We start from the raw sequence: 144,179 nt of genomic DNA, 5'->3' as shown, positions 1-144,179 counted from the left end.
TTCCCAATTTAAATTCATGTAAATGTAAATTTGATTTTCCTGTCGGTTAGGACGCAACTCTGGATGCAATCCGACCAGGTAATGGTGCAATAACGTAGACGGGGCTTTGCCGCAACCGGTTGGAACAATATCCGACAAACATATTGCCGTACGTGAGGAAAAATACATATATTGGCTTATATTTGATTCAATTGAATTCTTCCGTTTTATTAAGGAATGAGAAAAAGTGTGTTTTGTGATTTTTCATATACACAGAGTATTTATTTAAAGTAGTCAAGTAATACTGCCGTTGATGAAAAACGCCTCAACTGCAATTGCGATACAAATGGGTCATTAAAAATATTAAGGTATTTGCTTAATAATTGAGAAGCAAAAACATCGTATACCTTACCTTATTTTGGAAATTTAATGAAATATAGTTTCAGTTCAAGTACAAACCTGATAGTTATATTATAAAAGTATTCTTTATACAAATATTAACAACTTTTTCATTAACACGGCAGAATATATCTATAGATCATACCAAATAAGCGTTTAGCAAAAAATGAATTAATATTAAAAACCGGGTGCGTCTCAAAAGTGGCTCACCCCTATAACTTCTTTATTTTTTCAGATAAGACAACAAAATTTGGTATGTCTCAAAAATTTGTTAAAATTGGTTTCAGAAGTATGAAATTTTGATAAAAATGAATGAAAATGATGAAACTTGATATTTTCTTACCACCGTTAACAATTAGAACTTTAAAACTCCCAACTGAAAACCCTTGACATTTTCTAAACAAAAGCGTACTAACTTTTTTTGGAACCTATATATTATACAGGGTTGTTCGCCACATACGACACGTATTGATTATTATCAATCATTGAGATACATACATTTTTTTATTGTGTCTTAATCGTTATAGTGAAGTGGAATTCCCAAATCCCCGTTAAAAAAAATATTTTGAAAAGATTAAGCAAATATAGATATAGAAAAGATCAGCAAACTGTCTACGTTTTTATGAATTACATTTTGATTTGAAATTATTGAACATTTATATTATTTTAAATTAAGTATACAGGGTTGTTCACCACATACGACACGGAGTATTGTAGCTAAACGATGAGATTTTTACAAATTGTAAGTTTTGAGTTCGATGAAGGACTATTAGAGGTACAATTTAAAAATAATTTTACAAGATACAGAGTGTCCCAAATAAGTAAAAAATATCAAAGTTGTATTTTTTTAAATGGAACACCCTCTATATTATTACATTTTTAGTTTCTACGATTAAAATAAAGGTAAATTTGATTAAGGTTTATTATACTTAAACCTTATCGTTTTTGAAATATTTTCAATTTTGTGAAATTGCAGGAAAAATTTTAAAGCTTCATTTCTCCAAGGGTATCAATGTTTTTAATACTAAATATTTAATGAAGTTTATTTATTGATCAGTTATTGTGTTGCAATAATAAAAATAATACTACCTTATACAGAGTGTCTAAAAATTTATTTTAAATAATTATTAGCTTCAAACGGCAATAACTTCTTTAATTTAAATGGAATGTCCTGTATATTTTAGGAGAATCAGATGCACAATTAAATTGTCTATCAAATTGTATTATACCATTTTTTACCTATCCCTTCAAGTTTTCGTAGAAAATGCATTTTATTATAATTTAGACCTCATTTATCAATATATCCATGGAATATTGACATTTTAGATTGTTTTTAAAGCAAAAAATGTACAAAATGTACAGACTAGTAATATTAGACTAGTCCATTTGTATGCAAAAAGAAAACTATTTAAATCTTTATAAAAGAGTATATCATTAATTAAATATAACACCATTATTTCCGCCCATATACTAATTAATGACATACTTAATTGTGTTCGTTAATAAACTATTATAAATAAATGTGGATTTTTGAGTCAGAAATCAATATAATAATAAGTTATCAAATTAAAAGCTCTGTTGTTATAAATAAGAATTTATTAAAAAATGAAATATCATTTTTAAGGTGTTACTTTTTATCACACTGTCTAATGCCCATACAAAATTAAGTTTTTTAGTATTTGGAGCAATTATTATTAATCAACGCAAACAGTCAGTTAATGTAGTTTGAATACTGGAATCATATTAATTGATCCTCTTTAACAAATATTTAAACAGTTTTTTTTTTATTTTTTAATGAAATAAACGAATTATATCGACAATATTAGTATCTGTGCTCTTTAAAAATTTGGTACATCTTTAAAAATAATCTAAAATGTCAATAGTCCATGGGTATATTGATAAATAAGTTCTAAATTACAAGAAAATGCATTTTCTACGGAAACTTAAAGAGATAGGTAAAAAATGATATAATATAATTTGATAGACAATTAAATTGTGCATCTGATTCTCGTAAAATATACAGAGTGTTCCATTTAAATTAAACAAGTTATTGCCGTTTGAAGCTAATAATTATTTAAAATAAATTTTTAGACACTCTGTATAAGGTAGTATTATTTTTATTATTGCAACACAATAACTGATCAGTAAATAAACTTCAGTAAATATTTAGTATTAAAAACTTTGATACCCTTGGAGAAATGAAGCCTTAAAATTTTTACTGCAATTTCACAAAATTGAAAATATTTCAAAAACGGTAAGGTTTAAGTATAATAAACCTTAATCAAATTTACCTTTATTTTAATCGTAGAAACTAAAAATGTAATAATATACAGGGTGTTCCATTTAAAAAAATACAACTTTGATATTTTTTACTTATTTGGGACACTCTGTATCTTGTAAAATTATTTTTAAATTGTACCTCTAATAGTCCTTCATCGAACCCAAAACTTACAATTTGTAAAAAATCTCATCGTTTAGCTACAATACTCCGTATCGTATGTGGTGAACAACCCTGTATATAGGTTGTAAAATGGTATTGCCCGTTTGCCTTGGTCCCATTGAAGTTTGTTGTTTCAGTCTGTCCAGGCCGTGCCTAGAATAAAGCCACCAAAAGACCAACGGCGAACGGTTAGATAGATAGAGCAAAAGAAAGAGGCTCTAACTTGTAAAAACTAGCTTCCGTCACGGCGATCTGTTTCTATTTGTTGGCGAAAAGCCGTCGGCGAAATTCGATTGTTGGAAACTTTCATAGAAGATACGCATTTTGAGGATATTAAAATAAAATGTTACTAATCATTAAAAATTCTATAACTCTGTAGTATAACAACCCAGTGTCGTTCAACAAAGTTGACGAAGTAATATTTAGGCCAACTGAATAACAAACAATTTAAATCAAGTATAAAGAAACCTACGTTGTGTTAAAAATATTTTTATTGTGATTACCTCGGTAATGTATCCGTCAGAAGCAATATTTTAGGAAATTTGAGGAGAATAGGTTGTAAATGAAACGTTAAATTTGTAAATAGCACTACTTATTTTATTATATAAAATGAAAGGAGTGCCGTACTCTGCCTGGAATTCACAAGTAAATGAGCACGACAGAGAATAACTACTTGATCACTATTCCAAAGAATCGAACTATGCTGTTCTGAACTTTAATAAAGGAGTATCTTATCTTACGGGTAATCTTAATCAAGTTATTTTGTTCTTCTAAATAATGGGTAGAAAAAGTAATAAACAACAAAATTCTAAACCCGTATTAGGAAACAAAATAAATTATTATTAACTGTAAAATATTGACATACACTGATATAATATATTTTTACAAATAATACTTGTAAAATAAATACAATTCAACAACAACATTTCTAAGCTCTTGATTCTTCAATGTTTCATTTTCTTAGCTCTGTTCCAAACTCCAAGCTTCAACTGAAAACCTCCTTGTTACCTTATAAACGACAGCATACAAACTTCCCTGGCTATCCACACACACGTTATAAATTGGCGTATGCATTGTTCCCATTGAAGTTTCTTGTTACGGTCTGCCCTGGTCGTGCCTAGAATGGACTACGAGCAATCAAAAGGCCAACGAACAGAGACAGATGTAGTGAGAGGAAGAGGCTCTGACTTGTACAAACTCGCTTTCGTCACGACGCCGGCGATCTGTTTCTATTTGTTGGAATTGAATTGTTGGAAACTTTCTTACAAGATGCGCATTTTGAGGTGCCAGGGAATATAATGACAATATCGCTTTTAAGGAGAGTTCATGTGAGTTTGACAGGGCCAGTCAACTGAGATATACGACCTTGAACGATCTTTTTTTGGGGTAGTAATTTCCTGGGGCGTTAGATGGCGTATTTTTATTTTAATTTTTCTAGTTGCCTAACAATTGCGTACAAAATTGTTTTTATAGTTGCCTAAATAGGCCTATTAATTATGTTCTGTCATTGTTCTGTATGTCAAATCAGTTTTCCGTTTCCGGCTTCCTCCTTCCTCTTCAGTTGTGTTTTGCAATTGTACGGAGATGTGCGTTTCGCTGTTTTCTGGTTGTTTGGCTGTGTTTTTTGCAATCTTCATTTTACAATCGTGATTTTGTATTTTTGAATTTTTTTGAACTTTGTTTTGTGTTTGATTTTTAAGATCTTTATTAAAGGTAAGGTTTAAGTTAAAGGTCTTTGATTTATCTAACAATTTTATTTAATAATCCGAGAAAGTGAGGTGAGGTAACCTAACCAAGTCCAAATGTTCGTGAATTTTATTTTTTAACAATGTAATATTTATAAAGCCATATGTTTTTACAAAAAAAATTGATCAACTCCATATTTTTGTACATAAACTCCACAATGTGATATTACACAATTGTTCAAGTCCATATGTAAAAAATACACGTAAATAAAACATTGTTTCTAATGGACGTCACTTTCTCTTGTATTCCAACGATATTTGTTATGTGTTCTTAAATCTGGTACTATAATAAATATTATACTTTTTAATCTGTTGTTTTATTTGTTTGTAAAATGTTTCATGGTATAATTTTCTGTAAATTAAATTAAATTATTTATTGTAGGTTTTTATGCACATAAAATGATATAAGCAAACCATTTAACACTTTACAATAGTTTAACCTTTATATATAAATCCTTGTTTTTTACCATTTGACTTGTTTGCCAATTTGGGACCAATCAGATGACTACACATTATTTTGTAGAAATCTGATTGGCTCTAACTGGCGAACAAGTCAATACGTCTTGCTTAAAAATAAATTGCATCTATTTAAATTTGCCGCCACATTTGTTACTTTCCTGGGTGGCTAGATGGCGCCACTTCAACATACAGATTACAGATTTCTTTACAAATTTGAAACCGTTTTGAAACTAAAAAATGCATGGGAGTTAGCGTTCTTCTTTAGTGTGTTCTGTGGAGTTTGATAACGGAAGTTCATAATGGTAAGTCATATTATAGTGTTCTGTTTATTGTTTATGTCAATGTAGATTTAAATTTTGAATTATCCTTGTAAGAGTGATCCCTTGTAATTCCGTTGTTGTCAATAACGTGTTGTCCATGGCTAATGATCCCGGTGATCGATGCCTAGGAAAAAAATACCTATATACCGATTACTGGTTATCTTCGAGAAAATTTGGTTATCAACCAAACTTTAAATTTTATGTACAATGTTATTATGTCATTTATATAAGCGTCTAGCAAAAATATATCCTTTTTATGACTAATACTTGAAAAATGAGTAACACTAGTAGCAAAATTTATAATCTCATGACCTTCGATTTTCGATTTTTTTACCTCTGTTAACTACCTGTAAAACTTTCAACTAAATACCTTCTTGTTACAGTATAAACGACAGGAAATAAAAAATTACCCGCTACCCACACACTTGTTATTAATTGGTATTGCCCGTCTACGTTACTCCAATTGAAGTTTCTCGTTTCGGTTTGTCCATGTCGTGCCTAGAATACACTAGCGACAATCAAAAGACCTGGAAATAGAAATAAAGCGAAAGGAAGAGGCTCTAACTTTGGCGAAAACTCACGGCGATCTGTTTCTATTTGTTGGCGGAAAGACGTCGGCGGCATTGAATTGTTGCAAACTTTCAAAAGATGCGCAATTTGAGGTGCGAAACGGTATAGCAATATTGATTTTAAAGGAAGATCATGCGGATTTGATAACAGAAGTTATCAAATTTGCTTAAAATTGGACTTTTTCAAAATAAAGATAACTGATCTGTTTACAGGGTTGGATGAACTCATCAGGATACTGGGATGTAAAATGCTTGCTTAACTTTTGAGGTGGTATATTTTCCCCCTTTTTCCCAGACAAAAATCGAAATACCAAATATTATTATATCATTACAAATAAAAATAAATATAAAGTAAAGCCTCTGACGAGGGTTAGGGGACAAAAAACTCACAATCTTTTAAGTAATTAATAAATAAATAACAACATACCTCACACTGGGTTGGAGAGCGCTTAGTAAAAACAAATATCATTATTTCCATGGCTCACTAAGTGAAATCGTTTAAAAATGATAAGAATTGGCTATAACTCATTTTCGAAATTTTTCGAAAAAAAAAAACATATTATAGCGGATATCGCTAAAAAGCTTAAAAAATGGCGCCTTTTATGAAGTCATGGTCAACTATGGTTTCCATTGCAAAAAATTTCCTTTCTAAACACATATGTTTGTGTCATATGTCAAATATGACTTTGGCTTCAGAAAAAAACGCACAATCACAATCTCATTAAGGTTGTGATTATCAACAACTTTTATCTGAAAACTTTTTGTCTAAAATAGATTATAATAGAATTAGGGATAATTTTTAAAATTGCCGAAATTTGTTTTTTTTTCGAAATATCTAGTAAGCCATGAATTTTTGGAAAAATTTGAAAGGTGCATGTTTATGACCTCACAAAACTGCAATTCTTTCCCCATTTAACCGATTCTCTATCTCCAGTAGTTTCCGAGATACCCATAGAGAACATAGTAGAAAACTCACCCTTTATATTATTATGAATAGGTAATGTTGATAAATACCTTTGAAGTAAATAAACTTACGTGCATAGAAATCGGCCCGCTGTGAACTTTTGGTTTTAACTGTGTCTTTTAGAATCTATGTATCAGAGCAAGTAAAAAATATGAGCTGTTTCAAAGACAATTTAATATGCTTTAATATGAGCATAAATTTATCCAGGGTACTTATCGCTTATATGCGTACCAACGGGTAAACAAATTAAAGGTATTTGTGTTGTGGTGACAATAAGAATAACAAACATGTCAAATATTGCAATTACTACCTTTGTAACCGAAATGTTCACATTGTTTTTTTTTGATTCGTTGTGTTTCATTGTTTGATTAGTGTTTCAATTTAATACATGCATCACCGGAAAAAGCCGCCCAAGTAATCGCTTTAATCGAAAATGGACTTAAAGAGAGAGCTGTAGCTCGGCAACTACATATGACACGCGGAGCGGTTCGAAGAGTGTGTGAACGATATGAGGAGACTCGATCCTTTCGTAGTCGACCTGGAACTGGTAGAAAGAGATATACACACGGATCGTGATGGCCGCTTTATTGTGTCAACAATGTTAAGAAATCGGCGTCTTAATGCTATTCAGGTGCAACAACAGCTCCGTGAAACACGAGGAGTGACTATTAGTCAGTGGACAGTAGGACAAAGATTGAAGAAAAGTAACATGACCCCCAAAACACCCGCAATTGGTCCAAAACTTACCACAGCTCATCGTCAAACACGCTTGCGTTTTGTACTGGAACATCTCAATTGGACTCTAGAACAATGGGAATCTGTTTTATTCTCAGATGAGACCAGGATATGCCTTTATGGTAGCGACCGAAGAAGAAAAGTGTACCGGAGGCCAGGTGAGCGTTTTGCAGAATGCTGCATTGAGGAGCGGATTGCTTATGGAGGTGGTTCCTGCATGATCTGGGATGCAACTTCTATGACTGCGCAAACCGACCCAGTTTTCATCCGTTGGGGCGACCGTCGGCACGGGAGAGGAGATTTAACTGGTGCTGGGAATATTGAGGAGTTTTTAGCAGTTCATGTGGTACCTTACGTCGACTACATTGGAAACGAATTCACTTTTATGCATGACAATGGGAGGACACACATATCAAGAATCGTACACGATTACATTTCAGAAGTCGGATTTCGGGTTATGGAATGGCCAGCATGCAGTCCAGACTTAAACCCGATAGAACATTTATGGGATGAGCTAAATCGAAGAATTTGGTTATACCAAGAGCCACAACTTCTATACCAGAGCTCATTGTTGCAGTAGATGAAGAGTGGCTTAACATCCCGCAAGAAACAATGTCAAATTTGATCGACCACCTATAGATAACAGTATCTATTGGATAAATTAAACTTATCTCCCAGATATCCTATCTGGCGCCCGAACTGCCAAATAGTGCTTTATTTGTCGGATAAAAATTTGACGCATGAGCAAAGGCATGAGGAGATATTGATTTTATTTGATATTTGACAAAATTACTTAACATAACCAAGACATTGTTCTTATTGAAGATTTCGTTTATTCCAATAAATTCGATTTTAGATTATTTGGAAAAGACTTACCTATTCTGAATATGTAGACTATAATCATTTTAGAACGTATGGGGTATAAACACCAATAAACACATTGAAATGGCGCAAAAAACTATTGTTGCTAGTGCCGGACTTTATAAGGACTGTTAAAATAAAGAGAGTCTCTGTTCTGTTAGAGCATCAGAACGAAGAGAATGCATTAAGTTAGGATAATAGTGATAAAACAGTAATTTATAAATTATTTTATTTAAATCCTTTCAATTATAAACCATTACTACATATTATATAAAATGCTAATGTTTATCTGTGTCGTCTCTACTGAAATAACGACTTGCTCTAGAAAGTTGCTTTTTTTACTAAAAGATAGCTAAATGGCTCTTCTAAAAACTGTCGTCGCCGGATTTTTTGTTTTTCATTTAATTAAAAAAAAATAAAAAGTAATTCTTTTTCCTGATCTCGTGGCGGATGCGCCAGTCTTCAACTAGTTTTTAATAAAGCTCTAAAGTAGGTAAAAAATAAATAAAACTTTTTAAATCAAACTATTTATTTCATTTTTAATTCGCATATCTTAATTCATTAATATTATAACAGGAACCTTATGAAACCTGTTATTCAACTCACATTTGCTTTTATTTCTTTTGTGTTACAATTTTAGTTTAATTTCTTGCACTAGGTACCTTATACCGTATGATCGAAAAACAAAACGGCGTCCAGTTGGCTGGGAAATGATGATCGATGATATTTCCCATATAAATTTACATATGAAATGACAGCAATCTTTATTTCATAGCCATTGCTGACGCCGTTTTTTTCGATCATACGGTACGTCCCTTCTCCATGCTGTTTTTAAGTAACTCTCTAGCTAAACCTTAATAAAACATCTGTATTGTGGTCCTTTGAATTCCAGTTAGTTCAACTTTGTTTAGACAAGATTTTTCCTTTATTTTTTCTTTTTTTTTGAAGTTCCATCACTTGGAGTTCTTAAAAATATAAGTAATATGACAAAATTGTTTTTATTTAATTTTTTTATTAAATAATTTGTACATATAATGTGTAAATGTAACAATTATTATAGGTACTAATCATTTATTATTATTAAGACAAAAGTATTGTACATATAATGTGTAAATGTAACAATTATTATAGGTACTATTCATTTATTATTATTAAGACAAAAGTATAAGTGCATTTATCTATTTTATAAAATAAAAACTCACCTTAATTACTATCATTGATGCTATCCTACCTATTTCTTTACTATGAGAAGCCCTAGAACAACATATATTTGTTATTACTAACAGTCTTATGCTATTTTTAATTTTCAATATTAATAACTTACCAGATGGTGGTTTTAGGATTGGTTTATAAATCTCTGCTTGCACTTCACCAGCTTCTTCCATATTTTCTATTATCAATTGTACTAAAATGTTAATATAATAAATATAACAGTAATATCATGTAATTAAACTATAAATTACTTACAGATTATTTTTTCTTGTTTTAATTCCTTATAAATCGCATTCATCAATAGATCTATTGCACCACCACCACTGCTGAAATTGAATTATCTTTCCCTTTTTCCATAAAGGTAAATTTAAATAGCCTATACCATAATAGGACTAGTTGGAGTTGAACACAAAATATATTTTAGTTGAATTTTATTGTTTTTATTTTTATTTTGACGATCTTTTGACAACTGAACAATATAACCTCACTTTTTAATCTATATAACGATTTGAAATTTCGAGTTTCTGTCTCTGTCTGTTGTATCGACTTTTCATATATAACCATCTCAATTTCAGATATCTTATATTGGCAACACTTTCTCTGCGGAGTGTCTACCGGTCCGTAGGCGGCCGTCCTCCAAATTGTTATCTATTGGATTATTTTGTATGAAAATACCCAAATGTTATATCCTATAGATATCAGGCTCTAGATTGTTTATCTTTTAGATGGTTATTTGTTAGATAAAAGTTATTTATTTATAACTGAAGAGACCGCGCTAGTGATAAAAAACGATAATTTGTTTCATGCATTAATTTAATAATTTTAATCCAAAGAAACCAAAATACCAATTAATATCTCTAAACTCTTTTCAAAGAATATGAAATTGTCTTTCAAACAGCATGTATTTTTTCTTAATCTGACAAATAGATTCTAAAATATATATAGTTAACTTCAAAAGTTTGCCTTGGGCCGATTTCTATGCACGCAAGTGAATCAGTCAAAACATTTATAACGACATGATTCTTCAATTTGGAATGTTACCTCTGCTAAACATTAGAAAATAAAATTTACAACTGAAAACTGTCTTGTTACTGTATCAACTGCAGCACACAAACTTTCATCGCTACCTGCACACACACGTTATACGCGTTATAAATTGGTATTGCCCGTTTGCCCTATTTCCATTGAAGTTTCTTGTTTCGGTTTGTCCAGGTCGTGCCTAGAATAGAGGAACGATAATCAAGACCAAGAGATAGACATAAGTGAACATAGAGTGAGAGGTAGATCCTCTAACTTCTCCCAACTCGTTTCCGTCACGGCGGTTTCTATTCGTTCGGCGAAAAGCCGCCGACGGAATTGAGTTGTCGCGAACTTTCATACAAAATGCGTCTTTTGAGGTGCGAAACGGTACAGAATGACAATATTGCTTTTAAGGGAAGTTTAAACGGATTTGATAACAGAAGTTGTTACTGGTAAGTTAGATTCTAGTGTTATGGATGTCCTAATTTATAAACATGAATTAATTTGAAATCATATCGATCTACTTAATATCGCTCTTTTTCAACTTATTTGCTCTGTTGTTGTACTACAAAAAAATGTTCAAATTCAGGGACGCCGACTTTTATGAAACCTCGTGGGTGCTCATCAAATATGAGTATATGTAATAAATTTCCAGATTGTTACATTTGTCGTACTCATTACACTTTTCTACATATGTAACATACATAACAATTTTAGAAAAATACCATATCAATTTATCATTTTTACAATTTTATTGAGTATAATTTGAGTTATGCAGAAAAATTTTTTTAGTACAGATACCAATTTGTGAAAATATTAATTCTACCCATTACAATCGTGTAAGGGCAGGCATTAAAACAACAGACAGATATACTGTAACTGTATTTTATAAAGAGATATAAAATAAACGAAGCTGAGAAGAGCTACTAGTGGGGGGATATTCGAGATGGGGGGGGGGGAGTTGGCAGCTTAGGGTTTTTATATAAACAAATTTATCCATCAAGACTAGAATTTTTTTTTAGAATTTAGAATGAGTGGGAGGGGGGTTAATCACTTCGAACTTACAGATCCATTGTGTCCCCCTTTCTTGAATCATAACTCATAATACAGTCCCAGGGCTTTGACAAAAGCCAGTATCTGGGACGGTTTTATAGATGGTAGTTCTCCATCTCCAATATCAGTCGTACCAAAATTCATGGCACGAATGGTTGTCGTCTCGGCGCACTCAGTGATGAGGTGTACTGGTGTTTCCCCATCTTCCCCACAGAATCTGCATTCGCCGTTTCTTCTTAGTTTCAATCTACTGAGGTGTTCATTGAGGAGACAGTGTCCTGTTAAAAACCCCGTGACAATCCGAAGATTGTTCTTACTCAGACCCAGGAAGATCTGTGATTTTTCTTGATCATAAGCCCTCAGAAACTTCTTCGAGTGTCTTAGACCATTGCCAGATTTCCATTCCAGGTTGCGGATGGAATCTTCCAAGTTCTTGAGTTCCGCCTTGAGTTGGTTACCACTTGGAAAGCAGAACGGTTCTGGTCCAGTTAGTGGAGTGTTCGCCCTTTCCTAGCTAGATTATTTGCTTTTTCATTGCCTTCTATCCCTTGGTGAGCAGGCACCCAGTGTAGGAGGACTTTGTTTTCTTTGCCTAATTTATTCAGCTTCTATGCATTCTTTGACCAATTTCGAATTGATTGATACTGAGTTGATCGCCTTTAACGCTGCTTGACTATCAGACAAGATGGCTATTTCTTGTTTCCGATAGTTCCTATCTAAGATAAGTTGTACGCATCTCTCGATAGCGTAGATTTCTGCCTGTAGGATACTAGGTAAGTGCCCATTGGTTCGGAATAATTAGCTCTCGGCCCAAACACCCGATTCCTGTTCCCGTATTGGTTTTGGAAGCATCAGTATACCAAGTTATGGTATGGTCTTTTTAACTGCTGGGCAAGCATTTCGCTCTTCCAATCCTTCTTATTGCTCAATACTACATTGACATGTTTGTCAAAGTTGTACGTTCTTGGCATATCGTCCACTGGGAGTTGCAGGAGTGGTATTTCCTTTTTGAGGGTGTTCCAAGCCCCTGATCTGACAATTCTCCCAGTACTAATTCCGTTAGTGACCATTCTAGTCATTGTCGCATTGGCATATCTACCAATGACAATGTGCAGTGGTGTTAGATCTAGAATGACCTCCATTGCTGCTGTTGGACAGGTTCTCATGGCTCCTGTGATGCAAACACATGCTAGTCTCTGGACTTTGCATAGGTTTAGCCTTGCCGTCCGTTGCTCTAGTTTTGTGTACCAGGCAACTGCTCCATAAGTAATCATGGGTCTTACTATCATGGTATACATCGTAAGATGAGCTGAGAAGAGCTACTAGTGGAGGGATATTCGAGATTGGGGAGTTGGCAGCTTAGGGTTTTTATATAAACAAATTTATCCATCAAGACTAAAAATTCTCAAAGATAAATTATGCTTGTTTAACTGTTTTTTAAATAACAAATATTGTAATATTTGAGGGGCGTTTTCCCGTTTTCATCCTCTTGGAATTTGAGATTCGAGAAACCCCTCCTAATCGAACCTCTACACCCCACAGTCAATCAATTTGCCAAAAATCAGCTTTAAACGTCAAGCAGTTTAAGCAGAATCGTGATTACTCAAAGGTCATATTTTATGAAACACCCTGTATAAATTTATAAATAATTTTAAAATATGTAAAACAACAAAATAAAATATACGTGTTTAAGAGTTTTTTCCGAAAAACTTACCGGTTTTTAATTAAAAAATATTTAAATAATTGAGGGATAGTTTCACCCCCTTAGAATACGAGTTTCGAAAAATCCCTTCTTATCGAACCTCTACACCCTAAAGTCAATCTGTTTTCCAAAAATCAGCTTTTTACGTGAAGCGCTTTAAGCAGGATCGTGATTAGTCAATGACCAGATTTTTCGAAACACCCTGTATACATTTTTAAAAAATCTTAAAATATGTAAAAAAACAAAATAAAATATACGTGTTTAAACGTTTTTTCGGAAACTTGATCATTTTTTAAATAAAAAATATTGTAATATTTGAGGTGTGGTTTCACCCTCTTGGAACTGGAATTTCGAAAAATCCCTTCTTATCGAACCTCTACACCCTAGAATCAACCTGTATGCCAAAATTGAGCTTCTGACGTTGAGTGGTTTGAACAGGATCGTGATTAATCAGTATGTCAGTCACTTGAGGATTTTATATATTAGTATAGATTATTATTAATAATTCTTTCTTTTGTCATTTTGTAATAAGAATTGACGGGATATTTTGTGGAACTGACAGAAATGACTTCTGAATAAATATTTCAAGAAATGATAATTATAATATGGCCACCAAACGATGATCACTTAAATGATTATCACTTATTAATCACATTCTTCTATATAGGAATAAATAAATAAATAAATAAATAAATGCCTTTATTGTCAAAAAATTTTTCAATTTGTAGACAAAGGTAAACTAACAAACAAAGTAAAAAAACAAGGTACACAAACAAACAAACAAAAGATAATACAAAACATTATACAAATAATATTGTCAGTCTTATTGTTAAAATAAACATTTATAAATGTTTACAGTGTCAAAGAACAAAAAAATAAAAATAATATTCAAAAATATTTAACTAGTTTATAGTAAAATATCAATGACCTCTAAATAAATTCATTTCGATGTCATTAGTAAATATAGCAATAGCAAACATCAGACCAGTGTTTACAAGATCAAATTCGATTTTCAAAATATAATTCATTTACGGCGTAGAAAGCCTTGTCTAGTAAATAAGAGTTCAATGCTTTGCGAAATGAAAAAAATGATGTTATGGATTTGATTTCAAATGGCAGGTGATTGTGCATTTTTTTCGAGTTGTATAATATTGAACTTTTAACTAATTCTGAGCGTGGGGTAGGTAGATAAAGATCTTGCTCCGCGTTCCTGAGTGGATAAGTGTGAGATGGCCTTTCTTGAGAAGCTGGTACATGTTTACGTATTAGGCAAAAGGATTCAAATATAAATAAGGAAGGAAGAGTCAATATTTTTAATTCTTTTTAAGCCCCGGCAATGAGTTTTGCTGTTTAGTCCCAGTGAATATCGAACAGCTCTCTTCTGGAGCTTGAAAATGCGGTCAAATTGAGTCGCACAACACGTACCCCAGAATGGAAGGGCATACCTGAGGTGCGACTCAAAAAGTGCATAATAAACAGTTCTAGCCACTGACAAGTTAAGCTCCTTAGAAACAGACTAATGCAAAACAGGCAGAGCTCAATTTTTTCGACAAAGCTTCGATATGTATGTCCCATTTCAGAGAATTGTCCACAACAAGTCCTAAGAATTTTACAGATTTTACGACGTCAATGGTGGTGTTGTTAAGTACAAAAGGCTGCAACGAGTTTTTATACGACAAAGCTTTAGTTTTAGAAATGTTGAGACTCAGGAGGTTCGAATCGCACCAAGATTTAATGGTGATTAAGTCATTTGATATAATCCTATGAAGTGCCGCGATGTCCTTGTTGCTCCAAGTGAAGCTAGTGTCGTCCGCAAAAAGACATATTTTGTCACTGATGTTTATGTTAGCGATGTCGTTAATAAAAAGAAGAAACAAAATAGGGCCTAGTACTGAGCCTTGTGGTACTCCATTTCTATTGGCTATGATTAGAGAGATAAGAAAGTGGATCATGAGGAGGACATATGGTATTAGTTAAGTTTTTCGCTACATTTGCAAAGTAATCGTTAAGGTTCTCAGGTGAGGTAGAGATATTGCTAGACGAAGAACCTTTGTTTCTCAATTCATTCACAATAGACCATGTTTCTTTAACAACATTACCAGAATTGACTATTCTCCTATTATAATAAAGGTCCTAGAAAAATATACATAGAGGGTAATAAATAATGTAACAATTTTTCATTTTCTTACAGCTAAAGTGCAATTAATAAAAAAATATTTATTTAAGGTAATGGAAAATTCCCATCTTCACTCTAATTGGCTCACATTAACCTAAGTCCGCTGTTGGTATTTTTGGACGAAAAAATAACACGTCTAGCTTGTTTAGCAGCGGAACAGGAATTTATCAAGATTATTGCAGAAATCGATCGCTTTCCCGATAAACGCGAACGTCGAATCGGAAAATTTGCTTCGTGTGTAACACCGATAAGCTCGTGTGCACTTTTCCGTGTAATCTTTATTGATTGTACGGAAGATCTGATTGATAAGTTCGAACACAGGCGTTTAATTCGGATTCGGTGTTTTATACGTTTTAAAGTGAACCCTCAATAATATTTTAGGTTCAGCGAGTTTCGGCAAATGGTTGGTAAAATAAAGGCTGTATTCTGTTGTAAAGCAAGGTGAACCAAACCGACAAATTGGAGGTGTTCCTGAAAAATATCGGTTAAATACGGAACGGCTTTGAAAAATTCTGAAAATTTTCAATGTTGGTATTTGCTAAATTTCAATAACTTTGTTATTGTATTTATCTTTTCTTTATCTTTTCTTTATCTATCTTATCTATATCTATCTCTTTAACTTTGTTATTGTATTAACCTTGACCGGCACAGCGTTGCCCACTTTTACATATTTTCTTTTAATCAAAATATTTTAGGAAACAAAAATAAATTAATTATAAATATATAAACAGTTATTATTTACAGGGCCGTTCCTGGCGAGCGTGCAGTGCGTGCACGCACGTAGGCGCAACATTTTGGGGGCGCAAAATCAAAGGGTCAATCAGTACTTTGTAACAAAAAACCGATACGCTTTCTTGCCAATAAACAAATACTTAAACCATCATAGGATAAAGTTTGCTTAGCGTCTTTTTTGCGTTGGCTGCACCGAATAAACAAGTCTAGGGCAATCTGTCGGCAACACATTGATCTCATCTATTTATTTTTCATTTTATTCATTTTATGGAAAGCACTGTTCATTAAAATGTTGTATCCTATGTTGTAGGGCTTGTTTCTCTCTACAATTTCCTGTCTCACAATGTACTGTTTGTGTCCGGGAAGGGATCATAGATTCATAGTTGTCGATTTTCGAAAGAAATCAGTACATGTATATTATTTCGTATTTTTTTTCATTTTATTGATTTTATGGAAAGCACTGTTCATTAAAATGTTGTATCCTATGTTATAGAAATGTTTGTTTCTCTCTACAATTTCCTGTCTCACAATGTACTGTTTGTGTCGGGGAAGGGATCATAGTTTCATAGTTGTCGATTTTCGAAAGAAATCAGTACATGTATACTATTTCGTATTTTTTTTCATTTTATTGATTTTATGGAAAGCACTGTTCATTAAAATGTTGTATCCTATGTTATAGGGCTTGTTTCTCTCTACAATTTCCTGTCTCACAATGTACCGTTTGTGTCCGGGAAGGGTTCATAGTTTCATAGTTGTCGAAGAAGACAAGAGTTGTCAAGAATCACAGCCGCTAAAATGCTTAAAACAACACACCCGTTTATTTTTTGTTTAAACAAAAATTGTTACACACAGATTTATCCTAACCTCCTAAGTTCTCAATATATTTGACATTTAATAAAATAAAATGACAAAAAACCAGGGATATTTTTTAAAATAGTGAGTTTTTTGTAAATTTTCGAATGCATGTAATTTTATTAAATTTTTATAATGAATAATAATATAGTTAATAATAATTCCCCAATTGAGACGAAATTTTTGCAGATTATAAACGAGGACGATATCGGAAATGGAATTAAAATAAAATATGAAAAAAAAACATTTACACCCTTTTTTGTTTTGCACAAAACATATTTTGAACATGTAGGATCGAAAACAATATAACAATAAATAATTTGTTTCGTAATTAGTTCTATACCGGGTGCGTCTCAAAACTGGCTCACACCCTATATATTTTTTATTTTTTCGGATAAAAAAACAAGATTTGGTATGTTGGTATATGACGTATATTAGAATTGATTGGCGTATTCAATTGTTTTTGGTCATTTCCTGTTTCACCGGAAATCATGACAATTTTTGATTTATAAATTAAACCTTCGGTATATTTTTATTTTATTCGATGGAAAATGACACTCCGAAAAGAATGACATATCGTATGTCAACTTTTGACATTTTCGCTTAAAAAAATTCTATTTTAAATTTCAATATAGAGTGCCATGGCTGTGTTAAAAACACTAATTTTTAATCAATGAGCCTTGGAAAATAGATTTGATCGTCTAATGTTTTTCGTGTCTTATCCTGGCCGGTTAAAAGATGCCCAAATCGTATTTTTAATGATATCTCATTTTTTTCAAATAGATCAAGGGTCTTTGAATAAGAAGACTAAGGAAGGAGCATAAAGCTATCCATGTATTCATGCATGGTGGGCGGAAAAAGCACCATAAAAGCACTCTAGGGTGGGGATCATTGACAGTTCTGTTTGACGATTCATTTGACACATTTGAATTTGATTTGAAATTTTGTGGATTTGTCAGTCTTTACGGAGCTTATTTTATGTTATTTATTATTTATTCTACTACTGATAGTTGTATAAAGGTAGTAAATCTAGATGGAAATTGTGGCAGAACTTAAATTAACAGTGACACTATCGCGATTTATCGAAAAAGACTCTAAAATAGTTGGTTGTGTAGCGTGCGGTAGATCTCGGCAAAAATTGAGTGAAATAATGGAACAACTTTTCGCTAGTAAGTGTCTATATAATATAGATACGTGTAGTAAACCGATCATTTATGAAATTCACTTAAATTAACTAAATTATATATTTTTGTTGCATTTTAGCTTTTATTTATTACTTGTCAAAGATTAGATGTCAAAGAATTTAGATACGTTAATTTGACTTGCTTCAGTAGCGTATCGGATGTTTGTGTTAATAAATACTTATTATAACATCTATTTTTATTAGAATTATGTATTTTTATAACAATTTTAATAACTACCAACATTTGTTCACAACGTAAAATAAAACAACAAATTATTGAGTCTACCCCACATCTACCCTACATCATAGTTTTACATTTTTTAAATAAAATTAGAACGACACTGATAAACCGGAATTTAAGTCGGCCATATTTGAGGCCTATCGCGGTGTACCTAAGATTTTTGATATGCTCCTTCCTTAGTCTTCTTATTCAAAGTCAAGGGTCAATCCCATGTTACATTTTCTATTAAACCATATGCGTAAATGTCAAAAAGTTGACACATGATATGTCATTCAGACCGAGTTTTTAATTTATGTCATATACTAACATACCACGTCTCGTTTTTTTTATTTAAAAAAATTAAAAATTATAATGGTGAGTCACTTTTGAGGCGCACCTGGTACAAAATAAGTAACTTGGTTGCCACTTCGGCTAATCTAATCTGCCCGGAAGTAAAAAAATACTTGAAACAGAAAGTGCAACTCAAAATATGATTAACTTAAAATATTCAGATTTATCAAAAGTTGACCTACGATATGTCAGTTATGGCATGTTATGAAGTTAGATCCTATTCCCAAAAATACCCAAGTATTCTCATACTTATTAATAATAAAACCTAGTTTTATCAAAAAACATTTATCTAAAACATATTACAAAAATAGTTGTTTAACTAAATTGAAGAACTAAAACGGATATATACGATTTATTCTCTTCTCTAATTTTCAGAAAGACAAAACAACAGCAATAACAACAGAAAGCACGTCAAAACAACGAAACAGTGACAAAGTAAACTATTAAAATAAAAGGATATAATTCAACTCTAAATAACGTAATGGAAGTTAAAGTTTTTAACAAAATTATTTTCTTTAATCGCGAAATTAAAAAGTTGTATCAACTTACGACAAAGAAGAAAATCTTATTAGAAGTTGGAAGTTTTCGAAAGAATAAAATAATGGCCAGTAATAGGAAAGTGCCGCGAAACAATAGCAACACTTAACTTTGTTTTGCAGAGGAAAAAAATGTACCTAATTCAAGAAAGTAATATGGATTCAACTTAATCTTTGTAAAAAGTAAAAAAGTTCTCGCTATTAGAGAAAGAAATAAAACTTAATGTTTGAAAAATAAATACTGTGTAATAATATTCTTGGAGTATTTTAAACTGTTATGTTAATAACTGTTTAGAAGTGTTTTGAAGAATTATAAAAACTGAAAATATCATTATGTTTTAACTCACAAAGCCCGTTAAACCATAAAACTTTCTAGTATATTGTTTTATTAGGAGTAAAAATGACACTTTTCGTGGCGAGACTGTAGGTTTGACATACAGCCGAAGCACAAAAGTCATTTTTACTCCGAATAGAACATGCTATTTTTTTCAAACGCCACAAATAATGTTTTAAACAATTTCAAACGTTCCAAATATAAAAATATTTAAAACTCATACCTTGTAAGTAATTATCATGATACAAAAAAACAAGGTATGATATTGCGCAGGTTGGTCACCACGTCACAGGTGATAAACGGCAACATTGGTCGGCAAGCTCCACGCGCCAATTTCACATTTTCAAACAGATGACACATAATAAATGTGTATAATGTGTCATAACTTTTCAAATGTCCAGCTCGATGATTTTACATAACTTTAGGGGTTATTTAATTCTTCCCTATTTTAGGTCTTTTTTTATTAGTGGCAATTGAACAATACGGATATTTTGTTGTATGGCATATGACGTCACAGGCGATATGCGCAAACTGAACGAAATTGGAGACGCTATCGACCATACCTTGTTTTCAAGTTTTCTTTGTACCATGAGTAATTATATATCGAGAAACTATGGTTACGGCTCGTTGAATTTGAGACTTATGTCATTTTAATAATATATTTTCATACTTTTATGCTTAGGCGTAAAGTGCTTTACTTTTATGCCTAGGCGTTAAAATGACTTTTTTATATTGTCAATCACGTCGCAAAAATTAATACTTTTGTGACGTTTGAAAAAAAAATAATATTTTGAAACTAACTGGTATATTTTTCTGCCACAACAAAGTTATTATACAGTGATAAATGATAAGATCATATTGAAATACGCTACTGGGTAAAAAAAATTGGCTAAATTTTATCAATAATACTCCATTTCAAAAGTTATTTTCCAAAATAATTAATATTTTTTAATAATTGATTGCAATTAATATTATTTGACTAGTTTAATTTGATTAATTAATAAGACTAGATTAATTTCATTTAAAATAAATTTGATCAGATTTTTTTCGTATATTCAACTACCAGAAAAGTAGAAGGAAGATTATAATGTATCTATCACAATATTTAAAAGAACTACTACAATAATTATTAGAAGAAAAACAAAAAGAAAAAAATACCCAAATACCTTCACCTTCTACTCAACTACAAAATAAATGAATATAATCTCTTACAAGAACACTACACAAACTACTTCTTGTATTCTACACTAAACAAATTATCAAACTTATTAATTAATCAAACATAAAGAAAAATTAACCAAATTACCCCTTCACCTACTACTTAACTTCAAAATAAAATATAAAAACACTACTAAATTTCTTCTGGTAGTCTACACTAAACATTATAATCAAACTTAATAAATTAATCTAATTTTACATTACAACTACAAAGAAACAAGAAAATATTTTAAAACTACAAGAAATAAAACTTCGATACGTGCGACCAGTATAATAGATCAAGCGGACAAAGAATATAAAATACTTTAAAATGTGCATTCAGAAAGAAAAAATATCTCGAAAATTATCTAAACAAACATTTTTTTTTCTTATCAGTGAAAAACATCGACCTCGTCGGCCTTGCGGAATTTGTCGGGTATTTACAATGGTCGAATTGTATAATTACCAGCTTTTATAGCATATCTAATAGACAAAAAGTATCTGGTCGATTAGTAACCAATTGGCACAGTCCGAAAATTATCGATTTTTATTTTCTCTGTTTTTATTGGTCGCTTCAAAATTCAGAGTAACAAAAAATATTTTTCTGTAGTAAAAGACTGTGAAATACGCCCCGCCATCTGGTGCTTTACATCCATAAACGTCTTAGGTTGAGCTACTTTAAAAATTCATATACAAGGGTAATAGCTTCTTACTCTTTAGAAAATTTTGAATATTTTTTTGTTAGAGCCATTTTCCCCTATCTACCAAAATAAAGTGGTGGGGGAAGGTTAGATCTGTTACTCTATATTATACCATATAAACAATAATAATAAGCTTTTGGACGTAGACGCTAGGGGGCGTTGTCTTACAATTTAACAAACATAGCGCGTTTATTCAAAAAAATTAAATACAATAGTATATGTAATTTTAGCTGATCGGAAAGAGTAGAAAAAGCTTAAAAAGTCTGCGAAAACCGCATCTTGATATCTTCTTTCAAACCGAAGATATTAGCAAAATTTTAATAAATAACAAAAAATAAGCCTTGAATTACCTTATTTTTACAACACGGTATCAGTAGGGTATAAGTAGCCCTCTTGATTATGCGCATTCTAACAAAAAATAAGATAAAAACAGTTAGTTTATTTTAAAATCGACGAAATACCAGAATACCATAATACCAGAGGTATTAATATCTAATAATTAAGATATTAATAACAGTGGACAAGAAACGATGATTCAGTGAAGTCATGGTAGGCTTTGGAAAAAAGTTGCTTTTGACGTAATTTGACGTAGTATAAACGTCAAATTGTTATTAGATCAACATTTTGATAGTCTTAGCAGCGTTTTTTTATTATTAAATTATTAATCGATTTATCCATATTTCAAAAAATGAAAACCGAACCATAGATGATACAGAAATTATGTCTACACAATGAAAGAGTTTTTTTTTATAGCAAAAAAGCGTAAAGGTACAAAATTACATGAAAATAATAATTATGAAATATTGGGCAATATCGATGCATGTAATTTTGTTGATAAGGTACTAGACAGTTTTGACCTCGGTTTTGCCAGGCAGTTTTGACAATAAAGTCAATAAATGAAAATAAAACTGGAGAAATAGTTAAAGCTAAATGATATAATAAAACACTTTACACCAAATTGGGCCATCTCTTTAAAATCATTGAGGAAAATGAAATAGAAAAATTAAAGAAGGGTAGGGGCAAGGAGAATTATCTTCCTGTATTGAAAAGTGGTCATCAAACAGAGGGAACACGTTCTACATTTGAGTGGAGTGGCAAAAATTTTTAGAACGGGAAATAGTTAAAAAAGGTCGATAAATATGCCATTTCTAAAGCTAGTGCATCTAAAATATTATCTGAACTAATTGCCTAATTTTGATGCAAGCGCTAAACTTTTTTATTTTTAATTAAATTTTCGTGGTTCAACTATATTATTAGATTTTGTAGTTTAGTCACAAATTACCTATAACAGATGCGAAAGAAAGCGACTGCATCGGAAACCGCTCGGCAAACCCCACACGCCTATTGAGTGGTGTAAATACACCAGTCGTTTAGTCCGGAAACCTATGCTGTGTCGTATTCGCTTGATGGAATGACATAGTGGGTGGTTATATGTTTCTTTTTGAAAACGGGTGTAGGATTTTTGTTGAACTTTTGAACTGTTATTTCTAAGTTTTGGTAATTTGTATATCTTATTTAAAATGAGATACAAATGTGTTTATTTATAAGGAAAAAAAGATATTTATAGTATAAAAAATTAATTTATTTAACAAAATTTAATTAAAAATGTGACAAAATAGTACCTTTCTATTGGTTCTATCGGACTTTTTTCGACTATATAAATCTTTATTTGTAAACTTTAATACATCAAATATTTTCAATCTAATAAATCATTTAATGATGTAAATAAGAGGAAATTTCTCACATGGGTGGTCAAATTCTATAGTTTTCATTATATCTATATACTATTTTATCACATCTTTAATTAAATTTTGTTAAATAAATTAATTTTTTATACTATAAATAATTTTTTTTTCCTAATCTCCTACGAACTGATATAATATGACGAGCAATCTATTAAATTACTGTGAGATTGTGAGATTATATGCCTCGATTACATATTGGTGCAGATTATTTTCACCCAAACAAATAATAACCCAAACTATACATTGATGCGGATTGTCTATGAACTCTTTCTGAAGGTCACAGAAACCTGAACGCGTAAAATGCCCCGTTCTCAGAACTGCGACTGTCGCCAGCGACACGACAAAAGAACCAATCAGATTTGTACAAAATTCAAACAGCTGTCAATTTTAAATTTAGTACAGCTCCCATTGGTCGTTTGAAGTGTCAATCAGTGTCGCTGTCGACACGACGCAGTTCTGAGAACGGGGCTTAATTCGGTGTTCTTTCGCATCTGTTATAGGTAATTTGTGGTTTAGTTTTAAGGTAGCAACAATAAGAAAAAGTCAGTAACAATTAACAAAGAAAAGGTGTAGTTTATTTATTTAAAACGGTCTCACAAAAAAGCGGAAATTTCCAAAAAAATGAAAATATAGTCTCTTAGAAATATACACGAAATATAATGTCTCCACTACCATCTATTGGTTGTGTTTCGTAATATACATTTTTCTTTGTATACAGTTACCGCTGCGGTGATCGCAATCAATACACACTCAACGCCAAAGAAGTAGAGATATTTCTTCACAGATGGCAGGACACGAAAACTGGCATGTTATTATTATTTTCAAAAATCCTTTTTTTATTAAAATATAATTATAATATTGTATAATTGTGTTTTATTATATTATTTTTGGTAAAGGTGTGGATCCGGTGGCTGACCTTGAGGCCCATATTTGCTGCATTTGATCATCGATACTACGCAAGCGCACATCGTCGAGGTTGCCAAATTGCAGTTTATTTTCGAATTATTTGAAGTTGAAAATTTTTTTTTGAGTGTTAATCAATAATAATACAAATTCTATAATTAATTTTATAATTTCAGATTTATCTTGATATCTAAAATTAGAGAATGATATATAAAATTGAATATATAAAATTGTAATAATAATAAAACATTTATTTATATATTTACATTAGAATTAAAAATTATCATTTACTGATTTTTTCTTAATGCTTTTAAACTTATTAGAATTATTTTATTTCTTTCAAGTTATTTAATTTCTAGTTATTTACAGGCAACAATAATTTTGATTATATATATTGATGTATTGAAGTACCACCATGACGAGTCTTATAGAACAATACACGTCAATGGGAGATAGAGGTAACATTTTACCTCTAATGTTACTAATATAATATACTTTGATTATAATGTTGGTATCATAATTTCTTAAAAATATCAAGTTAGTGGATTAATAGCAATTTTAGACATATATTTTATCGAAGAGTTGTGGTGATAAGACTAAAATAAGCTTTATGTTTTATCTTTTTCTCTTTAGAAGGGTTTGTGTCGTAGACTTTACAGTATTTAATATCGTATACTTTGATATTCTTTTCTTAATTTACTGTAATTTCTTGTTTCCTATAATGCCAAATCTTGACAATATGGTGAAGGTTGAGTTTTGATCTTATTAGTTTTATACCTGTGTATATACAAGACCAAATTAAGACTTAGTTTGTGATTTATATTAAGATCTTTCTTATATTTGTTATGTCTTAATCTTAATACTATATTATGCTTTGTCTGGAAAATAAATGTTAAAATATCTTAATTTTGCATATCCTATTCCTTCCTTCCATTAGGAAAAAAATGGTTTATAAATCATATATGCTAAGAAAATCACATAAATTAGGTGTAAGAATAGAAATCTTAAGGTAGCAGAAAAATTAATGCAATATATGTATAAGCAGATTAAACAAGGTAACTGTTAATGTTGCTGAAGCTGATTCTACCATTTTAATTACGGAGGCTAAAAGGCCTTTTAAATTAAGGCCTCCGTAGTTTTGATGGAATGTTAAAAAAAACTATTATGAACATGACATGGAGCTACAGCATCTAAAAATTAAAAAAAAAAAGAAAAAACTTGGACACATCCCTTTTAATTTCCCGAATTTTTAATAAAGCCCTTTTTAAACGTAGCATAATAATCTAGAGCAATTAGATTAATTATAGGAATCTAGAGTTTTATTTCTATTTAATTTTATTGACTATGAAAATACATTTTCACGCGTTCACGTGTTGTGCGAAATATTAAAATATTAACATAAATAATATACCGCGTACTATGATTGAAAAAAAATAGCGTCAGTGATGACTATGAAATGAAGATCGCTGTAATTTTATATGGGAAATGTCCTTTATCGTCATTTCCCAGCCAACTGGACGCCGTTTTTTCGATCATACGGTATATATTGACAAAAAAACACTGAAAAGCACATATTTGTTTTCTACTGAAAATAATTCCAAAATAACTCACAATCTGGCAACATCGAAGATGTGCGCATGCGTAGTGTCTGTGACTATATGCAGCAAAAACTCGTTTCAAGGTCAGCCACCGGATCCACACCATTACCTTATTTTTTTATTTGGTTAAATAATGGTTAAATAATATATACTAATATTATCTTAATTTTATGTAGTCTTTTATTTATCTTATGACTGTATACATATACTATTGCAAAATATCACATCACATTCATATTGAAGCATAATATATTATTTTATTATACACTTATATGCAGTAGAAAGGTACTAAAAATAATTGCTAAGGTCTATGACAAGGACCATAACGCTTGGTAACTAATATTTACACTATTTATATTACTTAAAATTAGTAATATGTTCATATTTCTCTTATCTTCAGTCATCTTACAATGAAGTATCCAAAGTAGAGCATCACCATGAGTATGTTGTTGTAATAGCTATTCATCGAACCTGAAATTAAAAAAATATAATTGCAAGTTGTTCAATTTTAATAACCACCATAGCATAACGTCTTCAAATTTATGTATTTACAGATATTTTGATATTGAATATTTAAATTTTATGGCATTAAACAAAAAAAAATAATTACAATAGACACTGCCAAACTCAAAACCCACTTGATATTTTCTTTTACAGGGTCCGAAAATAGTGGGTCGGGCATCTGTAGCTCTTAAAATAAAAAACTTAGCAATTTTGTGTAAGTGCAAACCTAAAGTATGTTTTAGGATGTATTTCAGGAAAATAATTTATCCTCTACCAGGACCAGGACGATTTTTTTAAATGGCTATGCACCCAAACAATCTGTATACCGTGTTGGCAACTGTTACCTTTGGGTCGGCATTTACATGTGTGGAAGTAAATCGCATAGGGATTCTATTAAGTCGGAGTGAGAGAAATGCGACCAACCGACGCGACGCGCGACGGTGTGCCGTTGCGGCGTTGCCGATACGCCTTTCCCTATCAAGTAAAGTAAAATCACGATCGCAAACCGCTTATTTTTAAAAGACTTTTTTTTAAGAGATAACTAGATAAAATCATTAGACATGTTTCTGAGCATCTGAAACGGAATTATAAGGATATCGTTAGGGTGTCATTTTTTTTATAACGAGAAAACGTCAGTAATCGCGATAATTTATAAACTCAACTTTTTAACACATAAGAGGCCATAACTCAAGATCCACTTTAGATATTGAAACTTTTTTTTATTTTCAAGATCGAATATTTTACAATATGTTTACATAAGAAAAATTCGATAAGGTTGTTTTTTCCATTCAAAAATTGTAAACAATCCATCCATTTACTTTTAGAGCATAGCAATTTTTAGCAATCGTGTAATTTTTTTATTGATGAAGATTTTCACATACTGTATACAAAGAAAATACAGCAGAAATATTAACAAAGTTCTTGAAAAAACTACAATCTATTATTTCTAATAGATTTCGAGATATCGATTTTTTAATTCTCCATTTACTAAAAAACATTAAAGAAAATTTATTTTATATTTTAGAAAGTTTGGCGTAGAATCTTGAACATCCTGTATTATTTAAGATTACGTATTTATAGCAAAGTAAGTACAGACCATCTAACGTAATTTTTTCAATGAAGGTTGCAAAATATATATATTTTTTATTTGTTTATTAATATCTCTGAAACTATCGAAATATGTCTACTCATATCTTAGTGTTAAAGTGATCTGAAAGGAAGCCAAAAATGCAATAATATACAGGGTGTTCTATTTAAAAAAAATCATCCCGATCCACCCACGCTTTTTTGAGCCACCCTGTTAGAAGTTAAAATATTTTCCTGAAATACATCCTAATACATACTTTAGGTTAGCACTTAAAAAATATTTCCAAGTTTTTTTATTCTAGAAGCTATATACAGATGCCCGACGCACTATTGCCGGACCCTGTATATATTACAGCATTGACATGCAATGCAATTTAAATAAATATCTAGCAGTATATTTTTTCCAATCATTAATAAAATTCCTCTCTTATTCAGGCTCCATTTTTGCAATTAGTGTTGTTTTAATGGCTTATAAACCAACGAATAAGTTACAAACCTACACATAATAATAGCAATAAAAAAGACATTAAAAATCCACTTTAACTTTTTTAATTCAATATGAAACTTTTTGCCAAATTATCTGCTAGGTACTTAATTTTAATAGATACTAACGAACATTTGTGTCCTAAAAATACAGTATAAGTAGAGGGAGATCATGGTACAAAGAATACAAGGTATGATCGATAGCGGCTCCAATTTCGTTCAGTTCGCGCATACCATCTGTGACGTCACTAGGAAAATAATGAATAAAATAAAAAATAAAGAAAGTTGACAGGAGATCTGCATTTTTTGGGGTTATGGCTCTGGTTATGGTTAAGAATTGTTTATTTTTAAAACTTTTTAGTTCGTTTAATTTAATAATTACTAAAACCAGCAGTTCCAAAAATATATTTAAAAATAATTATCTATTAACATGGATTTGGACGATAATAATAGGTAAGAATACTAAATTTATTTCTATATTCGGTATAAAATTGTTTATTAGGTTTTTAGTTTGCGATGTTTATGGAAATAATTTTCATGTTCATTGCCTCTGAATTCACATGAGGACAGAGATGAGGATATCTATGGAAAAGTAACCACAAGAGGAATTGTTACATCATTTAAAAAATGTTGGGAAGTTGAAGTTTCCCATCGAAAAGTAGAAAATGCCAATGCAGATGAATGTATTGTAATTGTGATAGAAGTAATTCCAAGGGTGAAGTCTATTATAATTAGTGACCTGTGCTTCTTTTTATATGTAGATGTTTCAGGTTTTGAGAATAAATCGGTTGAACGAAACCCAAAATTTAGAGGAAGTATTTGCATACCCAGAATATGACCTCAAGGATTATATAGCTCAAATTTCCTTTAATGGTAGGCAATTATTCAATGCAAATTAACTTTTTAAGTGACTGAAATATTAAATAGTTTACAATATGGTATATCACTAAAAATATATTACTTTTAGGTACAATTAGTGCCCGATACATTTCAAAAAGTAGAATATTATTTTATATTAAATGAGGTGTTGTACCAACAATCAATTTATATTAATACCGGAGATTAAAAAATAACAGAATAAATAGTTCTTTTTTTTATACTACAAAAATAAACTATAGAATACAACAGTATTTAAAAAATAAATAAAAAGTTATGTCCCGGCCGAGATTCGAACTCCGGTCTCTCGCTTCCTAGCCCGACTCCTTACGCACTGCTCCACAGTAACTTGCTTAGCGATAATTCAAAGGCGGTATATAAACAAAAAAACAGGTTTATAACAATATCTTGACGATTTGAACTGGCGCGCGGAGCGTGCTGACCAATAGCGCTAGTTATCACCTGTGACGTAGCGACCAACCTGCGCAATATCATACCTTGTATTCTTTGTACCATGGAGGGAGATGGCCGATTCTACGCCTGGAGGAGGCGCACTGCGCGTACGCGTAGTACGTTAAAATAAGTTAATAAACAAGAATAAACAGCTTTGAACCGTTTTTGAACTGCTTTCAACGGGTTTGAACAAAAAATTAACAGATCTGTTGTTTTAAGCTAAAAAGCGGTTCAAAGCAGTTCAAAAGTGGTTCAAAGCTGTTCAAACCTGTTTATTCTTGTTTATTAGCGTATTTTAACCATTCTTACCTGATTTACGCGCATGCGCAGTGCGCCTCCTCCGCCTCATCCAGGCGTAGAATCGGCAATCTCCCTCTACTACTTTTTTATTTTTTCAGTTAAAAAACGAGATTTGGTATGTTAGTATATGACATAAATTAGGATTATTAGGATTGATTGACGTATTCAATTGTTTTCGGTCACTTCCTGTTTCACCGGAAATTACTACAACTTTTGAATTTTAAATGGCACCCTGGGTATTTTTTTACTTTATTCGTTATTAAAAATAACAGCATTCAACGTAATGACATAATGATTGACATAATGTACAAGTATAGTTTTTATTAATCTATTATTTTTTATTATCTATTCCTATGGAGTCACTATGGAGTACACCATAGAATTTTATTTTATTTTTATTTATTTACGCAAACTTAAAAATTGGTAGTATTGAGAGAAAGAATAATTATGTTTTATATATTAAATTGATGAGTCGGTCTCTTAATAAAGAAAAGTTATTTATTATTATATCAGTAAAATCATCAGATTGTTGAAGAGCTGTGAAAAGATCTTTTTAGATTGCAAGTAAGGCCAAGTGGCGATAAAGGTTTATTTTTCATGGAATCTCTACTATAAATTTTAATGCATTTCAAACATGAAAATTGTCTCTCAACTCAAGTACTTGTAAATGGCGCAGTAAAAAACAAAACAAACAATTTAAAAGCCTCTGGAAATATATTTCCAGGATTGCTCTCCTTAAATTATTTTATGCTCGAAATTGTCATACCTATTATCAATACCTGCAATTTATTCATTAGGTGCCCGGTGGCGTAGAGGAATTTAGCTCTCGTCTACCAATCTGAAGGTGTGGGTTCGAATCCCACACCCGGCATTTCATCAGCCGACTATTTCTATTAAAATAAAAATAGTTTGGGTACCTAGGTCGACTCAGCCTTAAATGAGTACTTGGGATTCACATTCCTGAGGTAATAATAGGCGGTTGAAGCGTAGTGCTAGCCACATTACCTTCCTTGTATACCGAACGCCTCTAGTATAACAAGCTGTACCTTGCTACTCCCAAGGCGTCAAACGCTATATACGGGAGCTATTATTATTAGTATTATTAATTTATTCATTAATTTATGTTGGTCAATAACATTGTTTGTTTGTTAAATCACTATTAAATGCGTTGGAAGTTGGAAATGTATCAATATAACAAGTTTGTTAAATCAGATGTTAAATGCGTTGGAAATTTTTGATAGGATTCTTTAAAATTCGGATCCGCAAGAGATAAATAATTGAGATATACGAGTACCTATCTGCAAACCTTGTATAACAATGTTATCTAATATTTCATAAAATAAAATTCGCAAAGATATTTGACTTAGCCGCTTTTATTAATATATCGAATTGAAATAGCACAGAGACTTTTCTGTAACAGCTGTTGTATCGTCTTCTTGCACCGAATAAAATAACGCGCTTTTTTATTTCGGATTCTTTTATTTCTGTGACGTATTCTGAAATACAACGGATTATATCATTTTTAATAATCTCGGATAAGCCCAAAAAATGTTTCCAATTTGCTTTAAACGTTTTTTGAATTTTCATATAAAAGTTTTATATGTATTGTTGTTAAGTTTAACGTAGTGTTGTTAAGTTTATATGTATTATTGTATGCTACGTATAACGAATCATATGAAATATCCCCTTAACGAAATGTGATATATCTCCTTATGAAATATCCGGAGTATCCCCTTAACATCTAAGCCTACCGAGCTTCCACAACTTCATGCGAAGGCGACCGGAAATTTCGCCTAAGCCCCGCCTTAATATGATACAACTCCGACTTATGTCGCGTCGCTACCGCACGAGATAGAGACAGAAGACTGCCGTACGTCGTGCACCGACTCTGATAGTAGGCGATGTAGAAATGGCTGAACCAGTGTTACCAACTCCGGGATTTTATCCCTAAATTTGGGGAGAAAAAATCTATATGGTTTTTTTTAGGGAGTAAAATTTTTTGGGGATATTTTTAGGGATAAAATTTCAATGGAATTTTACCGCTACCAAAGAGGAGATAAGACCGCTACTGCTATTTTTCAAAATTAATAGGGAAGTATCAATAAAACAAAATAATTTATTTATTTTAATCACCGAATCTTGGAGAACAGTTGTGGGGAATTTAGTTGTTTGGATTTAAGAAGGTTTGATATTGCTTTAATGGAAAGTTTCGAACAGTTGGCTACATTGCTGTAATCAGACGTTTCAAGGTCAACCACTTAAAACACAACAAATTGTTTATTTATTATTATCTTTGAAAAAGAAGACTAAGGAAGGAGCATAATGCTATCCATGTATTCATGGTGGGCGGAAAAGCCACCATAAAAGCTCTCTAGGGTGGGGATCCTTGACAGTTCTGTTTGACGATTCATTTGACACATTTGAATTTGATTTGAAATTTTGTGGATTTGTCAGTCTTTACGGAGCTTATTTTATGTTATTTATTATTTATTCTACTACTGATAGTTGTATAAAGGTAGTAAATCTATATGGAAATTGTGGCAGAACTTAAATTAACAGTGACACTATCGCGATTTATCGAAAAAGACTCTAAAATAGTTGGTTGTGTAGCGTGCGGTAGATCTCGGCAAAAATTGAGTGAAATAATGGAACAACTTTTCGCTAGTAAGTGACTATATAATATACATACATGTAGTAAACCGATCATTTATGAAATTCACTTAAATTAACTAAATTATATATTTTTCTTGAATTTTTAGCTTTTATTTATTACTTGTCAAAGATTAGATGTCAAAGAATTTAGATACGTTAATTTGACTTACCTGCTTCAGTAGCGTATCGGATGTTTGTGTTAATAAATACCTATTATAACTTATCTATTTTTATTAGAATTATATATTTTTATAACAATTTTAATAACTACCAACATTTATTCACAACGTAAAATAAAACAACAAATTATTGAGTCTACCCCACGTCTACCCTACATCATAGAGAGAGTTGGGAACACTGGGCTGAACAAAGGCACTCCAACGGTCAAAATTATTTTGTTTTCTAACGCAGCGGCGGTCGGCAGTCAGTGGCTTGTCAGTGGTCAGCGTACGCCAGTGGTAGTGAATATGTTAATATACTAGACCACAAATATTAAAATAATATTGATTATTAAAACACACTTCTGTGTATTAACAGTATTATTATTTATTGGCAACATTAATCGTAAAAAATGTAATGTAATAAATTTAGGACCTATGTTGATATAAAAAATAAATCTTATTTTTACGTAAAGAATTTCACCCAAGAAATGGCACATGTTTTTTGAAACACCCATTATAACATATACTTAATAGGTTGTTTTCTTTTATCTATGAACATTATATTAATTTCCTTACCTCCAGAAGTTTGTGTAACTCCAATGACAGATGACGGCCACGGCTTTGGTCTGTCATCGTCGATATATCTCACGTCCTCACTTCGGTAGAGATGAAACAACCAGCTCACACACTGTACTTTTATCACACCGCCCTGAAAACACATGTTTGAAACATTATTAATTGCACTCGGTGCGAAAAAAATAAAATATATTTGTAAGCATTAATTACATTAGTAGATGGATTAGTTTAAATTGTATATTATATAAGTAAGTTGACAGATAAAGTCGTAAATATTTATTATACATGTAAATCATTCAGCACAGTAGGTATATTTATTTAATTCAAATAAATATATGTACCAATTCATTCAGATCGTTGAATAAATTTTAATTACATAATCGACTTGTTCGCTTATCAAATTGATTTATTTCATAACGAAAAAATTATCAACTCTAAAAAATAGAAAAGCGAGTAGAAAAGCATTTTTTATTTGTAAAATGTTTCTAAGTAAAATTCAAACGGACAACAAATAAACAAATTTGTCTAAACAAGAATGCCTCAAACATGAAACAAGAATATCTATCCCTAGGAAAAATACCACTACACGCAGATATATTCCTAATGAATCATATCATAGTATTGAACATAAAATGGCTAGTTTAAATTTCTTAGTTCATAGATTACTTAGTTTTCCACTTTCCAACGAAATATATGAAATAGAAAGAGATTACATTAGGAATGTAGCTGAGTGTAATGGATATTCTCCTTCACTAGTTGATAAAAGAATTAGAAAACGTAGGTATAGGTTAATGATTTCTGAAAATTCGACTTTTCAAGTGGAGAAAGATACGACAAAATATTTTTCAATACCGTTTGATAGACAGTTATCCCGTGGTCTATAAGGAATTTTTAAGAATGTCAATTACAAATTTGTGTATAGTGCTAATAATAAATTACAACAATTATTAGGTAATCCAAAGGATAAAACACCGCTACTGGAAAGGTCGGGTATTTATGAAATTTCTTGTAAAGATTGTAATCAGAAATATGTTGGGCAAACTAGAAGATCAATATTAACTAGATTTAAAGAACATTTAGCTCAGATAAGATATGGTAGACCTGATAAATCTTGCGTTGCCGAACATATTGTTGATAAAGAACATTGTATAGATCTTAATAACTTAAAATTACTTAAACAAGTCTCAAATTACAGGCAATTAGATGCATATGAAAGCATCAGAATTAATAAATGTAAAGATAGTATGAACAGAGACAACGGTCCAATTCCTTCAAGTTCTTAGTTCCTATTACTCTAGTGGCGGAAATCTAACTGTTACGCTCGGTGGGTTCTGACTCGGTTGGCTAGATTTTGCCACGCCCACTCTGTGCCCACTGAGCGAGTATATAAACGCTTCAATTGTAGATTGTATTTTAGTTTATAATCATCTGCTGATGATGCTAACATGGTTAGCGAAACGCGAGTCCAGTGTAAAAGTAAAACTGCTTTGGTGTATTGTGGTGATTTAGTGTTTTATTTTGCTGTGTAACACCAAAGGTTCCAACCCTCAACTGTAAGCCAGAAGCAAAAGAAAACAAAAAATAAAGGTAAACTAACTGGTAAAACCAAGATTAATGTTCTGATAAACTGACATTACATAAAATCATACTTCAAATTGACAATTATTATTACTACCTACTTCTGACGACGGAGAAAGATATTAGACATCCAAAGTACGTTGTTTTTTAACATATCTGTTAACGTTTGACCATAGATAAACGAAACAAGTTTAGATTGGAAAGTGCCCATAAGGACAATGTAAACTCTATATGGCGCTATTCTTGCAACGGTCGCGACCCAAAGCTTTTGAAAATTTCGGAGCGGTTCGGCTTTTTCCGGAATTATATCGCCAAATATTGTTTATTCAAATTTATTATTATTTTCTTTTAATTATGGTTCAATACAGTTGCAAAAAGGTAGTGGCTCGACGTCCTACCAACGTAAGAATAAGGAAATCTAAACAACGTTGGAATTAGTAAAACAGACGACGTTTGCATAACGTTGGAATAGGTCCTGAAAGTGACGTCGGAAAACTCTTTATTGCCCAACATTGTAACTACGTTGTCCGAATCACCTAAAGATCACTTAAGCAAAAAAGTTACAAGACAACGTTTATTCGACGTCGCAGAAGCTTTTACTTTGTTGTATTACTAGTTGAACGTCGGTACAACGTTACAAAAACGTTGACATTTATTTTAATACCCAAGGTACGGAGCTAATTATTTTTTGTAACTAATCCAACGTTGTGTTTAGTAAACATGTGGTCGCAAGTCGTGAAAATGCTACTTGGGAGCCACTGATAAAAAATGGTTTCCGTTTGGATTCTACGCAGCAGCAACTTCCTTGTTCATGGGCAAAATATGTACCTCTAATGTTTTCGAGAAATTTTATTTACCAAATTAGATAAGATGAATTATTAAATTATTTTATCTTACCTGAAAAACATTTTCGTTTAATTCCTTCGATAGATAAGACACTGTCATATATTGGCGATGTTCATAGTGGGAAGATGATTTTACAATAGAATTATTTTCCAAAGGAATTACTTTTCGACCATTTTCGTCAACCTAAAAAATAAACCCTAATAAGTAAAATTAAAATATCACGTATCACGTAGATAACTTAGACGTAAATCCAAACTGATTCTTAAAAAACATACTATTTTTTCAAAGTGTGACACTATTTGATTTTTCAGAACTGTTTCAAAGACTTTAGAAAGTGCGGGCAAAATCGAAATTGGTCTATAATTACACTAGTTTACAAAGTTTAACTTTCTTTTATATACCCCGAAATAAATGCACATAAATAGGTTAATCTACCTTCCTTAAACTTAAAAATGTTATGGTGCGTCCAGACCTGAGGAGTCGAGTGCGAGACGAGCGCGAGACATTCCAAATTTGCGGTGTTTTTCAAAGGATGGAGGGGTCTCGCAAGAGCCTCGCGACGGTCTCGCGGGACAACCCACGGAGCCTCGTGTGGCCTCGTTGCTATCCGTTCCCTGTCGGTTTTTCAACGGCCGAGAGAGAGAGAGAGAGAGAGAGAGAGAGAGAGAGAGAGAGAGAGAGAGCAAAGAAAGCTCGCAGCCAAGTCTGGACGTGTTTTTGGTAGGCCCGCTCGACCGCGAGATATTAGCTCTGATATTATAGTGCATATTGAAATGGAGACTTTCAGGAAGAAGATCAGCTGAAATTAATCGATTTATTTAAAGAAAAACCAATATGATGCAGTCCAAAAGATAAAGAATATTAAAAAACACGATGCGTGTGTAGATATGTGAATAAAACTTGGGAAAAATGTACAAATTATTTCTCTACTGGCAACTAACAGGAAGGAGATTATTATAGGAAGATTAATTATTATTGAATCTTGTTACCTATAGTAAATTAAATATACAGGGTGAGCCAACGATAAAGTTCATTATTTTATTTGTTTTGAGAATTATTAAAAAGTGTTTTAGAATTATTAAAAAATAGAAAAACTGTAGAGAAGGTTAAGATACACATTTTAAAATTATTATAGAGTATACAGGGCGGTTCAAAATAGTGTTACGGATATAACATAGTTTTCTAAATGTAATACATTATTTTTTTTTATTTTTAGATTCTGCTTAAAATTTTATGACTTTTTTTATGTCTTGCTCTCGTCTCGCACTCGTCTTGCTCTTGCCTCGCTCTTGTCTCGCTCTTGTCTCACGCTCGTCTCGCACTCGACTCTTCAAGTCTGGACGCACCATAAATAGTTTCGACGTTACAAAAGTTCCATTTTCAAACGTAAATTTTAAAAATATTACAATATTAATTTCTAAACAGAGCAAAAGGTTTTAAACAATGCTACTATCTCGCAATCTTTGTAAAAATCATAAATATTTTTAACTCAAGTCGCTGAGAAAATAGACAAATTATTATTTGACATATTTCTCACAAATAGCATAGTGAGTCGCTGATGAAATTGAGTAATACTGAAATTATTTTAAATCTGTGATCTGTGAGATAAACAACGATATTTAGCGTTAATGTTCCAGCACTACAACGACCTTCCAAACAGCGTCGGTCAAGTGGTCGAAGTGGTTCTGTATTGGGTGTAGCCAGGAAAATGCACCATGTTACACAAGTATACCATAGTTGATAGGTTCATTTGAATGCCCTTCTCTACTCTCTATCATTATGTATGCCGTCGCACTTATAGATGCCTTACTTATATGGCTTCCCCTAGGAGATGCAAGACCTTGTAGTTGGTGGGGAAGCTCCTGGTCAGGTGCTGGGGGAAATCCCCTCTAGCACTTGGCTTGGTGTAAGAAGCATCTCACTCATCGTCTTGTCCCTGACTGTAGTGTCGTGGCCAGGGAATTGCACCAAGCATTATAACGATACCGGGCGGGGCTACGGACAGCCTCAACCTTGGGGCACCGGGGGGCACCCTATTGTATTTTACCCCCTACTTATACATGCGGGGCTCTGTAGAAGTGGACCGACTGTCCCTAGCGACTCATAGGAACACTGTGAGATCTGGTAATAATAGTAATAAAAACATCACCGGTGAAGCTGTGGGGAAACCCCCTAGCGACACTGGGAACAGTAACAATGAAAGTTCCAAGGGGCCAAACCCAAAGAGAACTACAGAAGAGGTGGCTGACACTTGCGTGAGACCATCCTCCGCAAGTGGCATACAAGCTACCACCTCCTCCATGGGTCGGGAGCCTACCTCCTACCTCTAAACCCAACAGGCGACACAAGCTACCGTTTCGTCTACCCGGCCTGGGTCGTAGCTCCTCGACTGTGAGGGACACGGGTCTCCGTAGGAAGTCCTGGGACTGTATGATGAATTATAACTCAAGAAAGGGGGACACAATAGATCTCTAAGGTCGCAGAGATTAACCCCCCTCCCACTTATTCTAAATTCTATTCTACTTATATGGAGTTAACATAGTTTTTATTGTACAAAATAAAAAGATACCTTTAATCCATTTATGTACCAAGTTATATTCATTGGTGGAAATGACGGGGGTGCGCTACAATTAGCTGTTACTAAAACAGCTGAATCTGCTACTTCTTTCTGTATGTGCAGGATGGGATTCTCATGAGGAACATCTGAAAGTAGGTGAAATTAGTAGTCCTACAGCTGAAAATATTGATAAAATTTTTATACATTTTATGTTAAATATTTTTTTCTAAACAGTGCAATCAAAATTTGAATTCGATTTTTGAATTCAGAGTTCTAATAGCGCGACCACTATCGAACACCCACTTATTATAATTCCACTTATTTTTACCAAAAATGCAAGTGTTTCTAACTTGCACTTAAAAAAATTCAAGCTATAGGGAAAATTACAACGACTCGTTAATAAATAAACAAATTAAGTATCACGAGACGTAATTAAATCGTGAAGCTAAACGCATGACGTACACCTTTCCGTAGAACTTTAAGTACTGACAGTACTGACAGAGGTATCGATCGATTGGGTCGATCGGTCAACTGCGACAAATCTGCTATATCCCCTTCCACGTCTCTTAGCGATGTGCACAGTTTCTCGGTTTATTTCATACGTTTAGCAACGTGTGTTTACTGACCTCTCTTTGTTCAGTACATTATAAACGCATTGTACTCTTCTTACATACGGAAATCTCGACCCAAGACTAACCTTTGCCAGCCCTTAGTATTACTTTTATAGAAAATAGATATTTCTATTGTAGATACAAGTATGTATGTATACAGGGTTGTTCACCACATACGACACGGAGTATTGTAGCTAAACGATTAGATTTTTACAAATTGTAAGTTTTGGGTTCTTTGAAGGATTATTAGAGCTACAATTTAAAAATATTTTTACAAGATACAGAGTGTCCCAACTAAGTAAAAAATATTATAGTTGTATTTTTTTAAATGGAACTCCTGTATATTATTCTATTTTAGATTCTACCATTAAAATAAAAGGTAAATTTGATTAAGGTTCATCATACTTAAACCTTACCGTTTCTGAAATATTTTCAATTTTATGAAATTGCAGTAAAAATTTTAAGGCTTCATTTCTCCAAGGGTATCAAAGTTTTTAATACTAAATATTTACTGAAGATTATTTATTGGCCAGATATTGTGTTGCAATAATAAAAAAAATACTACCTTATACAGAGTGTCCAAAAATGTATATTAAATAATTACTAGCTTTAAACGGCAATAGCGTGTTTAATTTAAATGGAACACCCTATATATTTTGCATGAATCAGATGCACAATGTAATTGTCTATCAAATTGTATTATACCATTTTTTACCTATCTCTTTAAGTTTTCGTAGAAAATGCATTTTCGTATAATTTAGACCTCATTTATCACTATACCCATGGAATATTGACATTTTAGATTATTTTTAAAGATGTAACAAATTTTCCAAGAGTACAGATACTAATACTGTCGATATAGCTCGCTTGTTTCATAAAACAAAATAAAAAAACTGTTTAAATATTTATGTTAAAAAGGACCAATTAATATGATGCCAGTATTCAGACTACATTAATTGACTGTTTATGTTGATTAATAATAATTGCTCCAAATACTAAAAAACTGAATTTTGTGTGTGTATTAGACAGTGTGGTAAAAAGTAACGCCTTATAAATTTTATTTCATTTTTTGACGAATGCTGATTTATAAAAACAGAGACGTTTATTTTCATAATTTATTATTATTTTGATTTCTGAGCCAAATCCACATTTATTTAGAATATTTTATTAATTAAAACAATTTAAAAGTATGTAATTAACTAATTTTTGGTCGGAAATAATGGTGGTATATTTAATTCGTATAGTCTTTTATAAAGATTTAAACAGTTTTTTTGGTATATCAATAGGCTTGCAATATTTACCACTTGTACATTTTCTGCATATATGTTGCTTAAAAAAATCTGAAATGTAAATATTCCATGGGTATAGTGATAAATGAGGTCTAAATTATAAGAAAATGCATTTTCTACGAAAAGTTGCAGAGATAGGTAAAAAATGGTATAATAAAATTTGATAGACAATTAAATTGTGCATATGATTCACGTAAAATATACAGGGTGTTCCATTTAACTTAAACACGTTATTGCAGTTTAAAGCTAGTAATTACTTAATATAAATTTTTGGACACTCTGTATAAGGTAGTAAAATTTTTATTATTGCAACACAATATCTGATCAATAAATAATCTTCAGTAAATATTTAGTATTAAAAACTTTGATACCCTTGGAGAAATAAAACATTAAAATTTTTACTGCAATTTCTTAAAATTGAAAATATTTCAAAAACGGTAAGGTTTAAGTGTGATAAACCTTAATCAAATTTACCTTTATTTCAATCGTAGAATCCAAAAATAGAATAATATACAGGGTGTTCAATTTAAAAAATACAACTATGATATTTTTACTTATTTGGGACACTCTGTATCTTTAAAAATTTTTTTAATTGTGCTACCTAATAGTCCTTCAACGAACCCAAAACTTACAATTTGTAAAAATCTAATCGTTTAGCTACAATACTCCGTGTCGTATGTGGTGAACAACCCTGTATACTTTTTCAAACAGAGAATATTAATAAATTCTAAAAAGTAAAAAGTACCGTCCTATGACAGCATCGTACAACAAAATTGAACGGCCACTCACCATCAAATCTTTTAGTTTAAAAGAGTTGTTCAAGCAAAAATTTCGGAAATCAAAGAAGATAATTTGTAGGCAACATCTGCAGTATGTGTAGTGCAAACTGAATAATGCAAAAAACAATAACCCAATCGAAGTTGGTGGTGTAAGGAATGGTTTCTAAAAAGAGCCACATACTATATTCACATATTAATCTATTCAATTGCAACTGTGCCCAGATGATTGGCGTAATTATCTGCGAATGTACGAGATTTAGTTACTTAATTTAGTAGCACCCTTAATTAGAAAAAAATATTTACAACAAAACGGTTCGATTATACTGATGTAGTTAACAAAAAAATATTTGATTAGTATACCCCGAAAATGTAAATTCACTCGGACTGGTTGAACATGGCAAATTAAAAGTAAATTTCCAATTTACAGAGAAGACCAGGCTACCGTAACATAGCAAGTTGCCGGACGAATTTACGTTTACCGTTTTGCGTTCGTACTCGAGATTCACTGCCGGCTAGTCGGCTGGTCAGGCAGTACGCAGTTGCAGTTGTGCTTGGACGGGTCGGTCGTGACAGACTAGGAAGACGACGCGAGGAGTGCCGTAATTTATTATTTTCATTTTAAGTGTTTACCTTCACTTAAGGTAACATTTAAAATAAAAATACTTAAATATTTATTATTTGAGTATGTTTACAAGCCAAAACTAAAAATAAATAAATTCTCTAAAATATTACTCTAAATAAAAAAAAGTTAGAACAAGTGTTCAAAAAGACCATCTTCTTGTGCTAGACACAAGCCTAGGCGGTCTAGGTAAATCCCCGTCTGACATTGGCTAACATATTAGGGCTAATATTAAAGCCTCTCGTATTTTTACTTGAAGCTGATCCAGATTATTAGCCCTATTATGACCATACACTTTGGATTTTACATAACACCACAAAAATAAATCATTGGGAGAAAGATCTGGTGATCTAGCGGGCCACAAAATAGTTCCATATCCACTAATTAAACGGTTGGAAAAAGTATTGTTCAAATATACTTGAACAATACGGGCATTGTGGGCAGGGCAACCACCTAAGAAATTTGATTACTTGAAAACGTGGGATTTTGATCCGCGGTAGCACAAATGAACACTTGCTTTAACTCCTGTTCTTCATTAATCAACATATCAGGCTTTTAGTGTTTTTGTGGGGACACGCACCCATGTGTATCAAAATTATTAATAACTCTTGATATAGTAGGTAAAGATGGAATTGGCCTGTTTACAAAAGTTTGTGGAAAAATTGTTTGTATCTCCCGATAAGACCTATTTTGGAAATACCATTTTACAATTTGAATCTTCTCACGAACTCCGTAAACATCCATTATTTTACTTAGAAAATAAATTTTACACGAGAGCTGTCGCGAGAATTTATTACTATTTTTATTTTATCGCATTTTTTCGCCTGCTTTTTATACGGCGGACGGGTATACGCTAATTCGTCCGGTTCTGCCTATGTTACTACTACGGTGGTCCGGTCTGTATACACAACCAAACTTATATTGAATCAGTCTTTATTTCTGACTAAATTTCTTGTAAGGATAAAAACTAAATGTATACAACTTTAAGATAAGGCTTTTTGTTGTAAATAAACATGATAATAAAGAATAAACGACTGCGACGATTTATTTTCTTTTGAATTTTGTGTTCAGTAGTAAAATCACGACTGTCATCAGAAAAAAAAATGCAAAGAAATAAAAAATGCCTTATGCTGGATTAACAGATGTACAGAGGGGAAGAATTATTGCCCTCGCCGAACAAGGAATGATCCAAAGAGACATAGCAGAGATAGTAGGCTTTAACCAGGGTGTTGTATCGAAAACATATGCAAGCTACTTGGAAATAGGAACACACAAGGATAGGCCCAGACAAAGTCGTCAAAGAGTTGACGAAAACTGAACAACAAGACCGCCATGTGTGCCAAATTGCTAGAACAAATCCTAATGTTTCTCATCCAGAGCTACAAAGACAACTTCTGGCAGCTACAGGTGTGAACGTTTCAGTTGAAAGAAAAATACATCGTGCTCGAGGGTTGTACAGTAAGAGAGAGTTACAAGTCCCAAGGTTATCTCGGCAAAATAAAATTTACCGGCTAAATTGATGCCTTCATCATCAAAACTGGACAAAACTGAGAATTGATAAAATGTTTTTCTTTCGGATGAGACCAGAATTGGCCTAAAATCAGATAACAATCGAATTCGGGTTCTCAGAGCTCCAGGACGACAAGCAAGACTTCAGGCTGCCAAATTTGTACCAAGATATAAAGGAGGAACTGTAATGTTCTGGGGAGGTATTATACTGAAAGCAAAAACTACATTGTTACCACTTCAAAAAACTTTAACGGGTCGGAGATATGTTGATTTGGTGCTAGAACCAATCGTTAGTCTTTGGAGAGCTGCAATTGGGGATAATTTTAACTTCATGCACGATAGTGCACCTCCCCATACTAGCAGAGTGACTAGAGAATGTCTTGAAACGGAAAGTGTTATAGTTTTCGACTGACCTGCATGTTTACCAGATCTAATCGATCAGATCCCTATCGAACATTTGTGGGACTAGCTCAAAAGAAGGGTTAGAGCTCGTCGAAACTATCCAGGAAATCTTGCACAACTTATTGATGCAGCATTATTAGAATGGGTGTAGCGTTTTTTATAAACATTACCACTGCAACCGACAGCTTTTCGTTGGTAGAGCAGTCGTGGATAAGATATTTCACTGGAAAGAACTAATTAACAATAATAACTCGAAATTATAAATATTGGGCGCCAGGCATGAACAGAGAAAGAAAACACAGTTGTTTATTACTTAAAACTAGTGACTATATTCATTCATGATGTATCCTGATGGTAAATAGCATTGTACAATTTTAATAATTATTATAGTGGTTATATGTCGAGTAAAGCTATGTATGTAAATAATATTAAATATGTTCTATGAATAGACTATGAAAAAATACAATGCGTGTAACGTTATAGAAAATATAAGAAAGGTAGCATTATTTTACTTAAATTGTTAAATTTTATGCGGTGTTAAATCTGATATGTTGCAACCTGTAGATTCTAGAACCTATGTCTGGTTATTCATCTGTTAATATAGCGTAATAATAATATCTATAGAAAGTAATACTATTACAAGGCGTAATGTAATGAAACCTAAAATCTAAATCATATTGTAACAACTAAATCGACATAAATGTTCTTAATAATCTAACCACTATATATAATCTGTACGATATTATTTAAAATGTACGTTAAGTTAAGACTGAAAATCGACAGAAAACCAGAACCTAAATCTACACTTAGCTGTTCTTGAGGCAATCCTGTTTCAGAGAGTAGCAGCGTGAGGTGGGCTCATACCTCTGTACTGTCTGTCGGCGATCCTGTTGGCCAAAACAACAAAAGGGGCCAGAATGAGGACACCATGAATCAATACAGCCGTAGCTACTGACTAAGCTTAGAAATGGGAGCGAAGCAGCATGGGGCTTACGCTGTATCCATACTGTGGCAATATGGGGACACTACCCGTACCTTGGAACACTACTAGGACCTTGGATAATGTCGTAACCTGGACCATAACCTTGGACACAGTCCGTCCATAAGATAACGGTACAGGGGAACACTACCCGTACCTTGGACACAGTCCGTCCATAAGACCCTAAAAATACGAAACTCTTGTTTAAAAATCCAAACAAGGTCTAATAAACAAAATAAACCTACCTCGAAACACTTCCGAGGGCTCAATAATAAACAAAAGAACTGTCCTTTCTTCCATTTAACATTCGAAAAGTGAAGTTAAGCGCGGAGAGCGACCTAACCTTGGAGCGATGTTGACAGCGCCTCCACAGAGCAGTGAAACGATAACAGGGTTGGCGACTAGGGAACTTAAAAATTACGCCAAACGTGCCAAATAAATTATCAGGCCTGAACGTTACGGAATCCGGTGATGATAGGCCAGACATCATATATTATATATAAAAAAGATATATAACGAACTAAAAACGTTACATGGGAAAACATACCCCAAAAGACAACATTGATAATTTAATAAGAAGCATGCCAGCGCGGATAGAAGCTTGCATAAGGGCTAGATGTGGCAACAAGGAATATTAAAATTATCAATTTTCTTTTTGTTTTCGCTTTTTGGCCATTAAAAATTTAAATCTTAATTTCGTTTTAGAAAACAAAAAAATACGATTTTGCTTATTTTTCATTAAAAGTCATTGATAAGAACTGAGTTTTATTCATACACAAAATTTTCATACGTCTCAAAAATTATGAAAAATAATAGATGATTCCATATAAGTTTGATTGTGTGTATATTTTTTATATATTACCTATCACGTACATCATACCAGCCGCCATCTTAGTATAAAAATTGGGAGCATCTGATGTGACTTCGCATTTGTACCGACCACTAATTTTGGGTTGAACATCTCTGAGTATTAGTTCATTTGCATTGCTCTTGCTTAACTAAAAATATGCAATAAACAGATATTTACTCGTCAATCAAAATTATTTAATCACATATAAGCAGGGTTCGGATAACTACATGTTACTTTTAAAAACTACATAAACTACATTACATGTAGTTAATGTAGTTTATGGAGAGAGTGTAGTTTATGTAACCTATGTATGTAACTTTCAAATATCAAAGGTTCGAGGTGAGGTTATAATAAGTTGAAGCTTTAAAAACACATAATGTATTTAAGAAAGCAGAAGAAATATGGTTTTAAATATAATATTTACATCAAATTATCTCTATTACACCTCATACAAAGGAAAATTATTCATAATATCAATACATAGTTTATTAACGTACTTTTCATGTAGTAAATGAACGGGAAAAGACGTAGTTTTTGAAGAAAAACTACACGTAGTTAATCAGGTAAATTACGCCTTAATTAACTACTTCCGAACCCTGCATATAAGTAAAACTTTAAAATATTTATTATGTGTTTCTAAATGGATTATATAATATTATACAGGGTGAGTTATTCTACTACGATGTTCTCGATGGGTATCTCGGAAACCACTGAAGCTAGAGAGTCGGTTAAATGGGGAAAGAATTGCAGTTCTGTGAGGACAAACATATGCGCCTTTCCAATTTTTGAAAAAGTTTATGGCTTACTAGATATTTCGAAAAAAAAAATTTTGGCTATTTTAAAAATACTCCCTAATTGCATTAGATATAATCTATTTTGGACAAAAAGTTGCAGATAATCACATCCTTGATGATTGTGTTCTCCGTTTTTTTTTCTAAAATTTGTCATTTTTTACATATGACACAAACCATATGATTTTTTAAATGAAAATCACAGTTGGCCAAGTTCATAAAAAGCGCGTTTTTTAAGGTTTCCACCGATATAAGCAATAATATGTTTTTTGTTCGAAAAATTACTGAGTTATAGCCAATTCATATATTTTTTGGCTAATTTCACTTAGTTGGCATGGTATTCTTATTCAATACATGTTAACTTATAGAAAGACCATAATATATTTTATTAAACGATTCTTTTCAATTTATATTAAACAAATTAAAACTAAAAAAAAAACTAATATCACTACATACACTTTAAGTTACTTTAACAAATGTTCAAAAACTCCATTGTCTTGAGTACATAAAATACATCTTTTTAAAACTAGATTACAAACTACACAAGCTATTATTATATTAAGCTAGAGTTTTTCCGTCGAAGAAGATTTCATTTAGAAATTCACACAATACTTTTAAACAAAATGTTAATAATCATTATATTTAAATTTTGAATGGTTTCTTAATCCTTGTAGTAGTATTAGGACATAAACATTTTATATGTATATATTTTTTTAATTTTACTTACATCAACATTTATACCAGGTATCGAAAAGACCATCATACTGGGCGTTTCTTTGGGAATGTATCTGAAAAATTCGTTAGGTCCTTTGTACCATTTTATCGAGTAGAGCAGATCTCCTTCTAAGTCGTAGTCACATCTTAAAGTTACTGTATCGTAGGTTCGTACTGCTCTTGGTACAAGGACTGATACATCTCCTAGCCCTAGTATACCTAAAATAAAACAAAAACATTTACAAAAGTAACAGATTATGTTCAGACATTATTTATATTAGTACTGAAAATACTACTGGAAATTATTAGGAAAAAATCGAAATAAAAAAGAAACTTCTACACCCTGTATCTCCGAAACTAAGCATTTTCGGACATACATTTATGCGAACTTTTTTGCTTATTTTTATGTTCAGAATATGCTGCCGAAGTTTCCGGAGTACAGTTCGGACCATCCTGTATAATAGACCGTCATATTACTATTTTAAATACTATAATTGTGTTACCATTCTAATTATTTCTCCAAAAAAATCCTTTGTGGGTATTTCGCCACTGCACTGCAAGAAAATCTACAAAATAAAATAGTTATTTTTTGTAAACACATCTGCGTTAAACAAAAACGGACGCTGCTTATCAATAGTTATGTTTACAGTAATACAAATTTGCCTAACAAAGAAAAAAATGCTTAACGTTTCGGAAAGTTATCTCTTTCCGTCGTCGGAAGCAAAAAAATACAAAGAATAAAGAAAAAACTATTTAAAATATTTAAATTCAACTATTCGAGAACACTTTACTTTTTTAAAATTTAGATACGCCTACAAGAAACCGTTGACGTTCTGTTTTAAAACAATATAGTTTTAATTAGACTTATTTACCCACATTAATAGAGGATTGTGTCTCCTACTTGAAGAAAAAAAATTTGTTTCGAATTGTTCACGAATATTTGCATCTAAACTACTCAAAATTCAAAGTGCTAAATGGAAAAAAGGTGAATAAAATAGTGTCTAAATATTATATACAGGTTGTTAACTCGACGGTTACTTATAGGGGAACAGAATGGCAACATTGCCCATTGAGAACGCATGCATTATTGATTTTTCTGCCGACTCGTCCGGTCGCGTCGTCTATCGACGAGCGGGCCGAGGTTGCCATATTTCAACCATAAAGCTCTTGCAGAGAGTAATGAACAAATTAATAACCTGTATATTTCATTAGACATAGACATTTAATTCAGTCCATTCCATGTCCTACATTTTTGCCATTAAGAATGTTATAACAACATGGCGGCTTTCACTTTGTTGTTTTGGAGATTAAGATGGAGTAGTTCGAGTAGTTGCATACTGGACTAATAAAGTCGCAGTTCGGCCTTAACAGGTAGTATACTAGTCGCAAGATTGCCTAATTTAGTCATCCTAGAGTCTAGCTTGTGCCGCCCTCTATAATCTAAATAAACGAGGAAGTGGATAAACTATCGGTAATATATGTCGATGTATATTTATTTAAGTTTAGTTTTATATGTACCTTGCTTATGTCCCATTTTAATTAAGTTTTTTTTATAAAAACAAAAACAGCACTGAACTGTCTGACTGAACAGAACAATGAAGTGAAAATTTAAGATTTAAGGTTATGGTTCAATACAGTTGCAAAAAGGTAGTGACTCGACGTCCTACCAACGTAAGAATAAGGAAATCTAAACAACGTTGGAATTAGTAAAACACACGACGTTTGCATAACGTTGGAATAGGTCCTGAAACTGACGTCGGAAAACTCTATATTGTCCAACGTTTTAACTACGTTGTCCGAATCACCTAAAGATCACTTAACAAAAAAGGTTACAAGACAACGTTTATTCGACGTCGCTGAAGCTTCTACTTTGCTGTAGTACTAGTCCAACGTCGGCACAACGTTATAAAAACGTTTAAATTTATTTTAATACCCAAGGTAGAGAGCTAACTATATTTTGTAACTAATCCAACGTTGTGTTTAGTAAACATGTGGTCGCAAGTCGTGAAAATGCTACTTGGGATATGTTTTTACCCTAAAGTTTTTTTCTAAGTAAAAAAATTAAAGCAGATTTTTAATATCCACAAATATGCTTACAAATAGAAAATAATTCTGCAAGCAAACTCTCGCATTAACCATACTTTACAACCTCTTAAACAAAACGTCACTTCAATTATTATTCCATCTCAAAGAAACCTAATATTTCCGTAATTAAATTTGATAAATCCAGATGATTTATAACAAGTCCAAGTCGCCGATATATTTAGCTTCCGTTCCAGGTGTCATATCCAGAAGTAGGTATTTTTAGGCGATGACATGAAGGCTACCGCAACAACCCAAAGTACAAGATTATATGAGCGAGGCTTAAATATAAACGCGTCATTAGCGAGTGCCGTGTACCGGTAGTGACAGAAATATTATTTCGCAACCACCACTACTATATTTCCGTTCGAAGTTGTTTTTTTTTCCGTTTCAGATTATTAGAGATGGTTGAAAATGAAAATAAAATGATTATTGAAATACAAGATGATTTAAAAAACATGACTGAAAATATATTTATTAATCTGCTGATAGCATACATAGCAAAACGCTCTTCCAGTGTTCAAAGTAAAGTAGTTTGGTCTGTTGTGTGAACTAGTGTTTTATTTTGCTGTAACACCTAAAAATTTCAACCTCAGTTAATAGCCGGAGAGCTGGCGACATATTTAGAGAACATATTTTAAGCAAGTTAGAATAACAAAAAAAATAAAGTTTATTAACTTGTGAACACAGAATCCTAAGTCTGGCTGGGGGGTTGGGGGTATTTCGCTACTGCGCAAACCATAACATTTGCAAAAAAATAAATCCAAAAAACATTCTTTGGGCAACTTGAAATTTGTTTATTCTTAAATTTTAGCATCTATTTAACCTAGAAATAACTATGCCAGACTTTTTTTTCGGGTTTAAAGTGTAACCCGACCATTCCAAATATGTTTAATTAGTATACCCGGAAAAAAAAAATTTACAGCGTGTTTATTAGATGATATTAAAAAATATGTGTTAATTGCCAGACGAATTCAATGGGATTTAATACTTGCCAGACGTAAATAAAGCTTTTAAATGAGGGCGACAAAAAAGTCTTATGAGTATCTATAAGCGCGAGAAAGATAGTTTATTTAGACCCGTCGCCAGCCGATGCGGCTGACGTAACAGTATTTTGGAGTAATTCAAATTTTCATAAAAACAATTTTTTTTCGGTTTCATTTCAATTATTTGTAGTCTTTTAATTCAGAGATTATTTTGTTGGAATTAAGTTACCATATACAAATATGTATTTATAAATTAAATATTGACGTGCATAGTGTAAATAGTTTAGAATAATTACTGCAAATAAATATTTTAGTAACTACTAATTTCGCTACTAACTACTAAATCACAATGGATAAAAAACATTTAAGTTGTGTAGTTTGTAAAAAGTTAATAGTGACAAAATTATTGTTTTTGATGAAGGCAGACTACAAAAATGCAAAGAATTTTTAAAAGTGCGCCAACAACATGGTTTAAAATTTAAAGAAGTGGTTTTACCAGAAAACGTAGTTCCGACAAAAGGATACCATGTACAGTGCTAAAAAAATAAGTATTCTGGGATTTTATTAAAGTACCATTTTTAATCTTTCTAAATAGATTCAAAAGTAAGTAAAAGTGCTTTACTTTTATGCTTAGGCGTTAAAATGACTTTTTTATATTGTCAATCAGGTCGCAAAAATTAATAATAATATAATATGTCACAAAAGTATAATAATAATTATACTTTTGTGACGTTTGAAAGAAATATATTTTATATTATGCTAAATTTTAAATAATTATTCGTCTTTTTATTCTTTCAGATACAAAATACTTAAATTAAAAAGTCTTCTTATTGAAAGGATTTCAATCTACATTTTTATTAAAAAATGTTTCTTTTTATTTATTCAATATTAGTTAGTTTTTTTTTAAGTTTTCACGACTCCAAAATGCTGTTACGTCAGCCGCATCGGCTGCCGACGGGTCTCAATAAACTATCTTTCTCACGCTTCTGGATACTCATAAGACTTTCTTATCGCGCTCATTTAAAATCTTTATTCGCGTCTGGCAAGTATTAAATCCCATTGAATTCGTCTGGCAATTAACACATATTTTTTAATATCATCTAATAAACACGCTGTAAAAAATTTAGAATGCCTAAAGTATGTTTTCCAGGTATAATAATTAAACATATTTGGAATGGTCGGGTTACACTTTAAACCCGAAAAAAAAAGTCTGGCATACTTATTTCTAGGTTAAATAGATGCGAAAGTTTAAGAATAAACAAATTTCAAGTTGCCTAAAGAATGTTTTTTGGATTTATTTTTTTGCAAATGTTATGGGTTGCGCAGTAGCGAAATACCCCCAACCCCCCAGCCAGACTTAGGATTCTGGATTCACCAGTTAATAAACTATACATTTTTAGTTATTCTAACTTGCCTAAAATATGTTCTCTAAATATGTCGTCAACTCTTAGGCTATAAGAAACACAGTATATTATACTGTGTTATATCCAACAGGCATACAAGCTACTGTTTCCTCTAGACAGCCGCGGGACCGGCGTGGGTCAACCAGGTGGACTAGACGATTCGCTGAGAGTAGATCTCACCAGCACAGAAGTACGGAGATATATTCGACTGCTCCACGAAAGATTTGCTCCAGAGGAAGCAAAAGCGAAAACATTCCTCAAAGAAGTGGAGAGTAAAGGAACCATGAAACAGCCTGGCGCATCTCCACCACAGAGCAAAAGAGGGAGCAAGAACCTCTTACCTCTGGTAAGAGTCTGTAAAGCCGTCCAACACCGAGAGGCAAGCAGGAACGTATCATCAGCTTTGTCAGAACTCCAATGTAAGGACATCGAGTTGGCGAGTCATCAATTCAAGAGAAGACGGCCATGGTCAGGTCTTTACGATAAGAATTGAGCTCAAATCCAAGGCAGCGATTTTGCACGCGTTCCGACAGTTGTATTTAATTCTGTTTTATTTGCCGGTGCATAACTATTTTACCGGAGTATATGCGAAGGAGCTAATTTATTTATATTGCAATCGATTTGTATTTGTTATTGCTCTAATTCACCACCACACACCAAAACACTTTACTTTCGCACTGGACGCCCGTTTCGCTAACCATGTTAGGAACATCTGCAGATGATTAAAACTAGCAAGAAACGTCCTCATTTGCCTTTTGACCACCCTGTACATTATTAATATGTTATAATTGGCTAAAAATTGTTTTCTATGTAATTTCAAATTAATTGTTTTCATTTTCTAAAAATTGAAGTTTTTCAATACATAACATTTAGTATTACCAAGTCTATTCATTATATTTTATTTTGTCAACCAGCAAATTGCCCCTCTCTATTATTCTTCGCATATACATAATTCATTGAGGGGAAGGCATATCTTCAAATATTAATAGACGACATGTGGAGCCATTCATACCGAATTTCTTGGCTAGGAATCGACGAAAGAACTTTGAAATCGAGGAAATGCTCGGTGCACACGCATTAGGGAAATAGCTTTCGTTTATGAATGAAAGATATCTGCCTTGACAGACTAAATATGTATTATTTATGTAAATTTAATGTATATTTAGCTGTTGGAATTAATTTTCTCTAAGTTCGTTTGTAGTCACTTATAGGGTTTCTAAATTGATATAGCTAAATTCCGGGAAAGCAAAAAAAAAGTCAGGACAAAAAGAAAGCGACTAAAAAATACACATCACAAACAACCATAAGCCAAGGTAGTTATATACAGGGTGTTTCAAAACAAATGCGAAAAACTTCAGGAGGTGATTCCTTGTTCAAAATAAAGGGTAGTTTGCTTCATAAACGTTGGGTCAAAAGTCAACCATTAGGGAGATATTGCGGTACAAAGATGGCGGAAAAATAATGTTCTTATTTTTTATCTTAAACGAAAAGAGATAGACTAATGAAATTTTATGGAAGCATTACTGTTATGAAAACACACTTTCTGGTAATTTTTTCACTTTTTTAAAATGAGTGGAAGGGGTTGAAATAAACCACCCCTATCATTCTTGTTAACGAAATTTAAAGAAAAATCTTATCAAACACATGCAAAAAAATTAATTTGGATAGTTTAGTTTGTTTAGAAACTTTTTTATCTCTTGTATTTTTTTATAAAACTCACCGATTTGAAATTAAAAAGTAAAATGTAAAGCATTACATGTCAGGACTAAAAATATTTTTAGATTAAGAATCTAGTGATAATAACGATAATAATAATAATCTAGATAATAACGTATTGCAGTAGGGTAATGTCAAATAAAACAATATTAGAAATATCCTAAAAAGTGACAGCGGCCGACTAGATTTTTTCCTAAAAAAATTACAGCTGCCCACTAGATTCTTTATCTAAAAATGTTTTTTGTCCTGACATGTAATGCTTTACATTTTATTTTTTAATTTCAAATCGGTGAGTTTTATCAAAAAAACACAAGAGATAAAAAAGTTTCTAAATAAACCAAGCTATCAAAATTAGTTTTTTTTTGCATGTGTTTGATAAGATTTTTCTTTAAATTTCATTAACAAGAATGATAGGGGTAGTTTATTTCAACCCCTTCCACTCATTTTAAAAATGTGAAAAAATTACCAGAAAGGAACAGTATAAATAGAATTAACCATTTTACAACAGGCAATAATTTTTATGAAAGATGCATTTTTCTCAAATTGTCAATAATAAAAAAGTTTTGACTGAACACGCGTTTTGCTCGCTATACATTGAAAAAGTAAAAGTGTTTTGGTGTATTGTGGTGATTTAGTATTTTATTTTGCTAACACGAAAGTCTTGTAAAGACAATACGGGTATGTCCCCATATTACCTACAGTATGTACTGTAGGTAAAATTTGTGTTAAATTTTTGTCCATTTATTTTAATGGTCAAAAAATTTGTATTTTCTGTCATTTGTGGATGTCTCTGTCAAGATCTTCTCTGTAGAATGTAGACTGGAACGACCACTGGATAACAGATAAAACTTTAATCATCTCTTATTTTATTGCGTTTATGATTGGTTAAAATTTATTACATTTAATATACGATCGTATGTGAACTTGGTATACCAGGGGATTTTTTACATTTAAATTTCATTTTATTCTTTATAGTTTTTAATCATAATCACAAATACGCATCAGGGTTGTTCACAGTTTAGTCACAACAATATTTTGTGATACGATACTATTCATGGTTTAATTTATTTTTCACTTTTGCAAGAATATTTTACTAGTATACATATAACTTTCATTACTTAATTCTTATTTAAATATTTGCTACATTTTATGATAGATCTTGAAAATTTGTTTTTAACTTCAGATTTATTTATTAAACGAATTCAGTACATTTTAGACTTTTCAATCAGTACACTTTTTCCATACACCTCCCTTTTGATATCTCTTGTTCTGTGCATATATTTTATTTAATTATTTACTGAGCTAGCTGGAACCTATTTGTAACGGAGCCTTGTGAACCTGAGTTCCCGTTATACCGTTTCTAACCAATCGAAGTTTTTAAATTCAACCAATAAAATTAATATTGTATCATCGTATCGTCGGACAACGGATGCATGAAACTCAAGCTTTATTCACCTTAGAAACTAAATGAAGAATTAACAAAATAACTTCTTTTGACTCGTATTTGAATAAACGATTTTTATATGATTATAACCAGTAATAAATTCTCAAAAAATCGATAATGCAATCATTTGATTGTATTAGCGATCACATACATCAAATGCTTCCTAAATAAATTTGCGGTGACATTTCGTAGACTTTTTCGCTTATTTTTCAATGTTGTATAAACTCAATTTGTCAAATATGTCAAAACCGAAAAAGGGATGGGAGATTAACCCCGATGACTCATACGAAGCCCCAGAGGAATTTGGGAAACACTGGCTGCAATTTTCTCAGTATTTCGGATCGTTGAGCAAATATGAGTAAGATATAGAGAGGGTAGAGATCGGGCAGTTTGTCTTTAATTTTATCATCGTTCTCCTCAAGCGTCAGTAATGAAATTTTATTAAAAGAAACCTCGTAGATATATTTATTGTGTCCATTAAAAATATACAGCATGTCCCCGGATTGTCTTTACAATCAGAGAAAAATGCATTCTTCATAAACAAATTTCCTCGTTCTAAAATAGTTAATACCCATGCTTTTTCAAATTTCCGTACCGTTTTAGAGAAAATAAAAAAATGTGAGGGTTGATTTTTTTCAAGTCGGAAAAATCGTAAGACGTTTCTATGGTAATATAATTTCGATTTCATTCTTTAATAGATTGTTATTGGTACAACTTTAATTAAGGTCATAGGTTTTACTCATGGTACAAAGAAAACAAGGTATGATCGATAGCGGCTCCAATTTCGTTCAGTTCGCGCATACCACCTTTGACGTCACCAGGAAAATAAGGAATAAATAAAAAATAAAGAAAGTTGACAGGAGATCTGCATTTTTTGTATTTTTTAGGGTTATGGTTAAGAATTGTTTATTTTTTCTGACTTTTTAGTTCGTTTAATTTAATAATTACTAAAACCAGCAGTTCCAAAAATACATTTAAAAATAAAAGACAAAAATCCAAAATATTAATTATCTATTAACATGGATTTGGACGATAATAGGTAAGAATACTCAATTTATTTCTATATTTGGTATACAATTGTTTATTAAGTTTTTAGTTTGCGATGTTTATGGTAAATAATTTTCATGTTCATCGTCTCCGAATTGATATGAGGACAGAGATGGGGATATCTATGGAAAAGTAACCACAAGAAGAATTATTGTTACATCATTTAAAAAATGTTGGGAAGTTGATTGTTTGATCGAAAAGTAGAAAATGCCAATGCAGATGAATGTATTGTAATTGTAATAGAAGTAATTCCAAGGGTGAAGTTTATTATAATTAGTGGAAGTAATTCCTAGGGTGAAGTTTATTATAATTAGTGACCTGTGCTTCTTTTTATATGTAGATGTTTCAGGTTTTGAGAATAAATCGCCTGAACAAAACCCAAAATTTAGAGGAAGTACTATTTGCATACACAGTATATGCCCATCAAGGATTATAGCTCAAATTTCCTTTTATGGTAGGCAATTATTCAATACAAATTAACTTTTTGAGTGGCTGAAATATTAAATAGTTTACAATATGGTATATCATTGTAAAAATATATTACTTTTAGGTACAATTAGGGCCCGATACATTTCAAAAAGTAGAATATTATTTTATATTAAATGAGGTATATTGTACCAACAATCAGTTTATATTAATACCGGAGATTAAAAAATAACAGAATAAATAGTCCCCCCCCTTTTTTATACTACAAAAATAAACTATAAAATACAACAGTATTTAAAAAATTACAGGATGTTAAAACTTTTTAAAATAATGTTACTTAGTTTTGTCTATATTAATAAAGCTCTTTTCTCATTTTCTATTTGATATATTATGTCGCTGCATTTTCATTAAGTATTTCTTTTAAATTGGAAACACTGGAAAATTTGAAAATCTAGTGTAGATTCCAGAATACACCATTTAAAAAAATAAATAATCCTTCACAAAGACCACTCCTAGCAACAAAATTCAACTAATGAGTTAAATCTCGTAAATCCACTTAAAAAGATACATATAAACAAAATTTGAAGTTTCAGCAGGTTGCGAGGTTTAAATATAGTTAAATATATGGTCGAATTAATCTTGCAGTTGGAGTAATTATTCAATTTAACCCAGAAGGTTTGGCGCGCTAGCCAGCAACTAATTTCGCTTGGCCCCTGCACAGATGCTCGCTTCGCGTTATTTTTTTCAAAAACGATATTTTTCCTAAAGTTTACGTTTGGGTGGGTTTTCTCATTAGATAGGGCAATCCACGAGTTAAAATTTTGCCAGAAATTAAGTTTCTAAATATTAATAGATCTTTAAAATTCTTTTAATAATAACACCAATTTTGCTAGAAACGCAATAATTATTTTTTTATTCAAATTATATTTTATTAATATAATTTTTTAATTATGAAATTAAATTATTCAGATGACTAAAAATGATATGGAACAATTAAATTAGATGAATCATTGCTAAATATGGGTGATTAAATTTTTAAATCAATTAGTTCATAATTTTCGTCAAAACCTTAGTTCGCAGAATTTATATACAGTAATTTGTTTCTTCGTGATTGTTTCATTGTGATAGTAATAAAATTAAAACTGTACTAATTCAATTTTCTACATTTGGTTATACGTTTTGCTAATATTTAAAATGTAATAATAATTGCTCTTTTTTGTATAGAATATGTACCCACACCGGAAAAGTCTAGGGATATTACAATTTTATCCAGCCATCGTCAGTAATTTTATTATTTACATTTCTGATATAATAAAATTAAAATAAACAAATAGTTTACAGGACGTATTGGAAATAAAAATGCGAAATTTACCGAATTTTTCAAATTTACCTTGATTTTTATTGAACTCAAAAAAATACACACATTTTTTTTTATTTTAAACTGCGGATTAAAAAAAAAGATAAAATCATTTTTACTTAATAAAGGGTATGGCCTCCTCGACTGTTCATTACAGCTCTACATCGTCTCTCCATGCTACTGATCAGGTTGTCGATCTCTTCTTGAAGTACAGCCTGCCACGCTGCATTCACGGCCGTAACCAGATCCCTACGAGTTTCACGAGGCATACCCATTCTCAAAATTCTTCTTTGGACCGGGTCCCATACGTGCTCGATGGGGTTAAGGTCTGGAGATTGTGCCGGCCAGGGTATGATGTTTAATTGATGAGGATTGATAAATTCACTAGCACTCTGGCTGTATGAGGCCGTGCATTGTCATGCATGAGAATGAAGTTTCTCCCAAAATCATTGGCATATGGTAACACGATAGGCTCAAAAATTAAATCACGATATGTGATTTCTGTTAGAAACCTTTCAAGAAAAACGAGATCGGTTTTTCGGCCTAACTGGACTCCTCCCCAGACCATAACTGTTCCACCTTGATAAGAGTGCACTTCCTGAACATGATCCAACCGAATAAGATTTCCCGGTTCTCTCCATACCCTAAGCCTTCTCGAATCCGGATGAATTCCAAAGCGTGACTCATCCGTGAAGAGAACATTAGCCTATTGTTCATTCGACCACTGAACATGATCTTGAGCCCACAAATATCGTACCTCTCGATTTTCTCTCGTTAAGGGTTGAGCTCTCCAGGGGCGTCTGCTTCTTAAGTTGACCTCTCTTAATCAATTGCGAATAGTGTCAGGACTAACGGTTACATTATGTGTTTCCTAGAGAATTAAACTAAGCTCTGGTGCTGTAAGAGTCGGCCGGCGTCGAACATTTAATTGTAAAAAATGATCTTGCTGAGGGGTAGTAATGCGATGTCGCCCTGTGTGCCTTTCAGCAACATCACCACTTTCACGGTAACGTGCACTTAATCGCGATATTACACTTTGCGTTGTATTTAATGCTCTAGCTACGTCGATTTGGCGCATTCCAGCTTCAAGCATACCCATGGCCCTTAGCATTTCATCTCTGTTAAGATGTCTACGCTCCATAATGTCGTTTAATACTAAACAGAGTTATTTGAATGAATTCTGGCCAGTTATCATAAAAACATAGCCAGTACAGGTTAAATTCGAACAATTGATGCTAGGCGCTTTTTATACATTTGACAAAAAATGCACAAACACTTCTGCAAATATCCCAAATTTAGAAATAACTAGTGTGACTACTTCGTTTCAATCGAAGTAGAAAGAATCGGCCTACAAATATGTGGTTGTTTATTCAAAACATTTATTTTTAACTTTAATAAAATGATATCTCTAGATTTTTCCGGTGTGTGTATTTAGAAATCATTATAATTTAGTATCTACTCTCGTATCTACCAATTATAGTAGTTTAGAGAGAATTGGTGTTATTTTAAAAATACTCTATCTCTACTAAAGCGACACGGTGATAAAGTGGGATTAGAAGCAATGTAATTAAGTAAATCAGCGGAATATATAGGCCAGGTCTTTATTATACAGGGTGAGTTTCCTACAATGTTCTCTATGGGTATATCGGAAACTACTACTAGGAGAAAGAGAGTCGGTTAAATGGGGAAAAAATTGCAGTTTTGTGGGGTCATAAATATGTGCCTTTCAGATTTTTGAAAAAGTTCATGGCTTACTAGATTTCGCAGCAACCATTTTAAGTGCTTACCTAAAACAAAATAAAATAATATTACAAACAGTCCTAATGAGAATATTTTTCTTAAATCAAAAAAATATGAAAGGTTTTGTAAAATATAAATAACTTTAATATTATAAAGACAATAGAAATGATAATACTATTAAACAATGCTTCTTAATATTATTTCTTTTTTAAATCAAAAGCTACAATATTATTATGTATATCATAATCAGGATATTTTTTATACAAAACACGGAAATTAAGAGATACAATAAGCTGATCTTAAATAATATTTTTTTTTGCAGAAATAGTGCTACTGGATTAAGAAAATTACGAGGAAAATTAACTTATCTCGCCTCTGTAACATGTAAAACAATTATTATTAATTCTCTATAATATTCTCATTTTATAAAATACAGAATAATAGTAACGTTTTGTATTTTATATGACTCCAATCATATTGTTGAAAACAGCTAAACTGAAATGCTGTCAAATCAATTCAAGTTAGTTTTGACGTATGGTTTTGACATATCTGTCAATTTTCGAAATCTGTCAATTTTCGAATCAAATTTCGAAAAAAAACAAATTTTGGCTATTTTAAACATTGTCCATAATTTCATTATAATCTATTTTAGACAAAAAGTTTTCAGATAAAAGTTGTAGATAATCACATCCCTAATGAGTGTGTCTTTACCGATTTTTTCTAAAGCCCTTTATAAATTTGTACAGGGTGTTTCATAAAATATGACCAATGAGTAATCACGATTCTGCTTAAACTGCTTGACGTTTAAAGCTGATTTTTGGCAAACGGATTGACTGTGGGGTGTAGAGGTTCGATAAGGAGGGGTTTCTCGAATCTCAAATTCCAAGAGGGTGAAAACGCCCCTCAAATATTACAATATTCGTTATTTAAAAAACAGTTAGTCTTTCGGGAAAACGCTTGGACAAGCATAATTTATTTGTTTTTTTTTACATATTTTGAAATTTTTTAAAAAATCATACAGGGTGTTCCAAAAAGTTGGGTAATTTCTTAACCACGATTCTGCTTAAACTGCTTGACGTAAAAAGTAAATTTTTGGCAAACGGATTTTTAGAAAGTCAAATTCCAACGAGATGAAACTACCCCTCAAATATTACCAAGTTATATAATAATATCGCTATATTGTTTTCTCTCATGCTAACATAAATGTGAGAAAATTTTATCCAGTTTGTATGTTACTGGAAATTCTTGCTTTACGTTATCACCACCATTACAAATGATTGTTCTGAAAAATAAAATTAATTTTCTTAAAAAGGTCCGATTAAATTTATATCTCCGAAACTAAAGTTCCAAGAAAAGTCGTAATATATCTACAAATTCATTTACCCACTAGTATATATAAAAAGCATTTTTGGTAAACTCTGTCTCAAATAGTTTCTGAAAAATAAAATTAATTTTCTTAAAAAGGTCCGATTAAATTTATATCTCCGAAACTAAAGTTCCAAGAAAAGTCGTAATATATCTACAAATTCATTTACCCACTAGTAGATATAAAAAGCATTTTTGGTAAACTCTGTCTCAAATAGTTTCTGAAAAATAAAATTAATTTTCTTAAAAAGGTCCGATTAAATTTATATCTCCGAAACTAAAGTTCCAAGAAAAGTCGTAATATATCTACAAATTCATTTACCCACTAGTATATATAAAAAGCATTTTTGGTAAACTCTGTCTCAAATAGTTTCTGAAAAATAAAATGAATTTTCTTAAAAAATTTTCTTAAAAAGGTCCGATTAAATTTATATCTCCGAAACTAAAGTTCCAAGAAAAGTCGTAATATATCTACAAATTCAGTTACCCACTAGTAGATATAAAAAGCATTAATGATAATTCGACGCGAACGAAGTCGCTGGTACACGCTAGTTTTATATAAAAAACACTCGAAAAGACATATATAAATTGATTATAAAATAACTTGGGATGAACGTTTGCTTGTCAGTTTAATTTAAATAGAAATTTATTTCGTAGAATCCCATAGGATTTTTACAGGTCGACCACCCTATTATATCTTCATTATTCTCCGGTGAATTATCTTCAAAACACTTTAATCGTCTCGAAAGATAACCTATAAAAGGCCATATAAAAAGCTTAGCGCAGTTATAGAGGATTAATGGTACAGGGGGTGCGGCCCATCCCCACAGATTCTTCCGAAATATTGAATGCTATCTCGACGGGGGTCCAAGTTGGCGATGGTAATAAAATGCCAACCTAATGAAGATACATACTGCGGCTATTGGAAAACACTTTTAACTTCTTTTATTCGCCCCCGTGTAATTTATAATGGTGTTATTGAATATCTCTCCCTTTTCCCATCGCCTGCGTCCTTAATTTCGTTTATTGGGTTTTCAAAGTTTCCAAGTTTAACTCGTGCAAAGTTCACACGATAAGAAAAACTTACAAATTGGATAAAAATAGTATTATAATACTACAGTTGGGGGTTGGGACCTTTGGTGTTACAACAGCAAAATAAAACACTAATTCACTACAATACACCAAAACATTTTTCTTTTACACTGAATGCGCGTTTCGTTAACTATGTTAGCGTCACCAACAGATTATTAAAGCTAACAATTTTAATCATCTGCTGATGATGTTAACATGGTTAAAGTGTTTTGGTGAATTCGGGTGAATTTGTTTTTTATTTTTCTAAAAAATAGTAAATTGCATTTATAGGAATTGCATTTAAAACCAATAGTAAAAAATAAAAGTACCGGGTGGCCAATTAAGAATGGATGCCGGCTGTATCTCAGAAACTACTTATCGTATAACTTTGGGAAAAAAATTCTAATAAGTAAATCGACCAAGAGAAATCGCTGCAGATTATTTTCAAGTTCGAAAAATGCCCGCTAGGGGGCGTTTCTCTAATAGCCAATCTGAAAACAGGGTTTTTCTCAAAAATATGCAGGTCAACAGGTATTTTAAATATTACGATTGTAATCATCGAGAAATTTGTAATTTTTTTGACACAGAGTATTTTGCTCTATCTCAAAAAATAAAGTGGTGGGGGAAGGTTAAACTTGCTTTTATTAAAATAGGGATAACTCTGGTTTAGGTTATGCGATTTAAACAAACCAGGACTCGTTTAAAAGAGCTTTTCTTCCTTAATGGTATTCAGTATAAATTTTGTTTCCTCAATTTTTTTCGTGGTAGCTAGAGGGCGCTGTTTGACATCATAACAGATATTGGGTTTTTGCGTAAAAAAATTAAATAAGAGGTTATATTTCTCTTTGCACAGTTAAATAGAGCACACAATTTGCAAAATATCAGCGCAAACCGAAACTGTCTATCTTCTCTCTAACCGGAGATATTATTACTTATTTCCAACAAAAATACAGCCAATGAGATGAACCAAAAAACAAACCATCGACAAAGGATGTATCTAGATGATAAAATAATTTTTAAATTTCTTGCTGTTTTAACATATTTCACAGGGTGTTTCAAACTTTCATCAAAAATATTAGCATTTTGTTTTCCCTCGTATAATTAACAGATGGGGAGTTTCATTTTTAATTTAGAAAAAGATACTAAGAAGTCAAATAATTTGGTAACACACTGCTTAAAAAATCATCAAAATCGGCCCATTAAAATAAAATATCTTAACCTTTAAAATACATCAAAGTTTTAAGGTGCCCATTGTTCGTGCCGGTGAATGTATTTCAAAAACTATACATTTTAATCATATACTTTTCTAATGAAAGAAACCTTTATTTTTTTACTAGAATCCAAAAATCAATTAATATATAGGATGTTCCATTACAAAAACCATAACTTTGATGTGTAACTTTTTTTTGGGACACCCTGTAGAACTCTACATAATTTTAGAAAATACTTTAAATTGGCTTACATAAGCTCAGAAAATTTCACTTCAATACAAACTTTTGTTCTCCTTGCAAAAACCGCGTCGCATATGACGCGCCACCCTGTATAATTCGATTTCAATCAAGATTTCAATGATTAGAATATAAGCAGAATAGGTGCATAATATGCATTAGATTTATTTATTATAGAAAAAGAATTAAAAAAATCAAAATATTAAGAAGGAAATTTAATTAAGAATTTACTAAAATATTCCGAGGTAAAAGTCTCTGGGCACTCCACTATACCCCGATATTTTTATTTAATGTATCCCCATGTTTCCATACAAAACCATTGATTATTCTTCAATTTAAATTATAGATCTCGCCAAGCGATATCATCAAAATTACATTTAAAAACAATATATTCAATCAGACAATAGTCGTCCTTTATTTTGTGTCTGTGTTTATCAGGTGTAAAACAGAATAGGAATCGTTTCACATTACTGGTTTTTACATGTCGCTGACGATAAACAGCGCCAGACAGCTCGAGGGATAATATGTATGAGCATTAACGCATTTGCATAAAACTGGGGAATCCTGATGCAACACACGGTTAGAAAAGCCGCATATGCGCCTGTCTAATAGGATTCCGTTTGACAGAAACCATTTCCAAGTGACATTCGAGAAAGATTTAATAAAAGTTCGGTAGAAACGCAATTTGGAAGTTTCGGAGTTACCTTGCCTCCAATTCTTCATAATGGGAATCCAATTTTCCTTTGAGTACGGCTTTGTTACAAGATAAATTTAACCAAAAGCTTAGTATTTTAAATATTTCCATATTTTTATGGTTTCGTACCTCAAAATTAAAAAAACGGAACCCTTATAGGATCACTTTGTTGTCTATTGTCCGTCTATCTGTCAAGACCTTTTATTTCGGGAACGCGTGGAGGTATATCGAGTTGAAAGTAAAACCCTGTACTCAGATCTACAATTATTCCTTGAAACTGTGAAAAAATAAAAAATTACGGTCGTTTATGCCGCAAAAAAAACGTATATTGCGTTGAAAGAACTATGAATTTGGCAAGTAATACCGTCTTATACCATATGATCGAGAAAAAACGGCGTCAGCGATGGCTATGAAATGAAGATCGCTGTCATTTTATATGTAAATTTATATGGAAAATGTCATCGATCGTCATTTCCCAGCCAACTGGACGCCGTTTTTTTTGATCATACTACTAGTATAAGGAAAAATCTGAAAACTATACATTTGCAATTAAATCATAAAAAATATAGTGTATTTAAATTACGCAATCAATCATCGAGGTTAAGCAACGGTATGCGCGGTCAAAATTGTATGGGTGGCCAAATCTTTTTGTAGATTTTTTAGAACTATTACTAATTTGAATAGAAAAGGAAAATCTAAAATCCCTATACCGGGTGCCTCCCAAAAGTGGCTCACCCCTATAACTTCTTTATTTTTTCATATAAAAAAAAACGAGATTTGGTATGTTAGTATTGTTATGACAGATATTAGGATTGATTGACGTATTCAATTGTTTTCGGCCACTTCCTGTTTCACCGGAAATTACTACGACTTTTGATTTTTAAATAGCACCCTCGGTATTTTTTTTACTTTATTCAATAGAAAATAATACTCTGAATAGAATGACATATCATATGTCAACTTTTGACATTTTGGTATATGGTTTTTTTGAAATTATAACTTGCGGTTCGTAATAAAAATTTGACTCGAAATACCAAGTGTGGGGTATCAAATTATTCGTAAAAAAATGCTTTTTCCAAATATGCTAATGAGCCACCCTCGTTCCATTTGAAAACATTGAGATGATGAAAAATACGATTTGAGTATTTTCTAACTGGTCAGGACAAGACACTAAAAACATTAGACGATCAAACCTATTTTTCCAATGCTCCTTGATAAAGAATTAGTGTTTTTAACATAGCCATGGCACTCTAGATTGAATTTTAAAATACAATTTTTTATTAAGCGAGCATGTCAAAAGTTGACATATGATATGTAATTCTATTCAGAATGCCATTTTCTATCAAAAAAAATAAAGTAAAAAAATACCGAGGGTGTCATTTAAAAATCAAAAGTTGTAGTCATTTCCGGTGAAACAGGAAGTGACCAAAAACAATTGAATACGTCAGTCAATCCTAATTTATGTCATATACTGGCACACCAAAACTCGTTTTTTTATCTGAAAAAATAAAAAAGTTATAGGAGTGAGCCACTTTTGAGACGCACCCGGTATTTAAAATTATAACGAAAAAAAACAGTGTCATGTGGGGTATCTTAAGAAAGGGCTTCATTAGCAAAAACTTAATTAAACTTTTAATTATTTTTATTAATTTTAATTTATAAAAAAAAAATATTTTATTTCTTATCATTTTTAAACAAGTTTAATTATTAATTTTTATTACAGTTGGGGGTTGGTACCTTTGGTGTTTCAACAGCAATAAAACACTAAGTCACATTTACTTTTGCACTGGACGCGCGTTTCGCTAACCATGTTAGCATCATCAGCAAATGGTTAAAACTGAAGTTGAACAGTTTTAATCATCTTCTGATGATTTAGAATTTAGAATGAGTGGGAGGGGGGTTAATCATTGCGAACTTACAGATCTATTGTGTCCCCCTTTTTGAGTTATAATTCATCAGTCTCTGGGCTTTGACAAAAGCCAGTATCTGGGACGGTTTTACAGAGGGTAGTGCTCCATCTCCAATATCAGTGACTTAAATCCAGGAGATCTTTGATTTTTCTTGGTAGTAAGCCCTCAGAAACATCTTCGAGTGTCTTAGACCGTTGTAAAATTCCTATTCCAGGTTGCGGATGGAGTCTTCCCAGTTCTTGAGTTCCGCTTTTAATTAGTTACCACTTGGGAAACAGAACGGTTCTAGTCCAGTTAGTGGAGTGTTCGCTCCTTTTCTATCTCGATCATTTGCTTTTTCATTGCCTTCTATCCCATGGTAAGCAGGCACCCAGAGTAGGAGGATTTTGTTTTCTTTGCCTAATTTATTCGGCTTCTCTATGCATTCTTTGGCCAACTTCGAATTGATTGATACTGAGTTGATCGCTTTTAACGCTGCTTGATCTTCAGAGATCTTCTGATGATGCTAACATGGTTAGCGTTAGCGAAACGCGCGTCCAGTGCAAAAGTAAAAATGTTTTGGTGTATTGTGGTGATTTAGTGTTTTATTGCTATTAATTTTTAATTATTACCTAAAAATTTGTACGAAACCTCTTTAGTCTAAGTACCAAAGCCTCGGTAGGCGAATGCGACCAGAACTTGTTTTTAATGATATTAAAAACAATTTTGGGGAAAAAATATGTTTTACATTTTCTTCAATAAACAAGCGAGTATGAAATTGTTACATTCGAAATATGTTATGTTAGAAAGGAACTCCTGCTAATGAAAGAAAACAAAAGTATTGGAATAAAAAAACAAGATTTTCACAAATAACACTCACTTAGTAATGTATACTAAAGGGTCTTCAAATTTGAGTTTGCTTTTTGAAATTTGAGGATGCAATTTTAAAATTAATTTTATAAATTTTCAAATAAGAAATTATACACAATAACCCAAAATTTAGACACTCACCTACTATTCCAAAACCAAGAGAAAACATCCAAACCCATCTTGAAAGAAAATTTCCAAATGTATTAACAATTTCCATTCTAATATTTTTTCTTGATAATCATTAGTAATATGTTATACCAAACTACGATCAGCCTTGAATAAATTCATTTTTGAGCACAGTATATTTCGCGAATAACCATCTATAAAAACACAATCAAAAGAATCTATGTTTTTCTTCGATTTAAATTTGCCGCGTTCGTGTTTACAATAAAAACAACCGAGAATCGTATACGCCGGTAGGGCCGCAGTCACGGCCGCCTTTCTTTTAATGAAAACCTCGCGTGACGACTGAGGAGGGAAGTACAGAAGCGCGAAACGTGGCGTCGATAGCACTCCCCCACCGTTTGATCGTCGCGACGCTATACGGGGGTTTCCAAAAGATTCTGGATGGAATTTCGACAATAGCAAAGAGTAGATAAGACAAGGGTTTACCAAGACAAGAGACGACAGTGAACAAAGAAGACGAATTTCGCGAGAGACGCAGATATATTAAAATTTAAAGGTCCCATCAAGTCCCATTTTGTCTGTTGCCAAGTATATTTCTATGAAAAATAAACAAGATTTTCTGAAAATAAATTAATAATATAAGAAGAATATAATAAGTAACGTATGTTAATACGGAAATGTAAATTTTTAGTTTATGTTGGTTTAGGTTCTTTTTTCGTAATTTACTGATAATATCAAAGAAACCGAATGACTAAGTTGATCGATTTCAAAGATAAACGATAAAATCTGACAACGGCGTATTTTATTTATTCTAACCTATGATTTTAGAACGCTAATCAGCTGTGCTAATCAGGCTTAAACATAAACAAATCTGATTAGTTGTTTTCTTGCATTGTTGCCTTTTTAAAGTGTGTGTTTCAGAGTTTTTCGATATATTATCGTTTTGAGAGTTTTTAAGGTTTAATTTTAGTATCGTTTTTGTTGCGTACTAATTTGTAATTAATTGTTAAATATAAATACTGAACAGGACACGAGTAGCAGGAAAAGACGAGATGGTGGCAATGTGTGTGCTTAAACATAACATTTCATTGTTGTGCACAAACATAATATTTCACTCGTTTCCAAAGGATCCTGAAAAGTATTTTTATAGAAATATACTATATAATTATGTTATTAAACTAAATGTAATCCATAGATCGAAGACATGGTTAGAAGCTTGTAATATATTTTTACAAAAAAAATTGAGCAACTCAAAATTGAGTTTTTTTGTACATAAACTCCACATTGTGATATTGTAGAGTGGAGGGGAGTTAATCACCGCGACCTTATAGATCTTTTGTGTGTTCATTGTAATATTACACTTGTTCAAGTCCATATGTAAAAAAAATACAAGTAAATAAAACACTTCTTACAAATCGACTTGGTCACTTTATCTTGTTTACCAACGATATACAAAATATTGCTTTTATTATCTTTATTCCCCCGGACAAATATGTTTCTAATTATAATTTATTTTATATAATATTTAGAAAAACTCATTTTTTTCTTTCGTTTCTATTTATTTCTTTACCCATACAGTAACTATTTATAAGCTATACAGGCAAGTTTTAATAATAGTCTATTTCAAATTTCCCGCAAAAAAGTTACGAAAATTTAAAGGGACAAGCGAGACGAGGTCACTCTCCCACCACTCAATCGTCGCGACGCTATACGGGGTTTCCAAAAAGATTCTGGATGGAATTTCGACAATAGGACATTACAACAACACATTTTTCTATGTTTTTGAAAAAAAATACCACAAGAAAATGTTAGATTTAAAAAAAAACAGTATTATATTGAGGAGAGTATATTTAAAACCTAGTAAGGTTTGGATATCTTTACAGATCTGCATAGAAATGGCAGAATGTAGTGGAAATGTAGAAGAACAAGGGGGGAGGGGGTATTCGCTAGTAAAAGCAGCCAGTAAAATATTTTTGGAACTGCACTATGCAGATAATGTCTATTGCATCTATGAAAGGTAAAATTAAATAAGTACAGGATATCACATTTTGGTTGAAATTATACGATATCTTCGTTATTATTAAAAGAAGAATTCATTGTTCAAGTCTCATGGTTTCTCTAAGGCCGTTTTATTTTTTTTTGTCATATTTATGGCCCTTGATTCTATTTTCTAGATATTGTGACGTTTGCTCTATGTATAACCAGCAGTATGGTATTTTATATATTAAATTTGTTTTTTAACATTGAACATTTTTGTTGCTTTTTTGTGGAGTGGTCAATTGAATTATAACATTTATTGATTCTGTTTGAAAAAATGTTGTTTATTAGTGGGGTTAGGTTAGGGTTGGTTAGGTTACACTGATAAAAAAGATAGACTTGAACTAAAGTCGTCATCGATCTTGAAAAAAAAAATTAGTGGTAAGAGAATTTATTTTAGCGTAAAAGAAAATATTTTGCCTGAAGAAAAACTCTCTTAACTCAAGAAAACTGGTTCTCTTGAAAAATTCGAAAATTTCTCTTCAATCTATTTTCATTCAACCCAGTGCAAGTTACTTTGTTTTAAGATAATAAGAAAAATACGCTAGGAAGTACTTCATTCAAGAAACATGGCCATTTTTCCAATAGCTAAATACTCTTTTGATGAAAAATAATAACGACACGCAAAGACGATGACGAAGGACGGTATATACAATATACAGTCAGTCAGCAGTCCGATCAGTAGTCATAGATCGCACATCATAGTACGCACGGGTTTTGTTGCTTGGAATTTTCCACTTTTTAAACGCATATCGTATAACAAATTAGTGATCGTTATTAACATGCATTTGTCATTTTTTATGGACAAATTTTAGGATATATGGATTCTTTAAAGGAGTTTCTGAAAAAATGGAAATTAGAGCATTGATTTGCCTAATGCACCTGTTTAGATAATGCATGCGTGACTATAGATAGAATAAGAATATAGGTATCGATTTTTTTATGCAAATAATTACAAAAGTCGCCGTATTAAAAAATTCAAAATGTGACCAAAGCTTCTAATTTTAATAATTTATTTGCTTTACTTTGATTAATCGTGATGTAACATTTTTTTGTAATTTGTAGAGTGATGAACCACCCCAAAAAATACCAAGTAGTGAAGAAGCAGAAATAACTACTATCGAGGAAAATAATATCACTTTACTTACTACAGACCAGGAAAACCTAAGTTTATCAGAGAATAATATACCTCATAATATGCCTGTATATGATGTATAGACTTCTCTTAGATCAAAATAAATTTTAGTTGAGTCAATAGTATTCGCTATTGGTTTAAGAAAAGTGTCTCTTTAATCAAGAAATGGTCCCATTTCAATCAAGAATTTTTGCACGAATCAAAGAGACTATTGTTCTTGTAGCAAGAACTTCTTTGCATATTCATTTTGGGTCAAGAGTGAAATACTTTGGACAGATAGATTCCTCTATTCTCTAAAGTAATTTTTTAAAGCTTATGAAAAGATAGTTAATGCTTTGGGCAAAGAAACGTCGTGCTTGGCCCTATTGAAAAGCGCCAATCTTTTGGGTCAAAGTCATATTCATTTCGACTGAGAGATCCTTTTTTTCAGTGTAATTATTGATTTTTAATGCATGTATTTCTCCATGCCACTTTACTACATATACTTTATTTACATACTTTATTTCATAGAAGCGACAATTTGCAAGACTCTCAATGAAGAAATTTATCACAAAACTATTTTATTTTGAAAATTACCTTTTTCGTGGATAAGTCATTAATCGGTCATAGAAAAAGGTATTGAAAAGAATAAAAATATATTGTTGGCTTATTATTTCTTATTTAGTTATTTTCAATTTACCGTTTTTAAATGTTAAACAATTACTTTTGAATTTTATGTACAACACAATCTATTTCCAGTAATAATTAATTAGTTAATTTCCAAAGCGTGTCGAGAAATTGTTTTTCTAACTACCCTTTCCAATCATAATTTATGTCTTTAAATGTCCAACGCTTGATGTTTTTCTCCCCTAGAAATGGGCAATTTTCGATTATACCAACCTGCAACCGCCTCAGTTGTTGCGTGAGACATAACAGAACTGCCAGAAATTACGGCCTGTGTAGAAAGGGAAAAAGGGCGAAGTCTCCACATAGCGAGTCCCTTTCTTCTTTTTCCCCTAATAGATAAGGGCATAAGGGAAATAGCAGCCGTAATAGCCGCTGTTGCGTAGTAGAACTCAAGATAATATAGTCACGGAAAAAATTGCGTTTTCTTTTAAATTACTTACTTTTATACAGAGTGAAATGTCCAATAAAAAAATATGTATTTATAAAAAATGTCTTTACTAAGAACTTACTTTCAATAGTTGTTCTTTTCATATTACCGTTGATTGAAAGAATTGGGAAGATATGCAACCTAATGGACGAGGTCGTGACAAAGCTGATTTGATTTTTACGTCTCAAGTGCTGTACGGTGGAAACCACAAAACACACATACAAGAAGTGCGAGCGCCTTGCTAAATATTGGAAAGTGAAATTGACGTTTAAATTTGACACTGTTGACAAGTCTACTGCTACTAGCGCCCCCAATATCGCTTGTAGGAACTACGGACTAGATTGTCACGCATGGCGGGAACCACAATAAATTAATAAAATTAAAAGAATAATGTTACAAGTAAATCAAGAGACAAAATTAATTATAACAAAACTGAAAGAAATGGCGTCATAGATGGCTTAGAAATGAAGATATACACAGGGGCCGGAAAGTGAAATAGCAAAAGCGGTTCCACCGTTTCCACGGAAATTTCAAATAAAATAGTTCCAGCCTCGGGCGCTAGGTGGCAGTGCAATTAATTTTTAGGTTAAGAAGTTGCTACTAGTTATTGCCAGATGGCGTTCAATCAGATTTTTTTTATATAGCGCCAATCATAATATTATCAAAAATGATTATCAAAACGTTTTTCAAACTATAATTTGTTATATATGTGTTTTTATTAGACAATTCCTTTTGTTTGTGGCCCTAAAAATATAATGTAAGTCTTTTATTTTTGCTATCATTTAAGTACCTATTTATATTTACTCCATTTACAAAACTTTGGGCGTATTACGTTGGTCTTGTTTTATTATAATAAACGATGTTTAAATATTTGACTTATAAATAAAAACTTTAAATAATAAATAATATTTACACATGTTTGGCTTTAATTTGATTTAATAATTGTATAAATTATACTGTTAATCTTATTTTTACACATCACAACGATACTTGTTATTAGTATTGTTGAATTCGTGTAAAAAATAAGATTTAATAATCAAATTTAATTATTTTAGAGAAAAATTCAATAAATCCTCTCATTTAAAAAGCCCGCGCTTCGATCCATTTAAAACAAGCCCTACTCAATAGATGGCGCCACATCTGTAGGACCATTTTTCAGTATGGCAGAGTCCATTCTTTTTCTAGCTAGGTATATTCTTTGGCTATATATCATAATTTTCAAAGTAAAATTATATGGGAAATGTCATCGATCATCATTTTTAAACCAACTGGACGATTATTTCAAACATACAAGCTGAGTTCGTTCATAGTGCTCTGCGAAATCTAGATAAACAAAGAATAATAAATTAAAAAGTATTCCAGGGGGAAAAGAGAGGAAAAACCTGTATCGTCTCTGATATCTGTCAGGGTATTGTTGAAAGTGTCATCTTTTGCTCGAAGTTTTCAGGTCGATCAAAAGATGATATTTACAACAATACTTTGCCGTAACTTTCACAAATATCAGAGAGAGTACAGGTATTGCCTCTCTTTTCCTCTGGGATGCTTTATATCTGTTGTTTGTTTATCTATATTTCTCAGAGCATAATGCCGAACACGACAACAGTATATAATAATTTCAAAATCCTAAGTGGAAAGAAAAAAGACCACCTTTCTGTTTTGTACTATGGTCCCTTTCTTCCGATAGCTCATCTCGTTGATATTTAGGAAGGTATCCATAAAATATAGGTATATTTTACTATCGGTCCTGGGATGAAAAAAATATAAAATTCAATTTGATTTGATGATCCTTTTCTGTCACCTAAATCAGGAGAATGACAATGAGCATGTTAAGATGAAAAACAATTATTTATCAACACTTTTACCTATAGTCTGTCCAACGAGCAGATCCTTGACAGTGATAGATGTGTGTGTCATTTTAATTTCAAAGTAGTTTATTTTATTTTACAAAGAAATAAGTTGGTACAACTGGAACGCATAGCAGGAAATATTTAAAATTTGATTGACAAGATGACAAGTGATTACTTCAAAATATTGTGAAAAAAACTGTATAAAACTGAAAAAATGTAATCGAGTTATTTTATTTAATAAAAACGGTATGTGTTAATAGAAACAAACAAGAACAAGACACTACATACCAAAAAAAATAAAAAAGAACTATTATTTACTTTCAAGCTTTATGAAACTACCCGCATTTATGATTATATTTATCAATATAACTTATGTACAAATACAAATTTGTAATATTCCACAGGAATAAATAAAACAACACAGGTAAATAAAACAAACTATTTTATTAATAATAACACCTACCAAATTTTATACCTTAAAGGTTGATTAATTAACTTTAATCTTAATTTTTTTAAACCAGTACCTTTTGACATTATTTTTCTGCAGTACTAAAATCCATTATTTACCTATCGTGTGATGTCGATATTTTACAGCTACTCCAGTTTTTAGTATGTGTTTAGTTTGATCCTTCTACCATATACGAGATGCACTTATCTACGACGAAATGGTATACAAACTTTATCGATGGCAACTTCATTGGTGTATAAGACTTTCTGCCTGGGCAGCGAGTATTAACCATAAACTGTGCTCTGGGTCTACAGTTAATTTTCACTCAATTTTTCCTCCACTTGACTTCAAAAGACACAAAACACACGTAATAATACGAATCAAAATGCATCATCTTCCAAAACGCAGGGTATTTAACAAAAGTTGACACAAAATTATAACCTATAATTTGGCAAGACTTTGACAAGCGTCAAAAATGACAAAAATCTAAAGGCGAGTTCATACGCATCGGCGTCCGTTTGTCGTTCATCGTTCCGTCAAACCAATAAAATTGAAATACGATCTGTAATTTTTTAAATAAACCAATAAAACTGGTTAAAAACAACAAGACACGACGCATGACGGATTTATATTTAAACCCATCCATAGATAACTTAAAAATTATTAGAAACTTTTTTTAGTAAAATAAATAGATTGGTATGGGACGACATCTGCTTTTCTTCTGTCATCGTCTGTCGAAATCTTACCTGAGAAAAAAAACAGAGTATACACGTTAGTCCGAGTTAATACTTTTATGACGTTTGAAAAAAAAATATATTAGTAAGAAATATTAAATTTTATATGTAATGGAGAATCCAACGGAGGTGGTCACATAATTTCATTCATAAACAAAACACAATTTCCAGATATAATTCCACATTCCGCCCGCTCTCATTTACAAACGCACAGAAAGAAAGAATCATAATTTACGAACTTCGTAATTTACTACTTTTCTTTCATTTAGAGCGGCATAAATTACATGAGTCAGGACGTCATTGCCACTAACAAGTTTTAATTAAATGTTCAAATTATCCCACTATATACGCAATAATGGACGGTACGTTTAGACCTTGTGATAACGCTATATGCCGACTGTGAAGAGGCGTTAAACCATGTTTATTGTTGTTAAAAAAGAGGATATTGTCGTGATGTTTTATATGAAATTACCTGATGTAGTATGAAATTATGTGTAGATTAAGAAATTACCAGGATACTTTTTTACTATTGATTTTACTAATTTGGTTGAAATTGTTGAGAACACTATCTTTTTAAATTATAATCTAATACCGAATAAAAATGGCGTCAGCGATGGCTATGAAATAAAGATCGCTGTCATTTTTTATAATATGTATTATAATAAACTATGAACGGTCGAAACCTAAACTCTAAATTATAAATGTCTCTTTGGTAATGTAAGTACTTAACTATATGAAATAAAAAACAAAAAACAAATACTAGGTCTATGAAACACCCTGTACATATAAGAGTCTAATTTTCTTTATCACTTTCATCGTCAGTGTCGGTGTCGGAATCATCATCACTGCTGTCATTATCAGTTTGAATAATTAGAGGTTTCACTTCTTCCATGTACTGGTCAACCTCCCAAAATGTATTTTCAATGTTGATTACGTTTTTATTTTTTATTTCTGGATTTTCTCTTCAAAATGCGGGATAAAATTTTGTATACCTAGGTGCAGCTGATTAAAAAAAAATTATACGACTTGATTAACTTATTTTTTATTTTAAGCAATGTATTATTTTTATGTCTCTATTCTTTATTCTTGATATTTTTATTAACTTGCAATAAGTTGAGTAATTATTGTTTAATAAAAATCCCCTTTGTTGCAGTCTTTTTTGCTCGCATTCTTTCGACCTCCCTTCATTGGGTTGTCAGACTGTATAGAATATTTTTTAAGAGAAATGTGTCACCCTGTATAATCAATAGATAATATAATCAATTGTTTGAATAATTTTGAATTATAGTGGCGCATTTAGAGATCTCTAGATGCGCCACTGCTTAAATTTGTTCATTTATCTATTGATTTTAATTAGAGTTAATTATCTCTAAAATATCAGTCAGTTCTGCTAGTGAGCGCGATCTGTAGAATCAATTTTTAATGATCTACGCTTAAGAAACTCGACGACGTATTTGTAGTATATATAACTCACCAGAAAACTTTAAATTTAGTCACATGAATGAAAAAATTCGTATTTTTGGCATTTGGCTTAAAGCATCCCATAACTTTTATGATTAATGTGAATTATGAAAAGATGCTGCTTAGTAAAGAGTTGTGAAAGTGTTTTAATCAAACGAATAATTTTAATATAATACTAAATCTTCAGTCCTTTCAGCTTTGTAGGTCATCAGATATTTATAATATTTAATAATTCGGACAGGCCTAGCAAATATTGTTAGAAATATGAGAGGCATTTAAAATTTTAAGACGGTTCTTGTGACAGCGAAATATAACGCTTGTTTACAACAAGAAAATGATCTAATAAAGCTAAAAATATTTGTAGCTGTAGCCGTTAATGTTTGTGAGTGTCATTTTGGGATTTTACAATAATATTTGTGTAGGAGAAATTAGAACGGAAATTCTACATATGTTTCTATAATTTATACAGGGTGTCTTTCTGGAAATAATATTGTTTGAGTAAAACAAAGTGCTGCTATAAATATGTCAAATCAATGTTATTGATAATTACCTTTAATTTAGAAGACTGTGTATATAGAGGCCTAGGTGGGTTTCTATCAATATACGACACATTTTAATTTTAAAATAGGTTACTAAATAGTTTTTAGTTAATTATAATCAAATTGAGAAACAAATAGTAGAAGTTATAAACTAGGTAATTATACTACTAAATAACAAAAATAAGTAAAATCAATATTATTTATACCGGGTGTTTATCAAAAGTGGCTCGCTTATATAACATTTTTATTTCTTCAGAGCAAAACACGAGATTTGGTACGTTATATTATAACATAAATCAGGATTGATTGACGTATTTAATTGTTTTCAGTCACTTCCTGTTTCACCGAAATTACTACAATTTTTGATTTTTAAATGACACCCCCTGTATTTTTTTTACTTTATATATATAAATTCGGGTCAGAATGTCCTACGACGTTGTCCGATGCCTAACTTCCACCCTGTGCGATTTTCCCATCGATCTTCGGTCAGATTTTTCTCGCTCATCGACCTTCTTATTCCTTCCATCCATGTTTTCTTGGGACGTCCTCTCTTTCGTTTATCAGGTGGTATCCAATGAATGACTTGTTTTGGAATTCTTTCATTGTGCATTCTCTGAACGTCGCCGTACCATATTAATTGTTTTTGTTCTATATCATTTACTATTGTTCCCTCTATTCCCATCTGTTGTCTAATGTCTTCATTTCTGATCTTATCCCTCCGTGAAATTCTCATTGCTCTTCTAATCGCGTCCATTTCTGTTGTCTCTAATTTCCTTTTATTCCTTTCAGTGAGTCGCCATGTTTCACATCCATAGAGTAATATGCTTTTAACTAGTGTCTCTATATATTATATTTCCTGTTTTTTGTAATTTCAGTGCTCCATAGAATGCCATTTATGCATCTGATAACTCTTCGTGCCTGTATTACTCTGTTGTTTATTTCTCTATCGTCCGTTCCATCTCCTGTAAATATCGATCCCAGGTACCTGTAATTTTCACATGCCCTAATTTCCATATTATTGTCTAAAATAAGATTTTCTGTATTAGCTCCAATTGGAAGGTATTTTGTTTTTTCTGTATTTACTGTGAGACCCCATTTAGCATATTCTTCAATTATTTTCCGCACCATATATTCCATGTCATCTTTGTCATTTGCAATTATGGCCTGGTCGTCTGCAAATTGCAAGGTGTATAGGCATATGTCATTTAGTTCTATACGCATTCCGTTACATTTTCTTAACCATAGATGTAAGGCCTTGGCAATATAAATTTTAAATAGTGTTGGGGATATACAACAACCCTGTCGGAGCCCTTTAGTGATAGAAATTTCCTCTGAGAGACCGTTGACCGTTTTTATTTGTGATTTTCCTCCATGGTAAAGATTTTGTACAGCTTTTATCAGAGCTGGCGTTAATTCTTGATTAGTGCAATACTTCCCATAATTTTATTATTGGCACTGTATCATATGCTTTTTGTAGATCGATGAATGTTATATGAACTTCCTGGTTCATTGCAGATTTCTTCTCGATGATCTGTTTCAATGCAAAGATATTATCTGTACATGATCTTCCGCTTCTGAAACCATTCTGCTCTTCTTCTTCGTAGCTGGAGTATTCCTCTTCAATTAAGTTCCTCAGTATCCTTCCATAGAGGCGACTCATAGTGCTGGTGACCGAAATTCCCCTGTAGTTATTGGGATCCTTCCTTGATCCCTTTTTATATATAGAGGAGATATATGCTTTTTTCCACTGTTCAGGTACTGGCTGGCCATTTAAGCACTGGTTAACTATGTTTGTTAACATTCTAAACAGTTTTTTGCTTCCAGATTTTATGAGTTCCGCATATACTCCCTCTGGGCCACATGCTCTTCCATTCTTTAAAGACATTATAGCGGTCTTTATTTTGTTGGTATCCACGTAAATTTCCTCTCCTTCAATGTTTATTTCTGGCTGTGGCGGTTCTTGATACTCAGGTCTGTTCTCTGACAACAATTTGGAATTTTTGATCTTAAAAGGTAATGATCTGAGTGGTGTCCGGTGCCCCTTAGGGTTCTTACATCATTAATTTTTATGTTGTTACTTTGTTTTGTAATTATATAATCTATTATTGATTTTAGGTCACGTGTTGTTTTTTTTTACTTTATTCGACAGAAAATGACACTCACACTCTGAATAGAATGACATATCATATATGACAACTTTTAATATATTCGCTTAAAAAACATGGCATTAAAAATATCTAACTAGGACATAACGTTGTCTTTAACTAGGATAAGAACTCTAGGATAAGAATATCTCCATAGGCGTGTTCTGGTTGTACAGGAATTGCAAGTATTGTACCAGTAAAGTTGTAAAGTATATTTCACGTATGTTTAAATTTTTTTAAAGTATATTTCACAACGCATTTGTTTGGCAGATTGTCATATTGTCTTTGTGACTCATCATATCATTTTAATAGAGTTTCTTCATAACTAGAGTCTCCTAAACACACTCTTTTCGAAGGCCCGGCTATATTTTACAAAAGTTTGTCGCACACAAAATCTTATACAAACGGTCCGGCGTCGTCTGAGAGACTACGGCATAAGTAACTTCTGCCAGAACTTCTAAAAAACTAATCCAGTTTGGGCATAAATATATGGCTATCAGTTGTTGACTGAGAGGGGGAGGATTAGCTGGAACGCCAATCCTGTAGGCGGTCCCAGTAACTAATGAGAATTAGTTCATTATTTGGCGTATAGTCTGTCAGACGACGCCGGACCAGATAAGAGTTAAAATTCTATTAATAACAATCTATCAAAGAACGAAAACGAAGTTATATTACCGTAAAAACGCGTTTTGATTTTTAGGACTTATAAATTAAATTATACTTTCATGTTTTTTTTATTTTCTCTAAAACGGTATGGAAATTTGAAAAGTATAAACGGGATTAACCATTTTAAAACAAGCAAATTTTTTTTATGAAGAATGCATTTTTTCCAAAATATCAATAATAAAAAAGTTTTTCTTCTTGTCAGAAAATCCAGGGATATACTGTTATACAGGATTGTTCACCACATGCGACACGGAGTATTGTAATTAAACGATTAGATTTTTACAAATTGTAAGTTTTGGGTTGGTTGAAGGACTATTAGAGCGACAATTTAAAAATATTTTTACAACATACAGAGTGTCCCAAATCAATAAAAAATATCAAAGTTGTATTTTTTTAAATGGAACACCCTGTATATTATTACATTTTTAGTTTCTACGATTAAAATAAAAGTAAATTGGTAAAGGCTTATCACCCTTAAACCTTACCGTTTTTGAAATATTGTAAATTTTGTGAAATTGCAGTAAAAATTTCAGAGCTTCATTTCTCTAAGGGTATCAAAGTTTTTAATACTAAATATTTACTGAAGTTTAATTATTGATTAGTTATTGTGTTGCAATAATAAAAATAATACTACTTCATACAGAGTGTCTAAAAATTTATTTTAAATAATTTCTAGCTTTAAACGGTAATAACTTGTTTAATTTAAATGGAACACCCTGTATATTTTAGGAGAATCAGATGCACAATTTTATTGTCCATCAAATAGTATTATACCATTTTTTACCTATCTCTTCAAGTTTTCGTAGAAAATGCGTTTTCTAATAATTTAGACCTCATTTATCAATATACCCATGGAATATTGACATTTTAGATTGTTTTTAAAACAACAAATGTACAAAATGTACAGGTGCTAAAAATGATAATATTACCAGCCTATTTGTATACAAAAATAAAACTATTAAAATCTTCATAAAAGACTATACCATTAATTAAATATACCACCAGTATTTCCGCCCAAATATTAATTAATTACATATTTAATTGTGTTAGTTAATAAATTATTCTAAATAAATGGGGATTTGGAATCAGAAATCAATATAATAATAAGTTATGAAAATGAACATCTTTGTTGTTATAAATAAGCATTCGTCAAAAAATGAAATAAAATTTTTAAGGTGTTATTTTTTACCACACTGTCTAATATACATACAAAATACAGTTTTTAATATTTGGAGCAATTATTATTAATCAATGCAAGCAGTCCATTAATGTAATTTGAATACTGGAATCATATTCATTGGTCCTTTCTACAAATATTTAAACGTTTTTTTTTAATTTTTTAATGACATAAACGAACTATATTGACAATATTGGTATCTGTACTCTTTAGAAATTTGATACATCTTTAAAAATAATCTAAAATGTCAATATTCCATGGGTATATTGATAATTGAGGTCTAAATTATAAGAAAATGCATTTTCTACGAAAACCTGAAGACATAGGTAAAAAATCATATAATATAATTTGATAGACAATTAAATTGTGCATCTGATTATCATAAAATATACAGAGTGTTCCATTTAAATTAAAGAAGTTATTGCCGTTTAAAACTAGTTATTATTTAAAATAAATTTTTAGACACTCTGTATAAGATAGTATAATTTTTATTATTACAACACAATATTTTGTGAATAGAAATACTTCAGTACAATATTTGGTTTTAAAAACTTAAATACGACTAGAAAAATAAAGCATTATAATTATTACTGTATTTTGACAAAAACCTAAATATTTCAAAAACGGTAAGTTTAAAATGCGGTAAACCTTAATCAAATTTACCTTTATTTTAATCGTAGAAACTAAAAATGTAATAATATACAGGGTGTTCCATTTAAAAAAATACAACTTTGATATTTTTATTTATTTGGGACACTCTGTATCTTGTAAAAATATTTTTAAATTGTAGCTCTAATAGTCCTTCAACGAACCCAAAACTTACAATTTGTAAAAATTAAATAGTTTAGCTACAATACTCCGCGTCGTATGTGGTGAACAACCCTGTATACAGCAAATATTATCAAACAAATTTATACAGGATATAAAAAAAGTAGTAGTATGTCGTAAGAGTTTTAATTATTTAATAAACATTTTCATAAATTTGTATATCTGAATAAACCACTGCTCCATTTGCAGGCGTGTAAAACTGTTCGAAGAATACTATTTCGTTATCTCCTTCAACCAAAAATGGACCGGGCAGGTATAATGTAGCTTGAGGACCAACAGCCATGTAATGACCTAAGTTGAAGCCGTTAACAAAAACCATGCCTAAAATTATTATAATAAACCTCTGCACTATTGGCGAAATAACTCTAAAAATATCTAGAAATATAATGTCTCCCCGCAAGAGATGGCACATGTTTTTTGAAACACTCTGTATAAAATAGCAAATATTTTTATATAAAAAATATGTTTATATAAAATAGGCAAAATAGCTTTTAGTCAATGCAGTAGTAAAATATCTCATTTATTTTGAATTTATTTAAAAAACGGCAAAGAGAAAATATTAGGTATCTTTTATCGAAATCTGCCAGCCCTGAAAATATTATTAAGCACTTATTTAAGACTCGCTCTGTATAATAACCTAACCTATATTTTTTTTATTTATTTTGAGACTCTTATTCAAAAATTAAATTAGAAACCGTTAAGATAAAATCCATTTATTTTTCACCTCGTCTCTTATAGAAATTGAATTTAATATTATTAAAAAGTAATCATATTATTTACTTTTTTGTTTGTTTTGCCGTTTGTGATAACAGCTGATAAATATTTGAATTTCTTAAATGTATTACCACAGATTATACAGATTATAATCTTTGTTTTTTCTTTATTGTTTTTCGTGGTTCCAATTTTCGGAATCGGGCACTAGTTAGGTGACTAGTTTGCGCACATAGCACGCCCACTTATGGCCTCTAAAATTGTGCACAGCGCCTGACCGGCACAGTTATTAGAGAGATATCGCAAAACCGAATAGCGGCATCCAGTATTTACGCGTACCTTATCATGGTTACGATATGCGCGTGTCAATTTTTAACGCAACACCCGCTAATAACGTTACCGCCTGACGTAATTTGCGGATCAATTACACCAAGCGCTCTTTCTAAATAACCTCTGATAACGTTTAAAAATTGCTTAATGGGCACAATTTATTTTAGGTTATGTTTGAATTGTTTTCATTATTGCTTTAGTTTTATTAGGTAATTTGATATTTAAGTAGCTGGGATTAGTTTTAATTAAATAAATATGGCCCAAAATATGGATTCCACCTCTTCCAATACTAAAGAACCTATAAAGAGTCTTAGGTTTACAGCAGATGACAACTTAGCCCTTCTAAGAGAATTTGTTGCTTGTTGCCCTAAACCCACTGGCACACGTTGAACAATAAAGCACTGGAAATAAGCACTTTAGCCCTTTAGTTTTAAAATATCTAGTAAACAAAACAATTTCAAAGTTTTAAATTCAAAGTTAGGTTAAGTTTAAATAGCGGACGCGACGCGATCAGAATTCTTTCCGATCCGATAACTATAAATGAAGAGAGTTAATACCACCTCACGTAAAGGAAATAACACCTGGCCTTATTAACGTCCATGCACGCTATACGGTTTAGCGATATCTCTCTATTACGCTGTTTATTGTTATTTTACGCGAGTTTATTTTTGCGCACAGGAAATTTGACTCGTTTGCACATCGTCATAAAAAACAATTTTGGTACCACGATATACTTATAGGATACCTAATCTGTGGTATTACCAACCAAATGAACAAAATCGAAATAGTTAATATAATCAAATAGCCAAGTTAATCATTTTGAATCGCTCCGTACATACCTTTTCCCCAGCCTCTGGTATCAATGAATGTGTCTTTGGGGTCGTCGTCGATATGCAAAATACTTTTATAAAAAGCCGGTCCAGAGTAATTTGCTTTGTAATCATCCCAACCCACTAATTTGTTTATCCATTCTCTCTTTAATTCAAGAGGTATTATTTTCCAGTCTGATACTGTTTCCGTATTTATTGTGACATTACCTGAAACATTTATTACTTAAATTATATTAGATATTTCTAGAAGTTGCAATAAGCTCCATATTTGGTTTTCGTTTAAATTTTGACTTTTTTTCTTAAAATTTACGTGCAAAGGTTACCTATATTTTTAAAATATAGATTTATTTACATAGCTATTATATATATTTTTTTTAAATCTATATTTATTAAATCTAAATCTATTTAATCTCTAAATCTTATTAAATCTAAATATAGATTTTTGGTGTACAACATTCTTAATGAGAAAAAATATTTTGATTGAGGTATTCAAAATTGTTCTGTTTCAGTGAAACTTTTTATTTTTGAATGAACTTCACATCGATATTTTTTTACATGATTCCATAGAAAATGACACTTCGAATAGAATGACATATCATATGTCAACTTTTGACATTTTCACATGTAGTTTATTTGAAATTGTAACATTCGGTTCATAACGACAATTTGACTTGAAATACCAAGTGTGTGGTACGAATTATTCGTATAAAATGCTTTTTCCAAATATCATCATAAGCCACCTTGGTTCCATTTGAAAAAAAAAAAATGCCTAACTCACCTTAGGTTTGATCAAGAACAGTTAACCTAATAGGACTGCTCATTCAGCCAAAAGTGTCCGCCACGTGCATGCGAAAACTCCTCGCTTTGTGACGTCATTGTAGTCCTTGTCATGGTTATTAGTCCTTATCCGGCAACCAATAATACACACACGTGCATTATTGGTTGCCGGATGCAAAACATACATTATTTAGTTTATTTATTTAAACACCTTATATGTATGCAGTATAGAAAATCAACTGTATAAATCGTATTAAATACTCGAATAATGCATTTTTAAGAACAGCAGTTCCCAGCATCACCTTTGGAGGCATTCTTTTTAGAGTACTGCCATATTTTGCTTTAAAATAATTAATAAACAATATCGTAGGCAATTAGTATGCACTTTGTCACAATCCACAACACAAAATGAACGTATTTATACACTCTATAGCTCTAAAAACCGCCGTTTTTTTTCGATCATACGGTATAATTTAGCATTCAATATGGAGATTTTTTAGAACAGAAGATCATTATTAATACATCTATATTATATTTTTTTTAACTAAATTTCTTTCATTACCTTGCCATAAACCTTTACGAGTTTGGTTATACTGAAAGTATTTTCCACCATTCATTCTACCCATTTCTTGCACAACAACGTCAATAGTTACATTATTTATAACTTCACTATTTAAAGTAATATTTGAATCCTTAAGTTTGGAAAATCCAAAACCATCAAAATCTGAAGCAAATTTTAGTTGCTTTGGACCTACCAGTTGTCCATTTACCAAAACCATAACATTATCACAGACATGTCCTAAAAATCAATTTTTATTTCATGATATTTAATATCGGCTTGTACATTATAATTACCTTCAATGGTCAAAACAGATGTAGCACTTAAATTAATATGTTCTTTTCTATAAACTATATATCCATTACTTTGCCCAGATCCATTGTTAATACCAAGTAATTCCATAGCTATCACATAATTGCTCTCAATTACTTCAGGAGAATTATATTCAATAACTTTACTAAAAGGTAAAAAATCATGAATTAAAGTACTATTGTACGCAATGGGCGCAACATGTTCTGGTTGATCTGGTAATATTGTTTTGACAGGATTAGCGGCAGTTACAAGTTCTTTAACTATTGTGTACTTGTTTCTGTAAGCTCCTTGTTCATCCAGAGGGGAGTCATAATCGTAGCTTGTAGTAATAGCTTTGAAGCCAGAATTATCAATCAAAGCATTTCCTGAAAATAATATAAATTAAACGTTAGGCTTAGGTTGTCATTATACTGCCACTAAATGACATAAAATCTACATATTTATATCGCTTTATTATATTTGTGTTTCTAATGAAATACATAACACTAGCCGTTTCCTGCATTTTTTTTTTCATTCGCGGTGAATGACTAGTTTGCTGTTCATTACTCGGTCACTTTCCCGTAACCAAACCCGTTGCAATCGGGCAAGCTTTATTTTATTTTCGGCTTTATGTACTAAGGGCTGGCAAAGGTTAGTCTTGGGTCGAGATTTCCGTATGTAAGAAGCGTACAATGCGTTTATAATGTACTGAACAAAGAGAGGACAGTAAACACGTTGCCAAACGTATGAAATAAACCGAGAAACTGTGCACATCGCTAAGAGACGTGGAAGGGTGTATAGCAGATTTGTCGCAGTTGACCGGTCGACCCAGGGGGGTGACAGTGAAATAGGAAAATTGGAAACAGTCATTACTGTCATTCCTGTCATTCTCCTCACGACAAGTATGGCCGCCTAGACAAGGACAGCATTGTTTTTGTCTAACTATTGTCTAACTTCACAGTTTAGAATTGACAGATTTCAGTTTCAGAGACAACTTCAGATTTGTTCTACAACAAATATTCGACGCCATTTTAATTCATTCCGTTTAGTTTTGTTTTGGAAGTTCAATTTAATATTTCCGCTGAAATTTATAAATATAAAGGTAATAAAGTATATAAAATATATATTACATGAAGAATCCTGGAGAAAATAACGTTTCTGCAGTAGTAGGTATGTCCCATGTATATGAATAATAGGTAGTAAATAAACACTGTTTTACATTTTTTAGATGCAAGAAAATGGTGTTATAATCTCTTTGATCGGCGATTTTTTTGAAAATGGAAACAATTTACAGCAAGGTAAGATCATTTTTAACTATAGCCAACATCATTTATCTCCAATATGTGCGATTTATTGTCAATAATGCAATAAATCGGACTGATAATCTGATTATGTTATCCGACTAAAAGTCTCTTTTTGCTTCTTTTTGATTTATAAGCCAGGTCTCTTTGGGAATAATGGACGCTTTTTTAAACAGTATATTTATATTTTATACCTATTGATATTTTTACATTGTTAATTTTAGTATAAAAAAATTTGTTTTTCTGTTTTCAGGTTTTTGTATAAGGCTCCCGTTTTCATGTCCCTGTGTCCGTTTTCTGTCCTTGAAGTCTGCGAATACGTGTGTTTATTTACAAATTACTGTAAGTCATGCTTATACCTTAACTAATTTACGTTAAAAGTACATATAATTAACTAATTGGTATTGAAACAATACAATCCTCTATATTTTTATATTTATTTAGTCACGTTGTTCCATATTTCAAATAAATATATGTGAATAAATTATTTTTTGGTTTTATTTATGAAAAGAAAAATAAATACATTTGAACTGAAAGAGGGCCCGCCATTGAATAACCGGAAACGGAAATGAAAATTAAGCCATCATATCCTTATCATGTCAACCTGTCAATTGGAAAATTAGTTCTCCAGACGACAACGAAGACTTTCGGTGGCGTATCGTGTTTCCACGATTTAACACAGAGTTGACACTTCTTTCTAGTTAATTACTTTATGGGTCGACCCAATCAATACCTCTGTCAGTACTTAAAGTTCTAGGAAAAGGTGTACGTCATGCGTTCAGCTTCACGATTTAATTACGTCTCGTGATACTTAATTTGTTTATTTATTAGTCGTTGTAATTTTCCCTATAGCTTGAATTTTTTTAAGCGCAAGCTAGAAACACTTGTATTTTTGGTAAAAATAAGTGGAATTGAGTGGGTGTTTGATAGTGGTCGCGCTATTAGAACTCTGAATTTAAAAATCGATATCTCGAAATCTATTAGAAATAATAGATTGTAGTTTTTTCAAGAACTTTGTCAATATTGCTGCTGTATTTTTTTTTGTAGACAGTATGTGAAAATCTTTATCAATAAAAAAATTACACGATTGCTGAAAATTGCTATGCTCGAAAAGTAAATGGATGGATTGTTTACAATTTTTGAATGGAAAAACCAACCTTATCTAATTTTTCTTATGTAAACATATTGTAAAATATCCGATCTTGAAAATAAAAAGTCTTCCAGTTCATTAATTTTGTCTTTACACTTCCATGTGCTTAATACCGTGCCTTTAGTTTCAAACATCTGGTTTATTAAGATCTGTTTCTAAGGAGCTTAACTTGTCAGTGGCTAGAACTGTCTATTATGCACTTTTTGAGTCGCACCTCAGGTATGCCCTTCCATTCTGGGGTACGTGTTGTGCGACTCAATTTGACCGCATTTTCAAGCTCCAGAAGAGAGCTGTTCGATATTCACTGGGACTAAACAGCAGAACTCATTGCCAGGACTTTTTTAAAAAATTAAAAATATTGACTCTTCCTTCCTTATTTATATTTGAATCCGTTTGCCTAATGCGTAAGCATGTATCAGCTTCTCAAGAAAGGTCATCTCACACTTATCCACTCAGGAACGCTGAGCAAGATCTTTATCTACCTACCCCACGCTCAGAGTTAGTTAAAAATTCGGTTTATTCTTTAAACGTTAAACTATAGGGCTGTCCACAGAGTGAGCTGCGAACTTATCTAACACAGCGCGTATACTATATCTAGCAAAATATCGTTTAACTATCGTAACTTTTTCAAAAGTTGTGAAATTAGAGACTAGAAATTACAATAAATCCTTACCGAGAGATGCTCCATTGTTGAAAGCAAAATTGGTACCACCATGGAACATATAGATGTTAAATGAAGCGTTTCTAGCTAAAATGTCTGTTAGAACACCTTTTATAGTCGAATCAGTTTTTCCGGTATGATTAGCTCCCCAAAAATCAAACCAGCCTATCCAAAATTCCATCACCATCAATGGTTTTCCAGGTTGCAACTCTTCGAGTTTGTCCAACTGCTTATTTACAGATCCACCAAGATTCGCTGTTTGGAGAAGTACACCAGGCAATGTTCCTTAAAAGTAATTTAATTTAAAATATTAAAAACAAGGTATATACAGCACATCTATCCATTCTATAGTTACCAAATCAGTGTTTTCATTTTTTTTAAGTTGTTCCACGTAAATGACTACTTTACTGATAAAGACAAATTTGCAAGTAGCCAATGTAATGAGTGGGTGGAGTATGTTCGCGTTGACATACATGTCAAGTCCACATGGACTCTCTGTTGCGTGTATACTGCCGTCGGTAGTTAAAAGGCGGCAAGTGCATTTTTTTCAATTTTGAGATTTTTGCATTTTCAGACTAATGTGACCCTACTCTAAATATTCAAAAATATTTTTGAAAAATATTTTTTTTCAACGATTTTTGAATTCTGAATTCCACGCTGTGTTCGTCATAATGTGGATCAACCTGCTCTCACTACCGGTTTCGGGGCCCTACCCCATCATCAGGTGAGCTTGGTTATTTCCACAAAACGACGAGCACAGCGCAGAATATATAAATACGACTTGTCGTAAAGTAGCGGTAAGATATTAAGTTCCGCATCGCGAGATAGCGGCCTGCGTGCAATGGTAGTACTTTCGTACCACTGAGGCACAACTATCGATAGTAAATAAAGGCTTTTTTCGGCTAGCCCAAAAAAATATATAATGGAAAATAAATTTCTTGCAGTTTTTAGGTATATAATAAAATTATATAAGAGTTTCTTGCCTTGACGAACACAGCGTGGAATTCATTTCTATATTAGCAGTTGAAGGCAAGAAACTCTTATATAATTTTATTATATACCTAAAAACTGCAAGAAATTTATTTTCCATTATTTTTTTTTTCTTAGTTTTCACTTTTATGATATGTGATACGCCACGAAAGTTATGATTACGATCTCAAAAGTTTCGCTATCACCGGTCAAGTATGTCTCATTGAATATAAAGTTACCCTTTGAACCATGTGATAATGGACTATCGGAAGTAACCAAAAGTTCCACAATTCCATTATTCAGAAATAACTGCCGTAATTGTTCCAAATAAGCTTTTTCTGGAAGAAAATTTTGATACTCCTGATTTCCGTATTCATTTTCTACTTGGAATGCTATTACAGGACCACCTTTAGTGAATTGGAATGCTGCTAGTAGTGTTAGTAACACATTAAAATATCTAAAACAAAATAATAAAAATATATAAATTAATAATTACATATTTATATTATTTTAATGTTTTTATATAGTATCCGTATTAAGAGCTATTATTTTTGCAACACTTTTAAGTCAAATTAATCATAACCTTAAGAAATCCAAGATTAAAGCAATTTTCGTTCTTTCGGTAATGAAATATGTTTTTACATATCGTAATGTAATACCATGCTCTCCCCCCCCCCCCATGGTTACTAGTGGCAGATATTTTTTTTGATTTAAACCATATTGACTATAAAATTATACCGGGTGTTGCATCGTCGAGCGGGACATAGGAAATCCCATGTAAATTTTAATCGGGTCAATTATTGGCTTCCCTAATTATTTTAGAGAATAATTCTATTTAGGTTTATTGAAGAGCACTAAAACCCACATTCAAAAGAATAACTTTAGATATTTTTGATTAGCCCGTTTACGAGTTATCGCCGATTTCTTTTTAAATATTTCTCCTTTCTTATGGCCCTGTATTTACTTATAAGCACCAGTCAAGGTAAAAGATAATTGTCAAATGAAGTTGTAACTTTAGAAATTTATCTATTTAGTGCTTTATTATTATTATTAAAAACTCATACCTACATCGAAAATATTAGCCATGAATTACACTACCGAAGAAAAAATATTAATGATATGGATATGGTATTATCAAGGAAATAGTTATCAAAAGGTGTCGGACATGTATGCTGCTCTGTATCCGAATAGACCGATACCTGGAAAATCTGCAATCGCAAGGAATATCCAGAGATTTGAAACCAAAGGTACCCTAATAAATAACTGCAGATGTGAAGCAAGGTAGGAACAAAGAGAAGATGCGAATGATACCGACTTGGAAGTTTTATTGTGCGTGGAAGAGAACGATGGAAAGATCCGCACAGGGAAACTTGAGGATGAAATAGGAATAGATCACACTACGGCGTTTCGAATTTTGAAACGACATAAATACTATTCCTTCAAATATGAAAAGCACCAAGAGCTACGAGATGGGGACGAAATACGGCGGCAGGCGTTTTGTTTTGATATGATGGAAAGAGCAAATAGGGATAGGGAATCTTTAAAAAACATATGTTTTACTGACGAATGCACGTTTACCTTAAATAATGATCCCAATATTCAAAATTATCGATATTGGAACAAAGAAAACCAACACAGGTTTGTCGAAACAAGGACGCAATATCCACAGAAAGTAAATGTTTGGGCAGGGATATTCGGACAGAATATTATCGGACCATTATTTCTTACGCGAAATTTAAATGCAGAATATTATTTGGAACTACTCGAAAATCATATTTTACCTGCTTTACATGATGCCGCTATGCGCTAGGGAAAATCAGGAAGTTTGGTACCAAATGGATGGCTGTCCGGCACATAGTACCCTGACTGTTCGGGAATATTTAGACATTTTTTTTTATTTTTTCGGGAAACGTTATTGGCCTAAATCATACAGTAAATTGCCAGCTAGGTCTCCTGATATTTCGCCAAATAATTTCTTTCTCTGGGGCCTTTTAAAAAACAGGATATACAAGGATAAAAAATACCCAAATCTAGACGAGTTAAAAAATGCCATTTCTGCCGAATGCAATAGAATTTCAGTTTACCAACTAGCGAATGTAAGAAGAGAATTTTATGATCGCCTGTGTTATTATCTAGCAGTCGATGGAGGAATATTTGAACATCTTAAATCCTAAAGTTCTAACAATTTAATAGTACCTAAATTAATAAGTTATTGAATATTGTAATAATACTATAATTAACCTTGTAATTGATTACTTTATTTTATTTTAATTCATATTAATTTGTATTTATAAATACTTCTTAATCTTTAAGATTTCCGATGTAGGAATGAGTTTTCAATAATAATAAAGCACTAAATAGGTAAATTTCTGAAATGACAACTTCATTTGACAGTTATCTTTTACCTTGACTGGTGCTCATAAGTAAATACAGGGCCATAAGAAAGGAGAAATATTTAAAAAGAAATCGGCCATAACTGGTAAACGAGCTAATCAAAAATAAAAAAAGTCAATAATTGACCCCATTAAAATTTACATGGGATTTCCTATGTGCCGTCCGACGATGCAACACCTGGTATATAATTATTATATTCCAGCTACAAAAAAAAATATAAAATATACAACTAGTATATTTTAATTATATACTAGTATAAAACTAGTATACCTTGTAACAAATTTGATGTAAGTTGGTTCACTTGTTCTGAAACCCATTGTTTCTTCCCTCAACAGCCAACTAGGAAAACCGCCAAAATTGTACTCAGAACAAATGTACGGTCCAGTTCTCAATATTACGAATAAGTCTTCTTCCTTAGCAGTGTTCAAGAACTCTTCCAAATGAAGAAAATCTTCCATTTCAGAACCACCGTTGCCAAAATCATATTTGCCTAAATATATAAAATAATTTTAACATTGGCATAAAAATCGCTATCATTTACCTGATTCGTTCTAATGAGAAATATTAATACCACATTAATACTCTCCGTAAATAAATACTGGTAATAAGGATTAAAGACATTTTTAAAGAAATTATTTAAACCACTACCACAAATTAACTACAACAGATGCGAAAGAACACCGAATTACGCGTTCAGGTTTCTGTGACCTTCAGAAAGAGTTCATAGACAATCCGCATCAATGTACAGTTTGGGTTATTATTTGTTTGGGTGAAAATAATCTGCACCAATATGTTATCGAGGCATACAAAAAGGTCCACAGACTTCGAGACATACGAAAAATCAAGTCCATTTAGCGTGTGTCGCAATTTTCACACTTTAAAAAATTAGTTTTTTATAGCTATAGCAACTGCAGCGACTATGAAAAAAGCTGTGTGATTTTTCATAGAAAATAAGGGCACCTGTAATTCATTTGAGAATGTTATAAATCGCTAAAAGAGGTTTCAAATCTCTTGGACTTCTATTAATATTAAATAAATTTTATTAAAAATTGAATTAAAATTGTTAGTATCATTAAAAACAATTCAAATTCAAAAATTGTATCAGTCAAATTCCCTCATTTAAGGTGAATATTAAAGTAAATATAAATACAGTTCATTCTAAGCTCTACTTATCTTTAAGAAAAATTTAAAATTGTTGCAATTGGGCTTTAATGCCATTTCGAATGAACAATAGTATTAATAATGTACATTATAATAATAATAAATTTAAAACTACTAAAACACTTTTAAATTGGTATTATATTAACAATTTTTGTTTTTTAATCCAAAAAAAGTTACCAATTTTCTCAATCAAAATATTTGTGGTCCTGAAAAGGACCTTCGTTTTTCCATGTTCGTCAAGGTAGGTAATGGGTAAACGGTAAAAAAACAGGATAATGAAATTTAAAAAATTACAAAAATTGTTCAAAAGTGCCTCCCTCTTGCATTAAACAATAACCCAAACGATCATAAAATCCCCTCCTCACATTGGATAACATATCAGGGGTGACAGTGTCAAAGGCATTAAATATTTTCTGCCTTAACTGCTCCAAGTTTTAATTTCTTCATGGCCGTAAATTTTAGATTGTATGTACTCCCATAAAATCATTCACCGAGAAGTCAGGCGAAATTAAATGTCAGTCTAAACAAAACTGTAATTTTTGAAAACTTGTCAAAATTTGGACACACGCTAACTGGACTTGATTTTCCTATGTCTCGAAGTCTGTGGACTTTTCTGTATAATCTCACAGTAATTTAATAGATTGCTCGTCATATTATATCAGCTCGTAGGAGATTAGGAAAAAAAAAGATATTTATAGTTTAAAAAATAATTTATTTAACAAAATTTAATTAAAGACGTGACAAAATAGTTACATTTCTATTGGTTCTATCGGACTTTTTTCGACTGTATAAATCTTTATTTTTTGTACTAACTTTAATGCATAAAATATTTTCAATCTAATAAATAATTTAATGATGTAAATAAGAGGAAATTTCTCACATGGGTGGTCAAATTCTATAGTTTTCATTATATCAAACAGCCTCTGAATGTTTTATTCAGTGCAAAACTCATCAAAATTTAATATAAATAATTTTTCCAGCCCGTCAAAAAAAAATGAACAAATTTTTCCACTTTCATGATCAAAGGCTTTTAAATGGGTAAATAATTTCGAGTTATCCAGAGATTCGGATTCTTTTGCAAATTTTAGACAAATATCACATTGATGTATTTGAAGACCCTTTTTAATGATGTAGTCAAACATAATTAAAGGCATTTTGAGTTGAAATCTTTTCTCAGAGGCTGTTTGATATAATGAAAACTATAAAATTTGACCACCCATGTGAGAAATTTCCTCTTATTTACATCATTAAATGATTTATTAGATTGAAAATATTTGATGTATTAAAGTTTCAAATAAAGATTTATATAGTCGAAAAAGTCCGATAGAACCAATAGAAAGGTAACTATTTTGTCACATTTTTAATAAAATTTTGTTAAATAAATTAATTTTTTATACTATAAATATCTTTTTTTTCCTTATAAATAAACACATTTGCATCCCATTTTAAATAAGATATACAAATTACCAATACTTAGAAATAACAGTTCAAAAGTTCAACAAAAATCCTACACGCGTTTTTAAAAAGAAACATATAACCACGCACTATGTCATTCCAGCAAGCGAATACGACACAGCATAGGTTTCCGGACTAAACGACTGGTGTATTTACACCACTCAATAGGCGTGTCGGGTTTGCCGAGCGGTTTCCGATGCAGTCGCTTTCTTTCGCATCTGCTATTGATTCAAAGCTAATAATAAAGCATTATGTAGCATTATTAAGATTTATACTATAGAAAATGGCATAGAGAAATAAACAATTTTAAAATTTATTTACAAAATGTATTTTTACCAATTTTACAAGTCAGCTGCACATTTGTATTTCCACATCTATATTTGCTATTAGATAGGTGTCATCATTTATTGAAATGTATTCAATTCTTTCAGTACATTGTGAAATGAATATAACACCAAACCTGATTTTTGCCATTTATTTGAATAATAGGTCTTCACCTATTATGTGTTAAGTGGAAAATACAAATATGCATGATCGGACACAGTATGTTTTATAAAAAAACGAAAAATTGAACAATTAAGTTTAGAGACCGAACGAGTATTGTAAAAAATGAGTCTTTCTAAAAACTGGTCTAGTTCATACCTGATTCTGGTTCATGTAGGTTCCACGGAACATAAGTCTCTACAGTATTTAATCCAGCAGCTCTTATTTTCTTTAAGCGATCTCTCCAATATGGTCTGGGTACTCTAAAATAATGCATAGCCCCACTGTAGATTCTCACGAGCCTGTCATTTAAAGTAAAATAAGTTTGATCAGCATTTAGGCCTTGTTTAATACCTCCCCCTGTATAATATTCGTAATTTGTTGGTAAAGCATCTGATCCTAACGATAATCCAGAACTCAAAGCCATTGTGATCTTCAATAAGTCTTCGTTACTACTAAAACTATTTCTAAAATATGTTTTTATTTATGTTAAAAAAAAGAGGAAAACAAACAACTTGAAACTTATCTTAAAGTATATGTTATTTAATTCAAGTGTCATTCACTTAGTGGAAACTATTTTGTAAAGAATTATTAATATGTAATATCGCAAGGAGAATGGTACTTTAAAGCATCTGACTGATAACGCAAAAGTGCACGTCAATAACGTTTAAAATTTACAAATTTATAGTTCATTAAATTGATAATTAAAAATAAAACAATTTTTATAAACAAGCCTTTTCTACTTGAACAAAAAAAAATCTAAGGAATTTTGACATATATCCAAAATAAAATAGAGCTATTTGGATCCTGAGGTAACTTTGTCACCCTATTTTGTTTAGTTTAGTTTGGAGACCTAATTAACTAACTGAAGCATGAGAACATACAAAAAAACTAGACCTTACAATAGCCTTAGAGCTCACGACATATTTAGAGAACATATATTTTAGGCAAGCTAGAATAACTTAAAATGTATAGTTTATTAACTGGTGACCCAGAATCCTAAGTCTGGTTGGGGGGTTGGGGGTATTTTGCTACTGCGCAACCCATAACATTTGCAAAAAAATAAATCCAAAAAACATTCTTTAGGCAACTTGAAATTTATTTATTCTTAAATTTTAGCATCTATTTAACCTAGAAATAAGTATGCCAGACTTTTTTTTCGGGTTTAAAGTGTAACCCGACCATTCCAAATATGTTTAATTATTATACCTGGAAAACATACTTTAGGCATTCTAAAATTTTTACAGCGTGTTTATTAGATGATATTAAAAAATATTTGTTAATTGCCAGACGAATTCAATGGGATTTAATACTTGCCTGACGCGAATAAAGATTTTAAATGAGCGCGATAAGAAAGTCTTATGAGTATCTATAAGCGCGAGAAATATAGTTTATTGAGACCCGTCGGCAGCCGATGCGGCTGACGTAACAGCATTTTCGTAAAAATTTAAAAAAACTAATTAATGTTGAATAAATAAAAAAAACATTTTTTAATAAAAATGTATGATTGAAATCCTTTCAATAAGAAGACTTTTTAATTTAAGTATTTTGTATCTGAAAGAATAAAAAAACGAATAATTATTTAAAAATTAGCATAATATAAAATATATTTTTTTCAAACGTCACAAAAGTATATAATTATTATTATACTTTTGTGACATATTATATTATTATTAATTTTTGCGACCTGATTGACAATATAAAAAAGTCATTTTAACGCATAACATGGGCGCCGGAGAGGGGGGGGGGCAAGAGGGGGCATTTGCCCCCCCCTGGACCACTGAAACAGTAAAAATAAAAGCTATCTTTTTACATTCATCTGTAAAAAAATAATCATTATTATGAAATTTTTAGGTGTTACCTGTAAAATAATAAAAATGTGTTGCAATTTTTTATTCATTTTTACCTTGCCCCCCCCCTAAATTTCATTCTTCCGGCGCCCATGACGCATAAGCATAAAAGTAAAGCACTTTTACTTACTTTTGAATCTATTTAGAAAGATTAACAATGGTACTGTAATAAAATTCCAGAATACATACTTATTTTTTTAGCACTGTGCATGGTACCCTTTTGTCAGGACTACGTTTTCTGGTAAAACCACTTCTTTAAATTTTAAACCATGTTGTTGGCGCACTTTTAAAAATTCTTTGCATTTTTGGTAGTCTGCCTTCATCAAAAACAATAACTTTGTCGCTAGCTTTTTTACAAACTACACAACTTATTAAATGTTTTTTATCCATTGTGATTTAGTAGTTAGTAGCGAAATTAGTAGTTACTAAAATATTTATTTGCAGTAATTATTCTAAACTATATTTACACTATGCACATCAATATTTAATTTATAAATACATATTTGTACATTGTAACTTAATTCCAACAAAATAATCTCTGAATTAAAAGCGAAAACCGAAAAAAAATTGTTTTTATGAAAATTTGAAGTACTCCAAAATACTGTTACGTCAGCCGCATCGGCTGCCGACGGGTCTCAATAAACTATCTTTTTCGCGCTTATAGATACTCATAAGACTTTTTTGTCGCGCTCATTTAAAATCTTTATTCGCGTCAGGCAAGTATTAAAACCCGTTGAATTTGTCTGGCAATTAACACATATTTTTTAATATCATCTAATAAACACGCTGTAAAAATTTTAGAATGCCTAAAGTATGTTTTCCAAGTATAATAATTAAACATATTTGGAATGGTAGGGTTACATTTTAAACCCGAAAAAAAGCCTGGCATACTTATTTCTAGGTTAAATAGATGCTAAAATTTTAGAATAAACAAATTTCAAGTTGCCTAAAAAACGTTTTTTGGATTTATTTTTTTGCAAATGTTATGGGTTGCGCAGTAGCGAAATACCCCTAACCCCCCAGCCAGACTTAGGATTCTGGGTTCACAAGTTATTAAACTTTATTTTTTTTGTTATTCTAACTTGCCTAAAATATGTTCTCTAAATATGTCGCCAGCTCTCCGGCTACAACTACAACCAAAAAATTGGAATAAGCAGAATAGGCCATTCAAAGCGGTATGAGCAACAAACTAGATAACCATAGCTATACAATGCCACAGAGTACCCTATTCAATAAATACATTGGAAGACACAAGGAAACATTTGAACAACCAATTGTTATATTTATAATAAAAGAAAACCACCTTGGGGATGATATGGTTAGTGCCCAATTTAGGGCTATCATCCAACGGAGCTATATGTAAGGCCCAAAGACATTATAAAGATAGACCGAACATATCATTCATAAATACTCGTTGGTAGTGTATCAAACATTCCAATGTGTCAAACAAAGACAGAAGAGACAGAGAAGTCTAAAATTTCCGACCCCGGCAACTAGGCGCATTTGGATTGTTCTAATGGTCAGTGGCGTATCGTTTTTGGAACGAATTTAATTAGTAAAGTAAAAAGTAAAAGTAATTAGTAATTTTTTACTCCATATTAATATACTACATTAACACTTTTTCGTTAGATGAGTTTTGTTATAAGGTCTAATATAATAATATAATTAATATCCCACATATACTTATGTTGAAACGTTAGTAGATAGTTTTCGAAAATCGCTCCAACGTCGATATTCAATTTAAACTTTCAGTTACTTCTATATAAACTTTCAGTTACTTTTGAATATTTACAGGGTGACTCAGGCTTCCCAAACAGTTCTATATTAGGTTTGTGGTTGGTATATTTTTTTTTTTAGGTTCACTTTAACATGTGTTGTTTCTCATGTGTCTCCCTTGTAGAAACGTAATTTCATTTGGACGTGCTATATGGGGCTGGTCAAGTTTGCCCCCGTATCGGACAAAACTCAAAAATAGATATACCATAAACGATATTTTACACACTTACCTGAGTGCAATGTGAAAACGGCTCTGAGTAGCAAACTTTACCGTTCCCGTCGATTCGGCTAATTTTGCGCAATTTTGCAGACTTATTTTTAAATTTTGTACCCCTTCTAATGAAAGTTATATGGGGTTGAAATTTTAGAATTTCCCCCCACCTGTCACGAAACTGAATTTTGCTGGTTCCTTTAATAAAAAGAATCGGCTAATTTTGATTTTTTGATTGAACACCAATTTTTTGATTTTGCACAACCTCCTCAGGAAAGTTATGAAGATTTGAAAATTTGAATTTCTCATTGTTACCTCCATCTCTGTTTTTTAGAAAAATAAAAATTGAAATATTCTGATGTGAAGAACATAAAACCCCATGCCTGTAATAATCAGGCGTACTATCGACTAGATGATTGACGAGAAAATGTTGAAGGTAGTGGGGTTGCAGTCGGACTGCAGCCCCACATTAATAAACTGCAGCACTATGGGTTCAGGGGAACATCTCTCGAATGGTTTAAGTCGTATCTGAGCAATAGAAGTCAACTTGTGAGGATGGATACCACGTTGTCCTCTATAGTCTGTGAAACGAATAACTTTGAATTTGACAGTTCCCGCGGGCTTTTCTAGTGTTAATTTTATTAGGTTAGCAACTTGCGGCCATGCTGACGCAATGCCGTCTCTAATAGAACAGCCTCGAAGCCGGATTTATGACATCAGGATAGTTAAATACTACGGATTAATAAATATGTTGTAGAATACATGGAAAACATAATAATTCCTCGTATTTTTGGTTTGTTTTTTAAAAATGATATAGTTTACATGAAATATACATAGCCACAGTTAATAAATACAATATATATATATATATATATATATATATATATATATATATATATATATATATATATATATATATATATATATATATATATAGCAATATAGCATACCTATTTATAGTAATAAATAACTTTCATAAAATAAAACCAAATAAACTTATGAACCATACAAATGCAGCAAATGTTTTACAATATACAAATAATGAATAGGTACATAAGATAATGGGCAAAATGTAAAATATATTTTAAATTTTGAGGTTTGAAAATCAATCTAATTTAACAAACAACATTCAATATCTACTACTTACTATGGCTGAAATCGTATTCCATAGTCCATGTAGATAGTTTTAGTGTTAAGAATAATAATTTAAAAAAATACATTGTCATCTTTTGACAAGTTTATATTAGTTTATTAATTGCAGTAAACATTATGTGGTGTGAATATTTTATATGTAATTTTTGATTTATATTCGACACTATTTTTTTTTTCATATGACACAACACTGATGAAGGCTATGATGTTAGCCGAAACGTTTTTTTTTAACCAAAAAAATAATGAAACAAATGAAAACTTAATCAGCGTTTTTCCCGAACCTAAATCCCAAGAAAATAAAAAATTTTAGAATAATTTTATGATAAAAATCACAGCGATCTTTATTTCATAGCCATCGCTGCAGCCTTTTTTCTATGATATTGTATTATTTGCAAATATAATTTTTCGAACATTGATACTTGCAAAATATACATATACATTTTGTGAATGCAAATAATAATACATCACTATTAGTAGATATTGAATGTTTTTTGTTAAATTAGATAGATTTTCAAACCCCAAAATTTAAAATATATTTTACATTTTACCCATTATCTTATGTACCTAGTCATTATTTGTATATTGTAAAACATTTGCTGCATTTGTATGGTTCATAATTTATTTGCCAAAGTTATTTATTACTATAAATAGGTATATATATATATATATATATATTGTATTTATTAACTGTATATTATGTATATTTCATGTAAACTATATCATTTTTAAAATACAAACCAAAAATACGAGGAATTATTATGTTTTCCATGTATTCTACAACATATTTATTAATCCGTAGTATCTAACTAGCGTGACGTCATAAATCTCGCTCCGAGGCTGTTCTATTAGAGACGGCATTGGTCTGATATTTTAGAAATGTCAAAGCTGATGACATTTACTTTTTTGACAATTGTGTTGATTTTTTTAAGAAGAGGAAGAACTGTCACTTGTTTTATTATTTTCCTTTTCTATTTCACGAAAGTAAAAAGAGTTACATATCTGATTCGTTCAGGCACTCAATTTAAAGAATATCAGTAATTTTTTTGATAGAGGAATTTTATATTTACCATGTTGGTAAAAAATAACGGTCAAAATTCAAAGTTATTCATTTTATAGACTATAGCAAGCCAATAGAATGTGGAGTACCCCAAGGCTCAGTACTAGGCCCTATTTTGTTTCTTATTTTTATTAACGACATTGCTAACATAAACATCACTGGCAAAATATGTCTTTTTGTAGATGACACTAGCTTCACTTGGAGCAACAAGGACGTCACGGCACTTCATATGATTATATCAAATGACTTAATCACAGAATAGATATCAACCAGAAACCTAACTGGAGCTGAAATCCGTGACGTTTTACGAATTGGGCCGCCATTTAATAGCGGTAGAACACAGAGACGTATTTAATAAATTTCCGTTGAATGTATACAGAGTTGTATTTATTTTTTTGTTGTAAATTGAAAAGTATAGAATTAATTAATATCATTCGGCAGTTAATAAAACTACTGCTTAAAACTTTAATAGGTGAGTTTGTTAAAGTTAAAAGTAAAGGCTAATTTGTTTAAGATGCTGTAATATTGGTTTAGTACAAATGTCCCAACAATTTTTATGGAGTAATATTTTTAATGTAAAACTTATTGCCAGCGATAAAAAACACTGCATTAGTAAACCATTAGAGATATCGCGGTATAAAAATAGTTTATATTTTTAAACGATTTGATTTAACTTTACCATACCTTTGTTTGTTGCAAATCTGGCAGCAGCTTTATCGATCACTTCTATTATCCCAATTTTTCCGAAATGCTCACGTATTGAGTTCCGGTGACACTTTATAATATTTTTGAAGAAAAAAAAAATCAAATTAGTGGATCCAATATGGCGGATTTTTTAATATAAGAAGAGATTTGCTTGAAATTTAAAACTTTGGGTTCTTTATAAGGACACTTGAGATACTTACCTTCAATTGGCCCGTTTTAAAACATTCTGTAAAGATAGGGTAGGTGTTCATTTAAGTTTCAAACGAAATAAATAAACAAGCTAACATCAGAATACTTAGGTATTTATTCATGCCTCCATATAATTAGTTTGTTTTTATTGGCTGTTTTAAAATTAAGGTTTATCTTTTTTAATGTATAATACAATTTCATAAGCAGATATAATTTAGTTACATATTTTAGGGGAAAAATAGTAGATGGATTTTTGAAATTAATTTGTTTGCATATTATATATATTTCTTTAATAAAATGTCTTGTCCCATATTCTTCGTAATATTTACTAAAAACAAGTTCTAATGAAGAAACAAAAGATACAAAATTGTCATGTGACATCTGAAGATTGCCAAAAATATCTAAATTATTATCTTCACTCTTTATTATTTTCATAGGCACGTAAATGGCAAAACAACGATGTATAATCTAACTCACTGTGTGCCTTTGCATATTTGGTACATATATCACATGAATGTATACTCAAACATTTTTTTATTAAATATCCACAAACGTATCGTAAAACATTTTGCGTCCTGGCGAAACATAACTCCGGCTTTTGCACATTCTTGAGGCACAAACTGAACCAGTACTCTTTGAAATTATTATAAATAATGTACCTAGCACAACAAATATTTAATAACTATTCCAGACTATTCGCTCCGTTCAGTTATAAAACAACACAAACTACAATATTCAATATTTACGAATGACGAACAGCTACTGCTCTCAGCAAAACGCAAAACATAAGTGAACTGCGAACGCCAGTGCGTTGACAGGTTCTACCGCTATTTTTAGGTTAGGCGATGTTTCCCGCGCAAACTCTAAGTTAGGCTTCTGGTTGATATCTATTCTTGTGACTTAATCACCATTAAATCTTGGTGTGATTCGAACCTCCTGAGTCTCAACATTTCAAAATAAAGCTTTGTCGTATAAAAACTCGCTGCAGCCTTTTGTAATTAACAACTTAACTTAACTTGTATGATGTTTTATATTCTCTTCTCTCTTTTGTTTGTTTGTTTACTTACTTTGTTTGTTTACTTTACCTTTGTCTACAAATTGTAAATTTTTTTGACAATATAGGCATATATTTATTTATTTAAATATTACCATTTCATTAAGGAACACTCCGTATAACACATTTTAATCGCTCTAGTGTTATCAATGAAAATATTCGTATATTATGTTCTAAAATTACCAGCATAATTTATAAGAAAGATTGAGAAAAAGTGTGTTAAATAGATAATTTGTTGTGGAACTTTCTGAAAAATTTCTGTATTTTGAAGCATTTGTGGGATATGTTGTGAATTATTTATAATTATTTGTCTTTATTACACATAATAAAAAAATCATATTTCCAGAGGTAATTATATTATATTTAATATACAATTTCATATATCTGTTGATCGGTATAAATCACTTTTCCATCAGCGGGTGCATAGAAATGTTCAAAAAACGTGATTTCATTGTCTCCTTTTTTTAAAAATGGCCCTGGTAGATATAGAGTTTGCTGTGGTCCTATAGCGTTGTAACGTCCCAAGGCAAATCCATTCACAAATACTATACCTACACAAAAAGATTCAAAAATGTATTATTTATCTTTCTCTAAAACTGTGGTAGCAAAATTTAGTTATAGTCTATAAAATGAATAACTTTGAATTTTGACCGTTATTTTTTACCAACATAGCAAATATAAAAGCCCTCTATCCAAAAAGTTACTGATATTCTTTAAAATGAGTGCCTGAACGAATCAGATAGGTAACTCTTTTTACTTTCGTGAAATAGAAAAGGAAAATAATAAAACAAGTGACAGGTCTTCCTCTTCTTGTAAAAATCAACGCGAAATGTCATAATTGACAAAAGTAAAATGTCATCAGCCTTTGACATTTCTAAATATCAGATCAATGCCGTCTCTAATAGAACAGCATTGGAGCGAGATTTATGACGTCACGCTAGTTAGATACCACGGATTAATAAATATGTTGTAGAATACACGGAAAACATAATTATTCCTCGTATTTTTGGTTTGTATTTTAAAAATGATATAGTTTACATGAACTATACATAATATACAGTTAATAAATACAATATATATACCTATTTATAGTAATAAATACTTTGGCAAATAAACTATGAACCATACAAATGCATCAAATGTTTTACAATATACATATATATATATATATATATGTATATATATATATATATATATATATATATATATATATATATATATATATATATATATATATATATATATATATGTGATGTATTATTATTTGCATTCACAAAATTTATACGTATATTTTGCAAGCATCAATGTGCGAAAAATTATATTTGCAAATAATACCATATCATAGAAAAAAAGGCGTCAGCGATAGCTATGAAATAAACATCGCTGTTATTTTATATGTAAAATTATTCTAAAATTTTTGATTTTTTGGGATTTAGGTTCGGGAAAAACGCTGATTAAGTTTTCATTTGGTTTTTCATTATTTTTTTTTGGTTAAAAAAACGTTATAGGTAACGTTTATAGCCTTCATCAATGTTGTGTCATATGAAAAAAATAGTGTCGAATATAATCCAAAAAATTACATATACGAGGAATGTTTTCCATGTATTACAACATAATTAATCCGTAGTATCTAACTAGCGTGACGTCAGAAATCTCGCTCCGAGGCTGTTCTATTAGAGACGGCATTGCGTCAGCATGGCCGCAAGTTGCTAACCTAATAAAATTAACACTAGAAAAGCCCGCGGGAACTGTCAAATTCAAAGTTATTCGTTTCACAGACTATACAAATTATTTTCTTATTAAGTTTAACGAATTATTATTTTGACTAATAATATGTATTTTTTTTGTTTTAATACCTTCTCCCTCGTTGTACACTTTTGTGGCGTGCCTAAAACTCATTCTTAGTGTGGGATTATGATAGGAAAAAAACATTATAAATATACTCGTATATAAAATTTAGAAAATTGTTCAAATTAAATAAAATACTAATGAAATAAATAACATGGTATATCTTGCATTAAAATTAACGAAAATTCTAGAATAAAGGACATAGTAATGGCTACATTATTTATTTAAATATGTTTAAAATTTAAACCCCATATCGTAATTTATATTATTTCTTAAGTAAACATCATACATATAGTCTATAAAATGAATAACTTTGAATTTTGACCGTTATTTTTTACCAACATGGCAAATATAAAATCCCTCTGTCAAAAAAGTTACTGATATTCTTTAAATCGAGTGCCTGAACGAATCAGATAGGTAACTCTTTTTACTTTCACGAAATAGAAAAGGAAAATATTAAAACAAGTGACAGTTCTTCCTCTTCTTGCAAAAATCAACACGAAATGTCATAATTTTCAAAAGTAAAATGTCATCAGCTTTAGACATTTCTAAATATCAGACCAATGCTGTCTCTAATAGAACAGCCTCGGAGCGAGTTTTATGACGTCACGCTAGTTAGATACTACGGATTAATTATTATGTTGTAGAATACATGGAAAACATTAAATATTATACACTTAAACTATCTACATTGGCTATGGAGTACGATTTCAGTCATAGTCAATGTAGATAGTTTTAGAGCTAAGAATAATAATTTTAAAAAATATGTGGCCATCTTTTGACAAGTTTATATTAATGTATTAATTGCAGTAAATACTATGTGGTGTTAGGTTAGGTTGTGAATGTAATTTTTTGGATTATATTCGACACTATTTTTTTCATATGACAGAACACTGATGAAGGCTATAATGTTAGCCGAAACGTTTTTTTTAAACCAAAAAAATAATGAAAAAACCAAATGAAAACTTAATCAGCGTTTTTCCCGAACCTAAATCTCAAGAAAATGAAAAATTTTAGAATAATTTTACATATAAAATGACAGCGATTTTTATTTCATAGCCATCGCTGACGCCTTTTTTTCTATGATATTGTATTATTGGCAAATATAATTTTTTGAACATTGATATTTGCAAAAGATATATATACATTTTGTGAATGCAAATAATAATACATCACTATTAGTAGATATTGAATGTTTTTTGTTAAATTAGATCGATTTTCAAACCCCAAAATTTAAAATATATTTTACATTTTACCCATTATCTTATGTACCTATTCATTATTTGTATATCGTAAAACATTTGCTGTATTTGTATGGTTCATAGTACATTTGCCAAAGTATTTATTACTATAAATAGGTATATACATATTGTATTTATTAACTGTATGTTATGTATATTTTATGGAAACTTTATAATTTTTAAAATACAAACCTAAAATACGAGGAATAATTATTATGTTTTCCATGTATTCTACAACATATTTATTAATCCGTAGTATCTAACTAGCGTGACATCATAAATCTGGCTCCAAGGCTGTTCTATTAGAGACGGCATTGCGTCAGCATGGCCGCAAGTTGCTAACCTAATAAAATTAACACTAGAAAAGCCCGCGGGAACTGTCAAATTCAAAGTTATTCGTTTCACAGACTATATCTCGTGTTTCCTCACTTGCGAACATACTATTTACTGTCAATACATTTTACACTATCTACTATAAATTTTTGTATCTCTAGTTTGACACTTAATAGAGTAAACAAAAATTCACTGGATGTCATATAAAGTGTCAACTGGACTTCCAAGGTAGACTTGATCTTAGGCGAATTTTCAAAAAATATATTTTTTTTAGTGAATTTACATAATAATGAATAAAAATTAGATACCACCGTAAAGACTTTTTTCGCTCTATCTAATAGTATAAAAATTCAAAATGGTGGCCATAAGAAAACAAAAACTTGACTGTAGTTGTGCGAAATCTAGAAGGCTTAGAAATTTTCAGAAAACGCAAAAATAAAATGTTTTAGTGTATTGTGGTGAATTAGTGTTTTATTTTGCTAACGGTGTTAATCATAAAACAAAGATATGTAGATATTATACCATATGATTGGAAAAAAACGGCGTCAGAGATGGATTATTCAAAATTTAAAATTGCTGTCATTTTATACGTAAAATTGGAAATGTGAAATGTCATCGATCGTCATTTCCAAGCTAACTGGACGTCGTTTTTTTTCGATCATACGGTATTAATCTATTAAATTTATTAATATTGTATTTTTTATACCTTTGCCCCATTCTCGTGTATCAATAAAAGTATCTTGTGGATCTTCATTGATGGTCAATATAGATCTATAAAAGCCTGTGCCTGTTGTGTCATTTTGGTATTTTTCCCATCCTTTCAAATTACTAATCCATTCTTTTTTTAGTTCCAAAGGTACTACTTTCCAATTCGATATAACATTTGAATTAATAGTTACGTTTCCTGAAACATATATTATAGAATATATTTATTTACAGAGACTGTTTGAAAAGATTAGAGGGACACAATTTCTGCAAATATTTGGAGATACCTCTACTCAGACAAGATCGCATTATCAAGGTTTTTCCAGCCTTCTCAAATAATGCAAACAGTCTGCGCAAAATAATTTTGTAATATTATTTTGCAGAATCAGTAATCTTACAGAATCTAATTCGTGGTACGAAAATTGTTTTTTTATGACGATGTGCAAACGAGTCAAATTTCCTGTGCGCAAAAATAAACTCGCGTAAAATAACAATAAACAGCGTAATAGAGAGATATCGCTAAACCGAATAGCGTGCATGGACGTTAATAAGGCCAGGTGTTATTTCCTTTACGTGAGGTGGTATTAACTCTCTTCATTTATAGTTATCGGATCGGAAAGAATTCTGATCGCGTCGCGTCCGCTATTTAAACTTAACCTAACTTTGAATTTAAAACTTTGAAATTGTTTTGTTTACTAGGTATTTTAAAACTAAAGGGCTAAAGTGCTTATTTCCAGTGCTTTATTGTTCAACGTCTGCCAGTGGGTTTAGGGCAACAAGCAACAAATTCTCTTAGAAGGGCTAAGTCGTCATCTGCTGTAAACCTAAGACTCTTTATAGGTTCTTTAATATTGGAAGAGGTAGAATCCATATTTTGGGCCATATTTATTTAATTAAAACTAATCCCAGCTACTTAAATATCAAATTACCTAATAAAACTAAAGCAATAATTCAAAACAATTCAAACATAACCTAAAATAAAAGATCTCGCCGGCCGGCTCCGGTTGTCAAATACTCGCACATGCCCATTTAAGCAATTTTTAAACGTTATCAGAGGTTATTTAGAAAGAGCGCTTGGTGTAATTGATCCGCAAATTACGTCAGGCGGTAACGCTATTAGCGGGTGTTGCGTTAAAAATTGATTCGCGCATATCGTAACCATGATAAGGTACGCGTAAATACTGGATGACGCTATTCGGTTTTCCGATATCTCTCTAATAACTGTGCCGGTCAGGCGCTGTGCACAATTTTAGACGCCATAAGTGGGCGTGCTATGTGCGCAAATTAGTCACCTAACTAGTGAAGTAAGAAAATTGGAACCACGAAAAACAATCAAGAAAAAACAAAGATTATAATCTGTATGATCTGTGGTAGAAGTATCTAAGCTCACGCTCGTGGATCAGCAAAATGTCCAACCGTAGACAAGAGGTGGTCGCAATACAATGATGTTATTGTTAGCACGGTGTAGGTCCATCTTTAGAAGCAACCACTCTAGTAGAAACTATTTATTTTCCACACCCTGTCTCATTTCTACTATACCTTGCCACAATCCTTTGCGTGTTTGATTATATTGGTAAAAGTTTCCTCCATTCATTCTGCCCATCTCTTCCACTACTAAATCAATGGTAGCTCCAAAAACAACCTGGCTATTTAATGTAACACTCGAATTTCCTAGTTTCCAGAAGCCAAACCCATCGAAGTCAGACAAAACTTTTAATTGTTTGGGGGCAATTAATTCTCCATTAACAAGAACCAGTACGGTATCACAAACATGACCTAAAAAGGCACATCATTATAAATATACATTTGTTAATTTCCTACTGCACGACAAAATACAAAGATGAGTATAACTCTGATTTTCAAGATTTTCAAAAATTCCCTCATCGTTTTATTTTACTATTTCAAACAAAAAAAAAACTAACATTACATTTCTAAGCTACTAAATAAAAAAATACAATGACAAAGTTGGCTTCAAATCTTCATTCATTCACTGAGAAGCACACTGAACAACCGAATAAAAGGAATCCATCTCAGACAAAGTCTGGTAAAAAATCCGAGTTGTGGTCAACACATAGACTTAAAATAAAATATAGACTACACTATTTACATCTCAACGCGGACAAACAACCTTTTTTGTACACATGTTTACTTCTGGGTACAGTCGACCGAGCCTTCCTCATCCAGCTTATGTTGTCACGTCTTTAATATTATCAATATTTTTTTTCTTGTTATACACATATATTGAGATATTAATACTACAGTTTAATAAAGTAGGTTTTAATATTCCATAGATGTATTAAATAGTCCTTATACTACTAAATTATAAGTTGGATACTGTTTAAAAAGGATAAGTTCTTTACAATATGACAACACCGATTAGAGGCGAGGGAGCCTATTCATTCATTTATTACCTTGTAGTACGCGTCGCACGTGTGCGGTAAAGCTTTGTTGCCGCTATGTTCCCGGCTGTATTAACGCATTTTCTTAGCTTGTAGTCCTTAAGTGTTTATTTTATTGACTTTTTCTGTTCAAGAACTATAAAATATGGTTCGCCAGTGCCAAATTTGCAAGAAAAATTTGACTTAAATAATTCATTTAAGTCTTGAAACTCTCAATTTACCCATTAGGAGTCAATGGCGTTGTTGTAGAAAGGCGCTTATTTAGATAATATTTTAGTAAAATGTAAAATCTGAATTTTTTCTCTTACATTACGTTGTTTACTTACTTACATTGTAACAGAATCATAATTATAACCCTGTTAATAATTAATAATGTTTTTATTAAAAATATATTCCGGTTTATTCTAAAATTATCTTTAGAATCTAAAATAACATACTAGAATTTTAAAATGATATTACATTATGAAACAATATTTTTTAATATACCGGGTCGTCTCAAAAGTGGCTCACCCCTATAACTTTTTTTATTTTTTCAGATAAAAAACACAGATTTGTATGTTAGTAGGTATATGACATAAATTAGGATTTATTGACGTATTCAATTGTTTTTGGTCTCTTCCTGTTTCACCGATATGATTACATCTTGATTTTTAAAGGCACCCTCGGTATATTGCTACTTTATTCGATAGAAAATGACACTCTGAATAGAATGACATATCATATGTCAACTTTTGACATTGTCGCTTAAAAACAAATCGTATTTTAAATTTCAATCCGGGGTGCCATGGTGTTGTTAAAAACACTAAGTTTTAATCAAGGAGCCTTGGAAAAATAATTTTGATCGTCTAATAGGTTTCGTGTCTTGTCTAGGCCGGTTAAAAGATGTACAAATCGTATTTTTAATCATACATATGTCAATTTTTTCAAATGGAACAAGGGAGACTCATTAGCATATTTGGAAAAAGCATTTTTTATGAATATATTGATACCACACACTTGGTATTTCGAGTCAAATTGTCGTTATGAACCGCGTGTTACAATTACAATTAAACCATATGCGAAAATGTCAAAGTTGACATATTATGCTATGTCATTCTATTCAGAAATCAATATTATTATTAAAAATTAAATTGTTATCATTTTCTATCGAATAAAGTAGAAATATACCGAGGGTGCCATTTAAAAATTAAAAGTTATATTCATTTCCGGTGAAACAGGAAGTGACCAAAAACAATTGAATGCGTCAATCAATCTAATTTATGTAATTTTTTATTTGAAAATATAAAAAATTATGAGGATGAGCCATACTTTTGGAACGCACCCGGTATAATAAAGACAGTACCGAGTTAAATAAATGTAGTTTTCATATTATCCACTCCTATCACCTTCCTTGCTTTAATGGAACAGATTTATGTTTTCTCTAATTTACATAATAAGACGTCACTTAACCAGAAAAAAAATTACAAAAATCATATTTTTTTTCTCTCCCTGTCGCCGATTCTATTATATCTGTGAAATAGATCCTGTTTTGATTAATATTAGGGGTTGTAAATGTTTGACTAAAATTAATAATTTATTATTAATTTCAAAAATTACGTAATTTCGATTATAAAATTTCTTCTATAACGTGTATTTTATTATTTTTATCCTTTTTGGACTCTAAGACGTTTTTTTCTAAACTTTTATTCAAAAAACCTGTCCTAAATCTTAATAAAATATTTAAATACGATATATTTTTAATTTAATTATAGCTTCATTAAAATAAAAAAAGTTACCCGGCTATGATACGGAGAGTTCAGGTGTACTTGAGAAACGAAAGACAGTGTTGTGTTTCTCGGCAGAGTCGTCAGGGAACGACCGTTATGACAGAGACAACGTATCTATCGCTCGTGTCGCACTCGTTATAACCTAAAAAATAACACAACAATAACAAGACGTTGTCTGACCGCATGTTCCAGCTATTTATGAATGAGATGCTCAGTCTATATTTTATTTTAAGTCTATGGGTCAACATCATATTTTGTCATCATCTTTCAAACTTTACATACTTGAAATTAGTTTAATTTTACCTTCAATAGTTAATAAAGATCCTGGTTCCAAATCGACATTCTCTTTCCTGTAAACAATATATCCGTTACTTTGACCAGATTTGTTATTGATATCCAGCAATTCCATCGCAACTACATAAGCACTACTAATTTCGTAAGGAGCATTGTTTTCAATTACACTATTTAATGGCAAAGTATCACTAATAGTTGTACTTTCATAAGCTACAGGAGGAATATGTTCTGGAACGTCTGGAGTAAAGGTCTGAACAGGATTTGCAGCAGCTACCAATTCTTTAACTATGTAGTACTTGCTGCGATACGCTCCTTGTTCGTCTAAAGGTGAATCATAGTCATAACTGGTGGTAATTATTTCAAACCCAGAATTGTCTGTCAGGTCGTTAGCTAAAATGTTATCTCCTTATTACTGGATCTTTAATTTATAATTTATTTTCTTAAATATTCATTGGTAATAAAGTTTGTATTCTTACAAAATGAGCCGCCACTATTAAAAGCAAAATTAGTTCCTCCGTGGAACATATAGGTGCTGAATGAAGCATTTTTTGCTAGAATTTCACTAAGAACATTTCTAGTATCGTCGTCCGATTTTCCCGTATGATTTGCACCCCAGAAATCGTACCATCCTATCCAGAATTCCATTACCATCAGTGGTTTGCCCGGTTGTAGTTCTTCCAACTTATTAAGCTGATCTGTTGCTCCTCCACCAAAATTGGCAGTTTGAAGGAATACATCAGGTAACGTTCCTAAAGGAATATTAATGACAACTGTATTACTTAACTACGACTACTACCATTTACTTTGTTTAGACAATATACCTATTATCACAGAATATCTAGCTACGCAACAGAAGCCTCGTTACACGTATAAAATCGTAGGTATCAGAAGGAGACAGGTTTTAAAAGCCTGTCTCCAAATCAGATATTTTGATGCGGTAGTTTCGCTACTACATAATAGAGGGCGATAAATTTAAAGGAAAACAGTTTTCTACAAACGAAATTTAAACGAATTTTATGCAGTGTTGCCATTGTGCAATTCATATTGTAATACTTCCTTATAAAGCCTACCTTCAAATTTGCTACACCATTTAAACATATTAAAATAGATCAGAGCTCTTTTTTCAAACGTTTAGGTATTTAAATTGCCATGTTAGTAGGAGTTAAATCTTAGAGCTGAATTATAATCACTTTGTGACGTTTGATTGTAATTAAATTTCCTCGATTGGACTTATACTTGGTATAGTAAGTATCTTCCATAGAATAACTAACTGAAAGAAATGAAAACTCCTATGTTAAAGCCTGGAAACACGCGCTCGACGCGATCCAAGCGGGCTACTGGCAGAACTAAAAGTTCGCGCCATATTTTTAAATGGACCTTTACTGCCAGTTCAAAAGTTTTTTACTTATATTTGGTAATTTCAATCTAGATTATGAATTTATTTGTAACAAAACATTTTACAAAATAAAAGTAATGTATTTTGATACAAATAAATTAATAATCTAGGTTGAAATTATCCCTGAAATTAGAATAAAACACGAAAAATCTGTAACTTTATTATTTTATTATAACATTGTTAAAATTACATAATAACACATTCAACACTATACAAGTATATATAAAAGTTATCAGAATTTATACAATCAGTTATAAGTAATTATAAAAAAGGTTATAAATTATAAATAAATAATTCATTATATAAAAGACATATAGTTACCGTGAATATAATTTGGTATAACTTTAATCTCAACTTTAATGACCTATTCAAATAGAAACATCTTACAATTCACATTATATAATACACAAAGCCAAGGGACAAAATTGTTATTAAATCTATTCTCGATGACTCGAAGCATTTTTTTTCAAATAAAACAGGACATATAGGGCTTATAAATAATACAAGGGTATAGAAAATATATAAATAAGTAAATACAAATATATTTTCAACCTAATGATTAATGATTATACTCGTTTAAATAAATAAATGATCTTTTTAAAATTACTTGTTTGTCTTTGCAAATTTGTATATTTATATTTATCTAAAAGCGTACACTTACATAAATTACTGCACAACCTTTAAAATCAAGCTTTTAATATGTGTTATACAAATTCTTGATTCGATATAAATTCATTTAAATAAAACTTTAAAATTAATGATCTTCCAAATTTCTGAGACAGCCATTTTGTTGAAAAAATTTGTTTTGATTATGAGAAATTTCATAAAAATTATCACAGGGATTAATTAATCTTATATATTAAACTACTTGGCTTTTAAATTTCACAATCCTATCGTCCAAAATACTCTAAATTCGCAAAAATCCGTAAAATATTCCCATGAAAACAAATCACAATTCACTCTCACTTCACAGAAACTGACAGACATTGCCAAATATGGAATGACGTTTATTTTTCAATTTATTTTACTGATCTAACTGATCCGGGTCACTTAGAAATTAAATTTTTATTAAATTATTTAATTATAATTGTTTCTGACGAAAGCAACTTCATACCAATGTTTATTCATAGGGTAACAAAGCACATCACTGTTAAATTATCAACATTTTATATAAATATTTATATTTTTCAACTACTCCAACTACTCCAATTACTCCACAGAGAATCAAACGAATTGTTAATTAAACTATACTCTGTGGATGACTTGATAAAATCATGATGAAATTAAAGTCCCTAGATGAATATCTAGGGACCTAGATGAAATTTCTACGCAGCGCCATCTATCCCTCTACTGGCAGAAACTCCGCCGTGTTTCCAAAATTCAAATGGCAGTTTCATCCGCCTGGTATCTTCGGTGACATTGTAATATGATGGTACTATGATGCATACAAAGTGGTACCTTCTATAGTACCATATTATGATACCACTTCCTGACGTTCGATTGGGCTCATATTTGATTATACCTGCGTATTTTTTATGACATTGCAATATTATGGTACCATAAAGCATATCAAGGGGTACCATAATGTAGTTCCATATTACGATACCATTTCCTGGCGTTCGATTGGGCTTAAACTTTGTATGATACGTATGTTCGGTGACACTGTAATATGATGGTACTTTGATGCATATAAAGTGGTACCTTCTATAGTACCATATTATGATTGATTATACTTGCGTATTTTTGATGACATTGCAATATTATGGTAACATGAAGCATATCAAGAGGTACCATAATGTAGTACCATATTACGATACCATTTCCTGGGGTTCGATTGGGCTTAAACTTGGTATACTACGTATCTTCGATGACATTGTAATATGATGGTACTATGATGCATATAAAGTGGTACCTACCTATAGTATCATATGACGATACAATTTCCTGGCGTTCGATTTTGCTTAAATTTGGTATACTATGGATCTTCGGTGACATTGCAATATTATGAAGCATATCGAGTGGTACCATAATATAGTACAATTTTATGATATCATTCCCTGGAGTTCGATTGGGCCAAAATTTGGTATACTTGCATTTCGTTATAAAGATTTGTTTAATTAATAATTTTAATTTATTTTACGAATTTTAATTTATTGTACGATGTCGTGACAGCAACTTTTATGCCGAACTAATATATTATTAATTGTACCTGTGTCACTTTTTAAAATCTACCTAGGTCTATATAAATAACGTGGCAACAGAAGAAATTTGTTCTTATAGTATTTTTTAGTCAATTAACATTTTTATACTGCATTTTAATAAATTATTTCCATTATTATTAAACGTATATTTCATTACTAACGTTTCAGCATTAATAAATATCACTATCAATCGCCCTGTATATTATTAATTTTAAAGGTAATTAAAGTTATTTTCTTAGTTAACATAATAAAGTAGTGTATTACATATATTACAAATGTATTTTGTGAGCATATGTTTTCTAATAATATACTTAAACTTAAAACTATTTTAAAAGCCAAACGAATAATTAATGTAAGGGTATCTGACAAGAAACGAAGAATAGAAAGAAATTATTATACACCAGAAAAAGAATGGGATGCCAATTAAAGTCTTTTTGAATCTGGCAACTGTGCATCTTTAGCCGAGCTTCAAGGCTGTCAACGTGCCGTGGATCTAAAACCGAAAATTGAAAATTTCCAATTATATTCTGATTATGATATTGTCGCGGCATCTAGTATTTTATTTGTGCAATTTTAGCTCTTTCATTTCGAGTATTTTTCTGTTGCGTAGCTAGATATTCTGTGCTATTATCAAACGCGTAAGTTACTGGTCTCTTTCAGGTCTAATATATAGACTAAGAGCTAGCAACGTTTTCGAGAAAGTATTTTAAGACGTCTGGCTCTTTGATATATCTTTTATTATACTCTCTGGAACAGCGTGCAGGCCGTCTGGCTGCCGATATTTTCTATTTTTTAATATATAGGGTGTTACATTACAAAAAACACAACTTTGATATATAACTTTTTGGGGGACTTAACCTAACAAAATTGGAGCTTCCGCGTTGTGTGAGAGGCACCGCCCTGTGCGGAAATACAACATTTACAAAAGGAAAAGTGAACAGTGAACCATATAAAATCTTAGTGATTAATTGTATAATTTTCTAGGAATGGTAATAGACCAAATAACTGATTTACTGACCTTGAGTGCCACTAGCTAAAGGACTATCAGATGTTACCAGTAGCTCCACTATATTATTTTTTAAATAAAGCTGATGAAGTTGTTCGAGATAGTCCTTATCTGGCATAAGATCTTTGTATTTCATATAGCCATACTCGTTTTCCACTTGAAAAACGATTACCGGTCCTCCTTTTGTGAATTGGAATGCAGTTAATAGAGTCAGCAAAACATTAAACCACCTGAAATTGTTATTATGAATATACAGGGTCCGGCAATAGTACGTCGGGCATCTGTAGCTCTCAAAATAAAAACTATAGGGTGGCTCAAAAATGAGTGAGTGGATCGGGATTATTTTTTTTTAAATGGAACATGATTTTTTTTTTAAATTGAACCCTGTATATTATTGCATTTTTGGCTTCTTTTTCAGATCACTTTACATAATCCTAAGATATGAGTAAATATATTTCCATAGTTTCAGAGATATTATTAAATAAATAAAAATTATATATTTTTTAGCCTTTCTTAAAAAATATATTAAAATACAAAAACTGTCCTGAAATCAAAACTATATTAGATATTTACTTTAGATGGTCTGTACTTACTTTGCTATAAACATGGTAATCGTATATCATACAGGATGTTCAAAATTCTACGTCAAACTTTCTAAAATATAAAATAATTTTTCTTCGTTTTTTTTTTAAATGGAACACCCTATATATTATTTTTCCAATAGATGGAGAATTAAAAAATAAACATTTTTTTATTTAGAGTATTTCAAAATTTAACGGTTTCGCAGATATTAGAAGTTTTATATTTCATATGGCATTTTCCATAGTAAATTTTTATCAAAGCCACCCAATGAATTTTCTCTCGTATTTTACCGTTGAGAAAACCATATGAAATAATACTGCGTGCGAAACCATTAAAAATTTTGAAATAGTTTAAATACAAAAATGTTCATTTTTTTAATTCTCCATCTAATAAAAAAATAATATAATAATATAAGTATTACCATTAAAAAAAAACAAAGAAAAATTATTTTATATTTCAGAAAGTTTGGCGTAGAATTTTGAACATCCTGTACGATTTAAGATTACGATATTTATAGCAAAGTTAAGTATATCCCATCTAAAGTATATACCTAATATAGTTTTCATTTTAGGACAGTTCTTGTACTTGTAATATTTTTAATATGGCAACATAGGTATAAGATTAAATTTACAAGAAAGGATATCCAGAAAAGATGCAGTGGTTCTCAAAGTTTTAGGAAAAAATCAATTTTTTTGGAAATTTTCAAAGTAAAATAACGTCCGTTATTTTGGACTTAGTTCAAAAAGGATAAAGAGGAAATATGTTTCTTTTGTCGAGATCTACCACCTTGCTTAAAATACTTGCTCTTATTTCTGAGACACCCTGTATTTTATTGCCATATTGTTTATTAATTTTTATTTTTATTATTTTTAATTGTCTGTTTGTTTTAAAATGGATCTATTATCATTTTTAGAACTATGCCAAAAACCTAATTAATTAGAATATCTTAACAGGTAATCTCCAAAAATCAAAAAAATATAATCCTTTTTTTTTGGAAATACTACCTTGTGACAAATTTCATGTAAGTTGATTCAGAAGTCCTAAAACCCATAGTTTTTTCTCTTAACAACCAACTAGGAAAACCGCCAAAATTATATTCGGAACAAATGTAAGGTCCAGGTCTTAATATAACAAACAAATCTTCTTCTTTAGCAGTGTTCAAGAACTCTTCCAAATACAGAAAATCCTCCATTTCAGAGCCACCATTTCCAAAATCATATTTACCTGAATAATTTTAGAGGATTATTAGAATAAAATAATATATAACTAAAAAATATCTAAGATAATTTGTCCTTAATTAGTTAAATTATGAATAGAAAGTGATTCTATAAAATTACTAAGAATTAAATAGCTATCCAAATTATATCAGTAGAAAAAAGTTAACATAGTGTTTTAATGTTTTTTTTTATTTCTAATCCAAAGAATTTCGAAAAATCCCTTCTTATCTTTGAATAAGAAGACTAAGGAAGGAGCATATCAAAAATCTTAGGTACACCGCGATGGGCCTCAAATATGGCCGTCTTAAATTCCGGTTTATCAGTGTCGTTCTAATTTTATTTAAAAAATGTAAAACTATGATGTAGGGTAGACGTGGGGTAGACTCAATAATTTGTTGTTTTATTTTACGTTGTGAATAAATGTTGGTAGTTATTAAAATTGTTATAAAAATATATAATTCTAATAAAAATAGATAAGTTATAATAAGTATTTATTAACACAAACATCCGATACGCTACTGAAGCAGGTAAGTCAAATTAACGCAGGTAAGTTAAATTAACAAATTAATTAATTAATTAATCTAAATTCTTTGACATCTAATCTTTGACAAGTAATACATAAAAGCTAAAATGCAAGAAAAATATATAATTTAGTTAATTTAAGTGAATTTCATAAATGATCAGTTTACTACACGTATATTATATAGTCACTTACTAGCGAAAAGTTGTTCCATTATTTCACTCAATTTTTGCCGAGATCTACCGCACGCTACACAACCAACTATTTTAGAGTCTTTTTCGATAAATCGCGATAGTGTCACTGTTAATTTAAGTTCTGCCACAATTTCCATCTAGATTTACTACCTTTATACAACTATCAGTAGTAGAATAAATAATAAATAACATAAAATAAGCTCCGTAAAGACTGACAAATCAACAAAATTTCAAATCAAATTCAAATGTGTCAAATGAATCGTCAAACAGAACTGTCAAGGATCCCCACCCTAGAGAGCTTTTATGGTGGCTTTTCCGCCCACCATGCATGAATACATGGACAGCATTATGCTCCTTCCTTAGTCTTCTTATTCAAAGCTTCTTATCGAACCTCTGCACCCTAGAATCAACCTGTATGCCAAAATTGAGCTTCTTACGTTGCGTGGTTTGAGCAGGATCGTGATTAATCAGTATGTCAGTCACTTAAGGATTTTATATATTATAGCACAGATTATACAGATTATAATCATTGTTTTTTCTTTATTGTTTTTCGTGGTTCCAATTTTCGGAATCGGGCACTAGTTAGGTGACAGAAGTGTCTAGTTCTAGCAGTCAACTATTAAGCTTGACCAATCAGGTTGGTTAGCATGGTTATTTGGAGTGTGTTAATTCATTCGTGTTTGTCAAAAACTCTAACGTGATTGGTCGGGCTTAACAGTTGCCTGCTAGGGCTAGACACAAGTTTAGGTGACTAGTTTGCGCACATAGCTTTTGGCCTCTAAAATTGTGCACAGCGCCTGACCGGCACAGTTATTAGAGAGATATCGGAAAACCGAATAGCGTCATCCAGTATTTACGCGTACCTTATCATGGTTACGATATGCGCGAGTCAATTTTTAACACCCGCTAATAACGTTACCGCCTGACGTAATTTGCGGATCAATAGGGAGTTTTCGTTGCTTACAAATTGCAATTCCGGTTAACGCTAATTGACAACTTTGACATTTCAATTTCGATTATCGTATATCGTAACCGCTAGCTGCCGATATTTTACGGACGTTAGCCAAAGCCGTTAACATAGCGGTACGCATGCGCACTAGCGCAGTAGAAACACAACATTGAAAAATACAGATCTAACCTAACCTGATTCTATTTTGTTTATGTTTTGATTATTTATTTTATCTGTGTTAAACTCGTTGGGCACCGTTTGTATAAACTTTGTTTAAAGGCTAAACAGTGATCAACTATACATATTTTATTATAGTTAATCATTGTTTAGCCTTTAAACAAAGTTTATACAAACGGTGCAAGTGGGCATTAGTGCTTCAACTAATCGAGGAATGTCTTTTTTTTCAAAGCGAAAGTTAGCTTTGCACTCTTGGTCAGATAATATTTCTAGGTTGAACTCCCCATAAAGTTCTGCTCGATATTCGATGTTGTTTTCAAACCCTTCCAACAGCATCGCATCCTCCAAATCCGATTCATCACTAGAGTCCAATAAAATTAAATTGTCCATCCTATATAGCGATACCCAATAAAGACATATAAAGCACTTTGAAATCAAACAACAATACAAAAAACCAAAAATCAAAACACTACGCTACGGGCTGTGCTTAGCTGTCAGTTTTCGGTTATCGTATCGTATGTCGGCTCCGAACCGATGAACCGAAAGTTCGAAAACTGTTTTTTTATCTGTCAAAATAGCGGTTATGGTTACGTATCCGTTAACCGTACCGTTGAATTTTTTTAAAGCAACGAAAACTCCCTAATTACACCAAGCGCTCTTTCTAAATAACCTCTGATAACGTTTAAAAATTGCTTAAATGGACAACCGGAGCCGGCCGGCGAGATCGTTTATTTTAGGTTATGTTTGAACTGTTTTGAATTATTGCTTTAGTTTTATTAGGTAATTTGATATTTAAGTAACTGGGATTAGTTTTAATTAAATAAATATGGCCCAAAATATGGATTCCACTTTTTCCAATACTAAAGAACCTATAAAGAATCTTAGGTTTACAGCAGATGACCACTTAGCTCTTCTAAGAGAATTTGTTGCTTGTTGCCCTAAACCCACTGGCAGACGTTGAACAATAAAGCACTGGAAATAAGCACTTTAGCCCTTTAGTTTTAAAATACCTAGTAAACAAAACAATTTCAAAGTTTTAAATTCAAAGTTAGGTTAAGTTTAAATAGCGGAGGCGACGTGATCAGAATTCATTCTGATCCGATAACTATAAATGAAGAGAGTTAATACCACCTCACGTAAAGGAAATAACACCTGGGCTTATTAACGTCCATGAACGCTATTCGGTTTAGTGATATCTCTCTATTACGCTGTTTATTGTTATTTTACACGAGTTTATTTTTGCGCACAGGAAATTTGACTCGTTTGCACATCGTCATAAAAAACAATTTTCGTACCACGAATTTGGGACAAGATTTTTATCTGTATACTTATAGGATATAGTATAGATACTTTTATTCAAATATGCAATAATTGTTTTGAGGAGTGTATATTGTGTAATTATCTTGTCGAAGAAGATTTAAGAATTCGTTGTATGATTGTGATTGCAAGAAGAATTAAAGTTATTACTGATCTGTTAGTCATTTTGTTGAAGTTTGTCTTGTATTGTCTTGTCTGGGTTATGGCTTTGCAACTAAGCAGTTGCCTAGTTCTCTCTGTGTTAAGCCCCGTTCTCAGAACAGCGAGTGTCGCCAGCGACACATCAAAAGAACAGCTGTCAATTTTAAATTTAGTACAGCTCCCATTGGTTGTTTGAAATGTCAAACTGTGTAGCCAGCGACACGGCGCAGTTCTGAGAACGGGACTTTAGAGTTCTATTATAGTTAGATACGGATATTCTAACCTGATTCTGGCTCGTGTAGATTCCACGGAATGTATGTCTCAACTGTGTTCAATCCAGCAGCTCTAATTTTCTTCAGGCGATCTCTCCAATAAGGTCTCGGTACCCTAAAATAATGCATAGCTCCACTATAGATCCTGATGAGCCTGTCATTTAGAGTAAAGTAGCTCTGATTAGCACTTAAACCTTGATGGATACCTCCACTGGTATAATATTCGTAATTTGTTGGTAGAGCAGCTGATGAACCTGCGCTTACAGCCATTTTACACTTTCACAAATGAATGAAATAAAAATATGAGTTTTAAGTAGAGATGGAATGTTTTTATATTGAAAGTAGTGAATAAATATTTTGAAAACACTTCAGTTTTATCTAATAATATAAATATGAATATCAAATATGAATGCAGATAGGTATTTTTTATATTTAATAAATTTATTTCCCAACAAGCAAAATTTATTGCTGGAACATTGCCAAAACTTCGCAAAGCAAGGTTTAACATTCGTTGTAGGGAGGTTTATGCAAGGTGGCAGGGTAGCTTAATCTTCCGCCAAATTACATTGCAGTGGAAGGTTGAAAAATACAATATTATTGAAACGTTGCTAATGTAACGTTCAGGAAACTACTAATTTGAGATGTATTAGTAATATTGTTAATTTTACGTCAATACAATATTGGTAAAATTATATTGTACCTATGTTTCAAAACTTATTATCCATTAAACTTTCTATTTTGTTATAACTTATTAACTGACTTATTGCTAAAATAATATAGCAAAAAATAGATAATGTTTACAATAAAAAACCATTTCATTAGCAACATTAGCAATTTTATGTTAACAATAATACATCAGTAATAAGTTATAATCAGCAGAAACATTAATGGCTATTAATTATTAATTATGGGTATTACTTTTACTAATATTGTATTGACGAAGAACATAAACAATATTGATAAAAATATGCATATCTCTATATCCATCGACTTAGAAAAATTAAAAATGCTCGGTAAATATATCCCTACCAAGAAAGTCGAATTTGTCAAACAAAAAAAAAACAAATAAAAACTAGAAATTTATCACTTACTTGTTTCAAAAATATCAAAAATACTGATAAGTACTGAGTACTGAAAACTTACTGATCTTTTCGGCTGCTCATTAAATAAGGAATTACTCAACTCTGACCTCTTGAATCGAATTTCTAAAAAAATAAAGTTGAAGGTCTGAAATAATACAAAATATATATTGGTACAGTATAAACATTATTATATATTTCTTATTCAAAAATACAAAAGGAAAGTATAACATTAAATATATGTACAAGGAAAAGCAAACTTATATTTTAATTGATTTTTTGGATCTTTCATATTTTGTCTTCGCATGTTGAATTGTCTTATTTATGATTTCAAATTCCTTTTCGCTAAAGTTTTGAAATCTATATCCAATCATTTCTAAAGTAGTAAAAATAAAAACAATCAGTTGTAATAAATAAAACCATGAGAAACTTACCTCTTGTGACAGTAATTTGAGGCCCCTTTATGTTCTTATTTTAAACATTTCAAATGATTATATCATTAAAAAAATATTATTGAGAATATATAATACTGAATATTATTTGTAATCGATTTTATCATTAGATTGATATACTCGTATCCCCTGGTTTTATCCATGTTTTATCTACTTCAATTTTTAGTTGGCTAAAAGCTAACCGAAAACATAAAATTTAACTTAAAACAAACTAAACAAAATTTGTTATACTTTCATTCATGGCTACAAACAATATTAAAACACACATAATAATAAAATTATACTTACATTTACATTCATTAAAATCTCATTCGAAAAGCATAAAACTTGATACCAAAAACGTAAAAAAAAACAAGTGCGTTAACCTAACCTAACTTATACGTATGATCGAAAAAAAAGCGTCAGCGATGGCTATGAAAAGAAAATCGCTGTCATTTGGCTTTTTAAGACCCGTTCTCAGAACTGCGACTGTCACCAGCGACACGACAAAAGAACCAATCAGATTTGTACAAAATTCAAACAGCTGTCAATTTTAAATTTAGTACAGCTCCCATTGGTCATTTGAAGTGTCAATTAGTGTCGCTGTCGACACGACGCATTTCTGAGAACGGGGCTTTACAGAAACTAAAAAGTATACTTAAAGCAAAACAAATAGGATAAAAATAGATCCTAAACAATCGTTAAAGAGGGATATTAACATTATTTGCTTCTTTTATCTCTTTTTACGAAATATATTTAAATGTGATTGTTAACCTGGTTAATCTAATGATCCAACCGTTCGTAATTAAACTACCAGCTGCATGATTACTCTCAGCACTGATCTTGGAACAGCTGATTAGTAAACTACCTAATCTAGGATTTTAATTCCGAAAACCCCTTATGTCATAATAAGGCAACTTTCATCTTTTTTATCTTCTGATAGACAGCAGATATAAATGCTGTGGTTCCAGAATTATCAATGTATTATAACACATATTATACAAAAACTTTACTTATAGCGACACATATAGAGACCAAAACAAACATATCGATTAATACTCTATTATTATACACGTTATGGTCATCAAACATTTCGCAAATATCACGATATAGAGTAGCGCTTACACTGAAATAAATAATGGTTACAATCAGCCAAGTAGAGCATATGAAAGAGTTTCTATCTAGCTGTAAAGTTAAATTAAACATAACCTAAAGATAGTTGTTACAATCAGTTACAATCAACAAAAAAGTTAAAGGAGGCAAATTACCTTAGACAAGGAAAGAGAAAGGACGAGTAACACAAAGGAAATTTTGTGACAGTTTGCCACCACGCAACTTGACGCATAGGCGTATCCTAAGGGTATAATACGTTATTGAAGATGTGCCAACAAAACAGTTTTATTTCAATTTTTATTAATAATTTTAAAGATTGATTATAATATTATTAATAATAATAACATTTGTAGTATACTTTAACAATATAATGACACAAAAGATTTTAAAATATAATTTTATCGATATGTTGGAGAGTATGGCATTTTAATTTTATAATTAATAATTATATGTATAGTTATTGAAAAAAAATGCAAAAACTAATGGTTTTATTTATTTTAACTCCGATTTTTTAGATTTCCTGTACATTTTAACCTTTTTATAAGCTTCTCAAAGAAAACAATGAGATATAGTTTATAAATACATTCAAATGTTTACAACAAATAATAAAGTTATTTTCTAATAAACTTAAAAATTAAAATTAGCTGTTCCTTACAGATAAAAAAATAGATTTCGTTAGAGGGTTTTGAACAGGATATAGCTGAGTAGAGCTTAATTAATAAAAACCGTTTCAGTTAGTGGTAGTCTAATTTCTGAAATTTAAAATCACTTTTCTAGCTTAACTAAAGCCTAGGCATATTTCTTCGAGTGTAAGTGCTGGAACTTGTTGATATTCATTCTTTCGACCTTTTGAATAAGTTCGCGTGCAGCTTAATGGCTTGTATTTCAGTACGGGGGTGAATATTCTGACCAAGAGAAAATAGAGCAGATTCTAGAAAGCCTCTGGACGGTGTAGGTTCTGTGTAACGTAGAAAATGCATTTTCTTGTAATTTAGAACTCATTTATCAATATACCCATGGAATACTGACATTTTAGATTATTTTTAAAGATGTACCAAATTTTTAAAGAGTACAGATACTAATATTGTCACTATAGTTCGTTTATTTCATTAAAAAATAAAAAAACTGTTTAAATATTTGTTAAAGAGAACCAATTAATATGATTCCAGTATTCAAACTACATTAATTGACTGTTTGCGTTGATTAATAATAATTGCTCCAAATACTAAAAAACTAAATTATTTATATGTATTAGACAGTGTGGTAAAAAAACTAACACCTTAAAAATGATATTTCATTTTTTGACAAATGCTTATTTATAAAAACAGCGACATTCATTTTTATAATTTATTATTATATTGATTTCTAGCCTGTACATTTTGTACATTTGTTGTTTTAAAAACAATCTAAAATGTCAATATGCCATGAGTATATTGATAAATGAGGTCTAAATTATAAGAAAATGCATTTTCTACGAAAACTTGCCTAGGGATGTCTTGAAGATGACTTTTTTTGTCCCATCTGGATATCCCATAAATATCCTCCTCTGGCTTTTGGATATCCCTAAGATATTTACTATATCCTTGGTGGATATCCTCAAGATATCTATATAGGATTGTGTTGTGTTATATGGGAGAAATATCTACAACTGAAACATATTATGTCATAATAAGGCAACTTTCATATTTTTTATCTTCTGATTTTATATCTGCTGTGGTTCCAGAATTATCAATGGTGAACTCATATTATATAAAAACTTTACTTATAGCGACACATATAGAGACCAAAACAAACATATCGATTAATACTCTATTATTATACACGTTATGGTCATCAAACATTTCGCAAATATCACGATATAGAGTAGCACTTACACTGAAAAAAATAATGGTTACAATCAGCCAAATAGAGCATATGAAAGAGTTTCTATCTAGCTGTAAAGTTAAATTAAATATAACCTAAAGGTAGTCGTTACAATCAGCAAAAAAAGTTAAAGGAGGCAAATTATACTCTTTTCATAAATAGTCTGCCAACTTACGATCATTTGCATTTTGCATCTTTTGAAATCTGCTTACTTACCTATAGATTTTCCTTGTCTTATGTAACACACATCGTCATTGAACCTTTTCTTAAAAGCGATATAAATGTGTGCTTTACTAGTATTCCAGGTGCGTCTTAAAACTGGCTCACCCCCCTATAACTTTTTTATTTTTTCAGATAAAAAAACGGGATTTGGTATGTTAGTATATGACATGAATTAGGATTGATTGATGTATTCAATTTTTTTAGTCAGTTTCTGTTTCACTCCTTTTTCATTCCTTAATTCATTCATAGTAAATGTTCAAAGTGACCAGTGTGACCACCATTCATTTCAATGTAGACATCTGATCTTCTTCTCCACGATCTGCGTACCCTGTGGAATATCCTTGTTGCTGTCCGAATTTGATTGGAACAGTCAATAATGCATTGCCGTAGTTGCTCTTCAGTATTTTTCGGCACTGAGAAAACCAAATATTTTTAAAACCAAAAAAGGTTATTTTATTTTTAAAGCAATAAGATGTTTTAAGAATCATGAAATTTTGATTTTCAAATTAATTATTTAATAACTACTTGGTTACTTTGGAACCGCCATAACTTTCATAAGTTTATGTTGATTAACCAGTTAGCAACCCATCAGAGCAAACTCTTTGTCTTCAATTTTCTCGAAAACCATCGCTCTGGGCGATGTGCAACAAGAGTACCTTTTTTGTAGAAAAGAGTATGAAGTTTTCAAAAAATGAACTCACATGAAAATGGTTGAATAATCTGAAAATGATGAATAAAAGTTTTTCATGTGGTCTAAACTAAGTCATGATTAACTTTATAAATTAACAATTCCTGATTTTGATCGGTATCAATTCCTTAATTAATAAAAATCGTTTCAGTTAGTGGTAGTCTAATTTCTCTTTTCTAGCTTAACTAAACCCTAGGCATATTTCTTTGAGTGTATAAGTGCTGGAACTTGTTGATATTCATTCTTTCGACCTTTTGAATAAGTTCGCGTGCAGCTTAATGGCTTGTATTTCAGTACGGGGGTGAATATTCTGACCAAGAGAAAATAGAGCAGATTCTAGAAAGCCTCTGGACGGTGTAGGTTCTGTGTAATAACGGCGAACAAAATGTCCGGCAGGGAAGACTTGGAGGATAGAGATCCAAAAAGGATTAACCAACATATTCAGGTAAAAATATATTAATTGTCTTTTTTTATCTTTTCCATATATCTATAAGAATAGGATTTCGATAAATAAGTAATAATTTCTTGTAATATTCCAATGAATTTGTTGTTTTTGATAAAAATTAATTAAGCTTGCAAAAAACTATGTTTATTTAAAACTGTATACCCAATAGCATTAACACGATACCAATGTGTCTTTTTCAGATACTAAAAAATTTCATATAATTTTTGTTTTCTATTTATTTATTTATTTTGCCATTTTTTGCTGAGATCTTATCATCTGATAATCTTAACACCGTGTACATTAATTTTCAGAATTAATTATTGTGCTGAGTTTAGAGGTAGAGAAATAAACTTTACTGAAAAATGTTATAACTTCCTTAAATTTATACAAGGGTACCAAAAAAATGCTGATCTATTTTTAAGGATTTATTTTATATAAAAACTTCGTTATTTCAAACACAACACCCTGTATTTTTTTAAATAAATCAATGCAGAGTCAAATGCTCTTTCAAACTATATTAAGGTTTCCTATACGTATCTAGCTCAGATTTTGAATAAAAAGCGATTTTTAAATAAAATGGCAATCCAGATGGCTTGTGTCGCCATGGCAATTTTCTATTGGCAGTTAGTAACTATTTTCAAAATCGACATTTGTTTATGAACATTATTATTTTTAATTTATACAAGTTCACTTAAATTTACCTACAATAGTTTAATAAGTAAGTATTCATTATTTTATCAAAAAAATTAAGCAGTATCTGCTGGCGGAACGAATGGATATATTACCAGTGATTTTATTTTGTGAGGAAAATTGCTTCTTGGCGTCAAGGGATTATGCTCAAAGATATCCAAATAGGAATCTTCCTGATAAGCGTTCCTTTGCAATACCCGCGGCAGCATTATACCTCTCCAACAACACATTGAAAGAAAAGCACTGACATTGATATTTGACTACCAAAAACATTTATTAATAAAATGTAATTTTCTATTTATTTTACACCAGGTGGAATGGGAAGACATTATTGGCGAGCCTCAAACAATCAGAAGCCCAGAATGCGCTTGGTGCTTGAGCAAGCATTGTTACCATTATTCCAAAACAGGATGTTTCGTTTGCTTATCAGTTTTATGCGCACCATTATATGCTTGTTGCGCTGGATTCTCGTTTGCCATACTACAGTTTGAGGTAAGCATTTATAAGTTAAAAATAAATTTAAGTATAGTTTTAGATTTTTCATGAGTAAGAAATAAAACAAATAAAAAATAATCATAATCAGATAGTTTGATGCTTTTTGGTTTTACCTCAATAGGTAATTGTTACCTATCACCTAGTAATTGTTAATTTTAAAGTTTTTAAGTTTAACTTGATATATGTCATTTTAACAGAACATCAACGATTTTTAATAGACCTATCTGTTAAAGAAACTAAAGTGTTCTTGAACAGTTGTAGTTAGATATTTTAAATAGTCTTTTCCCATACAGCACACTTCGTCCCAGGGACGTACATTTTATGTCCATTTTACGTCGGTACGTCCCGGGACCAATTAGGGACGTACTATGTACGTACAAAAGTGTACGTACATAGTACGTGCCCCATGTACGTACTATTTACGTACATTGTAGGACTTCACTACGGACGTACATGCGAGCAGGGTTCGGAAAACTACATGTTACTTTTAAAAACTACATAAATTACATTACATGTAGTTAATGTAGTTTATGTAGAGGGTGTAGTTTATGTAGCCTATGTCAAATATCAAAGGTTTGAGGTGAGGTTATAATAAGTTGAAGCTTTAAGAAAACATAAGAAATATGGCTTTAAATTTAATATTTACACATCATATTATCTCTATTACACCTCATACAAAGGAAAATTATTCATAATATCAATACATAGTTTATTAACGTAGTTTTCAAGTAGTTAATGTACGGGAAAAGACGTAGTTTTTGAAGAAAAACTACACGTAGTTAATCAGGTAAATTACGTCTTAATTAACTACTTCCGAACCCTGTACGGACGTACATGTGAGTACGTACTACGTACGTATCTTGAAAATTTTGTAAACGCATTACAAAAATGTTATTTAATTTTAATATCATGACTGGATTATTTTGGTCAGATATACCCAATAATAATGAATGGACTGGATCAGTGGATCTTTTCTAGGCTAACGTTAATTCAAGTCACTCTAACCTATCTCTACTTCTTTTATTAATAAATCTAACCCGACCGCTATAAAAAAATGATTTCCTAAATTATCCAGTGACCATAATGCATGACAGCCTTTGAAGAAATCTCATGGGTTAAAAATGCAATATATTATGCAATCGAGCCTAACAGGAAAATTATGCAGTCCTATGTTTAAATTTCCCGCTAAGTTATTCGTTCACATTCGAGTCTTGTCGGAATCGGAAGTCGGGCGGTTTCTAATTGCGTTTTCGATTGGCAGAGCTAGAGCGCACGTGCGCACTCAGTGTAGTTCCATCTTTTATTAATCAACGTAAAAAAATAAAAACAATACACTGAGTGCGCACCTACTCCGATCCAGTTTTCGATTGTGTATTGTGTTGTGTGTCATGGTGGCCGTAGGTTGTTTCGCTTCCACCTTGTTTTCTTTTGTTGTTGCCTTCGTTGCTCGTTGTTTCAAGGTAAGTTAAAGTGTAATAATATAATGTGACTATTTCACCTAGCACAGTCACAACCTCGAATGATTGAGAATCGGTTCATTCAATTATTTTTAAATATCTATCAACATCCAATAAAAGACAGAGTGCGCGAAGGGTGTAGTTGCCGGATCGAAACCAGACTCAGGGGTGTATCAAGACATAAGGGATGACCCTGTACCTGAGTTTTTGTATTAATAAATATTTTAAGCTGACTTCCACTGAATTATTTCTAATTAAATTCCTAGGTCGTATACGTCGTTGAAAAATGTACGTCCATAGTACGTACATTGTACGTACTTTCGATCATTTTACGTCCAGTTTTGGTCCGGAACAAAACATAAAATGTACGTACCTGGAATGTACGTACATGCGACGTACATAGAACGTACATCGCCACGTCCCAGGGACGTACAGAGCGTTGGAAAATGTACGTCCCCAGTGCGTACATAGTACGTACCTGTACGTACTTGTACGTACCAGGGACCTGACGTTCGTCCCAACATTACGTATCAGGTACGTACATAGTACGTACCGTGGCTGTATGGGTTTATTGTTCTTTCTGCGTTTTTTGCTTCCGATGACCGGGAGGACCTCCTGCAACGTTAAGCATTTTTTGTCCTTTAGTCAAATTTGTATTATTAGTAAAATACAGTTGACAAATTGGTCTCTAATAACTGTTTTATCTTGCAGATGTTCTTACAGTGGCAAAATACTCAGACCAGAGACAGAGATAATTCTTTTTTTTAATTTCAGCACATTTGGTGTTCAGGACCCTGCCTAATCCTACTGAAAATATCTTGTGGTACAATAAAGAAATTTCTCCAATTATGTACAGAGTCAATCATGATTCCTATTATGGAGGCCATAGGATATCTCTTCTCAAAGATTCACATCAGGAAATCAAACATAAGCAGTGATCATTTAGACCAGATAGACATAGAAAAAAAGAAAGTTCAAATAGTCTAATGATAGGTTTGAAAGTTATAACAACTGCGTTCTTCCGTTTAACCACTGCTTCTCTTGCATAAAAAATATCAAAAATAAAATAATAAATACTGATGGCTAGTCAATACATATCACAGCATTTATGTATATTTTTATTATGTATTTCATATAATATATGTATTTACCTCAATAATCTTAAAAGTTATTTAGATTAGAGATTTTTTAATATTATCTATAAAAGTAAAATATATAAAATTGTTTTATATTTATATACTCTACTGTTTATATATACTACCTACTAATAGTGTGTAGTCTAATGTATAGTTGCCAGTATAAAGTACCCATGAAATATACGTAGTTTTTAAGTTTATAATCCTTTTGCAGAAAAGCAATTACAAGAATGGCCATAGAACAGTTAACCTAATAGGACTGCTCATTCAGCCAAAAGTGTCCGCCAGGTGCATGCGAAAACTATTCGCTTTGTGACGTCATTGTAGTCCTTGTTATGGTTATTAGTCCTTATCCGGCAACCAATAATACATACACGTGCATTATTGGTTGCCGAATGCAAAACGTTCATTATTTAGTTTATTTATTTAAACACCTTATATGTATGCAGTAAAGAAAATTAACTGTATAAATCTTATTAAATACTCGGATAATGCATTTTTAAGAACAGCAGTTCCCAGCATCACCTTTTGCAAACATTCTTTTTAGAGTACTTCCATATTTTGCTTTAAAATAATTAATAAACAAAATCGTGGGCACTTAGTAAGCACTTTGTCACAATCCACAACACAAAATGAACGTATTTATAGACTCTATAGCTCTAAAAACTTTAAAGACACCCTTTTCACATTTAAAATTGACAAAATAATTAACTCAAAATTTCTCAGCTGTTATTTTTATAAGTTTACCATAGGCAACTAATAATACACACTATCATGACAAGGCTTTGACAAGGACTACAATGACGTCACAACTGTCAGCTGAAGCGCGGAAAGAGGCGAACGTACGTCTTATGAGGATGAGCAATCCTATTAGCAGGTGGATGACACGGTTCTTATGGGAGAACTGGAAATGGTTGAAAACTTGACTACAAGCGATTTTCTAGGAATCTTCCTTACCGATAAATTATTGACAAGAGTGACAGATAAAACCTTGACATTCTTTCAGTATAACTGTTCATCTCTTTTTCTTTCTAAAGTGTGCGTTGAAAGGAGACAAAAACAATTTTTGTAACCCATAATTTGTTATTCGAACACCACTTTTCTCCTTGTCGGGTCGTTGACGTTGACTTGTCGCCATTTTATTTCTTTTGTTTACACGCTGCAGTTTGCTTTGTAAATTGAATACATAAATTATTTAGGCAAATATAGGTTTTTGATAAAACTCCTTGGACTAACGTGTTGGTAAGTGTTGATAAATAAGTTTTTTTTCATCTTAACATGCTCATTGTCATTCTCCTGATTTAGGTGACAGAAAAGGATCATCAAATCAAATTGAATTTTATATTTTTTCATCCCAGGACCGATAATAAAATATATATTTTATGGATACCTTCTAAATATCAACGAGATGAGCCATCGGAAGAAAGGGACCATAGTACAAAACAGAAAGGTGATCTTTTTTCTTTCCACTTAGGATATTGAAATTATTATATACTGTAGTCGTGTTTGGCATTATGCTCTTAGAAATATAGGTAAACAAAGAAGAACAGATATAAAGCATCCCAGAGGAAAAGAGAGGCAATACCTGTACTCTCTCTCTGATATTTGTGAAAGTTACGGCAAAGTATTGTTGTAAATGTCATCTTTTTAATCGACCTGAAAACTTCGAGCAAAAAGATGACACTTTCAACAAAACCCTGACAGATATCAGAGACGATACAGGTTTTTCCTCTCTTTTTCCCTGGAATACTTTTAATTTATTATTCTTTGTTTATCTAGATTTCTCAGAGCACTATGAACGAACTCAGCTTGTATGTTTGAAATAATCGTCCAGTTGGCTTCAAAATGATGATCGATGACATTTCCTATATAATTTTACTTTCAAAATTATGATATATATCGTCATTTCTAAGCCATCTATGACGCCATTTTTTTCAGTTTTGTTATAATTAATTTTGTCTCTTGATCTACTTGTAACATTATTTTTTAATTTTATTAATTTATTGTGGTGAAATTAATTTCTGTTGTATATTTGATATTGATATTAAACATATTTTTAAAAAATGGTGTATTTTTTGTGTTTTTATCTATGTCATAATTAAAAATAAATGAAGAATTAAAATTTTTTATTTTTTTTAAACTTCCCGCCATGCGTGACAATCTAGTCCGTAGTTCCTACAAGCGATATTGGGGGCGCTAGTAGCAGTAGACTTGTCAACAGTGTCAAATTTAAACGTCAATTTCACTTTCCAATATTTAGCAAGGCGCTCGCACTTCTCCTTGTGTATGTGTTTTGTGCCTATTAGGGATGGCAGAAAAAAATAATAAATCGATATATCGTATCGAACGATATATCGTAATGCATGTATCGATGTCGATATATATCGGACAGAATATATCGATATATACCATATATCGATACATTTTTATGAAAGTAAAAATTAAAGAAAAAACGGGCTTAAAGGATTCTTATATTTGGATAATAAACATTTATTAGTTATGTCATAACTCCTAGTTAGTATTTAGTTTGTTATTAAAATTGAAAGACACGCCCAATAGTAAGAAAATAACACAAATAACATAAACATTAAGATCTAGGTTAATATCGTATGATCGAAAAAAAACGGCGTCAGCGATGGCTATGAAATGAAGATCGCTGTCATTTTACATGTAAATTTATATGGGAAATGTCATCGATCGTTATTTCCCAGCCAACTGGACGCCGTTTTTTTTCGATCATACGGTAGGTACTAAACTGAAAACCATTCAGCTGATGCTGACAATCTGTCAACACCAGCACAGCACTATACTATTATTTTAATATTAAAATATTAATTAAATTATAAACATAACAAACTAAAATGAAAATTTTTCCGGAAGAGATCCTAGGAAAAGAAGTTTCGATAGTATTTCCCCAGTTAACCGATTACGGTTTTTCGTCATCGTTGCTCCAGCTTTTGAGAACAACCGCTCACTGGGAACTGAAGTGGCTACCACACTTATGTATTTTTGCGCCAGTTTATAAAGATTGGGATATACTGTTTTCATTTCATCCCATATTTCCAGTGGATCTTCTTTTATACTTCTGACTGGCACAGATAAATATTGATTTAATTCGTCAAACTTTTCTCCAGTTTTTCTGCTCTTTTTTGTATGTGCAATATTTTTGTGATGGGCCCACAAGTCAAAAGTCGCCTGCTCTTCTTTATCTTTATAAGAAAGATCAGAAGATGAAGAAGACCGATCTTGTCCATATGTCTGTCGTTACAGTGAAATGGTTTATATTCTTTATCATGGTTTTGAATGCCCCTGACATGACCTCAAACTGTTTATCGACTCTATCTTTTATAGTATTTCTAGTTGGAACTCTATACATAGGGGCCAATTCTTTCATTAAATTAACAAATCCTTTGCCTTCCACAACGTTAAATGGCATGTTATCATTGGTTTGGTTTGGAAATGGTTTGGATGACAAAAGACAACTGACATATTGCATGACAATTGACAATTCAATGTCCAGTTATAGAATTGGCTATACTAATATAGATATATTTTTCGAAGTATCGATATATTTTTCGATATATCGCAAAAGACGTATCGATATATTTTTATCGATATATATTCAAAATAAATCGATATATCATATATATCGATATATCGTTGCCATCCCTAGTGCCTATTAGTTTACCGTTCTTGGGCTACACCGGTCGACAACTTCACATTCTCGACATCTTCGTATAGGTTTTGATCATAACACTGGTTTTGAAATCGACCTCGGTTTTTGGAAAACGAGATAAAAAAGGAATAGTCTTAATTAATAAATTTGATAACAATAGTAATGTCGTGTCGGTATTTATTTTTATCGTTTATTCAAGCGCCGACTTTAACACCGATGTCGAGATCAACACCGGTGTCGATATGAACACCAATATCGAGACCAATACCGGTGTTGTAGATTAACACCTATGTTGACACCGGTACACCCACTGAAAAATCAGTTGTCATCAACACGTAAAACCGGTGTTGATGACATCAACTGACGAATCTCAACACCGAACAGGTATAGTTTGGACCTCTCCCCAATCGCATGAGGAAAATTCATTCCCTATTTGTTTAGGAATACAGATGAAACAGAAACTATATATAAATCTGCCGCGTAAAACGAGAGACTCCTGTATGTTATACCGTTGTTATACCTATCAAGTTAGAGATTACAGTGTGAGACGCTCACTTTTTTGTGTGTATTTTTATATTTATACAACAATTTAGATATTGCAATTGTTTAGAAACTTCTAATACAAAATTAAGCAGAAAGGTAATGGTGTGGATCCGGTGGCTGACCTTGAAACGAGTTTTTGCTGCATATAGTCACAGACACTACGCATGCGCACATCTTCGATGTTGCCAGATTGCAAGTTATTTTGAAATTATTTTCAGTAGAAAACAAATATGTGCTTTTCAGTGTTTTTTGTCAATATATAGCGTATGATCGAAAAAACGGCGTCCAGTTGACTGGGAAATGACGATTGAGGACATTTCCCATATAAAATGACATCGATCTTCATTTCAAGTCATCGCTGACGCTATTTTTTTCAATCATAGTACGCGGTATATTATTTATATTATTATTTTAATATTTTGCACAACACGTGAACGCTTATATTATGTATTTTCATAGTCAATAAAATTAAATAGAAATAAAACTCTAGATTCCTATAATTAATCTAATTGCTCTAGATTATTATGCTACGTTTAAAAAGTGCATTTTTTTAAAAATTCGGGAAATTAAAAGGGATATGTCCAAGTTTTTTCTTTTTTTTAAATTTTTAAATGCTGTAGCTCCATGTCATGTTCATAATAGTTTTTTTACATTCCATCAAAACTACGGAGGCCTTAAAAAACCTTTTAGCCTCCGTAATTAAAATTGTAGAATCGGCTTCAGCAACATTAACAGTTACCTTGTTTAATTCTGCTTATACATATATTGCATTAATTTTATGCTACCTTAAGATCTCTCTATTCTTACACCTAATTTATGTGATTTTCTTAGCATAATATGATTTATAAACCATATTTTTCCTAATGGAAGGACGGAATAGGATATGCAAAATTAAGATATTTTAACATTTATTTTCCAGAAAAAGCATAATATAGTACCGTATGATCGAAAAAAAAACAGCGTCCAGTTGGCTTGAAAATGACGATCGATGATATTTCCCATATAATTTTACATATAAAATGACAGCGATCTTCATTTCATAGCCATCGTTGACGCCGTTTTTATTCGATCATACGGTATTAAGATTAAGACATAACAAATATTATAAAAAAGATCTTAATATAAATCACAAACTAAGTCTTAATTTGGTCTTGTATAAACACAGGTATAAAACTAATAAGATCAAAACTCAACCTTCACCATATTGTCAAGATTTGGCATTATAGGAAACAAGAAATTACAGTAAATTAAGAAAAGAATATCAAAGTACACGATAATAAATACTGTAATGTATTGTACGACACAAACCATCTCCCTTCTAAAGAGAAAAAAGATAAAACATAAAGCTTATTTTAGTCTTATCAACACACTCTTTGATAAAATATATGTCTAAAACTGCTATTAATCCACTAACTTGATATTTCTAAGAAATTATGATACAAACATTATAATCAAAGTATATTATATTAGTAACATTATAGGTAAATGTTACCTCTATCTCCCATTGACGTGTATTGTTCTATAAGACTCGTCATGGTAGTATTTCAAAACATCAATACATATAATCAAAACTATTGTTGCCTGTAAATAACTAGAAATTAAATAACTTGAAAGAAATAAAATAATTCTAATAAGTTTAAAACCATTAAGAAAAAATCCGTAAATGATAATTTTTAATTCTAAATATATAAATAAATGTTATTATTATTACAATTTTATATATTCATAATACTTTAATTTCACAATCTTCATTATCCTTCTTACCTTAAATTTGGATATCAAGTTAAATCTGAAATTATAAAATTAATTATAGAATTTGTTTAAAAAAAACTTTAGACTTTAAAAAAAATTATTGATTAACACTTTAAAAAAAAACTACAAATAATTCGAAAATAAACTGCAATTTGGCAACATCGACGATGTGCGCTTGCGTAGTATCGATGATCAAATGCAGCAAATATGGGCTTCAAGGTCAGCCACCGGATCCACACCATTACCAGCAGAAATATTCTATTTGTAACAATTTCATTTCAAAGGTGTGTCAAGTTTCATGTTTTTGTCACTGTTAACTTGAACCACCCTCTATATTCATTATGATCTAAGTATGTAAATATACAGGGTGTCTCAGAAATAAGTGCAAGTATTTTAACTGATAGTATAGTTCAACCGCAGAAACACGTCTGAGGGTTTTTTTCGCGAAAAAAATTTTTTGGAAATTTTTTTAGTTAAACATAATTTCTTGATAATATGGCAAAATAAGTGGTAGATTAAATTTACAAGAAACATAATCCAGAAAAGATCCAGTGGTTCTCAAAATTTTAGCAAAAAATCATTTTTTTTGGAAATTTTCAAAGTAAAATAACTCCGTTATTTGAAAAACTATAAAGAGAAAATATGTTTCTTTTATTGAGATCTACCATCCCTTAAAATACTTGCACTTATTTCTGGGACACCCTGTATTGGTATTCAATCTAATTAATTCTAGAATTTAAGAAATAAGAAGTCTCAGACATGTAGGTATACGTAAATATTACAAAGTATTAATGACTTTTAATCTATAATAATTATCTTATCATTTACATGCGTACACACTTCTCTTATATTGTTTATATTCCTAGGATTGATCTAAGAAACAGGATTTGTTTAAAAATGTTTGTTCATGTTAGATACATAGTTCGTAAGTAAACTTTCATCAATTTTTTTCTGCACATCTCTTTGAATCTAACTGTTCCACAGCCTACAGCCTTATGTATTGGATTCCTATAATTATTTTAAAAAATTAAGTTATATGTTATACTACAAATAAGTTATTTAAGTATGTGTAAATTCATTTACACACTCTAGATTAACTTGAAATATATCCTGGGGATAGACATAAGCAAAATAAAGCACTATTTCATCACAATATACCAAAACACTTTACTTAAACAAAAGTAGTGTTTCGGTGTATACGATTCGGTGGTAACTTACTGTTTTATTTTCTTGATTTAGAAAAGTTACTTCATTTTTGTGAGACAATTTTGTTTTGATTGAAACAAATTTTAACCTATTTTTTCTGTACTTTTAACTTTATTAGTTTGGTTTATAAACATTTAAACATACCTATTAGTCATAATATTTAAGCTAAATTTTACTGACAGTTGGTGACGATTATAAAAACAACAAATTCCAAATATTCATTGTTTTATCTCAAGTATAATTATTATAACGATTTTCTACCACGAATTAGGGATAAGATTTTTATCCGTATACATATAGTATACCGAATCTGTGATTATACGACCTGTGGGGTGGAAATGTGCATTATTTAAAATTATTGTAAAATATACAGGGAGTTTCAGAACTAAGATCCATACCAAAATTATATTTTTTCTTATGGGACACCCGGCATTTTATTTCACTTTTGGATTCTTGGACTTAAAAAAGGCATTTATTATAACGGTTAAATATATGTTTAAAAACTTTGAGATGTTTTAAGATATTTAACTATCAGTGCTATAGTAGTAAGGATTATCAATTCCAATAAGTCAAAGAACTACTTCTTCGATTTTCTTGATAAAGTATTGATATTGTTGCGGACCCGTGTGGACTCGACCTAACCTAACAATATGTCCCGCCAAAAATAATACTACCTTACACAGAGTGTCTAAAAATTTATTTTAAATAATTATTAGCTTCAAACGGCAATAACTTGTTTAATTTAAATGGAACACCCTGTATATTTTACGAGAATCAAATGCACAATTTAATTGTCTATCAAATTATATTATATCATTTTTTACCTATTTCTTTAAGTTTCCGTAGAAAATGCATTTTCTTGTAATTTAGAACTTATTTATCAATATACTCATGGACTATTGACATTTTAGATTATTTTTAAAGATGTACCAAATTTTTAAAGAGTACAGATACTAATATTATCGATATAATTCGTTTATTTCATTAAAAAGTAAAAAAAAAACTGTTTAAATATTTGTTAAAGAGGACCAATTAATATGAATCCAGTATTCAAACTACGTTAACTGACTGTTTGCGTTGATTAATAATAATTGCTCCAAATACTAAAAAACTGAATTTTGTATGGGCATTAGACAGTGTGATAAAAAGTAACACCTTAAAAATGATATTTCATTTTTTAATAAATGCTTATTTATAACAACAGAGACTTTAATTTGATAACTTATTATTATATTGATTTCTGACTCAAATCCACATTTATTTATAATAATTTATTAACGAACACAATTAAGTATGTAATTAATTAGTATATGGGCGGAAATAATGGTGTTATATTTAATTAATGGTATACTCTTTTATAAAGATTTAAATAGTTTTCTTTTGCATACATATGGGTTAGTAATATTATCGTTTTGCTAAAAACGATAATATTACTAGTCTGTACATTTTGTATATTTGTTGCTTTAAAAACAATCTAAAATGTCAATATTCCATGGATATATTGATAAATGAGGTCTAAATTATAAGAAAATGCATTTTCTACGAAAACTTGAAGGGATAGGTAAAAAATGGTATAATACAATTTGATAGACAATTTAATTGTGCATCTGATACTTCTAAAATATACAGGGCATTCCATTTAAATTAAAGAAATTATTGCCGTTTGAAGCTAATAACACCTAATAATTATTTAAAATAAATTTTTAGACACTCTGTATAAGGTAGTATTATTTTTATTATTGCAACACAATAACTGATCAATAAATAAACTTCATTAAATATTTAGTATTAAAAACATTGATACCCTTGGAGAAATGAAGCTTTAAAATTTTTACTACAATTTCACAAAATTGAAAATATTTCAAAAACGGTAAGGTTTAAGTATAATAAACCTTAATCAAATTTACCTTTATTTTAATCGTAGAAACTAAAAATGTAATAATATACAGGGTGTTCCATTTAAAAAAATACAACTTTGATATTTTTTATTTATTTGGGACACTCTGTATCTTGTAAAAATATTTTTAAATTGTAGCTCTAATAGTCCTTCAACGAACCCAAAATTTACAATTTGTAAAAATCTCATCGTTTAGCTACAATACTCCGTGTCGTATGTGGTGAACAACCCTGTATACTTTATTTAAAATAATATAAATGTTCAATAATTTCAAATCAAAATGTAATTCATAAAAACGTAGACAGTTTGCTGATCTTTTCTATATCTATATTTGCTTAATCTTTTCAAAATATTTTTTTAACGGGGATTTGGGAATTCCACTTCAGTATAACGATTAAGACACAATAAAAAAATGTATGTATCTCAATGATTGATAATAATGGATTTTTTTTCAATAGAATGTATGAGATGAAGCGTTCTAGTGAGAAAGATAATCTATTAAAACACCAAGAAAGAAATATTTAAAATAACTACATTTTTTTTCTAGTGGTACTCCTCGTCAAACAATCACTTGGTTATGTCTTGATACAAAGGGCAGACAATTCTTTATTAAATGTTGAGACAAGTTCTGATCGAAGTGATAATACAAATATCACGCTATTTGATCTATGCCTAGATGAAAATGGAGAAAGGCTATTAGGACCGGTTGAATTTAAAGATGACTGCAGGTAATTTATGTATGAGATTACTTAAAAGATATATATTTTTTTAATATCTTTCAACAAATCAGATTAATAGTGTATATTTAAATTATTATGAAAATAAGAGAGAAGAATTTATAAATACACATTTACATTATCATGGATTGTTTGTTATAAAAATGTTTATAACAAGCACTTTACAGATAAAATATAGTAAATAAAAAGGGTTGAGGAAAGTATCCATAATACCGGGTCTTCTAGTATAAAGGATAATAATAAGCTTTTTTCGTTTTCCTGTTATTACCGATTCTGAACCGTCCTGGAACTCTGCAGCGCATGCGCAAATGAAATAATGTCAGGATGTAACTAACGGACAGTTCTAGGATCGTTCAGAATCGGTAATAACAGGAAAACGAAAAAAGCTATAGATAATTTTTATAATTCGATTCTAAAACTGTGGTTATATATCATTTTTTAATTAAATTTTCATCTACTCTACAGGGTGAGTCTTAAATGAGTTCAAATATTTTCAGGGCTGGTAGATCTCGATAAAAGAAACATATTTTTTCTTTACCGTTTTTCAAATAAGTCCAAAATAACCGAGATATTTTATTTTGAAAATTTTCAAAAAAATTATTTTTTGCTTAAAGGAAGCTTAAGAACGACTGGGTCTTTTCTCGGTTTTATTTCTTGTAAATTTAATCTACTACATATGTTGCCATATTATCAAGAAATTATTTTCTTTTTCGCCAAAATAAAACCTCATAATTGTCTTACTGGAGTCGAAATATCCCAAGCAGCATTTTCACGACTTGCGACCACATGTTTACTAAACACAACGTTGGATTAGTTACAAAATATAGTTAGCTCCGTACCTTGGGTATTAAAATTAATGTAAACGTTGTTGTAACGTTGTGCCGACGTTGAACTAGTACTACTACGTCGAATAAACGTTGTCTTGTAACCTTTTTTGCTTAAGTGATCTTTAGATGATTCGGACAACGTAGTTACAATGTTGGGCAATAAAGAGTTTTTTGACGTCACTTTTAGGACCTATTCCAACGTTATGCAAACGTCGTCTGTTTTACTAATTCCAACGTTGTTTACAAACAAAGCTTTATTGTACAAAAAGCCAAATTTTCCATGTATATTCTTTTTGTAATTTTAAAGACTTAAATTTTTTTGAATTGTATTATTTGTATTGTGTATTTTTTGTTGTTTGTATTTTTTTTGTGATTTTGTTGTTTGTGAGTGCTTTGTCGATGAAGCTGTTTTGGCTTTTTGTACAATAAAGCTTTGTTTGTTTAGATTTCCTTATTCTTACGTTGGTAGGACGTCGAGCCACTACCTTTTTGCAACTGAATTGAACCATAACCTTAAATCTTAAATTTTCACTTCATTGTTCTGTTCAGCCAGACAGTTCAGTGCTGTTTTTGTTTTTATAAAAAAAACTTAATTAAAATGGGACATAAGAAAGGTACATATAAAACTAAATTTAAATATACTTTATCCACTCCCTCGTTTGTTTAGAATATAGAGGGCGGCACAAGCTAGACTCTAGCATGACTAAATTAGGCAATCTTGCGACTAGTATACTTCCTGTTAGGGTTGAACTGCGACTTTATTAGTCCAGGTATGCGACTACTCGAACTACAACATCATAATCTCCAAAACAACAAAGTGAAAGCCGCCATGTTGTTGAATAAGAAAATGTCTCGTTCCTAAAATAGCAATTCCTGCTTTTTGAATACATTAACTTGAAATATTTGACCCTAAACAACACGCGGAAACAATTTTTTCGACTGCGAATAAATTATTCTCATTTTACTAAAAAAAAATTCAAGAAATTTTTTGAAACTTCTTTAATTTTAAGGCCCATTAGTATTTTTCAAAGTAGAAACAATACATTTATCAATAAAGTTGTTTGCGTTTAACTTTTTTGCCTTGGGTAACGAGTTACAGAGTTGGTTAAAGCTTTTTATAATTATGATCTTCAAACATCCTCCACACTTAAATACCTTTGTTTTGTTTTCCTTTACTGCCATCTGGCATATGTTTCTAACTAAATCATAAAAATAATATTTTTACTATAATTATCCCAATTTAGGATAAACCGCGAGTAGACGCCATATTATTATAGTTTTGTATTTCTGTGAATTAGGATTTTAAACAACGTTGCAGTTTGTACTAAATTAGGCTGCTAGCCAACGTCGGTATCCAATGTCGTTTCGACCCAAAAATTATTCTCCAAACTAGTGCAGACTAGGTAAGGGTGGGCACGAGGTTGTGCCGACGTTGCGCCCCGACGTTTGGTCGCGTGACACAACGTTGTTCCGACGTCCAAATGCTGCTTGGGAACCACTATAAAATGATGTGCTCGTTGATAAAGAGATTTTATTATACTGAATGATTAGAACTGTAATGTAGATACTGTCCTCTGTAAATTATTATTTTTTATTATTTCCAAGGAAAAAAGTGTACAACCTTTAAATAAACTTTAATATATTGTTGTTGTAATAATACTTATATGTTAAGGTGGAATTTATGATATAGGTAGTCCATTAAAAGATTCAAATGTAACAATTTTTTACAGGAAATTTGTTATGTGCGCTACTGATACCGCAGCAATAATGGACTGCAGTGAAGACTTGTTATTCAACAGAGATTTAAAGAACTGTGATTTTCCAAGAAATTCACATTGTATTGAGTTTGTATCCAAAAACAATTCAAGACTCGTCATTCCAGCAGATGAAATCGAATGGTAATCATAAGGATGTTATCTGGGACTATTATATTAATTTGGACAATGATTTAATTTAATCAAATATAGTATTATTACATTGTATAGTATATTGCAAGTTGAATAAATACTCGAAACAAATAAAAACTACAATTAAAAACTATTTATTCCTGCGTATAGATTATATATTATATTTGTAAAATAATAATAAGGATATTTATTTAATTTTTAATAAACAATATATTTATAATTAGTTTTTCCTTTTTAAAATTATTTTTACAGTTAATTTAAATCACAAACCTACAGCTTTTAGCAAATAAATTTCTAATTCAACAATCAGGGTTGGAAGAACCGGTACAGTTATGATACAAGAGCTGGCACTTATTGTTACGTTGGTACAGCAAATAAACTATGAACCATACAAATGCAGCAAATGTTTTACAATATACAAATAATGAATAGGTACATAAGATAATGGGTAAAATGTAAAATTAGGGCACATTAGGTTTCGAGAAGTATTATTTTTGCTAGGTTTGTCACTTTTATTTAAACTTGACGATGACATTTCGAGACCATCGAAACCATCTGGAAACGATGTACAGATGACAAGGGTATACCACCCCGTATTCAAAATCATTTGCCGGTCCGTAGGAAAAGGGCCAACTTCAAAAAACCGCTGTTTCTCTTGAAAATTAACAGAAAAAAATTTGTAGCTCATTTATTAAGGGTTGTGCCGCAACGAGACCACCTGGAAACGATGTACAGATGACAAGGGTACACCACCCCGTATTCAAAATCATTTGCCGGTCCGTAGGAAAAGGGCCAAGTTCAAAAAACCGCTGTTTCTCTTGAAAATTAACAGAAAAAAATGTGTAGCTCATTTATTAAGGGTTGTGCTGCAACGAGACCATCTGGAAACGATGTACACATGACAAGGGTACGCCACCCCGTATTCAAAATCATTTATTAAGGGTTTTGCTGCAACGAGACCATCTGGAAACGATGTACACATGACAAGGGTACGCCTCCCCGTATTCAAAATCATTTGCCGGTCCGTAGGGAAAGGGTCAAGTACAAAAAAACGCTGTTAAAATTAACAGAAAAAAATTTGTAGCTCATTTATTAAGGGTTGTGCCGCAACGAGACCACCTGGAAACGATGTACAGATGACAAGGGTACACCACCCCGTATTCAAAATCATTTGCCGGTCCGTAGGAAAAGGGCCAAGTTCAAAAAACCGCTGTTTCTCTTGAAAATTAACAGAAAAAAATGTGTAGCTCATTTATTAAGGGTTGTGCTGCAACGAGACCATCTGGAAACGATGTACACATGACAAGGGTACGCCACCCCGTATTCAAAATCATTTATTAAGGGTTTTGCTGCAACGAGCCCATCTGGAAACGATGTACACATGACAAGGGTACGCCACCCCGTATTCAAAATCATTTGCCGGTCCGCAGGAAAAGGGCCAAGTACAAAAAACCGCTGTTTCTCTTGAAAATTAACAGAAAAAAATTTGTAGCTCATTTATTAAGGGTTGTGCCGCAACGAGACCACCTGGAAACGATGTACAGATGACAAGGGTACACCACCCCGTATTCAAAATCATTTGCCGGTCCGTAGGGAAAGGGCCAAGTTCAAAAAACCGCTGTTTCTCTTGAAAATTAACAGAAAAAAAATTGTAGCTCATTTATTAAGGGTTGTGCCGCAACGAGACCACCTGGAAACGATGTACAGATGACAAGGGTACACCACCCCGTATTCAAAACCATTTGTCGGTCCGTAGGGAAAGGGCCAGAATCAAAAAACCGCTGATTTTCTTGAAAATTAACAGAAAAAAAATTGTAGCTCATTTATTAAGGGTTGTGCCGCAACGAGTCCATCTGGAAACGATGTACAGATGACAAGGGTACACCACCCAGTATTCAAAATCATTTGCCGGTCCGTAGGAAAAGGGCCAAGTTCAAAAAACCGCTGTTTCTCTTGAAAATTAACAGAAAAAAAATTGTAGCTCATTTATTAAAGGTTGTGCCGCAACGAATCCATC

At 31.4% G+C, this 144,179-nt stretch overlaps 5 protein-coding genes and 1 long non-coding RNA gene across 7 annotated transcripts; 2 read left to right on the top strand and 4 right to left on the bottom strand.

The window, feature by feature from the left end:
• Window positions 1-26,381: 26,381 nt before the first annotated feature.
• On the bottom strand, window positions 26,382-66,625 carry LOC115876432. Its single transcript, XM_030892204.1, has 7 exons — window positions 66,281-66,625; window positions 46,615-46,820; window positions 45,109-45,244; window positions 38,071-38,204; window positions 35,553-35,684; window positions 33,078-33,210; window positions 26,382-26,457 (listed from the first exon to the last, which is right to left on the bottom strand). The coding sequence occupies exons 1-7, from the start codon at window positions 66,354-66,356 to the stop codon at window positions 26,387-26,389; spliced, it is 888 nt and encodes a 295-aa protein (XP_030748064.1). The 5' UTR covers window positions 66,357-66,625; the 3' UTR covers window positions 26,382-26,386.
• A 7,727-nt stretch (window positions 66,626-74,352) lies between these two features.
• LOC115876544 lies at window positions 74,353-77,444 on the bottom strand. The gene is made up of 2 exons (XM_030892356.1): window positions 77,058-77,444; window positions 74,353-74,463 (listed from the first exon to the last, which is right to left on the bottom strand). The coding sequence occupies exons 1-2, from the start codon at window positions 77,442-77,444 to the stop codon at window positions 74,353-74,355; spliced, it is 498 nt and encodes a 165-aa protein (XP_030748216.1).
• A 3,040-nt stretch (window positions 77,445-80,484) lies between these two features.
• Window positions 80,485-120,359, bottom strand: LOC115876543. Its single transcript, XM_030892355.1, has 16 exons — window positions 120,010-120,359; window positions 116,216-116,435; window positions 114,642-114,859; window positions 110,503-110,775; window positions 110,036-110,416; window positions 107,107-107,343; window positions 105,569-105,766; window positions 101,813-101,991; window positions 93,606-93,930; window positions 90,618-90,837; window positions 88,193-88,410; window positions 86,997-87,269; window positions 83,878-84,258; window positions 83,585-83,821; window positions 82,255-82,452; window positions 80,485-80,695 (listed from the first exon to the last, which is right to left on the bottom strand). Exons 1-16 carry the CDS (start codon window positions 120,266-120,268, stop codon window positions 80,508-80,510), a joined length of 4,005 nt encoding a protein of 1,334 aa, XP_030748215.1. The 5' UTR covers window positions 120,269-120,359; the 3' UTR covers window positions 80,485-80,507.
• An 886-nt stretch (window positions 120,360-121,245) lies between these two features.
• LOC115876430 lies at window positions 121,246-121,963 on the bottom strand. Its single transcript, XR_004049145.1, has 3 exons — window positions 121,818-121,963; window positions 121,512-121,706; window positions 121,246-121,453 (listed from the first exon to the last, which is right to left on the bottom strand). It is a non-coding gene; the product is annotated as an uncharacterized LOC115876430 (long non-coding RNA).
• A 1,291-nt stretch (window positions 121,964-123,254) lies between these two features.
• Window positions 123,255-129,627, top strand: LOC115876571 (caveolin-1-like). 2 transcript variants are annotated; one of them, XM_030892387.1, is made up of 5 exons: window positions 123,255-123,430; window positions 123,511-123,576; window positions 125,755-125,839; window positions 126,842-127,021; window positions 129,256-129,627. In XM_030892387.1, exons 3-5 carry the CDS (start codon window positions 125,780-125,782, stop codon window positions 129,466-129,468), a joined length of 453 nt encoding a protein of 150 aa, XP_030748247.1. In that variant the 5' UTR covers window positions 123,255-123,430; window positions 123,511-123,576; window positions 125,755-125,779; the 3' UTR covers window positions 129,469-129,627. The 2 variants fall into 2 exon arrangements, with proteins under 2 accessions (XP_030748247.1, XP_030748245.1); XM_030892385.1 differs by having other exon boundaries at window positions 123,255-123,576.
• Window positions 129,628-136,412: 6,785 nt separating this feature from the next.
• LOC115876570 lies at window positions 136,413-142,316 on the top strand. The gene is made up of 3 exons (XM_030892384.1): window positions 136,413-136,513; window positions 139,239-139,419; window positions 141,986-142,316. The coding sequence occupies exons 1-3, from the start codon at window positions 136,417-136,419 to the stop codon at window positions 142,155-142,157; spliced, it is 450 nt and encodes a 149-aa protein (XP_030748244.1). The 5' UTR covers window positions 136,413-136,416; the 3' UTR covers window positions 142,158-142,316.
• Window positions 142,317-144,179: the final 1,863 nt, after the last annotated feature.

This window comes from Sitophilus oryzae, unplaced genomic scaffold (genome assembly GCF_002938485.1).
Source record: "Sitophilus oryzae breed Bouriz unplaced genomic scaffold, Soryzae_2.0 scaffold_1436_pilon_pilon, whole genome shotgun sequence".
In the NCBI taxonomy this organism is placed as follows: domain Eukaryota; kingdom Metazoa; phylum Arthropoda; class Insecta; order Coleoptera; family Curculionidae; genus Sitophilus; species Sitophilus oryzae.
Note: the sequence above shows the minus strand (reverse complement) of the source record. Positions and strands in the feature narration are given on the sequence as shown.

Bases quoted from the DNA above. Each gene is read 5' to 3' on its own strand.
- LOC115876432 (XM_030892204.1), bottom strand. From the start codon at position 66,356: ATGGAAATTGTTAATACATTTGGAAATTTTCTTTCAAGATGGGTTTGG. The intron at 46,821-66,280 runs GTGAGTGTCTAA...GTTTTATTTTAG, and splicing joins TCTTGGTTTTGGAATAGTAG to GTATACTAGGGCTAGGAGAT. The intron at 35,685-38,070 runs GTATCTTTTTAT...TTTATTTTTTAG, and splicing joins GGTACATAAATGGATTAAAG to GTTGACGAAAATGGTCGAAA.
- LOC115876543 (XM_030892355.1), bottom strand. From the start codon at position 120,268: ATGGCTGTAAGCGCAGGTTCATCAGCTGCTCTACCAACAAATTACGAA. The intron at 105,767-107,106 runs GTATAGTAGAAA...TATATGTTTCAG, and splicing joins ACGCAAAGGATTGTGGCAAG to GAAACGTAACTATTAATTCA. The intron at 87,270-88,192 runs GTAACTTTATAT...ATTACTTTTAAG, and splicing joins ATTATCACATGGTTCAAAGG to GAACATTGCCTGGTGTACTT.
- LOC115876544 (XM_030892356.1), bottom strand. From the start codon at position 77,444: ATGTCTTTAAAGAATGGAAGAGCATGTGGCCCAGAGGGAGTATATGCG. The intron at 74,464-77,057 runs GTTCATATAACA...ACATTTTGGGAG, and splicing joins AATCTGCAATGAACCAGGAA to GTTGACCAGTACATGGAAGA.
- LOC115876571 (XM_030892387.1), top strand. From the start codon at position 125,780: ATGTCCGGCAGGGAAGACTTGGAGGATAGAGATCCAAAAAGGATTAAC. The intron at 125,840-126,841 runs GTAAAAATATAT...ATTTTACACCAG, and splicing joins GGATTAACCAACATATTCAG to GTGGAATGGGAAGACATTAT. The intron at 127,022-129,255 runs GTAAGCATTTAT...TTTTAATTTCAG, and splicing joins TTGCCATACTACAGTTTGAG to CACATTTGGTGTTCAGGACC.
- LOC115876570 (XM_030892384.1), top strand. From the start codon at position 136,417: ATGCGTACACACTTCTCTTATATTGTTTATATTCCTAGGATTGATCTA. The intron at 136,514-139,238 runs GTAAGTAAACTT...TTTTTTTTCTAG, and splicing joins TCATGTTAGATACATAGTTC to TGGTACTCCTCGTCAAACAA. The intron at 139,420-141,985 runs GTAATTTATGTA...AATTTTTTACAG, and splicing joins GAATTTAAAGATGACTGCAG to GAAATTTGTTATGTGCGCTA.